General features: G+C 31.7%; 9 protein-coding genes across 11 annotated transcripts; 8 read left to right on the top strand and 1 right to left on the bottom strand.

Moving 5' to 3' along the window:
• Positions 1 to 5,915: 5,915 nt before the first annotated feature.
• Positions 5,916 to 22,171, top strand: LOC134247722 (uncharacterized). Of its 2 annotated transcripts, XM_062730056.1 has the most exons (8): positions 5,916 to 6,048; positions 17,353 to 17,420; positions 17,724 to 17,765; positions 18,124 to 18,283; positions 20,039 to 20,271; positions 20,846 to 21,151; positions 21,628 to 21,690; positions 21,826 to 22,171. In XM_062730056.1, exons 2-8 carry the CDS (start codon positions 17,378 to 17,380, stop codon positions 22,128 to 22,130), a joined length of 1,152 nt encoding a protein of 383 aa, XP_062586040.1. In that variant the 5' UTR covers positions 5,916 to 6,048; positions 17,353 to 17,377; the 3' UTR covers positions 22,131 to 22,171. The 2 variants fall into 2 exon arrangements, with proteins under 2 accessions (XP_062586040.1, XP_062586041.1); XM_062730057.1 differs by lacking the exon at positions 21,628 to 21,690.
• Positions 22,172 to 23,281: 1,110 nt separating this feature from the next.
• On the top strand, positions 23,282 to 33,026 carry LOC134247723 (uncharacterized). Its single transcript, XM_062730058.1, has 5 exons — positions 23,282 to 23,375; positions 23,607 to 23,706; positions 27,333 to 27,659; positions 30,124 to 30,301; positions 32,429 to 33,026. Exons 2-5 carry the CDS (start codon positions 23,643 to 23,645, stop codon positions 32,484 to 32,486), a joined length of 627 nt encoding a protein of 208 aa, XP_062586042.1. The 5' UTR covers positions 23,282 to 23,375; positions 23,607 to 23,642; the 3' UTR covers positions 32,487 to 33,026.
• A 3,466-nt stretch (positions 33,027 to 36,492) lies between these two features.
• Positions 36,493 to 45,189, top strand: LOC134247721 (vesicular glutamate transporter 1-like). The gene is given in 12 exon segments (XM_062730055.1): positions 36,493 to 36,752; positions 38,459 to 38,601; positions 41,455 to 41,569; positions 41,681 to 41,768; positions 42,098 to 42,184; positions 42,341 to 42,480; positions 43,551 to 43,582; positions 43,584 to 43,695; positions 43,910 to 44,042; positions 44,156 to 44,266; positions 44,434 to 44,555; positions 44,848 to 45,189. Coding segments are annotated over 12 exon segments (1,452 nt in total). The 5' UTR covers positions 36,493 to 36,605; the 3' UTR covers positions 45,070 to 45,189.
• An 8,973-nt stretch (positions 45,190 to 54,162) lies between these two features.
• LOC134247728 (uncharacterized) lies at positions 54,163 to 59,147 on the top strand. Its single transcript, XM_062730083.1, has 4 exons — positions 54,163 to 54,320; positions 55,231 to 55,493; positions 57,735 to 57,989; positions 58,660 to 59,147. The coding sequence occupies exons 1-4, from the start codon at positions 54,244 to 54,246 to the stop codon at positions 59,115 to 59,117; spliced, it is 1,053 nt and encodes a 350-aa protein (XP_062586067.1). The 5' UTR covers positions 54,163 to 54,243; the 3' UTR covers positions 59,118 to 59,147.
• Positions 59,148 to 67,490: 8,343 nt separating this feature from the next.
• Positions 67,491 to 71,906, top strand: LOC134247700 (uncharacterized). The gene is made up of 4 exons (XM_062730032.1): positions 67,491 to 67,614; positions 69,006 to 69,259; positions 69,991 to 70,236; positions 71,036 to 71,906. The coding sequence occupies exons 1-4, from the start codon at positions 67,538 to 67,540 to the stop codon at positions 71,455 to 71,457; spliced, it is 999 nt and encodes a 332-aa protein (XP_062586016.1). The 5' UTR covers positions 67,491 to 67,537; the 3' UTR covers positions 71,458 to 71,906.
• Positions 71,907 to 75,447: 3,541 nt separating this feature from the next.
• LOC134247709 (uncharacterized) lies at positions 75,448 to 84,424 on the top strand. The gene is made up of 10 exons (XM_062730039.1): positions 75,448 to 75,558; positions 75,693 to 75,858; positions 76,198 to 76,482; positions 77,205 to 77,728; positions 81,556 to 81,641; positions 81,828 to 81,866; positions 82,155 to 82,317; positions 82,510 to 82,754; positions 82,932 to 83,177; positions 83,662 to 84,424. Exons 1-10 carry the CDS (start codon positions 75,476 to 75,478, stop codon positions 84,156 to 84,158), a joined length of 2,334 nt encoding a protein of 777 aa, XP_062586023.1. The 5' UTR covers positions 75,448 to 75,475; the 3' UTR covers positions 84,159 to 84,424.
• Positions 84,425 to 90,336: 5,912 nt separating this feature from the next.
• LOC134247708 (uncharacterized) lies at positions 90,337 to 97,150 on the top strand. Its single transcript, XM_062730038.1, has 6 exons — positions 90,337 to 90,424; positions 90,909 to 91,071; positions 91,244 to 91,494; positions 92,148 to 92,335; positions 95,213 to 95,833; positions 96,971 to 97,150. Exons 2-6 carry the CDS (start codon positions 90,914 to 90,916, stop codon positions 97,148 to 97,150), a joined length of 1,398 nt encoding a protein of 465 aa, XP_062586022.1. The 5' UTR covers positions 90,337 to 90,424; positions 90,909 to 90,913.
• Positions 97,151 to 99,138: 1,988 nt separating this feature from the next.
• Positions 99,139 to 103,953, bottom strand: LOC134247720 (uncharacterized). 2 transcript variants are annotated; one of them, XM_062730054.1, is made up of 5 exons: positions 103,400 to 103,953; positions 102,756 to 102,857; positions 102,491 to 102,632; positions 102,035 to 102,289; positions 99,139 to 99,698 (listed from the first exon to the last, which is right to left on the bottom strand). In XM_062730054.1, exons 1-5 carry the CDS (start codon positions 103,927 to 103,929, stop codon positions 99,513 to 99,515), a joined length of 1,215 nt encoding a protein of 404 aa, XP_062586038.1. In that variant the 5' UTR covers positions 103,930 to 103,953; the 3' UTR covers positions 99,139 to 99,512. The 2 variants fall into 2 exon arrangements, with proteins under 2 accessions (XP_062586038.1, XP_062586037.1); XM_062730053.1 differs by having other exon boundaries at positions 99,142 to 99,698; positions 102,756 to 102,899.
• Positions 103,954 to 105,334: 1,381 nt separating this feature from the next.
• On the top strand, positions 105,335 to 116,054 carry LOC134247699 (uncharacterized). The gene is made up of 6 exons (XM_062730031.1): positions 105,335 to 105,437; positions 108,941 to 108,985; positions 109,103 to 109,265; positions 113,075 to 113,322; positions 113,617 to 113,874; positions 115,661 to 116,054. Exons 1-6 carry the CDS (start codon positions 105,389 to 105,391, stop codon positions 116,047 to 116,049), a joined length of 1,152 nt encoding a protein of 383 aa, XP_062586015.1. The 5' UTR covers positions 105,335 to 105,388; the 3' UTR covers positions 116,050 to 116,054.
• Positions 116,055 to 132,385: the final 16,331 nt, after the last annotated feature.

The raw sequence follows: 132,385 nt of genomic DNA, 5'->3' as shown, positions 1-132,385 counted from the left end.
CTGAAAAACGTCGTCAGTGATGACTGTTTGAACGACATGTTTACTGCTAAGATATACACTTAACAGTTAAATGGAAAGAAGCAATTCCGTTATCCGTGATAATGGTTGTTTTTGTGACAATTGATTTTTAAGATTTTTTCAGCGTTAATTACACGACTGCAAAATATGAAGGAATCCCCCAAGGATATCGTACGTCCCTGTTACTTTTTTACTTCGTATTCAAGATATATATTTCTGGAAATTCATTGCGATGTAACAAAACGTTGATCATTCAGGTTGAGCAACAAATGAAGATTGTGCTTGTTCACAACCTAAGGCATATTTATTTTGATGATGATAGCAAAATTTCCTATGTGGAAAAAAACCTAGCCCAGAAAATATAATTTTAGGAGAGACAAACGGACGGATCATACACTGACTACCCTTTGTTCCCCTTGCCTGTCGTAAAAGGCGACTGAATGAAGACTGTTTCGTAAGGGGCGACTGAATGGGAAGTGTGTGTCGTAAAAGGCGACTGAATTGGGACCCGTAATGATCTGAGTTACTTAGAGTAGGTCCTCATCGTCCCTTAAGTGTTGTAAGATTGTTTATAATTTTACGTCCCGCTCAAGAATATTTCACTTATATGGCGTGTTGCAACTGAATGGGACAGTCCCTCGGATGAGACGGAAAAACCGAGGTCCTGTGTCACAGCAGGTGTGTCACGATAAAGATCCCTTCCTGCTCAAAGGCCCTGAGCGCCGAGCATAGGTCTAAATTTTGCAGGCCTTTACCGGCAATGGAGACGTCTCCATTATGGCATATAAGTGAAAAATTCTTGAGCGGGACGTAAAACAATCAATAACCAACCGACTAACGTTAACTCACAATACTCATCTGATGCTTCAATTGAATTTTAACTTCTGAATGTAAATATAAACAATGATAAATACGAAACTGACTTTTTCCAAGAAAAAGATAAAATTTATTTAAGTCAATAGGGGTATCTAGGAAGATGGTACCCGTCGATTCATTCTGAATAGTTTTCCCTGTACTAAAATAAATGCAGTTCTAAAATGATCGATCGCCGTAGTTCGAATTTCGCTATAGGACATGGGGACTGGTCCTTCGGATGAGACCGCATAAAGTTAACCGAAGCCCCGTGTCACAGCTGTGGCACGATAAAGATCCCTCTCTGCTCAAAGGCCCTGAACGCCGAGCATAGGTAATGGTGACACTCACTGGATAGCTGAAAAATTGCTAAGGTGGCTATAATCAAACAAATAAATGATCAATCTTGATCCAGCTGCTTGTGTTGTGTTTCTTATTTCCAAAAAAAAAAAAAAAAATTGAAAATCTAGAGGAGGCAATTGCCTCCGTTGCCTCAATGGTAGTTACGGCCCTGATCTCTACCCTAGCTTTTAAAATTATCTCCCAAATTCACCTACAGAAATTATTTATATATATAAAAAAAAATACCTAGACTATCAGGCAGGGATACTGAAATCTCGAAATACTTCCTGTAACAACATAATTTTTATAAAACAGTTACATTCCTCAAAATGCACATACTTTGTGGTCGGAGTGACACATTTAAAAAAAAAAATCTCAAAACTGAATTCGGCAGAAATGTCTGTCTTTCAAGAATATTTAAATAACGGTCATATCAATTATTTTTGTATGCCCCCCCCCCCTCGTCCAAAAAATCAAATGCCTAAATGTCAATCTGAACAGGGGATGGCCTTTCTCCGTGTGTGTATAGAATGTATATTAGAACTACATGTAGATAAACAATTCACAGTTATAGCTTATGAACATCAGTTATAATACCCCGCCCCCCCTTTCAACCGCGCAAATACCAAATAACTTCTCTTTCCACTTTTGATATTTTCCCTGACCAAAATCTGATCAGCACGGACTAAGTGTATCGTCGTGCTAGTGTGTACGGAGTAATGACAGTGTGTTTACTGTTGAGCTTTTATGGAGTTTATTTCTTTTTTGTGATGTATATTTCAATAAATGGAATTCAGGGTGTATATCACTTGACTTGTGCACATCTTCGAACCGATGCAGTAATCTTATTACCAGGTATGGGTACATTTACAGCGTTCGAGGCGTTTTCTCGATATGCATGATCAATTGCATAGGACCTGCAAATCAAAGACGTTGGTTGTTTTGTTCCATTCAAATGATATAATTTCAAAATGTGTTTGCAAATTTTACTGCTTTTTATTTCAAGTTTATTCTGCATAAATAGGCGCACTGTAAAAATACGTACTCATGCATCTAAAATTCTCTTCCAAACTTGCATTTTTTTCTTTTGATTCAAATCAATAATCATTCAAAAATATGATTATCATGTTGTTTATTTTGTTTTTGAAATGTCTTGATCACCTCATGTGTTCTCATATGCTTTACCATCGGAGATGTGCACAAGTCGATACCCAATCCAAAAAATCATTCAAGTGTAACGAGCGCATTGGGGTATACATCGTTACAATGAGACAAGGTATCTGAGAGAAATATGGCGGAATACGGCTATAGTTGGTATGAAACAAGTCGTACATAGATGAAAATGTTGCGTTTTTAAGAATTCATGTCAGCTTTAATAACAATCACCATATATGGTATAAGCAAAGGTTTGTAAGAATAGAAAATTCAACCAGTTTAACAGATCGAGACCACTACCTTATATGGAAGACAATTTTCAACACGTGACGATGTCTTCGTCACGCCCGTTCTCCAATCAAGTGAAAGAGTCCCAAGCATAACAGTCTACCACGTGTTTACGATTCAATGGTTACACGTGGTTTTCGTCGGTTTACTGCACAAAATTTAACTCGTCACCGGAAAAACTGTAGAGCTTCTTTATAACTTTATTAGACCGAAATTGAAAGATTATATTCTAAAGACATTGCTCCATGCTCACACTTAATATTGGAGTTGTTTTAGATGATTAACAGTCGCTTCGTATATCGTACAAACGCTTTGAATTTTGCATATACATAAAACACTTTCTGATAATATTGAGGGGTTAAATAATAATTGCACACTTTCTCCTGCTGTCTAAAACCAAGGACCTATATACTACCTGCGAAAGCTATGTACACGTATATCACGTGAAAAAAACTCATGTTTTATCGACACGATAGCACTTATACGTCTCTTTGAACAAAGGTATACTAGGCCGAGGTATTATAAGTCGATATAAGGCTTCATAAAGCAAATTTTGTAAATGTGAGCATAAAAATGAAAAATTATGCATCATTTTAAATATTTCTTTCACAAATTTCAAAAAAGAATTGAAAATAAGTTTCCAAGGGACAATTCAAGTTGCCTTTAATTTCACAGCTAGGTACTTGTAGTAGCCCACAATGCATTGCGGCTCATTCAGCAGTAGGTAAAGTAAACATATTAGCTTACATGCAAATTTATTCTGACGTCAGAAAATCTAGTGGTCTCGACCTGTTTAATGTGTGACCGATTGGCAGGAATGCTTATTTCTCCATGGCACCTGGTCCAACTTCTAATGTTTTGTACTCCTGGTTTGTATTGTTTCATGTCCTTTTGAGCTTGAATACTGTACGTAATCTCCATTTACATGTATTCCATCACTATGGTCAATAAATGCATAAAGTGAAAATTGCACTGCCAGTGTTATATTCATTTGTGATCTCATCGAGATAAAACCAATTAATGTATACAAAAAGGCCTTAGTAGCTTTGAGTTTAAAAAATAGATGAAAACAAAACCAAAGGTAAACTTAGTACTAAATTTTGTTGATCAATAGTCGAATTAATTCTACTGAATCAAAACCAAAGAACAATGGAACGAGATACCTTTGATTCCATACTTCCTTGAAATAACCCTAATCCTGGATCGATCGATTGTGTAAATTGTCAATTGAAGTGCAGTCTAAAGTAACAAATAATGAAAAGGTGATAAAATGATTCAAGGATACATTATAAACCTCTAAAGCCCCGTGATTGATTGTATCTTACCTATTGCCTTCTTCTGATGTGGAGGTTGTTGGATGGAACTTGGGACTTTTAGAATAATAAGCCATTCTGATTCAAAATCGAGACCTTTTAGATACCAAGAATCCCATGTGAGCAGACACCAATCTTTCATAGATGCATAATATTTCATAATATATTATTTACCGATCGCATTGAGAATTGCTTGGGCCATAACTAAAATTTGGAAACAATACATGTATACGGAAAAATATGTTAATTACATATCATTTTAAAATGTTTTTGGCCCACAACTCACAAGACGCAATTACAAATTTTCAATGAATAAGAATAAACCTTGCCTGTGGTATAAATTAATTAAAAAATCTGGATTAATTTGCCCTTTTTATGCATGTAATGCAAATAATATTTGTTAGACTGAATATTCCCCTTAAATGATGATACAAAAATAAATAAAATTTTTAAGACCCAAGTACTGAGGCGTACAAAATTAAAACTTTTTGTATCCCCTGCCGAACGCTCACATCCGCCGTGTGCTCCTTGTCATGATCGGAAAATATTAGGAAAATATCCGTCGACAATTCAGTGTGTAAATAATAGCTTAACAATTAGTTTGAGAAGCATCAGTCAGCATTTGACTATGTGGTAAATGGGATTTACTGATATAGTCATTGTATCGACCATAGAACTTACGAAATAATGACTTCTAGATCTAATCTTGTTTCATCACCTTATTTGTCAATAATTTAACTCTTTTTACCTCTTACCTCTTTCTAGATATTGTTCATACGTAGAGCATGCTCTTGCACGTCGATTCAGCTGAGGGATATAAACCTCGTAAGTAGTTGATGAAAGGATATTGCTGCATAAGTAAGGGAAGTTGACGATTGAGAAGTTAAAGTCATCACGTTTATCATAAAGCTTGGATGTAAGATTACCATTAACGTCTCATTCAAGTAAAGTATCTAAATTATTATTATATGAAACAGATGTGTTGGACTGGTGGTATCTTTTATTTCAAGCTTACTGGGATAAATCGACATAAGAATGGAAATAACGATTTATAAAAAAAAAATGTCGACTTGAAGGCCACAAAATTTTTTTCTTCTTTTCAAGATTTTTAACAAATTCTGCTTCATATGAATACAAAAATAGGTCTGCACATGAAATTCCAATGGATTGTTGGAAGACCTAAACCCCATATATAACATTGTCGATCAGAAACTCAAGCATCTTTTAAACATCAATTTCAGAGTACTTTTGTGTACAGACTGTTTAACAAAATACCAATGACAATGGACACGTGACAAGGAAAGTAAATTTACAATTTCCATTTTATTGAAACTGTCAATAATATGAAAAGTCTAGACTTTCGTTTATCATGGAGAAAGCTTTTTAAAATAATTGAAAAGTCGTAAGTTTTATGTTTTTGAATTTAGTAAAATTTTGTGATTTCTAAGAGTTTTTAATGTCTACAACTTGACTTAAATTCAGCATTTTGCAAAAATTCTAATTAAATGACTTTAAATTGTTTGCAAAAGCAACTAATCGCTGGGTTGTATTTGCTTTTACATGTTTCATACCAATTTTTAGGTCATACAGATTTTAACTACAGATTGCTCCGTCTGTATGATCACAGCAAAGGGCTCAAGTCGGCTTTGACCTGTCGACAGGGGATGCTGAATCCTCTTTGGTACCTGATCCCACCTCCAATGTTGCCAGGAGTCTGTCATTTTACCCTGATTTAGATTTGTTTTCTTCACTGGATTTATGATATTGATCATTCTGCGTTAATTTTAAACTTTACACATTATCATGTTTGAAAAATACCAAAATAAATATAATTAAATCTCCTTCAATTACATGTAAAATCTGTCTTTAATTAAAAGCGATAAAATAAGGCAAACAGCATCGGCCAGTGACCTAATAATTAGTTTCTATTGATTGTAAATGATTTGCAGACATTGGGTGCTTCGATCAGACTTTATACTTGCTCTGTTTCGAGGCAACTTAAAGGTGTGCAGTGATTGAATACATTAATTGTTTTATCTTGGAGCAACACTATGGTATAACAAGGAGACAGAAATATAAGGTTTGTAAATATTATGGACACTATTGAATATTAATATGCAGTTTCCTTTTTTTTGTAAATTAAACAGTGTTTCTTGAAAAAAAATATTGCTCTCATTTTTATTGAATATTTACCTTGGATTATCTTGTATATCTAGCAGTGGGTGAATTTTATGTAAAATGAACGATAGAGATTAAATTTGAGAAACATTTTTTGTTATTAGAAAAATACATACTTGTGATATTTAAATATGATGAATTCCAAGGAAAACTTTGTGATGTAGTTCATCAGCGGAATACGGTATGTGTTATTTTGAAGAAATTACACACAAACGTGTGCACATTTATATTTGCACATCTGTTTGCTATGATAATCCTTAAATTTAAACACTAAGAAGCTCTTTTAAAATGTTTTCTAAATAGAAATAAAATTTTAACATATAAATACTGAATTCTCATACTATGCAAATCAATAAGAATGATTAAAAAATCTTTACTTTTTGTATCTTGATTACATGCACTTCATACAGTTAACACCATTTCAAATATCAAAAATAGCTTTTGAGTGTTTAAAACGGGGTGAAACATTTTCCATGCATTAAATGATACTTTATAGCAAAAAATTTCTTTATTAATGGTATGTAAACGTGCTTAAAATGAACGATTTTTAAACACGACTTAATGTATTTAACAATGTTTAACCAAAATTAATTTGATAAGGAACACTTTGTAGGCAAATTCATTGAAACAATGATAAATGTTTTTTTAATATTTAAATTAGTAAAATAGTTCATTTTTGCTATTTTTCTTGTAAACGAAGGTTATATTATTTACAGAAGGATTTTATGTTTAAAAATATTTATCTGATTCTTAAATTATATTCATAAATACATTAAATTAAACATGCTAGTAAACAATAATTTATTTTTACGACCAAATTTTTTAAATGAAAATGGTACGAGCCCCAAAGAATATTTGAAAATTACAAGATAATTCAGTTTCCGTTCTCGAAAAATGCTTCGCCTATGCTACTCTTCGAAGAAATATTTTGCTTTGAATCGTGTTTTTGAAAATACTAGCACGTTTGTTTACTTTGAAAAGAAAATCTTAACAACTCTAACTGCTAGATGTTCAGGTAATAAGACCGACAATTTGTGATTTCTATATTTGAAAACAACGTAAGTCAAGTGAGCGTTTTATCCAACTGAGTGAACTGACCACATTAATTTTTCAATACGTGTATTCATTTCCGAGTTTGGTTTTGCAAAGTGTATGGAAGTGTGTCACAAGAATGATTTGCTTGGTAGGACTTTTTGGATCGAATTTGTATATTTTTGTTCAAGAAATATTTCTTTATAGTTATTATATACTTTTTTGCTTGAAAATATCCTTGGGCTTTTCGAAGGACATGCTTTTTTTTTCTAAATAATCTTAAAGATACTAAAGCCTCCTTTAGGCCAAAATAATTTATCGTATATTCTAGAATGCCTCAAAATCTAATAATTTATTAAGGTATTAGTTTTTGAGGCATACTAGAATTGAACCTCAACCAAAAGAATATTATATCCGGGATTTAGATCAATTGCTTTTACCATGACTAGAGGAATTTTAACGCTTTTTTGACATATACCAACTTGTGTCTTTGTGGATTTACATACATCCTGGATAACCAACATGACTGCTTATATGTTTTCCGACTGGAAACATCGCGGAGGAAGTCACTTAAAAGTGTTGTGATGAGGCAACATTTAATGCTGGCTAATTAGCGGTTGTTAATGGAACTAAATTGCAGGCGCAGTTGCTGATGCAAAAGTACATCTTCCTGTTTCACTGCTTTAGATCGTTTATATACTTAATTCTCTTTCGGAGTTCAGACAGAATGGTTTTTTGAGTGCTTTTAACTTCATCAAAATGCAGGAAAACAGTAAATCGCTCATATGATGTTGAAAACACAGGACTAATGGAACATTCTTAATCACCGACACTTCCTTAAAACACTGACGTATCTCACAAGTAAAATTCTCCCTTTTTTGCCTCTTCTCTTTGAAAAATTTCAATGGATTTTTTTAGTTTGATATCATTTAATAAAGACATACATGTTCATATTTATAGTGAGGTATGTTAATTTGAGTGTAGGATTTCAAAAGCTTAATCACTAGTCTCGTAGTCACTATCATAAATTAATGACGATATTTTAGAAAACACGAGAAAGCGTTTCTTCGTGTTTGACATTTTTAAAAGATCAAATGAGACCAAAGTGAGGTAACCTTTCTGATGGAAGTTCGGGTTTCGTTTGTATGTTTTTCAAACTCTTCTGCGTGCTATTTGTCCATTTGTTAACTTTTTCATATTTTGTCAGAAGGACTGGAAGATTTTAAATTTGCATAAATAGCATCGAAAAGTGAGAATACAAAGTAAAAACGAAGCACCCTTCCCATTAAAGTTTATTAATTCCTCACAGGGAACGTATATGATCTATTCTTAAGAAGGACTACTAGTATATTACAAATGTATTGAAAACATGCGTTTAAGAGCTTCGGGTTTCATTTGTATGCTAACCAATTCCTTTTTCTCCAAAAGAACATCATTGCTACAAATACTTATGACCAATATTGGCGTGTGGTATTTTAAGTGTTTGTTTTCTGTCTTTTTCATGTAAAAGAACCTCTCCGAGACCAACTCTACTTTTCTTTTACTTTAAAATGCTGAACACATGATTCTTGAATGTTCAAGAGAAAGCTATTCAGTTTAAGATTGTATACATGTATAAACTTAATTCCCTTTTTACAGATCAGACATTAATGGCGTGCAGTAAGTGCTTTTAACTACATCAAATTGAAGGGAAATAGTGAATTGTTTATAAATTTTAAAATGAATACAGCGAATATCAAAATATTTATTCATTACCGATACTTTACAAATATTGACACCTAAAAACTTCCTTTTCTGCCTCTTCTCTTTCAAGACATTTCACGGGATACTGTTTCATTCAATAAAAATATATATATTCATATTAATTTTGAGGTATTTAAAGTTGATTGTAGGATTTCAAAGGCATGGTTACTTGTCTTATCGTGCTTAACTTTTATAGAATTTAGATCAGAGTCCAAAATTAGATTAACCTTCCTCTGGAAGTTTTGATTTTGTTTGTCTGTCCAACTGTCAAGCGTTCCGTTTGTTAACTTTTCATATTTTTACCTTCAGAATTAACTTTGCACAAAATTGCAATGAAAAGTGAGAATCAAAATTTGTTCAGTGAAGCACCACTCCCATTAAAGTGAATGAATTGATTGAATTCGTACATGGGGAACATATAAATGTGTTATTAAGAACCACTGTTGTTTAAAATTTGTTGATAGCATGCTTCTAAGGGCAACAGGTTTTATTTTGTATGTAAAAAAAAAGCTTTGATTTTTCTCCTCAAAGAATATCAATGCTAATTGGCATGTGTTATTTTCCGTTTATATTTTAAAAGCCTACTTCAGTTAAAAGAATCTCTAATAGACAAATTCTACTCTGGCATACTTTTTCTTTTACCATATAATACGGAACACAATATATTTTATTGTTCAATAGAAATCAATTCAGTTTAACATAGGATTTTTAAAGAAATATTTTATTTGTTTAGGAGACCAGATAATCCTATTATTGATAAGCTTAACGATTTATTGATAAACATTTACCGTTTTAATGTGCAATTCACAGTTGAATAATTAGTACAATTAAATTGTGAAGTTACTGTATGCAAATCTCAGGATCGCTTCAACCAGGTTTCATAAATTGAAAACTAGATTTAACACAATGGGGTTGTAAGTTTTAAATTTAGTGGCTGAAATTCACTTGGTGTTTTATTCCTCAAAGAAATGTAATTTAAAAATGGGAGATAACTGCAACAACTTGAAGATTTGAAATATATTTATTCCGCGGCAGAAGATTTTTGGGACAAAAAATAAAGAGAAAGCGCAATTATTGCCAATATCATCATATTTTAAATATTTATTATTACTAGTAACTTAGTTAAAAACTATAGTTAAAAATGAGTGTTATATATTTTATAGCGCAGGAACGTATCTTTTAGGCACAAAAACCGTTCACGGTAGCTCAGTCGGTAGAGCGCTTGCTCCGTGATCGGGAGGCCATTAGTTCTAATTTTGGCCGCGATTGACCTAAGTCGATTAAAAAATGGGTAGCGAATGTTCTTTCGCCATGAGCTCGGCACTTGAAGTGAAAGTTGCGGACCCGTCGGATCAGACCCTAAAACCGAGTCACGGCAGGCGTTGGCACGATAAAGATCCCTCACTGCTCAGTGGCCCTGGGTGCCGATTAAAAGGACAAAAGGACGCCTCTACATGAGTGAAAAATTCTAGAATGGGACATAAAACAACGTACAATTAGTCAATCAATCTAGGCACAAAATCATGGCAAAAACCAAGAAATTATTGTGAAGTTTATCTGAAATTTTAAATGTTGGGTAAAATTTATTATCAAACATGAATGCTTTCTCTTTTTTTAATCTTATTTTGTGATTGATTTTATAGTTTAGTACTGGCATTTACAATACATTGCTACTTTTTTTTCATCCAATACATAAGAAATTGATTGAGTATATTACTGTAAAACTTCAATAATTCTAGAGGAATTCTTCAATAATTCTAGAATTATTAATTCTGTCATCATGTTACTTGTAGCGATCGCAGATCTCAAAATGAAATTAAGTCTGCTACACGTGTATAAGATAAATAGATATGATATGTCGAGATGTAATATTGCAGAGAGAAAGCAGATAAAAATGTCAATAAAGCTTTATCATTTTTAAACATCACTCGTACTTGTTGAAATTGGGTTTTTCTTGTAATTAATTTACTTTTAAGCTATTGTATTGACTGGTAAATACACAGATATCATTTACACCCACAAACTCAATCTATGAACACACATTTAATTAAAGATTCCTAGAGAATGATATAAAAAAAAACAAATTGAAAATGTGGAAGGAAAACCAATTAGAAATTTAAAAAAAATGAAATAATATCTGCATGTTGGCACCAGTTCGTGACAAAGCTCGATTTCCTATTCAGTCTCGTATGAAAGCCCTCTTTCGGTTTAGTTTTAAATGGAAAGTTGTTAGTAAGCTAACTGTTTGAACACGAAATCCACTTATATTTCATAAACCTAATCGATCCATACATATTTATCAATAAATGTTTTAAAATAAATATTTCAACAAATGAGGGAAATGATTTATTTTGTAATATTACCCATATATTTGGATTAACGATAACGCTTCTCAAGTGTTTTTTTTTTTTCTAAAATAGAGTAAATTGCAATGAAGGGTGGCTTAATACGACTTACATTTTAATAATTTAAATTAAACAGATTCATTTCTAACTATGAAATCATTACATTTAAATTGACTATGCTTTTATGACTCATTGTAACAAGATAATTTCTTTGATTACTTTGACTTAAAATGACATTTACTACAACGGGTTATTTCTCATTCTAAGTTAAGTAAAATTAGTACAGTGTACATATTGAGTATAATTTAATTATGTACAGCTAAATCAAATATGTTTTAGTTATAAAATTTAAAAAAAATCTTATTAGCTGATTGAAGATTAGTTATCCTAAAAGTATTGAAAATGCACGACGAGAAAGAAAAAAAATGTTAGATTTGATTCAGAATTTTGTACCTAAAACTATTCTGGAGAAAAAAAAAATGATTTTTATATATAATTTTTTATTTAAGCATTGAATTCATATTTTGGGATGTCTTCGGTCCTATAACACACCTGGCCGTGCCGACAAATGCGCGGTAAGATAATTTGTAAGGACCGAAGACATCCCAAAATATGAACTCAATACTTATTTTTACATTCTTTAATTTTTTCCTCTTCATAATTGTTCATTTCGGTAATCTTTGATGTGAATTTAGCGCTCTTCAATACTGGTGTGCTTTATAGACGTAAGAGCCGTTTGTGACGTCGTAAAGTTAAATAACGCAAACGAACATTGCGAGGAAAAAAGTGACAAATTAATTTTAAATGCACATTTGTTGTATTTTTACGTTAATTCAACAGGGTTAATTTTTTAAAATTAAATTGTGTCAAACAATGTACATTTTGGTGTTCATAAAGTATTGAAAATGCATATAGTTCCTACTGTGTATTCTAACGCGCGGTGACAAGGTTTCGCGTGTGTTATAGAGATTCGAACGTCATGGATTTCTAAGACGTCGCGCATAGTATTGGGGTTTGAAATTGCGTAACTTGTAACACTGTAAACGACGGGTGTTAATACTTTTGGTCATTTTATCGGTTTGGCTACATGGATTTTTCTGGCAATTTGTATCAAGCTTTTATACTTCCTGTGATGATGTCACACAATATTCAATAAAATTTTCTAATTTACGGACTGTTCCGACTGTTCGAAAAATAGGAAGTGTACCGTAACATGCCGTAATCTTGACAAGTTACAAGAAAAGATAGAATGTTTGGTAAAGATTTTTTACCATATAACAGGTTCTTTTCGTAAAACAAAGTTGATAAATAAAATGTGCAAATCAAGAGGTAGTCAAATTTTTCTTTAAAAAATTAAAAGCAAGTAGTAGGAGAGATTAATAGAGCGATTCTGATGTCTAGTCGGTTTTGTTACTACGACACAAATATGCGTATTATGGTATTCAACCGGGCATATAACACCAATATGAGCTGTATTCTCTATTTGCTGGGAAAACTTTTAACAGATAAAATATTATTTTTAAAATGTGCAAATAAACAATTTTTTTTATTTAAAAAAATATTTTAAAATAAGTAAGACATTTTTAAGAAAACAGGAGAAGAAATTGAATGTCTAGTCTTATTTGTTACGCCTTGAATTTTTGACGTTTCTACGCTTAAATGACGTATACAATAACGTCAGAAAAGTATATTTTGACGTTACAAAATCAGCCCCAATTCTGTGCGCGACGTCTAATGGATTTCGTAAAGAAAATTACACTGAATGTAAATATTGCTTAATGTTTGTTTCTTTATTACAAAATGTAACAACGACACATCATACATTACTGCGTTTTAGAGTATCCATAACATGACGATATTGATAGTTCAACATCATTCAACTTTTTTTTTATCAATTTTTTTTCATCCTATTCTTCTCTGCATCGAATCGTGAACAGGTTTCCGAGATAAAAGGAAACTTCATCAGATATTGTTAATTTCTGCCAGTGCTTGTAGATTTCATTGTCATTGATGTTCGCCAAATCAATTTCTCAGCTTTTTTAATTTGTACAGGAACTAAAAGGTTAAAAAAGTATATATGGCAAACAATATTTTGTCAATATTTATCAATATTACGTTTTTAGAAATCTATTGTCCATTTGTATGAAATTGACAATTTTTAAGTATTCAGGTGAGCAAACATATGAAATATATATCCGTCGTAATATAATTTTATCTGGAAATCTTTTAAATCTTAAAAAATTGCAAATATAATTGAAAATGAATATTATTTGACTAATGGAGAAAATATTAATTAGATGACTTGAAAGATTCTTAAGAACAATAAAATGTATATAACTAAAAAGATTTTGAAAATAAACACACATTTGAAACCGTGGGGAAATCGGTAGTCTTCATTCTTACGAATGTCATCTGTTGTATTAGACTATCAACATGCCAAACAATGTTTAAGATAATTCTTCCTCACTTATCATTTGCAATACAGCACAATATTTGAAAAAAAAATCAGGTGAGTTGATAATGGAAAAGCAGAATCATCTCGTTTGCTCGTTTGTCATACAGTTTTCCGTTGGTTATAATCAGTAAGCTATTTATTTATGAAAAATATGCCTATGTGCAAGTCTGTGTGATTTATACACCAATAAATCTCTCGAAACTTAATTAACATTCCTTATATTTACATTTTAAATGTTTGAAAGCATAAAAAATATGCTCAATATTTGAATTTTTTGCTGCCCAATGTATTTTTTACTAATGTCTCATTGCCTCATTGTAACGTCATGTTTGCGCAAATTTCTACGCATTAGTATACACGAAAACGGTTTTCAAATCAATTTCACTGTTGGCTTACTAGAAAAACACAGCAAATGTAAATAGTCGATGATCAATGTACTATCTCAATAAAAATGATCTAACTAATGACATAAAAAGTGTAAACCAACTTATTTTTGTTGGGTTTTTCTCTACTTCCCTACTTACTTGACACGTATTTTCTGTAAGTAAATACCTTTCACAAACAAACACTGTTAAACACAATACAATGTAGGTTAGATGGAAGTATAAATAGAAGAAAAAAAACTTTTTCAAAATGCTCTATATTCTTTTTTTCAATTATTGTAGAGTTCTTGAAAAGAGGAGCACGACACTACTTTATGCTTAGAAAATTATCCATTCTATTTGATAGTCCCCGGTAATTTATAGGCCCGTCATATTAAATAAGAAATTTAAAGCAATAAATTGGTTTGTATATAATCAAAGCAAATTAAGAGCTCTTTAAACAGCTATATTATCTTTATCATTATGATGCACTTATTTGGGTCTGTAATAAAACAGAATCGCAGTCCACGATATCAAGTAGTTGAAGTTCTTTCCCTCGATGCTGGCAAAAAACAATTGATTTTGAAATGTTGCAATTTTTTTTTTCAAATATTTTATCTAAAAATTATTCTTGAAGACATAAGATATAGTTTTCACAAGTTTTTTTTTTTTATTGATTTGGTCTTATTGATATTATGTTTAAACTGAAAATCATGCATTTACCCATCCACCTTTGAAGGAATTGCAAATCGACATACAGTTTTGTAACAACTCTGTGAATGCAGAAATGTGCAAAGGAAAATGTAGTACATTATAGTGCTAAATAAAATCTATACCTTTTAATGATGAAATTAATTTTAGCAAAGAGTAATCATTAACTTCCTCTGAAACCTGTCTCCCAGTGTCACGAAAGTAGCTTTGAAAGCAAGATAAACACAGATAATTAAACATTGCCTTTCAAATCGTGCTATACAGCAAAATATACGTTAAGAAATTCACACGGATAATGTGCAACCAATTTGAAAATTATACTGTCAAACTTTACTTATGATAAAAATGTGTGATGGGGAAAAGTAATCCTTAATTTAAAAAAAATTCTCATATTAGAATCTCATCTTTCCAAACTGTGTCGGATTTGAGGATTTCAATTTTAAAAAATGGAATATGTGAGTATTCTTAAATTTTGCAATTAACAATTCAAAAAAGTACTTGTATCCCACTGATTTTTTTGTGGGTGAGCATAATGAATATGTTTTGAAGATTTGGATCTTGCCCCTAAATTCTGACTTTTTAAAATTATATAAATTTCATAATATAAATAAAAAATGTGTGGAGCATTTTACACATGAGTAAAAAGTCGGAAGAAAAGTCAATTACAAAAAAAAAAAATAAACAAATAAATAAAATTTAAAAAAATATATTAGTTTAAATCAATAGGGAATTTTGAATGAGAGGAAATCACACATTATAAAAAAAATAGCAGAACAGTGTAATGCTTTGACACATAATGTATATTTCTTTTAATCATAAATTTCACATGTCATTCTTATTTTTTTGATAATCAAATCAAGTGGACTTTATATAAATAAACATCAGTCATATGAAATTAAATTAAGGATATTCAACTAAAATGTCCCAACTAAAGTGAACGGACTGCAATTTGTCTCAAAAGTCCAATCAATCAAAGCAGTTTGAGGCAGATCAGCCCTTTGGAAACAGAGGTTGGATCAGGTGCCATGGAAAATTGAGTATCCTATTATATGACGACCATTCACATCCGCCGCATGTTCCTTGGAATGATCGGTAAAACGGACAATTTCGTGGACAATCCAGTCGGAAAATAATTTCTAACAATTTGTTTCAAAGACGTTAGTCAACATTCTACTCAACGATAAACGGTATTTGCAAACGAGGTCGTTCTGCCGAACAAAGAATTTGTGAAAAATTGACTCTTTAATGGTATCCTTGCATCATCATTTTATCTTTGAGATGCCTGCAGCATTTTTTAAATTGTTTGTACGTAATACACATTGTTGCATATAAATTCAACTGCGGACATAAACATTGGACGCAAGTTATAGTAGAGATTACTTTAAATTTCTAGAATAGAATAGATATTATGATAATTATTTGCAAAGAACATTTACAAAGTACTCTACCCTAACATAGTTGCCCCAAGCGAAAAGTTAATAAAGAGAACAGAGAAATTAACAATACAAGGATACGCAGTACCATTTTGTATATAACGGTATCATGAACAACAATTCCCCATCTGAGTTTATTCTCTATGTCAATTTGTCCCTTGTCATAGTATCCATATCTAACACAAGAATAATCAGACTAGATTGATTTTTTTGATTTTGTTTGGCATACAGACCAAATAATAACGTAAATGAGGATAGAGAATCTTTCTATTTCAATATTTCGCTCTTTATTGAAAACATTTGTAAATAGCTCGTATTATCGGTAAATATATTACCTATTGTTGTAGCTATTTTAGTGGATTGTCTGTTGTACTCTTATGAGGAGTTGTATTATTGCAAATATGTGTCCTGCTCACATGCAATGTTGATTAAGGAACACATAAAAGAGATAGGCTTTTGAAATCTGCTTGATGGAAATAGAAATATTCACCTTGCACGCGACTGGTCGTATAATAATGATTATTAATAATGGCTCATCTAACATCAATTGTCAAAAGAAATTAAATACAATTAATAATTATTTTGTAAATAGAGTTAAGATTTTAAAAAAATTAAAATTCTTTTTTAAATTTAACGGCAACTTTTTGAATTAAACAATAAGTAAGTATGTTACTTGAAACTAAGTTAAAGTTAAGATAAAAATAAAATGGTTTTGAAATGGAAAATGTCATAATCTCTGAAACTGAAATAAAATGGTTTTGAAATGGAAAATGTCATAATCTCTGAAACTGAGTTAATGACATCATCTCCAGCGATTTGTTTCTCTAAAACTAATTACAAGTCGCTGAAGATGAAAGTATTCTTCATATCTTGGGGTCAACTTGTACGAATCAGAATGCATGTAGAAAAAGGTATCTTTTGATAAGTTAAACAGCTTCATTTTATTCGTAAAAGTAATATATAATAACATGCATTTCAATGAAGATGTATTTTTTTTTTAAAGTTGATACGTTTTTATTAGTTAAAAATTTATTTAAAAAATAATTAAGAACAGTGGAACTGTATGTTTAATATTCTTTGGTCAAAAATTAAATTAACATTTAATTTAAATAAAAATTATTTCAGGTTCTCCGGATGATACACTAGAGGGATGGTTAAAGCTCCAATGTTCATTTTGTGTCTCTTTACTCTGTGTGAGTAGTATCTATTTTTTGTTTCAAATATCACGTGATCATTTTCTAAAAATAGCCATTTACATAGAAATTATGTTTTTCTCGATACTAAAATATCAGACAGAAACTTTTTTTTAAAAAAATCTAGCGGAGCTCTTACGAGATTGCTTACATTAAAGGATACATCAAACAACAATTTAGATATAATATTTATCTTCAAAATTATTTCCAGGGAAAAAAATATCTCTCAGGACTAAAACATGGTGTGTTAGTTGATGAAAACAAAAAGAGAATTTTATATCATGTTAAATTTTCTCACAATAGGTTATCTCCCGGAGTGTTTAATGCAGACCATTACAGTCGAAGGTAAACAATCGTTATAAAGTATGTGCATTATTTAATAAGAATTCAAGATAACACAGCAGTAGATGTTTTTAATGTCCATCAAATCGTATGGCATTTAATCAAGAGCTGTATAATACAAACCAAGAGCTAAAATTTTAAAAGTACTCGAAAGAAATAGAAATACATACTTGAATACATATCAAAATTTGAATTTAATTTTATTTGTTATATGGATATGCAGAATATTTTGTAAAACAAGAAACTTCTCTCTCTCAAAAATAGTCAACTACACTTCCTTGTAAATTTTTGCAAATATTTTTCTCTCTCCTCGAAACACAATGTGAATTAACTAATTTTGAAAATGAATCTTGTATTTCAGGTTACTTTGGCAACATCAAAAAGTTGACATATGAGATTTTTGATGCCGAGGCTAACTTACCTGAGTCCCTTGCTCATTGTGCAACAGTTGGGATGGGGAAAGCTAGCACGAATTCGGCTACATTCATGTATGTTCGAGCGAAATTACTGGAATACGGGTGGTAAGTGACAACGATTATTACAAATTAGAAGATTTTATTTGTCCAGTTTGAGCCCCCGGAGGAGAAAAAAAAATACCGGTATAACAAACATGAAGCAAAACAAGGAGGAGGATCCAAATAACTAAATGATAGAACAAACTATACATTTTATACAATGAGAGGAGCAGAGTTGATAATTGATAAATACATTTACAAAAGATGTAAAAGATTATCTGTAGTGATGTTTATTAAAGTTTGAGCAGAATGTACTGAAAACTAAGTATTAAAATGACTATAAAATAACCTTAACACCTTAAATATACCATCGCATATCTCATTTTATAAAGATGTTTTCCCTCTATCTTTTTGTTTGGTCCGATGAGCAAAAGAAAGTATCTCAAAAGATGGTTTATCAAATTAAAAAAAAATCCTGAACTAAAAATACATGTAGAAATGAAATAATGATATTGGAAAAAAAACCCTGTGATTTGCATGCTTACCCAATTTTTCTTTGTATGATAAAAGAGGAAACTACTTTATAATTAAAATAGTTGCTTGTAGTCCAAAAGGATTCAGTTTTTTTTTACAAAAAGAAATAATAATGGAGATAAAGAAAAATATTTTTGCTCAAAAGTGTAATAAACAATACAGGTTTTGGAGCACAGCAAACTCGGACCTCAAAAACATTAGAGCTAAGGTGAGGTGCTATAGAGGAATGAGCATCCACTACCGACAAGTTTTCCATCGTGAGCACCTTGTCATGATGGGGAAAATAATGAAAAATCTGTCGACAATTTAGTTGTAAATAATAGCCTTATAATTAGTTTATACGAATTGTAAAAACGTCAGTCAGCATTTGATTTAATGATAAAATTGTATTTGTTGAAAGGTCATTGTATCGACCATCCGAAATGATGACTTTAAACGAGACTGCTGATATTCTTGTTACAAAAACTTCTTTGTCAATAGCCTACCTTGTTTTTGAACTTGTTTATACGTAGAGCATGCGCTGGCGTATAGAATCAACTGCGTGAGATGAACCCTGCATGCAAATGAAAAATTAAGGTATATTGTTGTATTAGTTAGAGAGGTTGATGATTGAAAAGTCTAAGTCATCAGGTTTATTAAAAAAGTTTGTTGTCTAATTATCATTAACGCCTTGGTCTTGTAAAATTTCAGAATATAAAACAAATTTTATTGTCCCAGATATGTCAGACTTTGTGGTATCTTATTTTAAGCACACTGGGATATATCGTATTGACATAAAATCAGTTTCTTGGGTTGTCATTCTTTGGATGAGAAGAGTTCATGAAATATTTGCTGACTAATGTATTTTTCTGAACGCAATTTCTTTTAAATGTGCATTTTGAAACTGATAAAAAAAATGTAAGATTCACACGTCACGTTCATTTTTCCCCCTCGTATTATCAAATGGTTAAAATTATGGACGAGTAAAACGTTCATTTTGTAGATATAGTTATTTATGAACTTTAAACATTTTGAATAGCAGTACACACCTAAGAAAACTATCTAGTTTTCTTGTGATTTAAATGTTCTAAACGTTTTAAAATTTTTCGATTAAATCCCATATCTTTTTAAGCGAATTCATTTGCATTTTACCAAGTGCTGCATGGTAATAATTGTTAACGCTTATTTTATGTTAAAGACGGTAGAGTTGCATCTTCCTATGGAACTCATTGATCAAAAAAGGTCTTTTTGGGTTAAGATTAAATGTTTAAAGAATCTGATTATATAAATTAGATTGTATGTTCACAGGCCTCAGAATAAATCCTTGGTATTCCCTATTTACTACCCATATGACGCCACATATAAATGGTATGATGTCAGTAGATGTAACGTTTACAGAAGAAATGATGGCGTCCCAATAGCAGGGTCTCCAACTGAGAGATGTGCTAAACTTATCATGGACCCATTCAGTCAATACTTATGGGAGGCTGTCAATTGTTCAACGAGGCTTCCATTTCTTTGTCACAAAGGATACAATATAGGTGAAAGAGACATTCAGTAAACCAGTAAACACTTTTTTTTAAATTTAAAGATTTCTCAATACTCAGATTAAGTTTTCTGTATAAAAAATAAACAAATATTTAACATTCTTGCTATTGTTTTCATTACTTAATAAACAAATAGTACTAGTGGATTAGCAGTTAAACTGTGTTTAAACAAATTTTTATGCACCCGGATCGATAGATCAGGACGTATATTATTTTTGTCCAATTTGTCTGTCTGTTTGTCTGTCTGTTTATCTGTTTGTCTGTCTGTTGTCAACTTTAACCTTCGCCATAACTTTTGAACCATAGCAGATAGAGACTTCATAAATGGTACGCATACTACACTGATAAAGTTCTTACAAATGACACCAAGGTCAATGACCTTGTGACCTTGACTGTGACCAATATATGCTAAAAATAGCTTTTTCGAACTTACACAATAGCTTTTTCGAACTTTGTTGCCGCCGGGCGCATATTGTTTCACAAACACATCTTATTAATTTATATAAATCCACTGCGCAGTGCTGTCTTCCTTTTGTAATATACTTTTTCCCATGATGTATTTTTTCAGATAGCACGGGGAATGAAACATACATAGGAACACAAATAGACCAAAACATCACGGATGAAAGCGTTCTTTTCCAGGTATTTACCAACATGAGCACTCCCCTGGATTGCGAGGAACACTGCCTCAGGAGAGTACGGATTTGTATCGCCGTGGAAGTCGTTCAGATCAACGACACAGACTTTGAATGTACCGGTGCCATGATTAATTTCAAGCAGTACTTCAATCTTAATATGAGTGTTCAGGTTAACTTGATTCCGGCGCCTGACAATTACACAGTGTTTGTCAAGGGATTAAATCAAAGTGATGAAGGTGTGTTACTTGTTTTAACTGGTAGTTTTTATATTTGAAGATTCCAACAATAAACAATAATGTTTCAAATCAAATTGTTCAATAATATACATTTTCAACAATTACTTAAAAAGTTAAAGCATATGCTTTATATTTATTTTTTGATATTATTTGAAATTTGCGAATAAGGAAGCGCAACAAAGCTTTCAAATCGCAATATCCCTGTACTGTTTTAGAACACAAATGCAAATATTGAAACAATGCTTTTAATAAAAGAGAGAAAATTAAATAAAATGAAATTGATATTTTCAATATATAATTGAATCTTTTAAACATATTTACAGATACCCTCGAAATTCTGCTTACCTTTTTTATCGATAATTACAATAATTGACTGGGAAAAATATAAAACGTTAATTTTCTACCTCTGTATTAATCACTTGTATATTTTTACACTCTATATACAAAGTAATATATAATGTAAATTTTTTTTACAGTTATTATAAACAATGGATCGTCCTTTGTAACGTCCATAAACTTTACTGAAAATAATCTGGGATGTAAGTAATAAAAGCAGTTTCTTTAAAAATATGACAAAATTAAATAATGCATTATCTTATGCTTCATTTTTTTAAAATTATCATCTTTTATATTCCATGAAAAAATTATTTAAACCAGCGTCTTATCTTTTCTAGGCTCATATAACTACGATTTTCCAACGACAACAGTAGCTCCGAACTGCAGTTGTCTGTGTTCTTTTACCAATTACACCGACTCCGAGCTTCAGGCCTGGATACAGCAAATAAAGAATCAGCTACTTCTTAATAAAAAGGAATTGTCCTCAAACGCTCGAAAGAAGATTTCGGCGAGTGACCCTCGAGCCTCGTCACAGACTATTGGGAGTTTTGGTGCCATAGTCATTGTAACTGTTATAGGAATTATTGTAATTCCAGACATACCGCTCATTTTAAAACAGATCAAATATTTATCTAAAAGATGATTTGTATAATTGCTGAATAAAGGGTCAAAGGATTCCTAACATATTTTAATCCACTTCAATTTAAAACTTAATAATCAAGAACGAATTGTGCTTATTATCTTAGAATCTGGAAGTGGTTAAGTTACGAATATTTAGCTTTCTTTAAGCGTAAAGCTAAATGTTGGTCCACAGTGTGGTCAAAATTTTCATGAAATTAAAATAGAAAAAAAAAACTTGCTGATCTCTGACGAACAATAGAGTCAAAGTTACTTAGGCAAGCATTTTGCCCAATGGGACTCTTGGTGACTGATATTGGTTTGGATGCTGAAATATCTGCAACGAGTAAAGTAATCTAAAGTGAATAATATAAAACTTTGGTTTATTCTTTGATCTTGATAAACAATCATTGAAATATCAGTAACTAAAACTATACTCCGATAAAGTCATTCAGAATCCCTCTTTAAAAAAGTCTTTTTCTCCACTAATAAAAGAAGAGGGGCTCATTTGATATGAAATAAGAAATTTCATTTCTTTAATCTTTAGTTCTTTACTCAATATTATATTTGTTTAAATAAAAAAGAATTATTACTTATTTATATGTAGGCAGATCTATATAAAATATACGATACAGGAAAAGGTACCTCATTATATAAAAGGCTTTAGTTTCGTCTCCGTTACACCATATTAGATTCAACGTGACATTAACTTAAGGGGATACAGGTAAAATAACCTGATGTATAACCAGACAAGCCAGAGGAACTCATAAGAGCCTTGTGCTGTATTTTACGGTTGGTTGGTGTTTAGTGACTGTATACGGATGGTTTCTTTGCATCATCAAATTGTTCCTGTGGAAAATCATTGGTATAAAGAAATTCTTTTGGCACAAATCTGTTATATATTTGCGCATAAATGACAAACTTGAACATAAATATCTTACACAAAAAATTAAGGGTTTGCAATCACAATATAAACACTCAATTGTTTCCGCATTTTACTGTAAGATTCTACATACGGATTTACCGACAAGGAAGTTTTAAAGAAACTTACAAGTATATCAAATATGATTCGTTTGAGGTAACTTGTATTTATCAAATTAAAATTCATAGAAACGTTTAATTTCATAGAAACTTTAATTTACTGACGTATGTTAACATTTTTATTGAGTTTAGACAGAAATCAAGAAGTAAATGCTGAGGAGTTTTTCCACTTTCTTGATTTTTATTTATCTTATTTAAAGGAATGGATTCTTTTCAGATCGTCCGAAAGGTAAAGAAATGAACTATATTTGATAGCTACCTATCTCTAATATGACATACACTGTACTCATTTTAATAAAATTTAATCAGTGTTCATATTAAAGAAGTGAAAAGTATGAGTTCATCATTATGAGTTACTCCTTGTTTTTGTTAATTTATAAACGTTGAGTATAAAAACATGATGTTCTGTTACTATGTGTCTCATTTTAAATTGTTAATGTTGACATTTTATATATTTTAGAGATGATAAATAGACCTGCAGGGATATGAAAGATACATGATGAAATCTAGGTTTCTTCAAATGATTTGTTTCTTTTTAGCACATGACAAAAATGTTTTTGGTAAGTTGATCAAGATGTAAAGTTTTATATATCCAAAAAAAAAATGTTATTAGCTAAAAAGTGCTCAAATAGTCTATGTAACCGCTTTAAATTGTTCTATAGTAGATGTTGACATCCCAGTTTTTAGCTCTACTGGTCAGAGACCAGAAGAGCTTATGCGATAGTAATGCGTCCGTCGTCCGTTTGTCTGTCTGTCTGTAAACAATTTTTCAAAATGCTACATCTACAGTTTTGGTCTGATTTCAATATAACTTGGCACACAAGTAGACTTTACTAAGATACATAATTCTGTGCAGCGGTTTTTGATTTTGATGAACGTTGTTGCCGTGGTTACTAAAAATAGAAATTTCTGTGACATGCTTTCAAAATGCTACTCCTCCTACAGTTTTGGTCTGATTTCAAAACAACTTGGCACACAAGTAGACTATACTAAGATACATAATTATGTGCATCGTTTTTTGATTTCGATGAACAGTGTTGCCATGGTTCAATATTTCAATATAACTTGGCACACAAGTAGACTATACTAAGATACGTAATTCTGTGCATCGATTTTTGATTTCGATGAACGGTGTTGCCGTGGTTACTAAAAATAGAAATTTCAGTGAAATGCTTTCAAAATACTACTCCTCCTAGAGTTTTAGTCTGATTTCAATATAACTTGGCACACAAGTAGACCATACTAAGATACATAATTCTGTGCATCTGTTTTTGATTTCGATGAACGGTGTTGCCATGGTTACTAAAAATAGAAATTTCTGTGAAATGCTTTCAAAATGCTACTTATCCTACAGTTTTGGTCTGATATCAATATAACATGACACACAAGTAGACCATACTAAGATACATAATTTTTTGCATCGGTTTTTGATTTCGATGAATGGTGTTGCCATGGTTACTAAAAGTAGAAATTTCTGTGAAATGCTTTCAAAATGCTACTCCTCCTACAGTTTTGGTCTGATTTCAATATAATTTGGCACATAAGTAAATTATACTAAGATACATAATTCTGTGCATCGGGTTTTTTTTATTTCCATGAACGATGTTGCCGTGGTTACTAAAAATAGAAATTTCTGTGAAATGCTTTCAAAATGCTACTTATCCTACAGTTTTGATCTGATTTCAATATAACTTGATACACAAGTAGACTACACTAAGATACATAATTCTGTATATAAATTTTTGATTTCAATGAACTGTGTTGCCGTGGTGACTAAAAATAGAAATTTCTGTAAAATAATTTTAAAAGCTATTACAAATACAGTTTTAGTTTGATTATAATATAATGTGGCATGCAGATAGACTACACTAAGATACATTATTGTCTTTATTGGTTTTTTTAAAAAAAATATTTTGATGAATGATGTTGTCATGGTGACTTACATCGAAAATTCTTTAAAAGGAGATGGGTGCATTTGGCGTGTGATCTGCAGGAATCATTTGTACGAAACATTTATGGTTTAAATGTTCATGATTTGGTTGGCTGGTCACATTTTACAAACATGTTCATAAGTTTTTTTTTCATTTAGTTTGAGGGAATTTTAGATTTCTATCCTTTTTTCCTAGAGGGTACTATAACATAGTAATATGTCAAAAAAAAAACCCACATAAATATTTAATGCATAGATGTATGATACGTGTACATGTACTTTATAGAATAGAAGATTTAGAATTCATTTCGCTCGAGAACCAAATTGAACCAAAATTTATTCCATTCAAAATTTTAATACTTCAGTACATAAAACAAAACTGACAAAATAAATGGTTGATTGCATGGAAAAAAAATGAACGCCCATGCAAGGCTCGAACCAAAAACGTTTCATTCGAGTGCACTGAACAGGTAGCCAAACTTACTGAGCTATCAACGCTACACATATAGAGATGATTTTAAAAGGACAAAGAAGCACCACATTCACACATTTGGATTTTTTTGGGGAAAGTTCATTTTTCGTGGTCTCTGGGTCTTCTCTCCATTTTTTAAAAATGTGTATTCGTTTCTTTGAAACAAAATACACAAAAATAACGTTTAAAAATTATGCAGAGAAGACCCAGAGATAGAAAAATTTTAGAAAAACGTGTTTAAAAATATACCATTTTATACCAGATGTCTGATCTGGCCAATTTTCAGAGTTATTTTTTAGCAAATTAAAGCTCAATTTCGGGAAAATATTTTCCTTTCCTGTTGCCCAGAAACCCGATAAATAAAGAAATGTTTAAATTTCATGTGACATGTCACTTTTCAATAACGCCCAGATTCCTGCCAAATGCCAATAAAAAGCGCCCTCGTTCTTTATTTAGAGCTACTCCTACAGTTGTAGTCTTAATGCAATATTGCCACAAAAAGTGACTTAATCAAGGATAATTATTCTATTTATTGCTGTTTTAAAGTTTCAAGTCCTTACTGGTACTTTTCTCTTCCTTTGTTATAAGCATATACCAGTAGAGCTACAGTCTGGACAGAGACTTCTGGTTATAATGTGTAATGTAACAATCTATTATGTTTAAATATTTCATGCAGATGCAATGTGGTGCCTTCATCTTCTTTCATGCAATAAATATTCAATGAAAGAAAAAGTGAGCAAGCTTACATACCCCACGCTCCCCCAAAAATCAAAGTGCTGAAAATCTCCGAAAAAACAAAAGAAATTTGAACATCTACATATTGTTTCCTAAATATCTGCAAAGATTGATGAAATTCTGTGCAGGGGTTTATGAGGAGTTGCGCTGACAAACTGTTCATCACTATATTCAAGATATCCCAAAAAATCTAGGTTAAATAGTGCCGAAATTCCCAGAAAGATAAAGACTTCGGAATTTCCTGGGAATATGCACATCTATACATTGCGTTCTGAATATCTGCAAAGTATGATGAAATTCTGTGCAGCGGTTTAAGAAGAGTTGCGCTGACAAAATATTCATCTGTATATTCAAGGTATGGACAAAAATCTATGTTGAAAAGTCCGAAATTCCCAGAAAAATAAAGGAATCGGAATTTCCTGGTAATATGCATATCTACACACTGTGTCCTAAATATCTGCAAAGTTTGACGAAATTCTGTGCAGCGGTTTAAGAGGAGTTGTGCTGACAAACTGTTCATCTCTATATTCAAGGTATGGCCAAAAATCTAAGTTGAAAAGTTTGGGAATTCCTGGAAAAAATAAAGGAATCGGAATTTTCTGGTAATATGCACATCTACACAATGTGTCCTAAATATGTGCAAAGTTTGACGAAATTCTGTGCAGCGGTTTATGAGGAGTTGTGCTGACAAACTGTTCATCTCTATATTCAAGGTATGGCCAAAATTCTAAGGTTTTAATGCGGAAATTCCCGGAAAAAATAAAGGAATCAGAATTTCCTGGTAATATACACATCTACACGATGTGTCCTAAATATCTGCGAAGTTTGGCGAAATTCTGTGCAGCGGTTTATGAGGAGTTGCGCTGACAAAAAAAAACCCAGGACTGACGGACTGACTGATTACTGACTGACTGACACTCTGACGGACGGGTCAAAAAATTATGCCTCATGCAACTTGTTGCGTGGGGTATAAATATGCGCATAAACTATATTTATAAAAATTTCCACAAAGCTTTTGATTTCTAAAATTTGTATTTCTTGTTTTGTAGCATTCATTAAGATGTCGGTTTCACCGTCTGGTCCAATAAAAATTAATCAGACTGTTTCTATACAATGCGCCTTGAAGGATGATACAGTCGCGGCTTTCTTTTACACCAGTGCAAACGTTTATATACCATTCTGTGGTCTCTCGGGCCACACTTCAGGTGCAGAGTGTAAACCAAGTGATTGCGCTATAGCGTACAATGCATCATGTCTCAATGATACGATATTCATCGTACAATATCCTGTTCCTCTCAGCTGGAAAGGAACAAGTGTTTACTGCAGGGGTTTACTGTCTGATGAGAGAAGTAATGAAGTCAAATTGACTGTTCAAGGTATGATTTATCTTATCACGACCAGATTTTAATCATATTTATATATATAAGAGCATCTCTTAATTATTTCTTTCTCTTATCAATTTGATGCAACGAATTAATTGATTGAGATTAGTTTTTAAGTTTTTGAATTTCAATTCAAAATACTTGGTTAAAGAAGAAGGGCGATTATTTGGTGAAAATACCTACTTTTGGACAATGTATATCTTGTAAAACAAATTTTTCCTTTTATTGCAGTTAAAATTATACATGTACAAGTATTACATTGTTATACATATGGAGAGCAACGCGTTTTGTCAGACCCATGTCTAAAGCCGTTAGGCTGAGGGCAAACATTTCGGTTCGATGGGTCGACAAATCACATTTTCCCCGAGAACACACCCAAAAATGTTTTGGCATAATTTTTACTTTTTGTTTTGGATATCATGACGTAAATTTTGTATACCCTCAATGCAGTTCTGTTGAATTCTAACTAATGCAAAAAGATATAGCTGACCCCGCCCACCCTGTGACGTGAGCGGTCCATTTTCTCATCGATAAGTCCAGCATCTCATTTTGCGGACAATTTAAACGTCACATTTATATGCCCGCTCAGTAAATCATTGGAAGTGTTAGACTTTTTTAAAGTATAGAATTATACGAGGGCCGTTCAAAAATTACGCGGACTTGTTGCACAGAAAAAATATTTGACTAAATAATCGGGCAAAATGTCACGCATAATATAAAAGAATCTTTACCTATGTGGTCTTCAAAATTTCATATCATATTGTTGTAAATTGGTATCAATTTTAAGTGATTTTTCAGGACAGGAGCAGTCACGGAGCAGCAAAATCTTCGACGTCACAGGCATTTTAAAAAATATGTGATTGAGCTTTCATTTTTTCAACATTTTCCCAAGAGTACCTGTATAGTTTGAGTTACCTTATCTACTCAACATCCAAACACCATTTCTTGTCAAGCTTAAAATCTATTAAACAAGTAAAGAGTATTCTTTTTTTGTTTTAAAACCAAAAGCTGCAGGTATTTATGAGATATAGTGTGATATTGATGACTCTCATCAATCACATGCACGTTCTTTACGGTCCGGATAAAGTTTCGTCGATAATCTTCTTCCCGTCTTCCCATATAGCCTTTTTACAGAGGTCTAACGGTATAAAATTTCAATTTGCTATTTGTGGACGAATGTCACGAATACCCTAGTTTACTACATGTTTTATTATGCATATTTTGGATCTATGTTGGCGATATTTCGAGCATTACACCTAATTTAACAAAAGTGTGGTGCGCCGTCAATTCAGGAGACGTCATTTTTACAGTCGTTTTCACGGGAATCGCATCAGAGAAAAATCACTATATTTCTGTTAGTACTTCAAATATCACGTCAGAAATCTAAATACATAATAATAGAACAATTTAAAGATACATTTGAGAAAATTGTTGAAAAATATCGCGAATTTTAGAAAATTAATGAGTTAAATTTTGGATTCCGCATGCTATTGCTTCAAATTTTTTGTCGTGCTCCGTACCTCTCCATCAGCGATATCAACATACCGATAATTTTAGTAAATTTTTTTTAAAATACAGAAATTTTGCCCAAAATCTATTGGAATCTTTAAGAAACATATTTCTCTGAAATTTCATAACTATATGACGTCTGTAAGAGTAAATAATAGAACAGTCCGCGTAATTTTTGAACGGCCCTCGTATAGGATACAATTTTTAAAGGTAAAAGAATAACGAATGTTTAATGTAAAATCAGTATCTTTATAGAAAGAATTTTGCATAATAATTCTGTTTTCCTCGTTTGTTTAAAATGTCATTAACGAGGAAGATAACGTTTTCAAATTCCCTTTCCAATAACCATATTAAGAAGAAACTTTAAATTAATAAATACTGTCATCATATTTAATTGCAGAAACGCTGAAGGGTCATTGTATATGCATGCAGCGTGATCTTTTATAAGATTCCCTCTGTTTTTTTTTTCTCGCTTTTATCATGATTTTAGGAGGGGGATATGTAGGGAAGTGCTTCTTTTCGTCAAGATTTCTATGTAATAAACTAAAATAGCAATTCAAATTCAAACTAATTCTAAGTCTATTAAAGAATTATGGAATATATGTTAGTCATTAAAACGTCCAAGTGAAAAAAGTAATGGAAGTAAACTTGGTTAAGAATTAAAACTGCTCTAAAGTCGTCTGTTTGGTGAAGTGCTAAGGGCTTCTGTTCTAGAGTCGCGGGTTCGAATCCCACTTTGGGACGTGGAGACCGGTCCTTCGGATGAGACTAAAGAAACCGAGGTATTGACATGAAAAAATCCCTCGCTGCTAAATGAAACTGAGCCGAACGTAGGTAAACAAAAATTACAGCTCTCCAATGGCAAGTGATGGCTCCACATGAGCCAAACATATAAAATCCACTGTAGAATGGTGGTAACCTGAATCAATATACTTTGTATGTAATTCAGATCATGGCTTAGATCCACCATCCTCAAGCCCTGTCATCAAAGCCTCCCCACCTGGATTTCAGTATGACAGCGGGACAAATATAACCTCTGATAACCACATCATAGAGATTACTGCTGGTGTAGTGGGGGTGGTCATGTTCGTCATACTCTTCACAGTTCTTGTGGTCTTTGTGTGGAGGTGATATACATGTTTTTGTTTGATAATTATACATGTATAAGTAATGGATATTCATCAAATAAGGGTTTTTTCAGCTTCATTCTCTTTTTGTATGAATTTTATCAATTTAGAATTTAATATTTTTTGTGGGATACAATAATGAACTAAATCAGATCGAAATTAAAAGTAACTCAATTATTTTCTGTACTTTTGTTCTGAAATATTTGTTTCCCTTTTTAGAGTTGACTTTTTATACTTCTGATCTGATTTCCCCCTTCTTTTCTTAGTGTTGGAAAATAGGAACAAGCTAATTTATTTATACAGAGAAAATTGACACAAAACTCAATATAAAATTTATACTTATTTATTGTGGCGGATATTGGCCGTGGCACAAAACAAAATTGTGGGATGCCATTTCAATTTGGGCAAACCCACCAAATTCAAAGATCAACAATGTGTGTTTCTTTTTTCTAACCGTCCCGGGTTAACCGCGGAGGGTCAGCACACATACAAATTGTTCAAATCAATCAATCAATCAATCAATCAATCAATCAAATCAATCAAATCAATTAATCAATATGTCATATCTCAAATTCCAATATCAAGCATATCAATTTATTATATCAAATCTTGCATATCAAGTATCATTAATATCTCAAACTTCATAGATCAAACATCTCAAACTTTAAATATCAACATTTTTTATATTTCAAACCTGTACGATGTAGTACAGTTCTAAAGTATATATTACTGTCACCAAGAGTAAGCTTATTAGCTTAGTTTACACTAGCATTAGCATTTCAACAAGGTGACAGTTTATTACAAGTTTCACACAAACATTCAGTTATCAGTTGACTTGGTGTGCGCAGACGCTTCACACTAATGACTTGTCCTTGAAAAAGTGCCACGACGGTTTCTTTTAGTTCAAAATATCAATCCTATGATCGACTATATGCTACCGATTCGATTTTATAAACGATAGAAAGTTTTATAATTTGGCAACACTATTCGGTACGCATATTGCACAGAGATAGTTTAATGCATGTTTAGCACAATCCTAAAAGCTGGCAATGGACTTGATGTAGGCATCATGTGGTATATTCTTCACTTTAACTTTTCCTTAGACAGCACCGGGATATTTTTTCTATGGGTATAAGGTATTCATCTCGGATGTGCAGATCAAAGCTGTTTCACTACAAAATAAAGCAAAAAACCAAGCAGCAGAACATCATTCTTTACTTAGCGAAAAAGGGAACATTCTAAAAAGGTAGTGGGAGGGCGGGTTTTTAAAGTTACAAAACAACATTTCATGTATTTTATTGCAAGCAATTACTTGTTATGCGTCTTTACCTTTGAAAGGTTCAGGAGAAAGGAATGTGAATAACAATCCCGACCTTTTATATACTACACTTGATGTGTCAACCGAACCCGACCCTTAAAAGCCAACGTTCAAATAACAAATACTTGGGACCTATAAACTAGGATATAGGTCCCTTCAAATATACTTTTCTCGTAAAATAAAGGCATCTATTTTGTATACACAAATAGATGCTAATATGTAATATTCGTGGTAAATTTAAAGCTATCTCATTATTTTAAAAAAAACAATTTAAAAAGTTGCATCATGTCATTATTTAAAAAAACTATTTAAAAAGTTGCATCATGCCTTGTTTCAATCATTTTTTTTTTCAACCACTTATCATAATTAATTTTTTTTGCACATAGGGCTTGAATAAATATATATCATTATAACAGTAATTTGATCCGAAGGGTCGTATCACGTCGAGTTTACAGGCGCGGATAATCAGATCTAACGAAACACGAAGCGTCGAGTTTGATCTGATGATCCGCGCCTGTCAACGTGACGTGATACGGCTCTTCGGATCAAGTTACTGTTAATAATGATAAATTAATTATATACCCCCTTATAACTAGCAACATACAGCAAAAGAAAACTTTAGAGATCAATTGTATAGCATTTACCCATAAAACAAAGCATAATAACAAGGGACTTTTTAACGCAGAAGAAAAATAACATCATGTTTTTGCGTACTACGTCATCAGTTTCAGAGAGTGGTTAGGTATATGATAAAGATTAATATTTTTCTAATTTTTTGTTGCAAAAATATTTTTTTCTTTTTTTTTCAGAGACAGAAGTATAAAAATGAAGGATATGTCTGAAAATAAATCTGTTAATAAAAAATAGAGGTAAACAAGGAGAAAATATTATGCTAGTTTTGTTCACAAACTGATTTTGAGTGAAATATTTCTCCAATTTACACGCATCTACAGTTGAACACTTTTAACGTTTCATGAAATAGATTAAGTATAGAATTTACTTCTTGACTTAAAATACAAATCATTTGTTTGGAAAAACTTGATTAAATCTCTTAGATTTATAAAATAGTTCGATTAAAAAAACCATTGTCATAAACATAAATCACTTCCTATTAAAGCAGTGTTTTTGTCAACCAATTTAATCTAAAATCATGCAGTACATTGTATAATAGAGCTTCGTCTTTATTGGTTGGCCCTATACTACTTATGTTATTGATGATAGAGTGCAATATATTTTGATTGGGTCCTTTTCTCCAGGTCAACATATACAGAAAGAAACGTAAGTGGAATAATTCAATTGACAAGTGTAATCTGTACTCTGTGTTATGTACCAAATCTATTTTTTGCTTCCGTAGTGCTTTAAAAACACAAATATCTCTCACATATTAAAGGTTTTGAATGCTTTATGACAGAGGAAAGAATATTGTATTTAAAGGAATAGAAATGTTTGATAGTCCTTAATGGATTATTCCATCTTTATATATTTGAATTCGAACAAAGAATTTCTGTACCTATGTTTTGCCATACTTGGGGAAATACATGTTCAGAAATAGATTTTAAATTTAAAAAAAGGGAAGGTAACAAACTATTTTCAGCGTCAAAAACCGTACAGTTAAAGGCTTTACAACTAGTTTCAGATTTATCATTCGAAATCAACGCAACATAAGGTTGTATTAGCTGACAAGATCTTTCCACCAAAGAATGTACAAAACACCGATTTTTAAGGTTTTATTTCTCTTTCGAAAAAAAATGAAAAAAAATTAATCCATTTTCCAAAGAATTGATCCTGCAAAATTATAGATTATGAATATTATGTCTACTTAACTGTCATAAGGGTTATAATATATTTCTGGTATTTTTTTGCATTAAAGAGGTTTCTATCAAGAGATAACAGGGAACAGAGATGAAAATGAGTACGAGAAACTTGAAGATAAAGGTCAGTAAACGTTTAAAATAAAGACTATGTTATGATATATTATTGATAGTTTTATTTGAGAAATATAGGTATTACATAATTAAGACGTTATAAAATACTTATTACTGTGCTGTTCTTTTCCAGAATATATTGAATATACATGTACATGTAAGCCGTAAGTAGAAAGGAAACAGAACTCTCTCTCTCTCTGATCTTTATTTGAAAGCTAGAAACCTTTCAAAATTAGTTGCTTGGCATTAATATTTATCACTTTCAAAATTGTTTGTAGGCAAGTTTATGAAAGCTTAAAGGAAACCACTGATGATAATAAATATGAGGAACTAACAAATATTGTTAAATAAAAAAAGAAAGGTTTGTTTCACATGTATTGCATATATTGAATTACATGTATAAAATTAACAGGAAACAAAAATTGCCCTGATGCGTAATGAAAAAGTTTAAGAACTGTTTTAAACAATATTTGATCCAATCTTCAACAGAATAGTTTGTTAAATTATTGATGACATTTGATAAAAAATAACTATTATACTTGTTATACAACTTTACTATTATCTATATTAAAATTTCTTGAAGTCTTTTTTTAATGTATGAAATAGAGATTGAAAAAAATTAATTGTGTCTTAGAGCCCCCCTGTTGAATGAATTTTTATTATTAACTGTAAAATAATTACTTAATATAACTCAGTTTTTTTTTAATATATCCGTTGTGGTAATTTGAAAAATCACTAACGAGTTGTTTAACTGTTCTCATTACAGGTGGTACTGAAATGAATCGTACTTCTACAATTCCAAGGAGACAGACTCAAGTGATGAATATGTTGATTCCTCGTTTTACAAACAGCTTTCTATGAATTGAAACTGTCATTGTACAAAAATTTCTGTCTGCTTGCCAGAAAAGTAATACAGATATACATGTTTGTGATATATTATGCATCTGAATGTACAAAATTGATCTTAACTTCTGCAGAAACAAAAAAATTAACTTTACAAACTTAAAATATTCTGATTTCATTTTGATTTCATTTTGATTGCCTTTAAGCCATTTTATACAAGAAATAAAATCACATTTGATAAAAATTCAAATGTAAGTAATGTTTTCAATGAAGAGGACAAATTTGCTTTACCAGTTTAACCTTACGTGCAATTTTGAACGATTCTTAAAATACAAGTGTATAAGCAACGGTGATTCTTCGTAATAATAGTTCATGTCCGAGGGATATATCCTAGATTTCCTATATTGTAAGTTTCACAAAGTCCTTCCAAAAATTCACAGGTGTTTAAAGCCACCCTTAAAGAAATATTTTTATTTATATTATATGTATAGTAGCTACAACTCTTAACAATATAGGTCTTTACTAAAGAAATTTTAATATAGAAAGTACAACGAAATGTGCTTCAATAAGTATACCCACTTCCACCAAAACCCGTGGTTGAACTCTGAAGTTCGGGAATCTGTCTCCTAGCAGGTCAGGAACAGTGTGCTAGTCTGCCGAACTAGGATACAGATTCCAAAGGTCGGGATTTCAACCACGGGTTGGGCGGATGTGGGTATCTTTATGAAAGTTTTGTAGGTTTACAGGTTTATACAAAATTACATGCATGTTTAAAGTAAGCACCCCCTGCCGACCGGTCACACCTGCCGAGCGCTCCTTGTCATGATCGGAAAATAACAGAAAAATCCGTCGTCAATTCAGTGTGTAAATAATGAACTAACAATCAGTATGAAAAACGTCGGTTAGCATTTGACCCAATGAAAAATTGTTTTTGTTGACAAGGTCATTGTATCAACCATAGAACTACCAAAAACAGAGATGTTGATCATTTCAAATTAAACATTAGATTAAATTGAATAGGGATGTCAAATCCGTCAATATTTCTCGAGTACTCGGACATTTTTCCGATCGAGTACCTGGGTACTGGATAAAAATGTAAATAAAAGCATGTTCTTCAGTCCTGTTTATCTCTAATAACCCCAAAGCTGTTTTCTGCGTTTATTTCTATAAATAAACATAGAACGGAAATGAATTTTTGGTACTAATATTTCTTTACCAAATAAACAAAATGTTAATAAATGGTTAACAGCTTCTTATTTAGGATCTATTTGATCAACGCAGAGGGAAGACAATCTATTGCGCAGGTTTGATGATCGCTTGCACTTTACACTAGTAAGAGTTGCTAGTCTGATATTATTTCATATTTAATTTCTTATCCCCTTAACTTAACTTACAATGCAAACTGACTTTAAAACTTTTTGAATCTTAGGTTATTTCTTGATATTTCTTCCCTTTTGAAGTGGGTAGCGGTATTTCTATGCATATCTGATTTCACTGCCGTATAATAGCTAATTAATTTAAGAAATGATATTTAGTTTAATAAAATAGGCCATACATAAACGAGGTCCACTGAAAGCAATTATTGAAGCCATCCAAAACTAAAGGAACGCAATAGGTGACGACACCTGTGTACCAAATAATTGGTCTCTAATCACTGTATATACACGGCCACAGGCGATAACGGTGTTTCACATGTGTAGATTACGCTTATTACCGTCTGCATAATAAAGTTATTTATTGATAAATATTTGATAAAATATTAACTTTACAATGAGAAAAAAAAACATCCGAGTAACCGAGTACCATTTTTGTGTTCGATACAGGGACGTTCGATCGAGTACCCAGTTAACGTATGGTAACCCCGTTACCGGATACTCGTTGACATCCCTAGACGTCTTTAAACGTGTTCAGTCTAAAATAAAAATAATTATTGAAAAAGAAAAGATTTAAAATGATCGTTAAACAACTATAAATTTTGAGAGACATTTACATATTAAATCGAATGTGGACCTTTCAACATAGAGGCAGGCTAAATTTTATATCTTATCCCGCCGGACCACCAAACATTATGCGACATCCGGACTTGTTTTTGACAGTTATTATTCGTTGTCCTTCTGTGCATCAATTAAATTCATTCGGATGAGAACGGCTCTGTAGTTTTGCACACGGTGTACACTGAATTCGTCACGATGAACATTTTGGTTTGAAATAATTAGTTATGAAGAAGTTTCCCCAGAGATATGTCGTCGTTATTTTGGGATTTTTCGGACTCCTTTTCTCATTTTCTTCAAGAACATGTTTTTCTTTGGTTATGGTTTACATACTTCGTGACAATGTGTCTCAGTCCAATTCTCTGTTCAAAGAGGTAGGTGTTAATTGAATTACATTAAAAAACTACATTCTAAATCCATTTAAAATGGACTTAAAGATGGAATCTCTTTTCTTGGATAAAGAAATTGAATCAAAAGACAGAAAAATCAAAATTTTCAAAGTTGTTTGTGAATCCCATTCGATCTTCAATGAAACTCTGAACTGTGTAATTGTACATTTTAAATGAAATATGGTTGAAACTAAGTAAATCAAAATACATGTAAGTGAAATGTATAAAAGCTGAATATATCCTATGATACAATGGTAAAATCCTTGAAACACAACCATTAGAGACAAAGGCGTACTAGTAATTTTTATATATTTAATTTCACTTTTAAAATTTCATTATTAAATGTAAAGAAAATGAATGATATTTATGCTTAAAGGTCCAATTAAACAAAACAGTTTAGGGAAAATTAAAACTCAACATCTAAAGTAAGTATCCACTGGTTCTACTATAATATCTCTAAAACTATCACTATACGAAGAAGTTCTTAATAATAAATGAAAAATTGATCATTACATTCCGACAAATGTCACAGTGTTATAAAATGGTGTAATATATAAACGTCAAATTATTGGGTATTACCGTAGTCACGCATTGAACATAAATGTGGTTCTCCATTTATTTTAATTAAAGAATTATGCATGGGAATAGGTTAATAGGGTCTAATTTGAACCAGCGGTTGATGACATTTTGGGAGTAAATGGTACATTGCCATCATAAAAATAATTACGAGGGTTGATCTAAAAGTGATGTCACTGCTGCTTGAACATTTTTATACCAATCGGAAAATATCAACAAAAATGGTTTATGAATTTCTACAGTTTGAAAATTGTATCCAAAAAATGTGAAATACGTAAAAAAAAAAAAACTCCCATTAGATCGAACAGCGTATACACTTGAGAAAACATGCACATATAACCATAAAAATCAATCGATATTTTGATAATTATATAATTTTTAAATAATTATGCAATTTTTTTCACAAAAAAAAAAAAAAAAAAAAAAGAAGCAAAAAATAAATCTTAATATTTTTCTTATCTCCATTAATTTTATAAATAGATCAATCCCTTCAAATAATATATGTTTTGAAATTCGTCACAGCTGTTTCACAGATAAAGAACTTGACAAACCGAGGAAAGGATCCAATGTAACTAGTTCTTTAAATTAAAAAGTATGATTTTGAGAACTTGGAGTAGTCGCGCATAGGACTTCGTAAACTCTGCGAGTCATTATCGCTTTTCAAATTGTGCAGAGTCGCGGACTAAGGCGTTTTCCCTACATCGCATGTTCAAATCCCACTGTGGGACATTAAGGACATTTTTTTAGAGATGTTTTAGATAAACCGAGGCCCCTTGTCACAGTAGATGCTGGTACAAAAATATTCATTATCATTCAAAGACTGTAATTATCAAGTACAGTTTAAAATTACCATCTTTCCTAAGCCCCCACTTCTCCAAAAAAAAAAAAAAAAGAAAAAAAAATTGGGAGAAAGAAGTTGATCAAAAATACAACTGTTTTTGTTATGATGTGATGTTTATTATTATTATGTGTTTAAACGTTATGGAAAAGGCTTCTTAGAATGATCTTGGGATGTGATGCTCTACTTTGTCGTACCCATTTTAATTTTAAAACTGCAAAATTAGTATTTTGCCTTACCACACAGTGTTTACATGTGTTTTGTAATTAATATACAGTGTACAGTCAATGGAACCTCGTGGGATCTTATGTTACCCTGGAATCCGTCCACCACACAGTATTTTAACACAGTATTTTTTGCCGGTTATTTCCTTACCCAGCTTCCAGGAGGGTATCTGTCAGCTCGATTTTCATCTTCAAGGTAAACAGAAAATATCATAGAAAAAACAACAACCATATTTTATCTCAAATAAATAAAGTACTTTTAAGTATATACATTTTATTTTCTCATTAGATAGATACATGTAATGAGACTTTAATAACAATTCAATAATTAAAACTCATATGATTCATTAAAATGAAGGGAAAAAGCGATAAAGCTAACCTTTTCTAGGTATATCAAATCTGATAAATATGACATTCCTAATCAATTACATGTACTATGAGATTAAATTTTTAGCTCACCTCAACGAAGTTGGGGGAGCTTATGTAATACCCTCGGCGTCGGTGTCGGCGTCCTCGTCGGCGTCGGCGTCCCGGGTTAAGGTTAAGTTTTTTGGAGCAGTTTTCTTTTTAAGTACTTCTATGTCCTATCTTGATTAGACATGCATGGAAGATGTTTCTAGTGTGTTTCATTGTACCAGTCAAAGTTTCAGATGCTGCAATTTCAGCAAAGGAATAACCAGGTTAATGTTTTTGGAGCAGGTTAACATTTTTGGTGCAGTTTTTGGTGTAGGTCTCATTTCCGAGTAACTATAAGCCCTATGTTGACCAAACTTGCATGGATGGTACATCTTAGGATGCACACTACCAGGCTTGCTTCGGATGCTGAATCTGACCTACATTTTCCGCATGAGTGAACAGGTTTATATTTTTGGTGCAGGTCTCATTTCCAAGTAACGTGAGCACTATAGTGACCAAACATGCATGGATGATAAATCTAAGGATGCATACTACCAGACTTGCCTCGAATGCTGAATCTGACGTACATTTTCTGGTTGAGTGAACAGGTTAAAGTTTTGGGTGCAGGTTTCATTTGCAAGTTACTATGAGCCCTATAATGACCAAACTTGCATGGATGGTACATCTTAGGATGCATAGTACCAGACTTGGTTCGGATGCTGAATCTGACCTACATTTTCTGGTTGAGTGAACAGGTTTATGTTTTTAATGCAGGTCTCATTTCCAAGAAACTATAAGCCCTATGTTGACCAAACTTGCATGGATGGTACATCTTAGGATGCACACTACCAGGCTTGCTTCGGATGCTGAATCTGACCTACATTTTCCGCATGAGTGAACAGGTTTATGTTTTTGGTGCAGGTCTCATTTCCAAGTAACTATGAGCAAGCACTATAGTGACCAAACTTGCATGGATGATAAATCTAAGGATGCATACTACCAGACTTGCTTCGGATGCTGAATCTGACGTACATTTTCTGGTTGAGTGAACAGGTTAAAGTTTTGGGTGCAGGTTTCATTTCCAAGTTACTATGAGCCCTATAACGACCAAACTTGCATGGATGGTACATCTTAGGATGCATAGTACCAGACTTGCTTCAGATGCTGAATCTGACCTACATTTTCCGCATGAGTGAACAGGTTTATGTTTTTGGTGCAGGTCTCATTTCCAAGTAACTATGAGCACTATAGTGACCAAGCATGCATGGATGATACATCTAAGGATGCATACTACCAGATTTGCTTCGGATGCTGAATCTGACGTACATTTTCTGGTTGAGTGAACAGGTTAAAGTTTTGGGTGCAGGTTTTATTTCCAAGTTACTATGAACCCTATAATGACCAAACTTGCATGGATGGTACATCTTAGGATGCACACTACCAGGCTTGCTTCCGATGCTGAATCTGACCTACATTTTCCGCATGAGTAAGAAGGTTTATGTTTTCGTTGCAGGTCTCATTTCCAAGTAACTATGAGCACTATAGTGACCAAACTTGCATGGATGATAAATCTAAGGATGCATACTACCAGACTTGCTTCGGATGCTGAATCTGACCTACATTTTCTGGTTGAGTGAACAGGTTAAAGTTTTGGGTGCAGGTTTCATTTCCAAGTTACTATGAGCCCTATAATGACCAAACTTGCATGGATGGTACATCTTAGGATGCATAGTACCAGACTTGCTTCGGATGCTGAATCTGACCTACATTTTCTGGTTGAGTGAACAGGTTAAAGTTTTTGGTGCAGGTTTCATTTCCAAGTTACTATGAGCTCTATAATGACCAAACTTGCATGGATGGTTCATCTTAGGATGCACACTAATGGACTTGCTTCAGATGCTGAATTCGACATACATTTTCCAGATAATGGACACCTCGTAAAAGTTATGGATGCAGGTCTATTACCAAGAAACTATAAGGCTTATATAAGCCAATCTTGCACAAATGATGCATCAAGGGATGAAAACTCTCAAACTTGCTTCAGATGCTGGATTTTAATTACGTTTTCATGATGGAGAACTAGTTTGAAGTTTATATATAGGTCTATTCCAAAGTATAAAATCAAAATTGCATAAATTTTGCATTTTTGGATGTACACTTTTTGTTGGTTAATTGTGTGACTTTGCCTTACTTAAAGACAACATTCGTTGAGGTGAGCTCTGTAATCTCTGATTACCTATGTTTTAAAGAAAAAACTGCTGCTTAAAATGTTAGTGTACATGTGGAGTCCGGAGTAGTAAGACGATCATAGATCATAATAATTCATTATCACAGGCACTTGTTTCGTATACGGGGCACCCTTAATTACTTATATTTACCACAAGGTACCTAACTCATTTTCAATCACCCCCACTTCAAGCTCGTATTTTGTTAATATATCAATCATTTACCTACTTTAAAATGACATGGTTCGCTTCAAGAGACTTTTCCTTGTCATTATATCGTTTCAGATGTCTTGAGTTAGATACCTTGTGCCTTGTTTAAGAAAAGAGTGCCTGTGTCATATGTACAATATGCAGTTCTTAATGAAAATGAATTTTAAACATTTCTTAAGCATTTGTACATCACATTAAATCTATTACATCTGTGACAGGGTCTTTGGCATTTCCGTCCTAGCCAGTGGTTCCTTAATGATAATCTTGTCATTTGTACTTACCTACGGTACACCTGTTGTGTATGCAGTTCGCCTTGTCCAGGGTCTTTTTGAGGTGGATATTACCTTGAAAGGTTTTAAAAATACGAAAATATTATTCTTTCTTTCAATTATACTATTATATATTCTTCTGGAAGCAAGTCTCCTATATATGATTATTATCCAGGGTATGACCATACCTGCACTTAATGGCGTTCTGTCGGCTTGGGCACTGAGTTCAGAAAAATCACGAATGGTCACATTCACCTATTGTGGTAGGTTTATGTATAAAATTAAAGTCACCTAATTAATACAAATTTAATACTATTTCAGCTCTCTTTTTGTATTCCAAATCCATAATAATTTATTAATATATTTTGAAAATAAGATAAGCCTGATTCGTTAACTCATCATTGTTAAAGAGTCAAATTTAATGCTCATGGGTTCCCGAGATTTTTAATAGAAATGTAATTTGGATATTTCTACTTTTTAAATTTATGATTTTAGTTTGATGATTCCACAATAGTTTATTTTTTTAAAGAAACTTACTTTCCAATGTATAGAAATATAAAATAGAAATAAAATGATGCTATATTCTTGTAAGGAGCCTATCTAAGTCCCGCCGTGGCATTCTTCATAACTGGAGCAACAACTTGCTATGTCAGCTGGCATTCCAGTTTTTATATCTTTGGTAAGAAACAAAACACGTAAATCATGATAATTTATAAATAAACACGTGCATGTGCAAAGAAGTAAAAAAAATATAGTTTTAAAGTCAACTATTGCAGTGCATGTTTACTTTTACTGTTTAGGATGTTTAAAAATGTTGTTTTACTAATTTCTATAGGAGGTCTGACTGTTCTGTTTTCCATTACGTGGTTCATAGTTGTCTATGACAACCCTTTATCAAATAAATGTATGTCAGATGAGGAAAGGTCTCTTTTTGAGATGGATGGTCCTATGGTGGATAAGAGCTCAAAGGAAAAGGTTGATTTTAATTCTTAATTGCATAATGTATTCACGGTCAAAATTTTTCATCTTCGCTTGTTTGTCGTAATTACCTCATAATAACTGAATGAAATACATGTATAAATGAAAAATCAAACTTCTAATCTTATGATTATATGCTTGTCAAAATGAGTACTTTGAGAAATATCTCATAGTTCTTTTTTCAGCACCTTCATCTTATTTGCTTTGATGTTTTGCATATTGGCTTGCATAGAATAAAATCTATTCCGTGCAAATGCTAGAATCGCAAACGTTGTCAGACAGAATTGTGTTAGTCAAGACATTTTCTGTAGAATGATTCTCATGAAACAAAGGTTTAAATATTATACGACCAATGCAAAATATAAAGGTAAACGCTTTTGTATAAAAGAAGCAATATTGAGGAAAAACATTTCCCCCCAAAAATCTTAAAGAAGTAATAGCCTGTTGTAAAATACTTTGTCAAATTGTTGCAGGGATGAAACCCCATTTGCAATGAAATGAAAATTGAAAGATTAAATGGTCGGAGTTAGTTCTTTATTATGTTAATATGAAGAAAAACACAAATGTTAATTTTCGAAAGAAATAAATACCGTATAAGTAGAATTTTTAGCGAGGATTAAATTTTGGCAAAAAAAAAATTAATATAAAATTTTTTATTTCAATAGCTAAATGTGCATAAAATCGCTAAATTGACATCTCGTAAAAATAAATTACCAGATTTAAATTAAATTTGTTAAAAATTCCCACTTATACGGTATTAAACATCCTATAATAAGGGTTTAATTTATTTGCCTACCTCCTAACTTAAGGAAAGGCAAGGACTATCATTTGATTAAAAGATTTGACAAAGGGAAGGTCACAATTTAAAAAAAAAAATCGCATTTCATATAAGAAGTAAGCACTAGTACCCCATACATGTATTAAAGAAAAAAATCATAACTAATATTATTTTCATGTTACCATAAAGCTCTCTGAAATATTACTTGATTTGAATGTAATACTAAATTCATTATATTAAATCACTTTTGAATAGATGAATATACAAGGTTAAATGATTTTTTCAACAGGTTAAAAATGCACCTTATCGGAAGATTTTGACATTCTGTAACAGCCATATTTGTTGGAAATTTCTGCCGTAACTGGATTTTCTCAATGCAGGTCTCCCAACTTCCACAGTATTTCGCTGATGCATATGGAATGAATGTCGCTAGTGTAAATATTTTTATGGGTCCATCCAAAAATGTACATATGAAATATTAAGATAAATAACACAGTTAAGATGAATAAGACGTAATTATGTACAGTATTTTTCTCTAGAATAAGATTTTTAAATGCATGTTGAACACTTACATCGTACAGAAAAAATACTATATGAAATAAATGCCTTGGCAAAAATACATAAAAATTTCCTTTCTCTGTTTTCCAGATAGGATTTTTAGTTGCTTTTCCAGAGGTTCTGATGGCCATTGTAATAGTGATAGGTGGCATCTTCATAGATATGATCATAAAAACGGGGAAAGTCAGCACAACTGTCGCCAGAAAGATTGCCCAGTGTTCTGGTACCCCACCCTCCTTACTCTCCCTCTCTCTCCCTCATCTTTCTTTCTCTCAAATATTTCTAATCCATTTATCTCTGATTAAATGCCTTAAAATTTTCATTAAATATTTCAAGGGTTTGGGATGGAGTCCTTGTGTATCCTGAGTTTAGTCTTCATAAGGGATTACAGACTTGCTACTGTAGTACTTTCTATAGGAATTGGTATTAGTGGAATGGCCATATCAGGCAAGTCTGCCTAAAAAAAAGAGATAAAACATAAATATCCTTAAGTTCCCTCTTAGTGCTTTACACTTTATTGGAGTTTTCAACAATGAGCTTTGAATTTTACATTTATATTAAAAGAAAATCTTCTAGATGGACACTTAAGCTGATAAATGTATTGATTTTTGTAGGTTATCAAGTAAATGCCCTGGACTTGGCCCCTCAGTATGCTCATATTGTAACAGGGTTTACCCGGATCAGCTGCATTGGATCCATGCTAAGTACAGCCGTGGCAGGCTTATTAAGAGAAAAGGTTGATTGAATAGATTTTATCTCTATCCAACCCCTCTGGATAAAGGGGGGAACTACTTTTTAACTGAAAACTGATAATCAAAATACATGTATAATTAAAATGATTTTTAAGGCATCAAAATTGGAAACGTTTAATATTTTATTCGGGTTTAATCAAAGGCTTAACGTTAAGAATATAAAAATTACTTGTTTGAAAATTATATTGAATAAAAAGAACTGCAGTTTATTTTTTAAATTTTTGAAAGCGTCCACTTTGAAAATTTATGATAATGTATAAGAAATTTTCTTTTCAGAATGGTGAGTCTTGGCAAAAAATTTTCCTTATAGCTGGGACAATTCATTTGTCCGGAGTTATTTACTATGCAATATTTGCTTCTGGAGAAATACAAAGCTGGGCAAAGACTCCAAATCTGACGTCATCAGATAGTACCCTTAAATTGACGTCACATCCTGTGTATGAGTATGGGTCAATTTCACAAAGAAAAGATGAGATAAAGGAGGACCAAGAATCTTAATATATGTTTCTGTAATAAATTCTTGTGTGCTTCTGCATGAATTGATTTGTTGATAGAAATTTATTTATTATACTTTTATAATAATTTAAATTACTGATCTCGGTAATTCAGTCATAACTTATTTATAATACCTGAACGTAAGTCAATTTAATTTTATACTAAAGACTGTTTTGAAAAAAACATCTTATGGAAAAAGAACATTCAATTATAATTTGTGACAATTCTTTAACGGAAAAAACATTAATAATGTAGATCTGCAATTTTTCAAATAATTTCAAAATATTTTGTACCATCTGCATGAAAAGAGGAAGTATGTGGTGATAGGGTTAACCATTCATTGTCTGCAACGACTGGGGCTTGCCTTCTCTCTTCAACTTATCTTTTAGTAGCAAATGAGAATTAGACTTTCACAGAATCTTTTTGCAAAGAACCATTGAGCCATTACTTAGAAATAACTCAGTATAAACTGCAATACTTGCGTCCCAACTGGCACAAGAACATATTCTACTTATTACTCGTATTCAATCCAAAGCAGACAACTGTCAAGTAAGTTGATGTTACCACTGACTCATTAAAAGTACGCTTTTCGCAAATATGTGTTCGTTATAATGACCATGTTTGAAATCCTATATGTGTTGTCTTTTTATTGTTATGTTTAATACCAATAGCTTAGCCATTGTTTTATGCTTACTATAAAACACAGATTTCTTCGTAAACCGATCAACACAGAAGTGACCAGTCGAAAGGAGATACTTTTCCTACCTATGTTTATTTTTTCGGAGAGGTCTTTATTTTCGCATTTTCTTACGTTTCGTATTGTTTACAGAATTTACTAGATGAAAAGAAAGAGAACTGTGATCATTCTCCGGTCAAAGAATATATAAACTGAGTAAAGTAAACCCTGACCTTGTAAAAGGATCAGGTGCCGCGGAGCAAAAAGCATTCTCTGTTGACCGGTATTGCCTGCCATTTGCCCTTTATCATGAATGAGTAAACAGAGATTCCGTAGACAGATCAGTGTAACAGTGTAAACAATTTATGTTGAAAACGTAAGTCAACGTTCGACCTAATGTTTTTATAAACAGGTTTATTGTATCAACCGTAAAATTTGCACATGGTAATATCAATATCTTCTGTATAATCAATTTCTTAATAGCTCATTACAAACCCTTGCTTAAAAATTGTACAAAGACCATATTCTTGCGTAACAAATTTACTGGATGGCATAACTTCATGCTGATGATAATCACTGGTGTATTGATTCTAAAGTGAGGAAAATTGACGATATACATGTATAAGTTGTATCAGTCTAGTGAGCATGGTTCATTAACAAGAAGAAAAAAAAAAACGCCAGAATTTACATAATGTAACAATCAGATATTATAGCTAATATAATATTGATAATCAAAACAGATATTGCACGCCTAATAATCATCGGTTTGTGTGACGATTGACCCTTCGAAACTTTTTTCTTGAATCCACTTGCCAGTTAAAAACACATGATTCCAAAACCATAAACTGAAAACAGACTAAAGTCAAAATTAAAGAAATATACATAGCTTTTGAAATACAAGTTGATAATGAAAAAAAATTTACATTATATGATCAATTTATGATAAGAAACCAAGGAATTTTTAAACAAATATGTTAAATAAAGTCATAGTAGAAATCGCCTCAACGGGTTTAAAATTTTCTCTCCAGTTATCTCTTGTTTTTATCAAGGTAATAAAGTTTTGGTATTATAAAGATACATGAAAAAAAAACAGATCAAGGAAAGTCGATTTAAGAAGAAATTTTTACAATGGACCTTGTACATATTTGTGTTACTAGAATTTATACTTAATAATTGCTTGAGATGCCAGAATTCTTGATTAAGAATCTAGAACAGCTTTCTTGTTTCTTAAATTATTTACAATAATTTTCTATCCGCTATTATTAAAGAAACAAGAGCGAAAAAAAAATCAAAATCGATTCTAAAAAGTGTGAAAGGAATTAAACAAATACTTGTCACATTTAGATTTTCAATACCTACCACTTTTATCAGAGTTTGATCAATGTTAGTATAATATGAGGTATGTTAACTATTGTGCAATTTGAAGCATATCCCCTTCTAAGGTGTATTGTTTCTGTAGATTAAAGTGATGTAAATGACACCCAATAACATTGAAATCCTCTTTAATTTCCTATTATTGAAAGTTTGATAATGTCAGTCATTGCGACATTCCGAGTTCAAATTCAAATCCTCAATTCAAATGCTAGTATGTTTTTCTTTATTATTTTTATTTGAACATAGATACAAAAAAAAACCAGATACTGGTGAACACAACAGAAACATAAAAATTAAAGAAAACTGTAGAACACGACATTTTACAACGACTCTTTTGTAATTTTTTTAAAAACAAAGCTTCCAGGTAAAATCTCCTGGTCCATCATACCGAATGTTTCATCGTTCGGTTTTACCAAATAAAGGTGATTTTAAGATTTAGGAAATTGCAAACGTTAAGTAATCAAAAAAACCAATTGATACTCACCCATATGCAAATTAACTCATTGGTTTTCTTTAAACTATCTAAGAAAATCATCTCAGTATCCCTTGCGATAAGAAATACAATAATGATACTAATACAAAATAATTCGAATCGAAGAGATTTAATATAATCCTCATTCTTCAAAAACAATCATCATGAATTTCTTAGAAGTCAATGAAACTCTGTAGAACTCATCTAAGCGACTTCAATCAATCACTACAACAATTGTTTTCTAAATAAAAAAAAGCAATAAATTAAACATTGGAGCAGTGACTAAAGGAATGACATATTTTCCTGATTACTTGAAATTTTCAGTATTTGTTTGATGATCCTCCTACTAGAAAGATATAACTGTGTTGCAGATTTGGACATTTTATTACATTTTCTATAAAAAAAAATGTCTGAATAAAAATCCCCCGATTCCTGATTTTATTTTCACCTTTCTTGTATGACATTGATTGACTTGAATCAATATTAAACAAAAGCAATATAAACTAGAAAGTCTGCTATTGCAAGCAATAGCATATGTCGCCCCGTACTGGACAAGACTTTCATTTTTATCATCACTAAAACAATGGTCCATTAGCTAAGCTTGGACAACCATCGAGTCGTATCAGTCTTTTCCGTTGGAAACGGAAGACCTTAATTGGGTACATCCCACTAATTATTTTTAGAATCGGTAGGAGAAGAAAGTAGTGCAGGAAAAAATTACAAGTTCCTAAATTTGCAGACTTGCATAAAATAAATTGGGCAGATGTACTGAACTGAGCCTCATACTTGTTAATTGGCAGTATCTTTCCTACCAAAAAAGCTTGGCAAATGTAATTTATTAAGAAGATCAGCCGAATTATTTTGTGTATTATAGCGTCAGTGAGAACTCTGAAATTTCCCTACTTTCATTTTTAGACGTTCTACCGGAAAACGAATCGGACATGCCACCTTCAATTCGAGCATTTCTGCATTGCACAGGGCTGATGGTTGCTATGAGATGATAAATCATGTGTAAACTTTCTCAGTTTAGCGGAATCATGAACATTTTCGGCGAGATGAATGTTTTGTTTACAGTGGTGATCAAGGCTTCGCGCACCTGCAGGAGCGGATCCAAGGATTTATGAATGAATAAAAACTATGGAAATGACGTACCAATTTTCTAATTGATACATGCATTATCTAATGAAATTATTAATATACAAGTAATGGAAATACAAGAAAACGCGAAATGCTTATAAATGCAGCTGACAATCGTTATTTTTTTAATAGATAAAATAAAATAATTGTAAAATCTAAAGACAAGACAGAAGAAGAATGAATGTTGGCAAAATATCAAATCACATCAGGAGAACTGAATTTTATGAATGAAACTTTTTAAACGTTACTTGTAAGTTGTATATGTTATATCTGTGTATTCTACCTGGCTGTGCGCTTCCTTCGGGGGGGGGGGGGGAGGGGGGGGTCGTCTTGAACATAGAACCTTAGCCATAACGTTTGAACGGTAAGGGCTAGGCCTTTCCTATTTCAAATATGTATTCTTGTGAAAAGAACTTTTATTGGATACGAAGAACTTTGACCTAGACCTTGGAGAACACGTGTACATCTTAACCTTTTTTTCTGTTTCGTTTCTATGGCAACTGTGAGCGACTCATTACAATTATTTTAAAAATAGAAATCACTTTGACACATTGCAAGGAATAAACATTGACAGTTTCAAAACGATTGCTTGAGTAGTTATTGAGAAAATTGAAATTAAAGAATTTTAACTTTCCCCTGGTTTCCATGGCAATAATTGATTATTTGAAAATTTTAAATGCAAATCGCAAAACTACAATTACTAATCACTAAAATAAAAAAGTTTCATGACGAATGTTCAAGGGACCAGAGAGAACGCTCGCAGACAAAATTCGTCAAAATTCGTCGCTTTTTGCAGGTTTCCATGGCAACGGTAGCCATTTTGAAACTGAGTGACCACATGGCACAACAACAACCAGTGATCGTCCTTTGAGGAAAGTTTCAGGAAGATTGTCCCAGCCATCTCCAAGAAAACGCCTGGACAAAAAACATGCGTACAAAAGCAATATGTCTCCCCGACTTCGTCTGGGGCGACATAACTAAAGTCTGCTATTGCAAGCAATAGCTTATGTCGCCCCGAACTGGACAAAACTTTCATTTTTTCTCATCAATAAAACAATTCCCATTAGCTAAGCTTGGAAAAACCATCAACTCCTATCAGTACTTTCAGTACTTTGATTTAAAAATCAAAAAGAATTTTCACTTTTCCCTTGTTTCCACGGAAACTATTGACAATTTGCAATTTTTAAATGCAATACGCACAATGACAGATACTAATCAATAAATCAGTAAAGTTTCATGAAGAATGTTCAAGGGATCAGAGAGAACACTCGCGGACAAAATTCGTCGCTTTTTGCAGGTTTCCATGGCAACGGTAGCCATTTTGAAACTGAATGACCACATGACACAACTACAACCAGTGATCCTCCTTTGAGGAAAGTTTCAGGAAGATTGTCCCAGCCATCTCCGAGAAACCGCCTGGACAACAAAAACATGCGTACAATCGCAATATGTCGTCCCCGACTGCGTTCGGGACGACATAAAAACCGCGTTGAATATCTAAATGCAAAATTTTGTACATTACAATTTCGTCTAGAAATGACCAATATAAAACCATTTAAAGTTGCACATCTTATTTTTCTGAATAAGCATCCGGTCCTTATATTAATTATTGACTGGAAATCTTCATCTTAACGAGGCCCGATCTACTTGATCTGCGCATACGTTTTAACGCAGCGTCGCCTCAGGCACGTCACAATACCCTTGACTGCCGTCACAATTGAACATAATAACGTCACAATTAAAATGACGTCAAATTGCGCTAAACTGTTTCGCTGATCTTGCTTACCTGGTTGCTCTATAGACTATGCATTGAAAGCTGGCATTTCTATTATTTTTTTAAAATATTTAAATTAATAAACAACTTTGGAACCTAATTAATTTTGAGGGATCAATTTTTTGGTACAGATTCATTAATTTTATCCTGTTTTATTTCAATTTGTGAGTTTAAAAAAACAAACGCTGCAACTAAAAGTAAACGATTTTAGTCTTTCTCTTTGAACATGTTGAAGTGTTTAAACACACTCATTTTACTGCGGACTTAAATATGCATGGTGATTATCTTCATTTTTTTTTTAAAGTCTATAAATCATTTAAAATTGAACCCCCGAAATATTTTATTTTCTATATATTATATGATATTAGTAAAAAGCGCAATTTTGTCGCCTTTAGCCCCCGCCCTTACCCCTATTTTCCACGTAAAACAACGTTGCGTGTTAAGAGAAAAATAAAGCATGACGAGAAAATAATTTCATAATGTAAGAATTATTTATTTTTTTAGAAACTAATATAGTATTGTAATCGTTTGTTGGTGTTATGTAAACCCATTGCGACCTATAAAATACGTAGTTGGATAGAATAAATCTAAATTTTGTGTTTTGACATGCCCCCTTTTCACTGCAATAAAGGCTACCGCCAATTTTCTTTTCAATTTTTATAAGAGGAATGAAAATTGCAAGATATATGTGAAAAACAAAGAATTTCATCATGTATTTTTTTTTAATTTGTAAATTTCTTTGTTTATTGAAGAGCTTTAGTATGTAATTGTGTATAAAAACCATTTAATCTTGACAGTGCCCCCATTTCACTACAAGGAAGGCAAGGTAACAAAATTTCATTCTAATTTTTCTAAGCATAAAACATACAAGTATATTATATTAAAATTTTTTATCATTCCGTTTTCGTAATTTTCAACTAGATCGGGCCTCGTTAATAGGATCATCCAAATGACCTTGAACAAATATCATGCTACATCTCAACGTCATTTTCAACAAAACAAATAATGCTGAAATATTGCCGACTCGGCGCTAAACAATGAAGAATAAATCAATAAACAACAGAAATATAAATTTTAGCTATTTCAGTTAAGGATTTATAAGTCATGACCTTGGTACAAAAACGAACGGGAACAAAATTACAGACACTAATTACCAGTATTCTTTTTTTCGCTAAGGGAGTGTGCAATAAAATTTGCATACAGCCTTGAAAAGATGTTCAATTTTTGCATAAAATAGTTATTAAGCGTAAAAAATAATTTAGATCAAATATTAATATGTTTTGATGGTGTATGTATATTAACATTTGTTTGCCAGAGCATAAAGATTTTCTAATTTTAACGTTCATCGTTTAAAAAATATTCCTGAAAGACATATTCTGAAATGGGGTTCATTTAATAGTGCTTTGAACTTAATCATATTTACCTTCATGTTGCAGCCATAAGTTTCAGAATTAAACATTATTGACAAAAATTTGCCAACTGTTCAATATCACTGTATTATCGTATTGTAGTAAAAAAAAATGCAATTTGTGAGTTCAGGCAAAATCAAGAGTGAAATCCTTTGTGTAAAAACATTCAGACGAGCTCTTCAATTTAAAATGATAGGGAAAGAACAATGGTTTTGAAACACGAGATCGATTGCAATAAAAAAATCCCTACATTTCGGCTTTATTCTAAAATTTCCATCTAAATTAATATACGGAAAAAGGTCCAGGTATTATGAGATGAAATTTATGAGGTTGCTGAAACCATTCGTTTAGTTTAATAAGCCTTGAGTCAGCGATGCCACATGCTTCTGCCTTAAAGTGAACAATGAGAATTGGATATTTTACTCTCCTGCAGTTGCATTTAGGTGTGTATGTTTCACTTAAAAAAGATTAAAAAAAAATACTAGGATTTTGTATTTTAGTTATTAACATTTGTAGTTTCATTTCAGAATTAGAGGAAACTTTCCTAACAAGTATATAGAATATTACGAAAGCCCGTTGAGGCCAGTTCACAGAAAGAAAGAAGTATTCTTGCGTTTAATCACAAAAATCTTGGCGTTTAATTACAAAGATCATGGAGCTTAATCATAAATCAAAGATTGTGATTTAACTTAATATCTTGTGTTTAAACGCAATACTTTTGCGATTAAACAAATACTTTTTGCGTTAAGGACAGATGATACAAACAGAAAATGGATGCCTGGATTGGTATATAATTGTTGGCTTAATTTAATTGAAAATGATGCAAATATTAAATTTCTAGAATATAAGGAAACTGTAACCTTCTATGATGTTCAAAATCATGCCTCTCTGAGACCATTCTTATTAATCTATACAAATATTTTTCACTTCAAATCCCATTTTTGTGAAAATTTGAATAAAAATTAAAAAAAACTATGCGGTGAAACTTGTTCATTTTATTGATAAAAACATGACTCGAATTGAAATTTTCAAATTTTTTGACAAAAGTTTGTATCATCTGTCCTTAAAACGCAATAATTTTTGCTTTAAATTACAATATTTTGTGACTTTTGCGATTACATGCAAAACTTTTACCATTAAATGCAATTTTTTTGGCATCAAAACTTAATTATATTTGCCTTAAAACGCAATTATCTTAAAGATTGGTGGCAATAATTTCTAATACTAGTACATGCTGTATTCTTTAACTTTATACAATTAGATTCCTCCGAGCTAGCTACAGCTCTGTAGCGCGCTTGTCGGTAAAAAATGAGATAGATGAAAAAGAACTGTGTTTAATCAAAAAGTAAATTGTATTCAAACGCAAAAGTCTAGTCTCATCTTTTGTGATTAGAAATCTACATGAAATATATGGAGATAATGATCGAGCAGTGTTCAATCTCAATAGTCCATTAAACAATACAAATTGGAGCAGAGCAAACAAGTACCTCCAAAACATGAGAGATGGGATCAGGAGCCATGCCGCTGAAACATCCATCATGTGCACCTTGTTTTGATCGGGAAATAACGGAAAAAAACTTGTCGACAATTTAAACTTTTAGTGTGTATATAATGACCTAACAATTAATATGAAAAACATCAGTCACCATTTGACTCGATAAATTGTAGCTGCTGACAAGGTCAATGTATCGAACTTGATGATGATTTTATAGCAGCTTTTTTGTCAAAATATTCTTCTTTTAAGAAATTGTTATAAACAAAATATACAATAATTTGAAATAAAGATAGATTGATAAAAGGAGCACATTACATTAATTTTTATCGAATCTTGATTTTTAAAAGAATTGATCATTTAGATGTAAAATGCTGGTTTCTTACACTTCTTCCATTACAGAGTTTTATTACACACTGGTCAAGACAAAAACGGTCCCTGGTAAGTCTGTTCATATTGAATTTATTTTTAATGAATCTACAGAGAAATCACATTTTAATAAAATATAACTATAGATTATTGTAACGAAGTATAACTCAAATGCTTAATTATTTCAAATCTGAATACAGGCAACGTCTTGTGGTTACTACAAATTAAGTTTACTTCTTTTCGCTCTTCATTTACCTAAAAATTCATAATTTTATAATCTTTTTTTAAATGTTTTAAAAGCAAATATGACAAAGAAAACTAGATGAATTTAAATAATAGGAAATATTCTTCTGTAATATACATTAAATATACCGGTATTTATTGGCAGTCTATTACGGCAATGTATGGGCAAAGGATTATTACCTGTACTCGAGGAAAGAGACGTGGATCGATGCTCGCAATGCCTGCAGCAATATGGGTGGAAATTTAAATACTGATGTATGGAAAAAGCCTAACAAATACATTAGAACCAAAGCAATTGAAAATCAATGGTAATTTTTTGAATTTTGATATATATATATTTTTTGAAAAAGGTATACATATCATACAAAATATTACTTATTGGATCTTTAAAGATCTTTTTTTAGAAATACGACTTTAGAAGTCAAAAACCCTGAAATATAATTATTTATTTTTTAATTTAAAAAAAAATATTATTCTTGTATTTACAGACATAGATTAATTATTTTCTTGAAATAGTCATGAAAAGGGCGAAGATTACGTATAGTTATTGATCTCATAAAAACGCAAACAATACAGATATTCAAACATGTCATAATTTAGAGGTGGGATCAGGTGCCTAAAGGGAGTTTGTATCCCCTGTTGACTGGTCAAACCCACACTATGGATTAGGAAGACGGAATATTGCCTTTATTCAATTAAGTACAAAAATGAGAAGTCTAAATAATTAGAAACAAGTCGGTCAAATTACGAATCAGTGATAGGTTATATATTTATCTGAAGTTAAAGACATTCTAAGGACCACAGAATAGCCAAAAAAGAAAACCTTGAGAACTTTAAGTTTGCTGATAATAATGCATAAAATAAAACATATACTTTGTCACAAAAAAAGTCAAGAAGAGTGTAAAAAACATTTTAATGTTTATCTTGTAGACATTTTCATTAATGTAACAAATGCCATAGAAAAACTAAGAAAAAATTCTAAACATCTTAAAAATCCATCAAAAAGCTTTCAAGAAACACATAATTTATAGACAAGAAATATTATACTGCCAAATAATCAAAAGAATTTTTCATAAGGTAAATTCGAAATTGAAGAAAAAAGTAAAATTTTAAATTGAGATGAAATTCCTATGAAAATGCAAACGATTTCAAACTAGCATCTCAAGACATTTGATAAAATAACAATGAGTTTCTAAACGCAAATTTTGCTTTTTACAGGGTACCTTCAAACGACTTTTGGGTTGGAATGATAAAAGGTCCAAATAGCGATATGTGGTATCATGACAAATACGTGGAAAAATGCCAAATGCCAACTGATAATACAACATTTTCTGGACAATCTTACAGCAATCTTCAATGCGCTGCTTTCAACATGTCCATCATTTCTTCCTCCGATACGTCGAAAGTAATTTATGCTACGTCCTGTGATACACGGCTTGGCTTTGTTTGTCGCATCCAGTACGGAAAATTCCCGGAGATAGGTAAATTACGCCTCTGAATTAAATGTCTTTAAACTGAAACAGTTACTTCGTAATGGACTTTTGTGAGAAGCACTGACTTTTACAGTTGACGATTTACTTTGACATTTGAAGCTGTATCGTTCAGAATTGATAATAGATATGACAACCTTTCTAGTGGTGATAGGTACATGGTGTTCGGGGTGCTACTATGTGAAGGCCGGTAGTTGAGGTAGAGTTGTTGTCGTTTTCTTTAAACAAAGCTTATATCTGCAATGAAATTACACGTTATTTACGTTGAATTATATGTTGAGCTAAATATTTTAATTGTATAAGAGCTTCCGTACATTGTCCTACTTTAAAAGTTAGCCGTCAACTGTAATAGTGTACTTCTGAGAGGAGCGCTGATTTTCACAGTTGACGGTTTACATTTACATTAGGACGATGTTCGGAAGCTCTTTTCACCCCTACTAATGTTATTGTGATTTAAATTCAAGACACGTGGTTTAAGTTGACCTATTCAAAGATTATAGGGTAGAACCGGTTTTATAAATAGAATTGGCAGTAAACAGGAAATTGCTATAGTCTTTTTCTTTGGAAAACATGCCTTGTAAAAATGTGATTCCAGACCTTTTTGAAAGACTTTCATGAATTTCAACAGAAGTAGGGTGGCTAAAGGGGGGGGGGGGGGTAAAATTACAATGTATCATACTTTATGGCGAAAATTAGAGCTCGCTAGTGACCAATGCACTGGTAAATATATGTGTAATTTCATCCATACTGACAAACCTTTGTTTGCCTTATATGGCTATTGTTATAAATGCGCACAGAGGATCTTACCAAGAGCAACTGACCAATCGTTGAATGAATAGCAACGTTTACGACAAATACATGTTTACTTCGAACACGTGGTTCGGGTCAGTCTATGATTATGTCAGTGGAGTGCAAAATAAAAAAAAAATATTCTTATGAACAAAATACAAAGATTAGAAACTATGAAAGATTTGTTGTTAGCTAGAAAAGAAATATGTTTTAATTAATAAAATGTAGTTTGTGTCTACTTTAGAACACAAGCGCTTCAAGTGTAAGGAAAACGAGCAGCATTTCTTAAGCATTTAAATGGACAGAACTTTGCTCGTGATCACGTGGCCGGGGAATCCACCTGACAATTGTATTCACCGATAGTACAACAAAGGAATTTATAGCTTTGCAGTATGACTTTAAGAAACCTAGCCTTCCACCATTTATTTAACAAATGATTTTTTTGTCATTGTGAATATAACAAGAATAGAATTTTAAGAAATGCTTTTCATTCACTTCCTTGGTTTTCTTTTTTTTTCAAGTGTAAAATTCCTGTAGTATTCGTAGTAACCCATAATGCAATTCTCATTCAGCTGATTGGTTAGTCAAAGTCATGTTGGTGCCGCATTTGCTAATCTGACGCCAGTTTCCCATGCAAAATTTTGCCCAGAAAGAAATTTTAATTCATTACTGCAGAAAAGTGTATTATAGAGAATACTTGTTTGAGTTTGAAAGAATGTAAGAGAGATCGACTGAAGTACATTTCTACAGATATTATAGGGTAGTGAAAACTGAAACGCAACATAACTTTTCTGTTTACCATATCTCCACGTGCTAGTCACTTCCTAGCCACAGTTCCGTGAATAATTTACCCTATCTCGCTGAAGTCTCGCTAACTCTCGTCAGAGCCACTGCCAGAGCTACTCAGAACTCATCGGGCTTTAAAATTTGCTGAACACCGAAAAATAAAAGGTTCCGAACACATTAGTAGGGGTGCTTTTGCAATACAGATATTCACTTCAACATTTAATTAAACGGAAATGACGGCTTATTTCAATCTCAAAGCACATATAAGTTGCCCATGAAGAATACGACAACCACCCTGCCCTCAGTTACCGCCCTTCAAATACTGGTGCCCCAGACACCATACTTATGACCACTAGAAAGGTTTTCTTATCTATAAATTTGTACATCCTTATAAGATGCAGGTTTAAATGTCAACGTAAACCGTCAACTGTAAAAGTCAGTGCTTTTCGCAAAATCCAGTCACCGCTTCTCGTAAACGTCCATTAGGCGTACGCGTTATACATGAAGTAGGAAAGACCAAAGAACTAATAAAACCAAGATTGAAAAAAAAACCGCTTTATGAAGATAAGTAACCAAATAACATAAAACAAATAAATAATCACCGATCCATTTCCATTAAATGGTATCGAAGTGACATGCCTCTTTTTTTCATTTCAGGAGTTGAATATTACATTGGCTCAGAAATATCAAGAACAGGTATTCAAAATATGAATCAAATTGCAGAAAACTCCACCTCAAAGGAATCATGCGCCACTAAAGCATTTGATAAGACGTTCTGGTGTTTTGCTGCAACCTTTGACCCCGTTAAAGAAGAATGCGTGACTGAATGTTCTAAATACCCTCTCCTTCAGAATAATATTTCACTTGTTTCATCTTCGAACAAGACTGTTTTGCTGCGTAAGCACAGCCAAGGTATGAACTAAAGGTTACAAAGTTGACATTTTTTCACTAGATGAAGAAAAGCTACTAGAGATGTGTTTATGTAAGTACATGTTAAATTGAGAGAACATTCTGGGAGTATGCATCCTCGCAAGCCAGGGATTCTGAGTCAAAACTTTGCCGTTAAACGGCAACTGTGTTGACTCAGGACCCCGGGCTTCCGAGGATGGGAGTAATGTAGAATTCTAGTAAGTAAAATTGTAAATGTTAAAAATAGGAGATTTAAGCAGAGTAGAATTCTGTTTTGTATGATTTAATTCGGAAATATATATTTTGTTTATGATGCAAAAAATACGGGTTTTGCAGAATAAGCTTGTCTTGCTTATCTTGTTTTGCAAAACAAGGTTTGTTTGTTGTTGTTTTTTTACATTTTATAATTAAATTTTACATTGTTCTTTCCAATAAATGTTAAAAAATGTAAATCAAATTAAACATGTATAATTAAAGTTCAAATTTAGACCAAAAAAAAAATAATCAAGAGGAAAAAATCCATTCGGAAGAGACAAACATCTGAAACAGTTGTATGGAACAATTTAAGCATCACCTACCATATATAATAAAAATACAACTTCTTTAAATTTTTATTCTATTCTAAAATTAACATTAAAATCTTAAACATTTGTTAAAATTGATATTATTTTAGTGCTTGTGAATGTCAGAAAATCCAACAACAACGCTTCAGATGCTACAGATACTTTACACAATGTATGTATCGACAATCTACTGTTAAATTTCACATCAAAACAAGCCTCCAACTCAATGGAAAGAACAACGCACGTGACAACTGAATTACAAAATACATCTCAGGAAATGACGTCAGAGTGCGATTGTCTATGCTCAGAAAATCAGCAGAATATTACTGCCGAAACACTGGACAAAATCCTAAAAGAGATTAAAAGAAATCTGACTGTTATTAAAAGGAATCTTTCCTCTACTATCAGGAAAATGTCTTCTGCATCTGATGACAGAGAATTATCTGTTACCATGGGGGCCTTGGGTGTTGGTGTCATCATCACGTTTTTAACGACACTTGTCTTGAGTGACATTGTTAATTTCATGAACTGGATACAAAACTCTGCAAACGTGAAAGGCAACCATTAATTCATTAAATAATAATTTTGTTATTATTAATAAATTCCACTAGATTATTTTTGTGCAGTTCTTTTTTTAAAATACACCATCATATTTAGCCTAACTCCCTCTATTGAATAATGATATTGTACTTTCAGTTTGTTGTATTTTAAACTGCTTTATATGTTGTTTTTTTTTTTTGCAAAATACTTTGTCATTTATTTGTTGAATAAATGACCATTTCAATTTCTCAACAATTAGGTGTGTTTTCTTGTGTCAAACTGAGACACCGTAGCAGTTATCCATAAAATACATTATCGTATTTAGACTATTATTCATATCATAATTTGGGCTCAACTTATCGACATCTTCATTTGAAACGAAATTGGTTCACCGACTATCTATATCCTTGATTGTCCATCTGTCTGATTTCATCCGAAAACGTTTATTTCAATTTTTTACTTCTCCGGTAAACCATTCCTTCCACAACGCATCGTTACTTTACTTTTTATGGTTGAATGTTTAAAGTCTGATCCGGACCATAAATGAAGAGCAAACTCCAGTCAAAATTTATATTTTTAATATCTTAATAACAGATGAAAAAGTTGTAATTTTGTATACTTATTAAATAAACATATATGATAAGATTTTTTTCTTCAAATTCTTAAAATTATTTCATAAATATGACACAACCCTTTTATCAGTTCTATAGTTATAGATCAATCCTATTAAAAAGGAAAATTTGGAAAAATAGTTATTATTTCTTTGCATTGAAAAGTTTAAAAAAAAAACACTGGATCTCTAAATCAATTCGTAACTTCAAATATAGTTGTGCGTTAACATTTGAATGTATTTTTTTCCTCTGCAACCACTGAACCAATTTCAACCAAATTTGACATAAAGCATCAATGCGCGTAGCGCATTGATTAAAAAGTTTTCCGTCCAAATTTTTCTTTGATACATCGATCAAAGGAAAAAAATATTACAATCATTTCTTATCATTTAATTTTTGATTTTAAATTAATAAAATGAAACTTTCTTTCACTTTTCTATTAAATTTACGCATCAAAAACAGTGCGCACGAATTCATCACAACAACGTTAACGTTGCTGAAATTCAAAAGGGCTCAAACGAAGAAACGTTCTCAAATATTATCGTGTCATTACCAACATTCTCTGAAATAATTTATAGTTCTTTAACACAAAAAAACTTACCTGTTGTGTTATCCCAATGGGTATATTTTCCACGGTAAGTTATCTAAGTTCGTAAATGTCAGGGTAAGCTACTCAAATATCCTAACAATTCTAACGTTAGGTCACAGGAATTTTGGATTTCATTTGCACATCTTTTCAACTGAATTTCAAACCGAACATATAAATAAGTATCACAACCTGTCAATGCTGTAAAGCTTGAAAGAGTCTGCTTCCGACTGTTTAAGATAAAAAAGAATTCCGTCCTCATTCAGGCAGTGTGGTTTTTCTCGATCATTCGTTTCCCAAGATTGTTCAAACAGGTTTGGCCTAACGGTTTTCCCGCTTTTTAATAGCATAAAAAAAACATTTCTTCAGAATTCTGTTGTTCATACCAGATATCTCAAAGCCGAACATTTAACAAAAGTATGTCGATTTCTTTCCTTCTTTCCCAAAACTGTATTGTTGTTATGCAGACGATTTGATTTGTTTAGCAAAGGGGGATAATTCAAAACGAAACGAAAGTAGAAGTCAGGAACGTAACGGACAGGTTTCGAAATTCAGGAAAATATTTATTTATTTAATTAAAGGTATTTAATTATTCCTTCAAAAAGTAATCTGGAAGGGGGAATATACACGTAAAGACTGCCAAAGTAGTTCCGGCTGCTTAGTGCAAGCGAACTCTAGATTTTATTGATGCAGTTATCAAAACAATTTTTTATCCAATCAGAATCAAGTATTTTATAAAAATTAAATGATTTGAGAAACAAAAGGCGCAAAATATTTTTAAAACGTCTTTTTCGAAATTAAGAGCTGGCAGGATGACAATAAGCCAAATTTAAATGGAAGCTTCGGCATAGAGTTTAGATTCTAATAATCATAGTTCAGGAAGGTATCGTGGGATGCCCACGTGAGATCCAAGTTTTTCTTTGTACATATCAGCCGTAGGTAAACTCCTTGATATCATCGTATGTCCAAATTTGAAAGAAGTCAAATTTTATGATTGGTTGTTAATCGACGAAATCGCATATCTAACGACGATATTTTAGCTAGTTTACCCATGAGTTATGAGTAAAAGAAGACAACATCCTGCGTATCTAATGATGCAGGGAAAGAAGACAAAAAAAGCTGTAAGTTATATAAGGTTATTGTTTTTTAATACTATGTTAAAAAGAACGATTTGTATGTGGTAAAGTTAGTTTGGAAATAACTTTATTTGAGAAACAAGCTATCAAAAGCATAAATCATCAGAGCCTAGGATAGGGTCTCAAAAGATTTTAACGTATTGTGGAAGAAAATTTGACAAAATGTTAAACCCTTTAGCTATTTAATCGGAAAACAATGTAACTCGTAAATTGACTTACCTGGTCCTTGGTCATTTGCAAAATCATTTTGTTAAAACACATTCTGATTGCACATACAAGTACTCTGAAGTTGACATCAAAATGATGCTTGAGTGTCTGATTGACAATATCTATGTGGTTTTCGGAGACCTGGTCTTCCAACAATTTATTGGAATTCCCATGGGTACCAATTGCACTCCGTTATTAGCCGACATATTTTTGTATTTATATGAAGCAGAATTTGTGCAAAATCTTATGCGTGAAATTTAAAAAAAGAAAACACTTGCTGTGGCCTTCAACTCGACATTTAGATACTAGTACATCGACGACGTATTGTCAATTAACAATGATAATTTCCATTCCTATGTCGATATTTTTTAATTAGAGAGATATATTCCTGTTTTGATATATTTCCTTGTAAATCTTAATAGATATCTCTTAAGATTTTGAAATAGAAATATCTCTTATTCCCCCCATTATTAAGAAAATATCTCTTTAATAGATCATCAACAATAAATGTTCTCCCCTACTGAATTGACAACAAGGTCATGAACATGCAGAGACTACCAGACCATAATCATTTGATCGAAGCGACAAAAGATTATTTAACTGACTTCAAGTTAATGTGATTCTCATTTTAAATAAGTTTTTAAATGTGGAATGCTTCAGTGAAAAGTTTGCATCATCGACTAAAGTAGACAATTAATGACCAGGTCAGACCTATAAATAATATTTACAATCATAAGATGACTATTTGATATATTTGTTTTTACCACAGATACAATAATATGTTTAGCTTAGTTCTGGCTATAAAGCTTATCATGTGTTAATACTCCAAACAGAATGTTTTTTCTCTTAAAAAGGAAATATTAATTAATTAGCTTAAAAGAAATTTCAATGTGAATTATATATACTTTTTTCAGAATAGTAAGCTTATAAAAGACATATATTTTCAACTAGAGGTGTAGTTTTACTAAATTATATATTATATATTTTTAGCTAGTAAACATTTCAATGTTAGTTGTAGCAATCTAAATAATATTCCAATGTGTTTATGTACCCTTTTTAAAAAGAGCTAGGTCAGTTTGATTTTATTTGTATATATAATGTATAACCTATTTAAACTTTTTTCCAGAGTTAACATACATTGAATATAGAAGATTAACTTCATTTGGACACAAAATGTGTTGAACTTATGCATTAATGGGTGCATATCATTTTACAATTGTTCATTTCTTTGCTTATCGTTTTGAATATAATTTGTATTTGTATTGTGCCTGTCAATTAACTTACTGAAATGTTAATGAGGATGCTCATGTTAGAAGCTGTATTTAAAATCAAAAATTCAGTTTTGCATGGGATAGATTAGAAATATTGACAAAAATCTTGAGATGCCTAAAAGCTTCTCTTTTTAAATAATGAATAATTCTATCGCTTAAATGCATTATAGGTTGATTTACTAGCCCTCTAAATGCAATTGCTAAAACACTTACACCGATCTATAAACCATTACCGAGATCCTTTTAAGCTATGGTTGTAAGCTATAGAAATGTATTTTATGGTTTCTTTTAACTTCAGGATTAGAAATTTGAGCTAAACATTGTACATTCGTATTAATTACACAATTTCGCTCCCATCTTCCAGTACCTTCCTTTGAGTTTGATTTATAATCTGATGCTGAAGTAAATCTTTCACAGTTGTGCTATTTGATGATACTTTGTTGTGAATCAATTGTTATGTCATCAACAGAAATAATTGAAAACCCAGGGATATTCTGTGATTAAACGACCATGCCAGCAAATACAATCTATCATTTAGTCAAATGCCGACTGAGTGCTTCATATTTATTGTTAGACCATTACTTAAACGCTGAATTGTCAACAGATTTTCCGTTATTTCCTAATCATGACAAGGATCACATAACGGATGTGACTGATCAGCAGGGAATGCTCACTCCCCAATGACACCTGATCGAACATCTGATGTTTTAGAGGTCCGTGATTGCTTGACTGTAATTTCTGTTGTTTAATGGACTTCTCGGCTTGGATACTCCATATTTGATTCAATTGGCATCTTCTCTGCTTCTGGACATCTATAAGGCAAGTTGTAATAAACAAAGATATCTGTATAAGATTTTTGAATTCTGGACCACTTGATCAAGTGTTCCGGTGCTGCGTATGGTTTTAAATTAGAAAAGGTATTACAATTTGCTTTTCACAACATTGTAGGTAAGGTAATTGAATAAAAGAATCATACAAATATATGAAGCAAAAATATAAATTAATAATTTTGATGACCAAAAAGAGGTCAATATGAAAGGAAATGAGATAGGTTTGCTAATAGTGCTTAAGCATTATTTATTTTATATTTACCGGTTTATTTCACTTGTATATTTTTTACAAGGTCTTCCCCTGGGTACCATTAATGTTAACCCTTTAACTTTATAGTTTGACCCACTTTTAAGAAACTCGAATCTTCATCATAACTGTTAAAAAAGATTAGTACTTGGGCTTTACTATTTCGGATATATATTCACTGACTCTGGTCCTTTGTTTGGGCAACCACATTTTTGATCTATTGACCTTGGACTTACATTTGAGAAACTTCAACCCTTGGCACGATATAGGGACATCAGTGTTTTACAAATTCATCTTTTTTTCTTCTGCAATTTCCTGTGCAAAAATGCAAATTAAAAAAATTAACTCTAATACCAAACGAAGTTTTTGAAAACAAAAACAGCACTCAATTCAGGATGAATATCAGCCAGGTATTCATTTTGGAACTTTATCATCAAAATCCACATTTATTTGAAAAATTGTCGTTGTGTTGATTTTTGTCGTCATTTATCAAAATTTGATAGAATAAAAACAGCCTACAGTGAATACACAAATTTATTCAAGCTTTATAAAAATTGCAGAATCAATTAGATTTGTATTATTGCCTTTATTGATTTACAAATAAACAAAGACATTATATGCACACACTGAAAAAATTGTATCAAAATGTTTTATCAATTATAGCCAATACTTCTAACGTAAAATTAAGTGGAATAGATTTTTTCTATGTTGTAAATGTATAAAAAATTGTATCTGCCCAAATCCTTCATTAAAATTCGATCGGTAAAATGCTGGAATGCAGTTTGTACTACAGTATAAAATTCAATAAAGCAAATCCATTGCAGACCAAAGAGATGCAATAGAACTATGAACAACATAACCAGGCAACGTTTTATAACTTAAACCGTAAGTACAATTCTGAGTATCTTAATAATTTTGTTTTAACGTTTAAGTGAGGGCTTTGAAAAACATTACGTTTAAAAAGTTAATAATTCTTTGAAGAATATATACGTTTTCATTCATTTCGAAATGATTCATTTCATGATTCTAATTTTTATGCTTCCGTTATTGAAGATCCGAGGATTTATAATTTTGCCTTTCCCGTTCGTCTAAAAGTTTAATTCACTTTTAAAAAAATTTTACCTGGGTCTAAACTTTTGAACAGTTAGTACAAGGGATTTCATATTTTACAAGTGTATTCTTTATGATAAGACCTGCCTCCTGATACCAACAATTTTGAACTTTTGACCTTGACCTTGGAATTCGACTCACATTTGAAAAGCTTCAACCTTCGCCAAAAGCTGCCATACGGGGGCATTAGTGTTTCACGAACGCATCTTGATTTTTTTTTGTGTGCATGCAAATGATTTCTCAATTTATACATTATTGATATTACATTAGATCTACTAATGAAGCAACGTTTCAGTTTCCGAGCTAATTATTAATCCAAACCAGATAATTTGACTTGCGTTCGACTGTGTGTATGGTTGTGACAAAATAGAAATATAAGATAGAATTCAGATATACTATAAGAATGCTTCAGGATATATTTTTGGAAAATGGTTTTTGCCAAACATATTTTTTTTGCTCGATGCATTTGGCAATTGTAATTATTTTTCAATGTCCACTGTGTGACAGACCTCTTTACTATTATTATCATGCGTTGATTTTGTATAAGATTCAAAAGTTTATGAATATATGATTTTTGTCTCTTTTTCTTGAGTAGTCTTTGCATTTTTGCAATTATAGAAATCTGTAGTATGCTAAATTTGTGTCTCGTAAAAATATTAACAATGCTATCCTGTATTAAAAGAATTTTTTCATAAATGTAAAATTCTTTGATTTTCTTTTAAGGTTTTTTCAATGTATTAATATTTTTCTTAATTTTTTTTTTACAGATGTGTACGAATCCTGATGAAGAAAAGTAATGTTGTCAAAGATAATATTTGGAAATTTATTTAGGATTATATTTCTATTACCTTATTTTCATAATGGTTTGTATTTTTAGAAAAATATGTATAATAATAATAATAATAATAATAATAATAATAATAATACTTTATTTAGAGAAGGTAACCCGATTAGTGCGAGCACTAGTCTTCCTCGGGGCCTTCTTTAAAACACATATACAATGCATATATACAATAAATAGAATTACAATTATGAGACAATAAAAATCAAGTGTATGTTACAAAGTAATAAAACATCAACATTTCAATATATATAGAGAGAAGAACAAAAAATCATATAGAATCATTGCGTTTCATCAGCAGAAAATTTTCAACATTTCTTTTAAATATTGCCAGGGATTGGGACTTCCTGATATTAATTGGTAACTCATTCCAGATAATAACCCCTGAATATTATAAAGAATTTTTAAATAAGTTAGTTTTAAATTTTGGTAATCTAAGTTCTGAATTTGTTTCTGAGCGTAACGTGTATGATCCAGAACTTTGAAATTCAAAAAGATTATGCATATAATCGGGAAACATACTATTAAATATTTTGAACATTAGAATGCTTTTCTGTAAATATAAAAGTTCATAAACAGTTAGCCAACCTAAAGTGTTAAATAAAGGCATTGAAGGTGTATCAAATTTTTCATTTAAAATAATCCTAGCTGCTCGTTTTTGTAATCTGTAGATTCTATCCATATGCGTTTGAGGACAATTGCCCCAAATGGATAGACAATATAAAATTGATGGTAGAATAAAAGCATTATAAAATAGTTTTCTAGTATGCATTGGAAGAAACCTTTTAATTTTTCGTAAAGTAAATAATTTGTATGTAAGAGTTTTGCAAACTGCATCTACATGACAAGTATATTGAAGATTATGATCAATGTGAACACCTAATAATTTTTGCATCTCTACGTTTTCTAGGGGCTGGCCGGAAAGTTGCAGATGAAAATTAACGTTTTCTAATTTAGCTTTCTTTTGTTCTGTTCCCATTAACATACATTTTGTTTTATCAGTATTTATAATCATCTGATTGTTACTTGCACACCTTTAATTCTTATCAATCGCTTAAAAATATGTGACTTGCATTGTTATATGATTATAAAAAGTTTTTATAATTAAAAAGTTTTTTTTTTATAATTAAAATATTTAATTAAAATCATTATATGTACCTTTTACTTATAAAGTCTATCTCTATAATTTTATACCTATCTGAATTACTGTTGCTAAATTTTAGCCCGTTATTTTGGATGGAGCATCGAAATAATAAAACCCGGTAAGATTTTGTCTGCTAACATTAGAGCCAATTTTTAAATTATAAATCAAATCATTCAAAAGATAAAGAATTTGCGAAAAAAAACCTACCAGGTGGATAAGTTTCACAATTAATTTTTTTTTCTTCAAGCATATTCTCTTGACTATATACCTTGACGTTAGGTTGTATTAAAATCGGCAAATATATTTTTGCTTGTAGAACAATGTTATTCACTTTTGGATAAATCTTAATATATTTTTTTTTACTAAAAATGTCTTTCAGCTTACATGGGTATCTATTGGATGAAAGATTACGTCTTGTTTACGGAGCGTAAAACATGGTTGGAAGCTCAACATGTTTGCAATTCCATGGGGTACTCACTGCAGTATAATCAATGGAACGCTATTAATTGGTATATAAAGACATTTGCTGTCAGGCAAAGCTGGTAAGCTGTACATTTGGTTTATTTCAAAATACCAAAACTAATCAATTCGATTAGAAAAAATTAATATTTAGAAAAATGACTTCGAAAGATGCATACAATGTTAATTCGTATTTTTCATATCCACAGTATACCATTTACGTCAATTTCTCAATTAATTCTTAATAAGCAAGTATAGGCATAAATATAAGTAAGCAAGTACACAACAACTAAATCAAAGATATATATCAACAACAAAAAAGAATTCGTCTTTCAATTTAAAATATTACTTTATAATTGTGATTCGAAAAGAAACCTTGAAGAATATCTGTATAGTAAAGTCGATTATCAATATGACGTTTAAACAAACAAGGCTAACTTTTATTCACCCAGGTTTAAATTCAATTGAAACAAAATGCATAAATATTTTTCATATTTATTTAAGTATCATTTGTAATTATAATCGATAGGACATTTAATAAATACAAATTGGCATAGACTGCATGCAACGTAGTGTTTCAATTGATAAAATATCCTCTTCTCTTTAGAATATAACGAGAAAAGCACCTTTACTAAATAAACATTTTCAGTACACGTTTGGTACGATTACCACTTAATTGCTGTTTACAGCTTTTGAAAAAACCCACATGGACAGCTACTGTTTTTGCTTTCCATAAATTGCTTCATCAAATTGTATATTATTTTAGGAGAATATTACAAGCGTACTAGTTTATATTTTGTGGAGATGAGAAGATAACAAATAGAAATCAAGTTCAATAGAAATCAAGTTTAATAATAAAGATTGTAAGCAGAGCAAATATGGACATCTTAAAACAAAGGTGGGACCAGGTGTCATTTAGGGCTGAGAATTCCCTGCCGATCGTCACACTTTGAGAAAAATCCATCTAAAACTAATTGTGCTTTCAAAATGATCTTCATATGGATGTATAAATTTTGCAAAGTGTTGACTTTTAATAATAGAAACTGTTTTCCATGTGGCATTCTTTGTTTGTTAACAAAGTCGTCATTACTTTTTTAAACACTACCCCCTTAAATCAATTATGCCATTATTTACACACCAAGTTGTCCACGGATCTTTCCGTTTTTTCCCGAACATGACAAGGAGTACACAACTGGAGTGACCGATTGGCAGTGGATGCTCACCTCTCAATGGAACCTGATCCCACCTCTGATTTTTTGGAGGTCCCTGTTTAGCCTCTATTTTGTCATGTTTTATGGACTTTTGAGCTTGAATACTCTTCGTTATTACCACATACCGTTTTTCATTCTAGAGACTCATCCAAAATCTAATTGACATGGACCTTACTAGACTGTTAAGTATAAGACAATAATATATCGTTACATATCTATGAGTGTTGTGTATTGAGATGAAGTCAGAAAAATCTATTTCACAGGTCAATAACTGAGGATATATGGCTCGGAATCATAAAAAATCAGAACAGTGACAAATGGCTTGAAGTTAGAGAAGGAAACAGGTGTTTGGAAAAAAATGGAGCATTCTCAAAACAGAATCACCTTGATAGACAGTGTGCTGTTTTAAATATGTCCGCGGACTCACACTCTGATAATCTTCTAATATATGCCTCACCTTGTGATGGTCAAAACTTTGGATTCGTATGCGAAGTAAAATATGGAAGTCTACCTAAAGGTAAATACTTAATTATTGGTCGCCTGCGTGGGACTGTGATAAAAAGTCGCGTTTTAAAGAGTTGATCCTTATGTCGAGAGTTCTAATCCAAGTGCGGGACTCGTAGACCGGTCCTTCGGATAATTAAGAAATGAATTCAATTTTTAAAGATTCATGAGGTTATGAACTACGACGCTTCACGCCGGCATATTTATCATGAAGCGCGTTATTTCACAACTGTTCATCATTTTTTTCATATCACAATTTTATCCCGTAAGTTTTCCATTCAACACAAATATTAAGATAATACATGCCTTTTTAAACTTATTTTCCTCTCTTTTCATTTACTTAATAAATGGGGTCCTAAGGATGAATGAATTAAGTCTAATTTGGGTTTTTTTTTAAATTAACACATACAGTAACATCTAAAATAATCTTTGTTTTAAAATTTGAATTAATATAATATCAATTTTTTTAAATGGGTAGGGGTATTTTCAAACAGCCAAAAATAAATCAATATGTAATTGAAAGACCTTTTAATTACTAATTTTGAAATTGTCTCAAAATCTCCAACACCAGTAAGTTTGACATCTGGGTATTTCACCGTTTCAAGATTGTGTATAGTGATTATTTTTTCACACTTGTCATTATTCCATTCTTAAATATGAGAAATATAATAATAGAAATTATATATGATAAAAATTGAGAAATCAAACTTTTCAAAATTAGTGGTTAAGTTATTCTTGTTTTAGATGTCGAGTTTTACCCCATGTCAAAGGTTCTTGACGAAGGCATCGTTAGAGAGCACTGGAATCTTTCATCAGAAATAGATTGCGCCATCAAAGCTTTTTCAAAATTCGAATGTTATGCTGCCACTTACTTTCCGGAGGAAGGATATTGTTTGGCTGAATGCTCAGAGTTGCATACTATTCCTATCACTGTCTCTCTTGTCAATTCTTCGCAGAACTCCACGGTGCTCCTGCGTGCCCACACAAAGGGTAATAATTTAATTTTTTGATGTATATACAATATTTTTAAATTATAAAAGTATGCTTAAAATTACATATTTTGAGGGGTCAAATTTTCATGGTTTGATGAAAAATATTTTGCTTCATTGAGATTTGATTTCGTGGTTGAAGAATTAATCACCAGTAATATATGTGAAAAAATGCATTTCGTGGTGGATATTCATTCGTGGGTCTCTTCATACCTTGTAAACGCCAAAAATTAAACCCTACGAAAACTAGTAATTTCACAGTACTTACATTTTGAACTGTCGCTCGCATGGCACAATGAATAGCAGGTTTGCTTTAAAGTTGCAAAGTAAGGAGTTGATCTTACATCACAAGTTCGAATCCCTCTTCGGGACCAACAGAAGGTCCCATGCTAGTTTTCTACGATAAAAAAATGAAGATAACGAGCATTCATAGATCTCAAAAAAGCAAAGATAAAACGAACACAACATAAATTACTGAACATTCTTGAGGTAGGATCAGCTGCCCAGAAGGAGTCAGCATCCGCTGTGAATAGGTAACCCCTCGTGTTAACCCACACATTTATCAGAGGACGAAGAATTCTGTAGTCAAAATCTAGGATAAAAGCGAGACCTAACGATTGGTGTGTAGCACGTCGTAAAATACGACCTTATGTTGGAAAGCAAGATCACTGTCACGACAACAAAATATACAAAATGCTGGCTGTCCTAGTGATTCGACTCGAAAGATACACAAGTATTGAATTTAAATCTGCATTTCTTTTTTAAAGATTTAACTTTGTAACAATTTGTATACGTTGTAGTTTTTATCAACCACACAGAGTCACAATTACCTCCAAGTACGCAACAGTATCCATGCGCTTTAGAGACCTCCACGGACACCACGACTTATTTTTACCAAGTTTCAAACAGTACTACAACAGATTACATGCTTACCGATGCAACCACAAAGGCTCGGTACAATTGTTCCTGCATCTGTCCAACAAATTCAATGAATATTTCCGATGAAATGTTAAATCAAAAGGTGGCAGATATCAGGAAAAAACTGACCGTTAATAAGACGTCTCTATCATCGACAACACGAAAGAAAACATCTGCACCGGATAATAGACAGACCTCTGTAGCCATGGGTACGGTTGGTATCTGCGTCATTACTATGGTGATTACTTCACTTGTCGTCTCTGACTTCGGATATATTTTGGCATGGATTAAATGTACATCTTAATTTTTATGCGCTGAAATGCATGCATCGTTATAATTGATTTTCTAGTGATTGTGAATGTGTGGCTGTTATAATGTAGCAACTTTTAAGAAATTTTAGAAATTAATTAAGAACAATTTTTAATGTGCTCAAAATGAGTGTTTACACCCCGTCTCTCAATTTTAATGCATATTTATATGCATACTTTGAAAAATGTTAGTGCACTAAATGAATATAAGAGTGGCTCACAATTACAGAATCTTGGACTAGCTGGAATCATTCGACAATCGTGTATCAACGTAAATCTCTTCAAGTGACAATCATAAGATTTTTGCACAGTTTTATTGGTGTTCATGAAAGAATGGTAAATTAAGACTGAATTATGCTACATGTAGCTGTAAATATGTGGCGAGAAAATTCGTTTAAAGGGATATTTTTATAAGATACTTTTAATGTATGGAAGAATTGTAATTTATAATTAGGGAGAAAAAATATTTTATTTTAGATATTGTCATTCATTAAAATTGAGACTTTCTGTCAATTTAAAGCAGAACAACTCTGAAGAAAAAAGTCAAAATTGTATTATTTTGACAATTGTTCTTTCAAGTAGGTACTATAATTAGGTAAAAAAAAAATAATGATGAAAATGTTGAATTTTTCTACTTCTAGATTTTATATGTATTCTTTAAGAAATTGGTTAAGAAAGGTTTATTCTACTGATAGAGCTTCTGAGTTTGAAATGAAATTTTCAGATATTGTAAATTGGATTTGATTTTGAAATTTTCACATGAAATGCCGAAAGGAAATTCCTTTTGAAAATAATTTAGAAAAATAATGATTTGCAATTTAATTTAGTGGATACATTAAAAAGATAATTGTAAAGATGAAGAACATTCATGATGGTTGCTCTACTCTACTTTCTGTGACTAGATTCCGGTATTCCTTACAGTATCAATACTTTTTCGTAGCGTCTAATATATATTAATTACAGGCTTCATTATGTTTCTAATCATGATCATATTCGTTTATCAATATGTATTCTGTTTTGATAATTCATCAAAGGAAGCTCAAACCTTCATTGTTAAGTTTTCGACCAGGATGGATTTGATGCAACGAGCTTAAGAAAAAACATCTGAAAACCTTCTAATTAGCTATCCAAATTAAAACTTCCAAGGTTCTTTGTGCGAGAGATCAAGGAGATATTATATTCTTTTGGCTAATACATGAACTAAAATATTTTCTACATATCAATCTCTGTCTTTATATCAATAAGTTTTTTATTGGTTAAAAAATCTCCAATGTCATTTTCATTCCACATAACTTTAGCAGACTAACTCCGATGTGGGATTTTATTACATAAAGGGCTTTACATGAAGCTGCACCTGCTTATAACTTCAACGTTTTAAGATAATCTCAAGAGGTGAGTACAATATTGAGAACTTTGTTTAGTTATGGAAATTTGGAAATATTTTCCCTTTATAAATTTTGCTTTTGCCCATTGAAATATCTATACAATGAGCTTAATTTTTAAAATAAAAATTCTAAGAATATACTCGTATATTTTTGCGCGTATGTTTTAATATACCGTATAGCGGGTTATTTTAGCGGAGTGCTAATGTTGGCCTATTTTGGCGCTTTGATGGTAGCCCGCGAAAATTTTAATCACTAAGAAATTCAGTACTCTTCTTAGTATTCATCTGCAAAGAGTTGAGACCCTGTGTACGCTAAAATGAATAACGCCAAAATTATTAGCAGTAGTATATAAAGATTTCATAAAATGTCATCAATCAATTTTATGTGATATCGAAGCAAAACTGATAACATGAAGATATCAGAAGGCTAAGGACACATTTTATTCTAGATAAATTCAAATCTGGTTCCTAATGTCATTCATAAGATGTGTTGTTTTCTTTTAAACCTTCAGAAAATCCTAGCCCAACTGATTATTTAAAAAATAATATATCTTCTACTATTATGAAAACAAAGTACTTAGAATTTAAAGTTGCAACAATTTTGTGAATTTTAATTTCACCCAATTTATTGTGAAATGTTGACAATAATGATCGGCGGTAAATGAGAGGACTTCAGCTCTTTCCTTATTTATGTTGTAATAATCCCAAATCACATGTTTTGGACAACACATGCATTGACTAAAATTTCAATGAAAATAAAGTTAATCCAAATATTGCTGAGCTATATTGGCCCATTGTTCAAAGTTGATTTCTTCCTCTAGAGGTATCTTAAACTGAATAACTCAAAATGTTTAAATGTGATAGAATTTTGTTGAGTTTCTCATTGACAATATCTATGTAGTCTTCCCACTATCCATTGGAATACTAATGGATATTAATGATGCTCCTTTATATAAAACATACAATTCTCCTTTTTCGAAGCACACTTTTAAATTTAGGTCCGCTTCCCTTTTTAAAATATGCTTCATTTTCTACATAATTTATACCATTTTAATGTAACTTTTTAATGACAAATTTCAGATTTCTACATTTTTGACTCATACAACATGGTTTCAAAAACAATATGCCATGGGGTTTTCTTTGGAGTTATTGAGATTTTATCTATTTTTCATAAAGGTTTGTACATTTGTTTTATTATGCTTCGTGAGAATTATGTTCATAAAGAGAAAAATGTACTAATATGCAAACCAATTAACCACAGTCGTACTAAAAACTTTTTTGAAATTCCTTTTATTTAATGATTATGAAAATTACTCCATCTTTAATTCAACATCAACTTTTATTATTACACTGTACAGTCTTATCATGTTTGTACTGTCAATTTTGGGATTAAATCTTGTCTGGGGCATAGAGATTACGCACCCCGGTAAGATTTAAATTTTCACATGTCCTTAGCTCTTCTGGGTTTCTTAAAATTCTTTTCCATATTGTATGAGAAAATAACTTTTTGAAAAAAATTTTTTTTTTATTAAAGCTACTGTAACAGATTGTTTTTAAAGTATTCATATTTTTTTCATTAAGCATTAACATAAATACGTCAAGATATTGTCGTTTTATGATTTCGTTTGTTTAGTTTTTAGCTCACATAAATCAACGTCTCAAGCTTTTTTCCGATTAAAATTTGTGCATTGTCCTTTTTGTCCATTTTGTTGTCAATTTCGTCATCGAAGACTTATTACACTTTCATGTTTTCACCAGGAACACTTATCAAATTAACCAAGCTTGGCGTAGAGTATTCTTAAATAGAAGAAATTAACGTTTGAGTCAAGACATTTTAGTCATTCGGTCAGGAGAGGGAAACAAAAATTTAATGATGGTCTAAGAATTTTATGTGCAGACTTCATGGCAAAACTTAAATATTACAATTGTTAATGTGATGTCATGAGTAATATGTGATGTCAAAAATGGCGGTTAAACTTATTTCACAGTCTGAATAAAACCAACTCCTTTTCCCTTCACTCAGGAGTGAAAGAAGAAGGGGTTGGTTTTAATCAGACTGTAACATTTCACTATATTTAAAAGAAAATAGTGTAGATTACCCCCAATAATTTGATTAGAAAATATCAAGGTCAGATCTAGATTTGCACAGGCTTTGTCTTTTAATATACTGTGTAGAATGATCATAATTTAAAGTATTTCCTGGACATGATTGTATTATAGATCCTAAAAACTATTGAAAAAATGGAACAAAAAATTTGCTCTTTCACTCTTTTGAACAAATAACAGGGAAAATCAAAAGTAAGTGATTAAACTGAGACAGAGATGCTTTTTGTTCTACAATAAATGTTTTTAGATATTTTATAATTGTTAAATACAGTAAATAAAAATGCATAATTTCCATGAGATTTTCAAAACTTGACATTTCTGGGGCAGGAATATGATAGTTCTTAATGAAGAAATCTTTTCCACATTCGTAATAATGAATGATGAATGATTCATCTCTACACCCTCAATGGTACCCACATATAATATGGTACATCTTATTTTTAGTTTACTTGGGTAACCAACACTTAAATGATTTTTTCCTGTTTTCGGAGCGTAAAACATGGTTGGAGGCAAACGACGTTTGTATGTCAGTGGGAAACACTCTACAGTCTAACACCGGGAACTCAATGCGTTGGTATATAAAGACCAAGGCTTTAAAGAAAGGCTGGTAAAGGAAACAAATAAAACTTCAATATTATCAAATCTATTAGTTTAACGTTTATTAAGAACAGTTTTATTATCTATCTATGGAATTTAAGAATTAATTCAATTAAAGAGAATCTTTATTTACTTTGCTCATAGGCCAATAACCGATGACGTCTGGGTGGGGGTTATAAAGGGGGAAAACAACAACAAGTGGTATGAAATCAGAAGAAACGGTAATTGTGATGAAAAAACAAACGAAATTCCAGGACTGAATCAATATGAAAGACAGTGCGGAGTTCTAAACATGTCAGCAGTGTTTGACGTCGATGAGCCAATGATTTATTTCACTTCTTGTGATGGTCAGACCTTGGGTTTTTTGTGCCAAAAACACCAAGGAAAGCAACCGAACGGTAGAACATACATGTATTTATGATATTGAATCAAAGCATACATTTCTTTTTAACCATGAATAATGTCAAATGGTAAAAAAAATATTTGTCACAAATAAAATGTCCTATCACAAAGAAATACACTGAAGAAGTATTATAACTGATTTTTTCGTGAAACACCGTGAGAAAACTTTAGCATATCTTAAGTTACATTAACTGAGTATGTCTATGTTAAACATAGTATGCAAGTTAAACTACAAAAAATAAAGTAGATCTTACTGAAAATTAAAATGCTTGTCAATATTTCATTTCCAGGTTTCCAGTTCTATCCCATGTCAAATGTGGTTGAAAAAGGCTCGGAAAGGAAATTTTTTAATGTTTTAACAGAAATAGATTGTGCCACTTCTTCTTTTACAAAGTTTGAGTGTTATGCGGCCACTTATTTCCATGAGGAAAAAATATGTGTGGCTAAATGCACAGATCAAGAAATACCTGCCATACCGGACACAGTTTCTCTTGTTAGTTCTACCACCAACTCAACTGTTCTCACAATAAAGGTAATTGAAATAGGACTTGTTTTTTAAGTGGTCTAGATTGGTGTAAAAGCCTGAAAGGAAGGCACACTCTAATCAAATCTTAAATATGACTTAGAAGGACAATTACAAAATTACACGTTCGTTCATTGAATAATTTGCAAGTTTTTGAGTTTTGAAATATATTTGTGATACACAAATCAAGATATTCTGACTTTAGTCTGTTCTGAATACATATGTTCGGTCTCATGATTGACGTAAGAAATCTGAGATATAAAATTGCATTGCTGTTTTATGTTAAAAAGAAAGTTAAATGTTGAAAAATGATAACTCATGATTTTGAAACAAGAGATTTGTGTATCATGTTATAACAAACAATCAAAATTAAAAACAAAAATTAAATTGCTAAACCGAAGATTTGCATTACCCGTACAAGATATTTCACAATTTGCTAACCCACAAATATGCCTGGAAAACAAATTACAATTTTTTATGCAAAACACTTGGAATCTTTCTTTGGTAAATGGTATAATTGCTGATGTGTCAACGTTAATTTTATCATAAAAATTAACAGTTGTTTTATCTTTATTATGGTAGTATTAAAGAGCTCGTTCAAATTTTTACAAATATCAATTATTGAACAGTAGTTATCTTTTTTTAAAATTAGCATCTTGTCTTTGCAGTTAATTTACATATGTATTTTTTTCAGTTCTAATTAACCACACCGTGTTAAAAGTACCACCTAGCAACAACCCATACCCTGTATTGTCGGGGCCTTCACACTGCAACAAAGTTCTATTACATCTTCTCAAATGAATAGCGGCGAATCAACCTTATCACAAGCTCTTGATGAAACAACAACATTTGTCAATATGACAACTATACATCAAACTTCAGAGGATACAATAACCACTGAAAACCCAAATGAAGGAATAGGAGTTGATACAGAAATAGAAGCAGAGGTGACAACAATGCAAGTTGACACAATAACTCAAACAACAAATCTTTCAACAATACAGGCTCAGTCAGGATGTGTTTGCATCTGTTCTACAAATCAAGTTGATATCACACAAGAGATGTTGAAGCAGAAGGTTACTTACATCAAGAAAAATCTGACTGTTAACAGAACGCTCTTGTCTTCAACGAAGCGAAAGAAAACTTCAGCGTCTGATGATAGGCAGTCCTCTGTCGCCATGGGAACTCTTGGTGGCTGCGTTATTATTGGTGTAATTTTGACTTTTGTCGTCTGTGATTTGGTACACGTTGTGTCGTTTGTAAAATCTATACGAGTGATTTTTTTGCACTAATGATTAATACTTTTAGTGCAATTGGTGGAAATTACTAAAGTGTGATAGTGATTGATTGATTAATGAATTGTATACTGTTTAACGTCCCTCTCCAGAATATTTCACTGATATGGAGACGTCACCATTGCCGGTGAAGGGCTGCAAATTTAGGCCTATGCTCGGCACTCAGGGCCATTGAGCAGGGAGGGATCTTTATCGTGCCACACCTGCTGTGACACGGGGCCTCGGTTTATACGGTCTCATCCGAAGGACCGCCCCATTTAGTCGCCTTTTCCGACAAGCAAGGGGGTACTGAGGACCTATTCTAACCCGGATCCTCACGGGGTAAAGTGTGATATTGATCACCATAAAGGTACACCCTTGTACTTAAACAATGTCAAGCGACATCGCTGTTTATCAAATATAATTTAAGTAGAATTTCACTAATGTTTATATTTGAACATAATTTTTCCGACAACATGTGCTTGTTGTTGAGAAAACTTTAGCATAACATATTTTAAAATTCATTGTATATCGGACAATATTTGCCATGCATCAGACGAACGGTATGTCAAACAAAAAATAATAAACTTCATATTGGAGGTCCTTAAAACACTCGAATTGTGTATCAATTATTGACTTTGAAATATTCTTATGCCTCATTTAAAGATTTACTCTTACTAGTATTTAAATTCAGTTGATTATATTGGTCCTCAAAAACGTCTAGATATTTCAGATCCCGATTACAACTCGATTTTAAATGCATCACCTCGCTTGATATAGGCTTAGCCATGCATCATCAAATCGCAACTTGGTTTCGGGGGTTACATGTATCATCTTTTTCTGTCTTTTAGTTAAATTTGTCAAACAGAAACAGTTATAAGTTGTGTCAGGTCCCTGGTTGCGTATTGCATTTATCTGTACACGAAAAAGAACGTAAGTAACCATTCAATGGGCTATTCCCAAGGCATGGTTTATTTGTGGCTGATGCATTTTGAAATAAACATTATAAAAAATTATAATCATTTTCAAATGAATTTTAGTTTGTATTTTAATAAAATAATAATTTTGGAAAAAAAAGCTCATCCAATATGGAATCTTTGCATTTCAACTCTAATGTAAGAAAGACAACTTTAAACATCCAAAAACCTAAAATTTGGATCATGGCAAATCAATCTGACTAAAGCCAGACTACTATTTACGCTATCCCATAGAGGTCTACTTTTACCATAACAAAAATTCAATATAGTTAACTATAATTTACCTATAGTAAATACTTTGATACTATACAGTGAAGCTTTACTCTAGAACTTTTTTTAAAAAAAATGATTTAGAAGCTGAATTTTTCTTTAATTGCATACAAATTGCTAGTTTTTTTTTCATTTGAAAAAAAAAAAATGTGATTATACAAGGAAAAACTCTTTTTAATACTAGCATTACAATTTTACTTGTAGGAATTAAACAAAATAAATATATCTATCTGAAATTCAAAATTAATTACTTTGATTTACTACATGTATAGTAAAATCTTTTATTTACTTGATCTAATATAGTTAAATATGGTACTTTTTTTTGTTAAGGATGGTCAGATATTTATGTCAAATATGACTGAACTTAAAGACAATTTAATGAAAATATTTGACTTAACTTAAAGACAATTTAATGAAAATATTTACTGGACAAACAAGTTTATGAAACAAGGATATTTAGGGAAATAATTGAAAGAGTAACTTTTATGTCACAGATTGATAACAAAGTGCAATATTAATACTTGCTGTGTTTTTCTAAAAAACCAACTATGAAACTGATTTGAATATCATCTTCGTGTTTATAAATGCATTAAAATATACACGGAGAAACTCTACGTCTAAAATTACGTCAGAATGATGCTACAGAGACATTATTAAAAATGAAACGATATTGGAAAGCCAAAAATTCAAACTTTGAGCATATTTTGGTGCTTTAGAACATGTAAAAGTTAAATATAAGAAATGTTTTTATGTTTAGTATGAATTATTGATGCATGAATCGCACTGACTTGCAAGTAGGCATATTTTTAACGAAGCGCTTGATCGCGAGAGTTCTTCATGAAATATGCTTACGTGACAAGTCTGTGTGATTTACACACCAATAATTCCCACGAAACTTCAAAAACTTCCTTCAATGATAACAAAAATGTATCAAGTCAGCTTATATACCAAATTCTATCGATCAGTTTTTTTTCTGATCGAAAGATAAGACTCGAATGAAATTTGAGCATGACAGTTTGAAGGAGTAGTCATCACACTGTAAGACTGAAGACAATCAAAATGGAGATTATCTTTAAGATTATATTATTATTGGATATCGGTTTTGTGTATTATACTCATTAAATCAAAAATGAATTGATGATGGATCTTGTGTCCCATTGCTTGGTTAAGCAAAAATAATTGCTTTCATTATTTTTAAAACAGTTGGATACAAAAATATAGATCTCTCTTTCTCCGGAGCATGGGGGAATAAACAAAATACATGCAAATTTCTACTCAGAGTGAATGCAATGACAATGTATACATGGTATATCAACGGAAACAATGTCTGAATCGATGTGATCACAGTAAAAGATATATAGTATATATTAATCCTATAAGAAAGGGAAAAGATTTTAATATTAAAATCTTGCATGTTAAATCATAAATGAACTATGCAAAGGAAATAACCATCATGTAATAAATGTCGATGAAATTTTCGCCATTCAAATTAACAACGCAGATATTCAGTTGGGGAAAAACGCAAAAAAAATCAACACCTTCAAGAAGGCTTATTTTGAATAGGATCCTATGTCACAGGTAATTTTTCCCTATTGATAGTGATTTTTTCCCAAACAAATAAGGGATATACATGTACATGTATTTTGATACTTTCTTTTGTTTGTTATAGATATCATTGTATAAGTATCTTTTCTTCCTTATCTCTGTCAATGAAAAGTAGTATCGAAAAGTCCTATGGTATCGCAAATATATGTTTGCTTGTTTGTTTGTTTTAGAGAGCTTTCGTCTAAGAGTCATTTTGTTCTTTTCTTAGTTTCAAACACCACTGTATTGTTTATCATTTCATTTGTTTCGTTTTCCAGAATGAAGATCTTCAAGTGAAGCCTTGACTGTGTAAATTCTTTAATTAATTAATGTAAGTTTAATAAATTTCAGAGAAGTAATCAAATAGAACATAGAATACTTCTATTCTAAATAATAAAAAAATCAATTTTATTTTTAAAATTATTTTAAAATTTATTATTTTTATCAAACAGATATTTATTTATTTATTTATTTATTTATTTAATTTTTTTTTTACATTTTCCTAATTAAATAAAATCGATTTTAGAAAAGTAAGAATTAAGTATTTCTTGAGGGATGTTCTGCAGAATTATCGATCAGCTTACCAGTCACGATTTTCTTTTATTTTCGGTTCCAATCAAAAAAGAAAAAAGACTCGTCGTAGAAAAGTTGAGATAATTCTATGTACACCGGATATTAACAACATTAAACATAATTTATTGATAAAATTCAATTGAATCGATTGCTTCTTACAGTTTCATATTGTCATCACATTTTTTTTTTCATTTAGTAAAAAGATTATTCTACGTTTTGAAAAAGGTAAGTGTAAAATTTCAAAATAAAATTATGAACCGAACATGTTAAATATCTTTTATATACATTTTTTACTGTATTAAAATATTATTTAAAATTATAAAAATATTTGGGTAGCTGTGGACTATTTTAATATCACACTTTGAAACAAATTTCAAAATACTTAATATGATTTTATTTTGCAGATTCCCTCTCTGTGCGATGAATAATTACGCCATGTTTTCGAGAATTGTTTTAGGCATGGTCTATGTTATACCTAATCTGCAAAGTGGTATGTATACCGGTATTTTGTGGATGAATGGTGTCTGTGAATTGTATTTGCTTAATCCAAAATATGAAATGTAATATCAAATATTTTTATTTATTGGATTTATTTCTGAATAATACGCTACAGATACGTATATCAAAATGTTAATGTATTTGATGACAGAAATACATTTTGAAGTTTTTTCTTCAGGATTTTATCTTGTTTGGAGCGTAGAAATAACAAGACCTGGTAAGGTTAAAATTATTGGTCTATTATTGTAATTAATCTATATTATAATATATAAACTGAAATTTAAATTGCTTTTATTGGAAACATCGGAGTCATACATGTACATGTAGGTTCCTCTGATAAATGAACTCTCTTTTTTAAAAGAAAATATTCCGTATTTGATGTATATAAGAATTATTCACGAAATATAGCAAACAAAGGAATTTTGAAGGCAAGGGTTTGTATTGTAGATTCTCTCTCTCTCTCTCTCTCATTTCAGTGAAGAAAATGTTTATTTTCTTTTTTAAGCGTATCATGGTACAGCGTGGTCTTTTGATTATATCGTGTTTTCTGAGCATAAGACGTGGTTGGAAGCAGTAGATGTTTGTGGATCAATAAAAGGCTACATACAATTTAAGAAATATGCAAATGCCAACTGGTATATAAGGACAAAAGCAGAGAAGAAAGGATGGTATTTTTTTGAATTGTGAATTGTTCTTCCCGCCACATTTGAAAAGCAGCTTGGTTAAGTCCATCTAAAAATACTCATAATTTTTACTTTTAATACTGAATGAGCTGCAAATATTTGTCAAAATTCGCCTCAACGTTTTCTGATATTTGAAAATTTTCACTTTACTTCACTTATATTCCTTTTTCATAATAGGTTTGTATCTGATGACGTATGGATAGGACTGATAAAGGAACAATACAGCGATTTGTGGTATGAAGTCAGATCGAATTGTCCAGAACGTAAAGGAATTGCCGGAGAAAAGTTTGAAGAGAGACAGTGCGCAGTTTTAAACATGTCGGCAGTTTCCAGCTCTGATAAATCATTAATCTATGCTTCTCCTTGTGATGAGCGTAACTTTGGATTTGTTTGTCTTCAATCATTGGGACCTATACCACAAGGTATTTTAGCCTTTTAAATCACTCTCTAGCAGATAGAAAACTTAAAATATCGCAATTGGTAACGATTTGTGGTAGAATACATAATTTGAGTAAAATATTTTCTAAGAGATGTTAAACAAATAATAAGAAATAGAATATAGAAATTGTCAATTATAATTTGCAACATGGTCTTTTCAGATGTGGAGTCATATCCCAACACAGAAATAGCAGAGGAAAGATACATAAGTTTTCAATGGAATGTCTCTTCAGAGTCAGAGTGTGCTAGAAACTCGTTTACCAGATTTTTGTGCTACGCCGCCACTTATTTTCCAGACGATAAATATTGCGTGGCTGAATGCACAGAATTAAACCATATTAAAGATACCGTCTCCCTTGTTAACTCTTCAAAAAATTCCACTGTTCTCCTTCGTACCCATAGCAAAGGTAGTTGACTTGAATTTATTTTTTAAAAATGTTTTATCAGGCTTATTATTTGCATGAATAGAGGAATTTTCTGATGGAGTTTTGATCATCAACATTTCTAATTATCATATAATGACAGGTAGTGGTACCTCAAAACACAAAATTCTCCGAAAAAACAACTCATTATGTAAGAGAGCTTGAAAGCGAATGCTTGGTGCTCATTCTCTACACGTATTTGTTAAAAAGAGTATTTTATAAATTCCATTCATTTTTCCCACCTTGCATAAAGTATAAAATTTTCCTTATGGAATACTCCTTCTTCTGAATTATCCATTCAATATACACCTTATTTTAACAAAAATAAAACTAACATACATTTAAAATATCAAAATGTATATATCTTTTCATCGATCACAGCTTTAAAGCATTCATCAAAATTGATATTTTAGAGTCTGAAAATTGTACCAGATACATAATTGTAACAAATTTTTATTTCAATTTGTAGTTTTCATTAATCACACAAAGTCAACATTCGTGTCCAGTTCGAGCAAATATCCTTGTATTACCGAACCAACCATAGAATCAACCGAGGCATCAACATCAACTACACAAACTTCTGGAGGCTCATCAACAACAGCACAGTATTCAGAGGACACATCAGTCTCCGTTTCATCTACGGAGAATTATTCCGAATGTTTTCATATCTGCTCCAATAATGAACACGTCAACATCACAACACCAGTTCTGAACCAGAAGGTGCTGGACATCAAAAGAATCCTTACTCTGAACAAAACTTTTCTGTCCTCAACTGTTAGGAAGAAAACATCTGCAGCAGACGACAGACAGTCCTCGTTAGCCATGGGTACTCTGGGTATAATTGTCATTTTTGGTGTAATAATCGCCATTATCAGCGGGGATCTGGTGTATGTCGTTAAGTTTGTTAAATTTATATGTCCTTGTATACTGCATAACAAGAAAAAGATGTCAGTTGTCCATGATTGATATTTTTATGTAAAATTGCAGGGAGGGATATGTGTACTTTAAGTCAATTCGTCCACCATTTTTATTTTTATTTTTTGGTCAGGAAATTTAAAAAGCACTGATGTAGACATTTGATCAGACAGTTCATGTTTGTTAGAAAGGTCGATTAAGAAATTGTTGTGTACAGATATATGTTTCAAACAGCTAGTTAATGTTTTATTGTTGTTTTCTTTTAAGGTGGTACTTGCTTAAATCAGCTTATATTAAAGTACACACTTTAAACTTTGTGTTGTTCTCATGTTCTTTTGTGTAAAAGGTGGAGCTAAAGTACATTGATTTGGCAAATAAATCATTAACATGACAAAACATGGAGACACTAGAACCAGAGGTGAGATCAGATGCCGATGATGAGGAAGCATGCTATCGGTCTCGCTCGCCATGAACCCTATGTATTGGTCTGGTAGAAGGGTTACATTAAGCATATAAAAGTAATTACCTAGCAAATGGTATGAAACATGCCAGATGAAATACGAGCTAATGATAGGTTGTATTTATATATAGATACAATCATTATAATGACCTTAGCTTTGCAAGATGCTGACTTGAATGTTGATGTTAATGTTAATGTTGAAATCCAAATAACATCAACTTATTTATCAATCGTTTGCCTTGATTAAAAAATTGATTGTATTCACAGCATTCTCTATCTATTTGAATCAGTTAAGAATATATAAAAACAAAATGAATGGATGTAAATTATTGTCTGCATAAATAAGAGAAGTATACAAAAAAGTTGTCTACGACATTTTTGTCATACAGTTAAATAATTAAATAATTATCATCAACCTTCCGCCGCAATATGGCTGAAATGTTATCGTATAATAATAATAATTTAATAATATACAATCAATAAATCAATCGTCATACTTAGAATTATTAGACAAAGTGATAACCTTGATAAAACAAAAATATGTACAAGGTTTATAGTCAAAATTAATAACTATGGCAATATTGTTTATTCAAAAAAATACGAACTCAGAAAATTACGAACTGAGTATGTTTGCATTACATACTTCTTTGCCAAGATTTGTTAAAATTAGAATGGATGACAAAAAGTCTTACCATCTTATTAAATCGTATGTAAATTACTTGATTTAATTTTTTTCAAGATATGCATATAAGATATTGATTGTGATTTTGTTTCCATGGGCTATCAACCATTCAATACAATATCAATTAATTTCCTTATTCCGTTACATACATTCATTATTCCTTCATTGTTACTGCAACAAATTTTATGTCTTGAGTATATATTATAACAATATACTTTACGAAAAATCAATCTAAATCAAAGCAAAATCAAGATAGTGTATCACATTGCGTGTATTTTATGAATTCAATCATTTGTTGAACACTATGAATCTGAGAATGTTAATTTCCATGATTCATGCAATAACTAAAGTGAAACGAAAACAAATTGGACCGAGACCGTAAAAGAGTTAAAGGAAGAATTCCTCAACAAAGAAATCTATGCAATTATGATGGACATTGAAGATAAGTAGAAAAAATATTTACAATTTATATTTTTTTTAAGAAACTAAAAGTCAAAAATGATATGATTGTGATAACTTAAGGAAGAAAAATTGTAATTTTTCGATTTCTGAATTTAATAACCATGATTATTCCTTATACTATTCGGTCGATTAAGAAATGGTTGGGCACAGATATATGTTTCAAACAGCTAGTTAATGTTTTATTGTTGTTTTCTTTTAAGGCGGTACTTGCTTAAATCAGCTTATATTAAAGTACACAATTTAAACTTTGTGTTGTTCTCATGTTATTTTGTGTAAAAGGTGGAGCTAAAGTACATTGATTTGGCAAATAAATCATTAACATGACAAAACATGGAAACACTAGAGCCAGAGGTGAGATCAGATGCCTATGATGAGGAAGCATGCTATCGGTCTCGCTCGCCATGAACCCTATGTATTGGTCTGGTAGAAGGGTTACATTAAGCATATAAAAGTAATTACCTAGCAAATGGTATGAAACATGCCAGATGAAATACGAACTAATGATAGGTTGTATTTATATATAGATACAATCATTATAATGACCTTAGCTTTGCAAGATGCTGACTTGAATGTTGATGTTAATGTTAATGTTGAAATCCAAATAACATCAACTTATTTATCAATCGTTTGCCTTGATTAAAAAATTGATTGTATTCACAGCATTCTCTATCTATTTGAATCAGTTAAGAATATATAAAAACAAAATGAATGGATGTAAATTATTGTCTGCATAAATAAGAGAAGTATACAAAAAAGTTGTCTACGTCATTTTTGTCATATAGTTAAATAATTAAATAATTATCATCAACCTTCCGCCGCAATATGGCTGAAATGTTATCGTATAATAATAATAATTTAATAATATACAATCAATAAATCAATCGTCATACTTAGAATTATTAGACAAAGTGATAACCTTGATAAAAAAAAATATGTACAAGGTTTATAGTCAAAATTAATAACTATGGCAATATTGTTTATTCAAAAAAATACGAACTCAGAAAATTACGAACTGAGTATGTTGGCATTACATACTTCTTTGCCAAGATTTGTTAAAATTAGAATGGATGACAAAAAGTCTTACCATCTTATTAAATCGTATGTAAATTACTTGATTTAATTTTTTTCAAGATATGCATATAAGATATTGATTGTGATTTTGTTTCCATGGGCTATCAACAAATCAATAAAATATCAATTAATTTCCTTATTCCGTTACATACATTCATTATTCCTTCATTGTTACTGCAACAAATTTTATGTCTTGAGTATATATTATAACAATATACTTTACGAAAAATCAATCTAAATCAAAGCAAAATCAAGATAGTGTATCACATTGCGTGTATTTTATGAATTCAATCATTTGAACACTATGAATCTGAGAATGTTAATTTCCATGATTCATGCAATAACTAAAATGAAATGAAAACAAATTGGACCGAGACCGTAAAAGAGTTAAAGGAAGAATTCCTCAACAAAGAAATCTATGCAATTATGATGGACATTGAAGGTAAGTAGAAAAAATATTTACAATTTATATTTTTTTTTAAGAAACTAAAAGTCAAAAATGATATGATTGTGATAACTTAAGGAAGAAAAATTGTAATTTTTCGATTTCTGAATTTAATAACCATGATTATTCCTTATACTATTTGGTCGATTAAGAAATGGTTGGGCACAGATATATGTTTCAAACAGCTAGTTAATGTTTTATTGTTATGTTTTCTTTTCAGGTGGTACTTGCTTAAATCAGCTTATATTAAAGTACACACTTTAAACTTTGTGTTGTTCTCATGTTCTTTTGTGTAAAAGGTGGAGCTAAAGTACATTGATTTGGCAAATAAATCATTAACATGACAAAACATGGAAACACTAGAGCCAGAGGTGAGATCAGATGCCTATGATGAGGAAGCATGCTATTCGCTCGCCATGAACCCTATGTATTGATCTGGTAGAAGGGTTACATTAAGCATATAAAAGTAATTGCCTAGCAAATGGTATGAAACATGCCACGAACTAATGATAGGTTGTATTTATATATAGATACAATCATTATAATGACCTTAGCTTTGCAAGATGCTGACTTGAATGTTGATGTTGATGTTAATGTTGAAATCCAAATAACATCAACTTATTTAGCAACCGTTTGCCTTGATTAAAAAATTGATTGTATTCACAGCATTCTCTTTCGTATTAAATCAGTTAAGAATATATAAAAACCATATGAATGGGTGTAAATTATTGTCTGCATAAATAAGAGAAGTTTACAAAAAAGTTGTCTACGTCATTTTTGTCATACAGTTAAATGATTAAATAATTATCATCAACCTTCCGCCGCAATATGGCTGAAATGTTATCGTATAATAATAATAATTTAATAATATACAATCAATAAATCAATCGTCATACTTAGAATTATTAGACAAAGTGATAACCTTGATAAAAAAAAAATATGTACAAGGTTTATAGTCAAAATTAATAACTATGGCAATATTGTTTATTCAAAAAAATACGAACTCAGAAAATTACGAACTGAGTATGTTGGCATTACATACTTCTTTGCCAAGATTTGTTAAAATCAGAATGGATGACAAAAAGTCTTACCATCTTATTAAATCGTATGTAAATTACTTGATTTAATTTTTTTCAAGATATGCATATAAGATATTGATTGTGATTTTGTTTCCATGGGCTATCAACCAATCAATACAATATCAATTAATTTCCTTATTCCGTTACATATATTCATTATTCCTTCATTGTTACTGCAACAAATTTTATGTCTTGAGTATATATTATAACAATATACTTTACGAAAAATCAATCTAAATCAAAGCAAAATCAAGATAGTGTATCACATTGTGTGTATTTTATGAATTCAATCATTTGAACACTATGAATCTGAGAATGTTAATTTCCATGATTCATGCAATAACTAAAGTGAAATGAAAACAAATTGGACCGAGACCGTAAAAGAGTTAAAGGAAGAATTTCTCAAAAAATAAATCTATGCAATTATGATGGACATTGAAGGTAAGTAGAAAAAATATTTACAATTTATATTTTTTTTAAGAAACTAAAAGTCAAAAATGATATGATTGTGATAACTTAAGGAAGAAAAATTGTAATTTTTCGATTTCTGAATTTAATAAACATGATTATTCCTTATACTATTATTGTATTTGGTTTTTACGAGTAAAAGCAAAAAATTATATACTTTGATTAAAAAAAAATACTTAAACTTACTTATTATTCCAAAGCTTGAAGTATTTAAAAATAGTTTAAAATGTTACAAAATGTTTTACAATAAATAGAGACAATGAGAAGTGAAGAAGTTTATCTATTAACTCTGCAATGCACACTTTTTTAAGCGTTTGGATTGCTGGATTAAAAAAAAAACCCAAATGCATGAAGAAACAAATCGGATGCATTGTACCGGTATAACAATCACCTATTTCATACTAAATCGTCTTTTTAAAATAAATTAATTATGAGTTTTTGCTGAAATCGAATACTCGTTATTTTACAGAAAGAACATGTGAAAATATTTCAGTAACGAAAACTTCTTTTATTGTAGACACCAAAACTTGATATTGAAAGCAATGACTTCGCCTAGAAACGTCGGAACATTTTTTCTTACCTTTGTTCTAACTTATCTACATAACGGTCTGTATATGTACGATTACCAACATTTCTTGACTGGTCTGATCTTTTATCCAACAAATTGTGTTTTATCCTTGAGCCTTGGTGAGAGGATTAGAACACACAAATAGTTGGAAGATTCTTTTCAGTCACGTATATTATTTAGAGCTATTTCATGTTCAACTTCGAGGGTTGATCCAAAAGTCGACGTAAATTTATAAATAGAGGAAGTTTTATTCATTTCAAATCAGATCTCAAAATTTCAGTTCAACATGAATTATATTTTCAAAAATATCGTATTATATACAAAATATACAAAGTGCGATTTTGGTAGTCGCCGCATCTAAATAACGTCATATAATGGATACGCGCCGACATACATGTACATCCAAACGTTTTCCAAATAAAAATATTTGAAAATCACGGACTCGTTCATTAATTTATGTTCTTTAAAAATCTTTGGTACCCATCGTACACTCACTCTTTTCATTAAAAAAATCTTTGTCAAAATTCTTTGAACAGTATAATAAGACAAAGTCTTCTTATCCAATACATAACAGATACACGCATGTCTTTTGACAACATCAGACACCAGTTCAACGTTACCTCTCATCTTTCGGTCTTCCTGTCCTCTGCTTATCATTTAATTCAATATCCTTGAACCAAAATCTCAAAGTTAATTTAATAGGTTTTAAAAGATACTGTATGGAGTATGGACAATGTGACATTACTGTTGGATCAACCTTCGTATATTTCTTGTACTAAATATGTGTAAATCCACGAAATTATCTTGACTAAATTAACGCAAAAACAACTGTTGCGTTACAATCGTGGATATGAAAGATTTTAGACAAATTCTGCTTCATATGAATACATACACTCATTTGATACAAAATTATCTAAAACTCAAAAAAGTTTTTATGGGTTCAGAAATCAAAATCTATAACAAAATATTTCTTGAAGTTACAATGTATCTGTTCTTTATCCATATTCAAACATCCATTGCAAATTGTTTTATTACTTTTGTAGGACCAAATTTTGTCAAGGGCTATAGATTTACCAAACCAGGTAAAATTGGATAGACTCGCTATTGATCAACAATTTCTCAAAAAACAATTTGCTTTATTGAAATGCCTTAAATAGCGTTTGAATTTAAATTTAGAAAGAAAGTTTAGTACCGTTCCTACTAACAGTGAGGGGCAGTCATCCTGAAATTGAGTAAACTTCAAATTGTTTCGATCTTGAGCTAAGGCTAGGGTGGTGCAGAGTAATTAGTTCTATGAAGTAATATAAAATGAGATCTTATTCCCCCCCCCCTAAAACCTCGAAGACGGTAATATTTACTTCCAGATTGGGACTACTGTCAAAAAAGGTCCAATATATTAAAGAAAAAATATTAATGTATATTGTCTCATATTACTTTGCAGTGATAAATATTGCCAGGTCCCTAAAATTATCGTGTCATTTTAAATGAGACGTAAAGGACTTAACAATTCAAAATCTGCAAAAATTCATTAAAGTTGAAGGTCTACATAGGAAACTTTTATTTTAGTTTACATGGGCTTCAAGTGGACAAATGATTATGTTGTGTTTTCTGAACGTAAGACGTGGTTGGGCGCGAGAGATGTTTGCAAGTCAATGGGTAACGTACTTCTGTACAACAGATGGAACCTTATGAACTGGTATATAAAGACAAAAGCCACGAGGAAAGGATGGTAAAAGCACAATCTTAACTACATGCAGCCAATTGATCTTTCATCAATTCCATGAGTATTGATTTTAAAACTGCATTTAAGCACCTCACTGGTCTTTTTCTTTCTATTTAAAGAATACATGTATCTGCAAGATGTTTTACTTATTGAATCTCAAGAATTCATTATTGCACAGGTCAGTTACTGATGATGTGTGGTTAGGACTGATAAAACATCAGAGCAGCGAAAGATGGTACGCAGAAAGAAAATATAATTGCCATGAAACCACAATGACAATTTCCGGACAAAACTGGCTTGAAAAACAGTGCGCCGTTTTAAACATGTCTGCTGCACACCCGGGTGATAAACTTATGCTTTATGCTACATCTTGTGAGGGACACACATTTGGATTTGTTTGTCTTGAGGCACAGGGAGAAATACCAAATGGTAATTGCTTTAATTGGTATAATTTAGACAAATCCAAATAGCAAATAAAAAGAAATTCATTAACAAAAAAGGATCAATTTAAATTTATTTATTTCAACATACGATAAATAAGTAATCAGCTTTCAATATTTTTGTAACTGATTTCTCCCAGTTACCAATTAATAGTAATTCAATTTTCTTCAATGCACTAGCTTTTATTCATACTGTTTCAGTTGAATTACTTAGCTTTTTAAAGTTACTGGCGATTGTTTTTAACTAAATGAAAAATAATCTATCAAAAATTATATCATTTTCAAATGATACAATCTTAACCTTCTTTCGGAGACTAATATCATTAAATTTGATGAAATATTTGAACCAATCTTTACTTAAATCATAACTTACTGAGGGGAAAATGTAAACGATTACAATGCCAATGTGGCAATAAAAATTTCTACCATTAGAATTGGCGTCGGATTTTTCACGGTATTTCCCAATCATGACAAGGAACACACGACGGGTGTGACCGGTCAATGAGGATGCTCACTCCTCCATGATACCTGATCCTACCTCTGATATTGTGCAGGCCAGTGTTTGCTCTGCTTCAATTTTATATTGTTAAATGGACACCTGAGCTTGAATACTGTTCGTTTTCACAATATATTTCATTAAAGGTGTGGAGCACTACCCCTTCTCAGAGGTAGAGGAGAAAAGTGACAGAAGACTTCAATTGAATACTTCATCACAGACGGAGTGTGCGATCAGTTCATTTTCCAACATCCAGTGTTATGTTGCTACGTACTTTCCGAAGGATAAATATTGTGTAGCTGAACGCACCTCGATGATCGAAATTCCAGAGACAGTCACTCTTAAAAAAGTTTTACTTGTTGTTTTTAAAATAAGATATTAGATTAAGAAAAACTAGTAATTATTAGTAATCCATTTAGTCAGAATAGCAAGTAAATGACTATCATGGTTAGTAATTGTAAACATAATTAGTAATAAGGATGAATTCATTTACTTATAAAATGATTTACTAAGTATCAATACTTAATAGGAATTATATTACTAAATGAACTACTCATTTTTAGTAAAATATTATTACTTAATTTAGAGATAATATGCTTTTTATTTACTAGATTTTATAAATTAATACTAAGTAAATGTAATTCTGAAATTACGTAAAATCTAGAATATTATTACTTAAGAGAATGCTAAGTAAATGAAATACTTATCATATTTACTAAAATCGACATTATTTACAAGAAAAACTGCAAGGTATCGATCCTCTGATAAAGGAGATACATGTAACTATGAAAGTACATAATGTAAGACTAATCACAGTTTTCTTGATCACAGTGTCTAATTGAGCTTTCTGAGTAGTCAGTTAGATGAAATCTACATTGAACGGTAACAATACTTTCTATTTCTTTTGCCAATTTCTTTGTAATTGTTTTATTATATTTAACAATAAAACATTTAATTCCAACATCAAAAGCCTTATAAATTGAATAAGTTGTATCTTTTTAAGGACCATTTTAAAAATGGTTTAAAGTTTCAAGTACTTAATACAACATTTTAATTAGTATGACTTTTTTTTTTACATGAAGAAATATTTAGGAGAAAGATAACTCCTCCTCACAGACAATTAATATGGAAGCCAAAATTATATATTACATTTCAAGAATTCAATCCTGATAGTGAGTAGACTACCATTTTTAAGTAATTATTTGTATTGAAACTGCTCTTAATTCTCCTTGATTCAGTTAATAAATTATTGTTTTAAGTAAATCAATTAAATACAATTTAAACAAGACACTGATGCCCCCCTTATGGCAACATACCAAAGGTTAAACTTTCCTTATATGCAAATTCAATATATTGATATTTCTTGATATCTCAAAGGTCAAGGTCAAATGGTCAATGTTATTGGTATCTAATGAAAGGTCCTGCCACAAAAAAAAAAATATCTGAAATATGAAAGCACTAGCCCCAACCCTTCATACGTTATGGTCAAGGTTACCAATTTTTAAATGTAGATCAAACTCCAAGGTCAAGGACAAAGGGTCAGATTTGGTGGTACCCAAAAAATTGTCTTGTCACAAGGATGAAATCTGTAAAGTATGAATGCACTAACCCTAACCCTTTTAAAGTTAAAGTCAAGATTTGCTTTTTATAAGTGGGTCAAACTCCAAGGTCAATGTCAGAGGGTCAAAGTTCTTGGTATCCAATGACTGCTCTTCTCACAGGAATTACATATACTAGTATGTAACTATGAAAGCCCAATCCCGTATCGTTCAAAAGAAATGGCCAAGGTTAAAGTTTTTTCACAAGGATGAAATCTCGAAGGTAAAAGTCAAATGGTCATGGTTGTTGGTATCCAATGAAAGGTCTTTCATCAAAGAATATATATGTAAAGTATTAATGTCCTGGTATTTACTGTTAAAAAATATGGCTAAAGAATTGGTTGGGATTTGTAAAAGTGGGTCAAACTCCAAGGTCAAGAGTTCAAATTTGGCGATACTCAAAGAAAGGTCTTGTCAAAAGGAATGGACATGTGAAATATACAAGTCATAGCTCCGCTAAATCAAAAGTTATGGGCAAGGTTAATTTTTTTGCGGACAAACAGGGAGACAGACAGACAAAGAGACAGACAGACGGACACGAAAAAAACTTCGTTTACGGGGGCAAAAAGATATTAGTTATATAGTAAATAGTGGTAAAGGCCAAGTAATGTTATTACTTATATACACAAATTTAAGTAAATATAAATTACTAAGTAAAACCTTTAAGTGTTTAAGTAAAACAATTCTTTAAAATAAAAAAATCAAGTAAAACATTTGAATTTAATAATTGACATATATTTTAGTAATTGATTTAAAATTTTAAGTAAATGCTTAGTAATTATCTTTTACTTATCTTTATTATTTCAAGTAAAAAATGACTACTAAGTAAAACTTTTTTAAGAGTGGTAACCCTTGTCAATTCTTCGATCGACTCCACGGTTCTTCTCCGTACTTTTAATAAAGGTAAATTACCTTGACATTAGAAATTGTACTTCATTATAGAGACTAATGTACGTAAAAAGAACATATGTAAAATTATATGTTCTTCTCTGATGATAAACGATATTGGGATTGTTATACTGAAAATAAGTAGGGTTTATGTAGGACTTTTTGGCCCGATAAAATATTTGAAAAATCAAAACTGCTTAGCTTTAAATATCACTAAGACCTTTGGGAACTGTTGTCTATTGAGAATGACGGAGTTTTTGCTAATTAAAGCACTATGCTATCATAAAATTTGGCATCATTCAAATAACCTGAAAAGCCCTTCAAAAATGGCCAAAAACTTGCAGTGTAAGTCATCTTTTTATTTTTGTTAAAAAGCACAACCTTTGGGTTATATGATTTAATAATAATAATGAAAATGTTCTTGAAAGTTGTAAAAGAAGCTTTATTTTTAATGGCTGGGGTGTGCTGATATTTCCAGAAGATACTAAATGCCCTTTTCTACATTATTGGAAAACATAGGAAAATCAGAAACTGTTTTTCATTTGGCCTTTCAAAGATAATTTAATTAATAAAGGAAATGAAAATTCTAAGTTTAAACTTTACATATACATGTATTGATGTTAGAAAGGGGACATAGACTGTCAGAGAGCGATATCCATCTACTTTACCCTTCGGTATTAACACAATTATATTGCATATTTTTAGTTTATATAAACCATACGGAGTCGGCTTTACCGCCCAGCACATACTTGTATCCATGTCCTCCAGAAACAATTGCAGAGACTTCTTCAGTGGAAATGTTCATCGACGCTTCAACAACAACTTTTCAAAACCTAGACGTTACCTCTTCATTGGCAGAACTTTCAGATGACACGACAACAGTCATTCATTCCATCAGTCAGACGACCACGGTTTTTCAGACTCAGAAAGACACAACTACAGCCTCAGTTGATGGTATGAAAACAGTTACAGAGACACATAATGGCGAAACAACATACACAGATCTTTCCAAAGGCACAACTACAAAAATGCCACATTGTACAACGGAAGTTAATTCTGGATGCCTCTGTACACGTCAGATAACTAACATTGAAGGAGAGAAACTAAACCAGAAGGTCCTAGAGATTAAGAAAATACTCACTGTAAACATATCGTCCCTGTCTTCGACAATGAGGAAGAAGATATCAGCACCAGACGACAGACAGTCTTCGCTAGCCATAGGGACGATGGGTATTTGTGTAATCATTGGTGTTGTCATGGCCTTGATCGGTGGTGACATGGTTAATATTGTGTCCTGTATAAAGTATTTGTTCTGCTGCAAAAGAAGGCTTTCTCGTGTTCAGCATGTTTGACTTGAAGGGTTTAAAACTACTTTTTTTCTGTGAGACAATACTGAAAGTTTAATTTATATAAATTCTATAGTGTAATTCGGCTTTCGAAAATATACTAGAACTTTAGTTTAGCACCAAATAATAAATATTTTTTTTCAAATCTTTATAGATGTTTTTATCCAATTAAAAGAAGATCATATTATTTATATATGATTTCTTAAGAAGATTGTACTTCTGCAATGGGTTTGAACTTGAAAGTGATGTGTCAGAATGAAATTTGTAGAAATAACGAAATCCTTTAAACATTACAAAATTAGAGCGGAGAAAACACGAACATCCAAAACTTTATAGATTGGATCAGGTGCCATGGTGGAGAGAACATCCTCTGCCAACCGGTCACATCCGCCGTGTGCTCCTTGTCATGTTCGGGGCAAAAACCTCAACATTTGACTTAATGATAGATTGTATTTTTGGTGTCAAAGTCATTGTTGTGACCATAAAACCTACGAAATGATGACTTTCAACAAAACTGCTGATATTCTTATTTCATCAACTTGTTTGTCAATAACTTACATCGTTTTAGAAATTAACAAGATAGAATACGGTATGTCCTTTCCGTAGGGCTGTGTCAATATATCGATTAATCATTATGAAACGGATATTTAAGAATATTAATGTATCTATAAAAAAAAATAACTTCCAATACGTATCGGGCAGGCAGTTTTTCTTACATTTCTGTGTAAAGTTAGGAATTAGAGTCACCAGGTATTATGTTTAACTGTTTTGAATTAAACTGTAAATTGATCAATAATGAAATGAACATTAAAGCTATAGCAAACCTTAAATAACTATAACAAAATACATAGACAACTACTGGGAGTTTATTACAACATGTTAGTTTTACGGTCATAAAAAGTTTGAAAATAAAGTGTACTTTGTAAAGACAGTGAGATGTGAACTTCCAATTTAGTAATAAAACACCCAGTCTTCTTCTTCTTTTCGTTCGCCTAATCACACTTGAATCCCAGTCTCTTCTACAAATCTGGTGGTCTTCTGTAGGGCTTCCACTGGTCCATAAAGCTTCTCTTGTAGCGTTGTTGGTGTTGGCCATGTGTTGTTTCTCAGTGCCTGGTGTATTCTGCAGTGTTGTAGGAGGTGTTCTGTATTCTGCTCAGCTTCTCCACATGGACACATCGGGGATGGTATGACTTTCATGACTCTATGCAGATGTTGGTTGAGTCTGTTGTGTCCTGTCCTAAGTCTGAAGATGGTCGTCTGCTCAGGTCTAGCCAGTTGGTGATAGCTGTCTTGTTGTTAAGGGGTTCTGTGTAGTGATGTGATGATGGTTTTCATCTCTGAGAAGCTTACTTGGTTTTCATATTGCTGTTGTTTGGCTCCCTCCTTTGCTATCAGATCAGCATTTTCGTTTCCCTTGATTCCGCAGTGAGATGGTATCCATTGTAATGCTGTTTGAAGGCTTTCGATGTTGTGTAGATCTTGTTCAAGTTCGGGGAGTTTACCGTTGTTAATGGCTTGCAATACAGATAGGGCATATGTCAAGTTGTTTTGTTGGTCTTGTCTCTGATGGAGCGTACTGCATGGGTGATGGCTTCTTCTCCGGCTTTGTAGTTGGAACAATGAAGGCCTGTTGGTATTGCCTCTGACTGTTTTTCTCCGTTAGGGTATTCGATGTAGATACCCGCTCCGCCTTCTGTTGTTGCATTTTTGGCTGATCCGTCTGTATAAACTCTAATCCAAGATGTTGAGGGATACTGTTCTTCTATCATACTGATTGTGATCATTGGTGTTGTCATGGCCTTGATCGGTGGTGACATGGTTTACATTGTGCCCTGTATAAAGTATATGTTTTGCTGCAAAAGAAGGCTTTCTCGAAAGCTTTCTCGTGTTCAGCATGTTTGACTTGAAGGGTTTAAAACAACTTTTTCTGTGAGACAACACTGGATGTTTAATGACAAGGCCTGTCCTTCAGTCCGTCTATCTGTTTGTCCATAAAAAACTTTTACCTTGCCCATAATTTTTGAAAAGCTGAAGCTTTGGTTTTTGTACTTCACGTGTATTTCTTGTCACACTACCTTTCTTTGAGTGCCAATATATTTGACCTCTTGACCTTGAAATTTGGCCCACTTTTGTTCAATTTCAGTACACTTTAACCTTGAACAAATCTTTTGAACGATTACTGTTTGAACTTTTCATCTTACCATCAATCATCTTTTTTACTTCATCTGTGAAATCCTTGTAATAAGCTATTTCCTTTGTGTAAACAAACATTAATTTTGGCCTAAAAATTAACTTTGACCATGAGTTTTGATTAGCTGAAGTTATGGCTTTAAGATTAAACGAGTTTATTTCTTTAGGCTAGACCTTCCCTTGCCTACAAACAATTTTGACCCTTTGACATTGGAGTTTGACCCTCTTTCAAGAAACTTTCATTAAGATTGGCTCTAACTTTTGCGATGCTTTTATATTTCACTACAGAAAAACTTGTTTAGTAAGAATACAGATATTGCGAATTCACAGATATAGCGAAGTTATCTAGGATCCCTAACTACACAAAATTAACGAATTCCTAATATGGATATAAAGAATTACAGATATAGCGAAGTAATTTTCCAGGTCCCAGTGACTTTGCTATAACCGAGTTTTATTGTATTATATTCTTGTGACAGAACCATAACTTTCGAATGACTGGTACATGCTAAAATTTTCATATTTCACAGGTTTAAGTATTCCTATTGAAAAGACTTTTTTGAAACGAACATTTTTTTTTACTTTGGAGTTTGATTTGCATTTGAAAAACATTAACCATTGCAATGACCTGCCATATCACGGTATTAATGTTTCACAAACACATCATGTTTTATTACCACCATGACCTTTTGCCCAAACCTCAGAATTCCAGAATTTCCTATCTGTTGATGTAAAATTACTATGGCTCCCTTGATTTTTTTAATGTCACACACAAAATCACAAAAAACAGTAGGGTCAAAGTCATAGGAGAAGTCAGCCTGAAAAAATGACACAGTTAACCAGTTCCTATCAATTGTATTAGTTTTCATGTTTTATTATTATTATTTTTTTTTAATTGAATACCTGCTTCCAAATTTAACTCAGTGCAAAACAGGAAATCAAGAGTTCAAAGTCACCAGGAAGGTCAGGGTCAGAAAATAATGTCACAGTTGAACACCTCCAATACCAACCTGTGCATAAATTTTATTAACTGAGTTAATTGCTTTATAGATGTCAGGGGGGTCATAACAAACACAAAACCCCACCAACTTTGTAGTAAACATAATAAAAAAAAGTTCAAATTATAATCAGTATAACAATTTATTACAAAACTCCTCATATGTTGTTTACAATGAAATAGTTCTCACATACAACTTATAAAAAGGAATTTACAAATATTGAATGCAAATTGGAAACTGTAGTGAAAAACATGAAACAGATGAGAAAACGTACATGAAAGCATCTAGACTGACATGTTTCAGATCATTGTACTTCAACAAATATATTATTATTGAATTCTTATTTAAAATCAATCATATCCAATTGTCCAATTTTAAAAGACTACTCAGGAAGTTGAAACAAGTGTACTGAAAAAAATCTTTTTTCCCCATTCATTTTCAGAGTCACATAGATATTTTCTCGGGTTATCCCTAAAATCTCTTTTTATTCACTGTTCCTGATCCAGACCAAATTTTATAAAGAGATCAATCAATATCTGTAAGTCTTTCTTAATCAGAAAATCATATGACCTGGTGTACACAAAGGCAGGTCTTTTTCCATCACTGTGAGTGCATTTTCCATCCATTATATTCTGATACTGTGTTTCTGACATCCTGAGTTCTGTTATGGTAACCTGTAAGATATTGAAATATTAAGAAAACAGGTGTGGAAATTGTAGGCACACATGAATATAGAAGTAGGCACACAGGAATATACAGTAAAGCATGCTTATAGCCAACATGCTTAGAAAGAACTGACACCTATAGCTAAGTGATTTTAATTCCCTGTGAATCTTAAATATATTGTGAAGCTAACAGATATAAAAAATTACATTATAAATAATGAAGCAAAATCAGATGTCCCTGGAACTTTGTTACAAATGTGTTATATATATATTATCATCTAAAGACAATTCCACAAACATTCATAAGGACAGGCTAACAAGCAAAATTATTCAGTATATAAAAGAATCAGAACCTCTAGTGTTTACGTGAATGGAGGGCATAGGTGTAAAAATGCGGCGGACCAGACCAGGATTCGAGCCCGGGCCCCCTGAAACTCAGTTCAGGTGCTCTACTGACTGAGCTATCTGACCACCGGTGATCAAACCCGGTTAACCGCTAAAGTACATAACCATATGTACATAATCTGAGCAAGTAAATGAAGTCCTGTTTTTCAACTGAAAATGGTTTCTTTCACAGTTTGCTTTCATTAATTTTTTTTTTCAAAAATAGTTTATAAATGTTATAAAAAGTGCAGAAATCCAAGTGAGCCAAACTGACAAGACAGCTATTCAGACGGACAATAGAAACAAAAGAAACCTACAGTCCCCTATACTTTCCTCAGTCAGAGATAGATAAATATAATCTAGAAATCATTGCATACATGTGATTCTTCCGGCGGGAGGCAAAATCTCCTGATTTTTAACCCCCCTTCCGCCCCTCCCGATTTATTTTTAAATCTTCCGTGTTTAAAATAATTCTTCAAATTAAATATATTTTGCATAACTTTTTATCATGTTTCTTATAATTGCTTAGAATGACAATACATTGAGATAACAACGGCAGTGCAATAAATTTTCACAGCAGTAGGCTTCGTAGTAATCAACATGAGGTCGTATAATTCGTTTGTAAAAATTAGTGCTCATCAACTTGATAAATGACCATCGATGTTTTATTGCTGAATTGCTGAATGCAAAACACCCATTGTAATTAGTTGCTAAAATACCCAATTGCCATCTTCTATTATTATACTTTCATGTTAAATACTAAAATCTGATTGGTTTAGATGCAGTTAACAATCTGTTCGATTACCCTGAGCCTTAGCAACACACGTGACAACGTGTAACACAACGGTAATGCCACATGCGTGGAAATTATGTGCGTACGGTTCACCGTAGATTCTCAAAACGTCAAATTTTATAAAGAGATCAATTAACTTGAGGTCAATAAAGCTTGCGTCCGATATAACTTACTTGAAAACAACAAACGACAGACGATACATGCTTGCGAGTATAGGTGTGTGCTTGCGAGACAGAAATAACGAAACTTTTTATGATAAATGACTCTAATTTGAGTATCAAACAAACAATAAGGAGATTAGTGAACCGGTGAGTGTGAAAGCTTTCTATACATGAACGTAAAGACGATCGACGGTTGTTTTTTTTTTTTTGCTGATTTATATAATGGTGCAGTGGTCATTAAAAGATACAGTTAGGGGTAACACGTTTGACTTTAGATCTAGTTAAAAATAGATCAAACTACAGGGTGTTGCTAAAAAATATACTTGACTCTACTTTCACTTTGTTGTATTTTTAGAGAAATTAATTTCTTTAAATCTCTTTAATATTCTATTAAAAAAAAATTACTGACATAAAATATGTTACATAAAACTTATGTTTTACTTCACTTACTGCAAAAAAATATACTTCACTCTACTTTAATGTATTTTTTAGAGAAATTAATTTTATCTTTTCATATTCTATTTAAAAAGAAATTAATGGCATAATGAAATATAAGATCTATGCATGTTTTACTTCACTTACTGGTTGATGTATCAATACCAAATAAAAAATAAAATTTAATTCAATGTTTTAATGATGATATTACCTCTTAATCAATTTCAATGAATTAATTTAATTTTGATTTCATTTCTGATCATTTGATTAAAAATTTAAACATATTATTTTAAAGCTAACCTTTATGAAAAAAATATTATTTTAAGTAATAAAGAGGGAGACAGCATTTTCCAGGGGGTTGGATGGTCTTTTCGCGATTTGAAAAAATGTCGATAAAAAATCTCCAGCTTTGAGACCCAAACTCCAGCTGAAAAATTTCAAATCTCCAGTTGTGATTGTTCAGTTCTGTCACATGTATGTCATTGGGATATCCCTCCCTCATACTTATTTCAGTTTGTTGGACAACAACACTATTAATAAAATGGTATCCAAATGATATCTCTCATACTTACTTGAGTCTGTTGAATAACAATGCCATTTATGAAATTATGCCCCATAGACTGAGTGTAGCTTAATAGGAGCTTCCCACAGTGTCGTCCAATCAGAGCCTGAGATAAGTGAATAGGTCTGCTGGGACTTTGTTCTAAGTTATCAGTTGTTGATATATCAAATGGGCTTTCCATATCTGAATCAGCTGATATTCCTGTTATTTTGATGGTGTCCTGTGATGTAGTACTGTTCACCATCACAGGTTTTTCTTTCATCACCTACAAAAATGACAGAGATCAATAATCAGATGTCAATTATGGGGGAAAAAAAGAGGTAAAGCTATGCAGAATTTTTTATAAGTATATATATAATATATAGAGTCACAGGGTGCCATAGCCAACAGATTTAATCATTAAACCAAGCAGAATGACTGTACCAATCAGAATACATGTAAGAAGTTCGACGTTTACACTAGTTACCTCACAAACTGCCACTATGCGAGGTTTCTCCAACTTCCTGTCCACATAATCAATCTTGTGATGAGCATAAATCATGTCTGGTTTACCTTTAATGTCAAAGTTTCCAATCTTCAGTGTTTGTTCGGAAAGACCTGGCCCTTGACTACAGTAAATAAATGAAATATCATACAAATTGATGAAATGTGTGCAGGCAACCTGTATGCTTCTGAGTATTTGAATGTGCTTGGTTGTTTGTTCATTATTTTTTTGAAATAAAAGTTTTTACCTTATTCCACTCTGCATACCAAACATCTTCAGCAATGAGTCAAACAAATGCTGATAATGGCCTTGCAAGTTTGGAATGCCGTGAATTACATTTTCTACCATTCTTGACAAAACAAATATGAAATTTTTTCCATAAACATTAAACCTACAATAAAAAGAATGCAAATCTGGTAATTGCTTTTTTGTGAAAATATTTTAAGCTTTCATTTGAACTCTTGGTCACTAAGAGAAGATATTTATAAACATGATAAATTATATAAAATTAATTTATAAATCAGACTGAATTTATTTACACCACCTGCTAAGGTTTGTTTGAAATGTTATGAAAGTCATGACAGTCTAAGAAACTTATCAACAACAAATACAGTTACTATAAAATCTTCAACAAAAAGAATGAAATACTCTACATGTATGTGTACAAAAAAAAGTGAGCTTCACATTTTAGAGGCTTTAGCGTGGACAGTGATGCGCTAATTCACTAACATACCACTTATTAATATATTACACCACACGGGCATGTGTATATAGTGCTAATTTATGACTACGCCAACAACTTCAAACCTTGTTGATGTACTAAATTATGAATACACCAATTATGTAAACATACAATGTACAGTACATAAACAGTATAGTGTATATTTATACCTTTGAAACCATGCATCAAGATCACTAGGTAGACTTTTAGGGATAAAACTTTGTTCATTACAAGAATCCAGCTTCATGAGAGAATCGATGTTCAATTCCTCAAAAGATGAATAGTTTAAATTCTGAATTAAATCCATGAATGCACTTCTTTTAACATAATCTGCTAATAGGGTGACCTTTCTTTCCTGTGCCTTCAAACGATTTTGGATTTTTTCGACATCATACGCACTAACACGCATACCTAACCCCTCCACCTGCAATGGACTAGTTACTAAATGCAATGGATTAACCAATGGTTGAAAGAATACATCAATATGAAGACCATTGATATGCCCTCTTGTCCACTCAGATACTACTTCTGGCAACGAACACTGCGGCATTTTGCCTTGACAAGCAACAGACAAGTGTCTGTTTGATTTTAAACTCCCTGAGTTAGAAAATTTTTGTTGTATATTGTTCGAACTATCTTCAGAATCTTGTCTATCAGTGTCTGAAAAGTCAGTTTTTGCTCGTTTGGGTGCTCCAGCCATATTGCTATTTTGTAAACAGTAACATCTCGCGCGAAAACGAGATTTTTAGAGTAATGACAAAAACACCGCATGGTGAGACTCGTATGTTCCGGATATATATTTAAACTTGAAAAGATTAATGTCCACTATTTTACGGGGAAAATGAAATATCTAGCCATAATCAAAAAAATCTAGAGACTTTATCACCCAAACTTGAAAAAATTGCTTATTTTTAATTTTACAAAATATGAAGTGTTTTGATTTTCCATTAAATGCACTAAATTACTATAAACAATTTATCACTATCAACTTATCAAATTCTTGACAGATAAAGAAATTCTGAAGTTTTACCGTCTCGGCATTTGTCAGCTATATTGAATTTTTGGTGCAATTCCCTACACATGCCGTGCACAAGGTGTAGAAGGTGTACACCTAAAGTGTACACTTTTGCACTTGATTATGGAAAAGTGTACACCGAGTGTAAGGTGTAGACAAATCAAACTTCAATGATAAATTCTTGCTGGAAAAAATTATATATTTTTGAGGAACGTGTCATCTGACCTTAAGTACGTAAAATACGGGCCTAACAATTAGTATGGACAAACATCAGCATGATAGATTGTATTTGCTGACAAGGTATTTGTACCTACCATATATAGAACTCGCGAAATGATTGCTTTAAACGAGACTGTTCACATCCTTGTTTAATCAACTTGTTTGTCAATAACTTGCCTCATTTTAGAATAGCAATGTTTTTGCGTATCGAATCAACTGGGACACTTGATTTATAAACATATAAAGGTGATAAGGACAAGGATGAGGGAAGTTGACGATAGAAAAATTTATACTTTAGTCAAACAAATTAATTTCTGGTTAATTAACCTCATTGAATGTAACTGTAGGTTCTCAAAATCGACCAACTCATAAATATTTTTTCAGGATATAATGATAAAAAAAATTCATGCGAAATTTATTAGGCAATACTGAAAAAAATGAGAACAAAATTTTAACAATTTTAAAATAGTTATTCCTCTTAGCTCAAAGGCATTTCCTATGATACTGAAAACTAACATTAACATTTTGAAATAAGTATTTCATTGATTTTGCAGAGTTTCGGATAATTAAACACAATGATGATCGCCTGGTTAAATACACATCAATTTAGCAACTAAAACAATTCTTTTATTTTTGGGCTACATTTGATTTAAAATGACAAAACCACTATAGTTTCAACAATCGATTTGAGGTAATCGAGTATTTAGTTTAGAATCCTAGAGGACTTCAATGATAAATCCTTATCTGTCAGCATCGAGTCGATATTTTGAAATTAACACCAGAGTTTAGATTTTTTTTTCAAGAAAAGTTTGACCTGAACATGAGGCGCAGATTCTCCAGTGTATTATTATATTTTTGGTAGAAATGATATAAATCTTGAAGGAATTTAAATCGATTGGAAAGAAGATTATCGCTGAAAAGAGGGATGGTTTGCCCAAGTCGGATTTGCAGTCAACTTTTTATTTTGTTGATTGGTATGTCTTGTTTTTAAATGATATTTTCTAGAAGTGAAAGTAAACCTGCAAGATCATACATGTATATTGTTTGTTATTTTCCATATATTTTTGACGAAATGGTTCATAGATTGAAAAATGTGTGTTTTATTGAGCTTTTCACGTGCATACATGTTGATAAAGATTTTAGAGATATTTAACATCGACGTATCCTGAATTTTGACCACATTTAGCATTCAACTGATCCAGTTGTATGCTAAGTGATCAGATTAAAATTGTTTCTAAAAAATTACATAAATTTAACTACTCAGGCGATAATAATTAAGCTAATCATCTTTTTTAAAATGTGTTTATGTGTTTTATTAAATTGAACCGGGGACATTGCATCTCATAGATATACAATATTCATACATACGATTTGTACAGGCTATACAATATACATGCATGTGTAAATTACATAACAATATCATTTAATTATTATTTAGAACATCATTTCTTAATTGATAAGAAAAATACAAAAATTTACCCAGGTTACATAGTTCTTTAGTATTTGTAGGACTCAGTAACTGTACTAATTTAAATACTGATGGTTTTTTAAAATAATAACTCTTGATATATTTAATTCTAAGCTCTTCATACCGAGGACATTTTAATACAAAATGAAAATCGTCCTCTATCTCACCTGACATACATATTTCACATTTTCCTTTTTTTTTCTATGTTACTATACCTTCCCCTCTCTATTCTTAAATCATGAGCTGATAGCCTTAAACGACTGATAGGTTTTCTATACTTTGAATGTAATGGCAACATTATCCACTAAATGTTAATTAATACAAAAAATATTTAGGCGAATTACAAATTCTTACCATAATTTTTTGTTTATAATAGTCATACATTCTTTGAAATATAATGTTCAGAGTATTATTATCAATACAATTACTATACATGTCAGTTAAAACAAGTCTTTGAAATTCCTTCTTAATGTTTGCAATCCATTCATCATTATTTTCAACCATATCTTGATAACATGCTTGTAATATAAAAATATCACTGTTTTTTTAATTTCACCCAGTATTCCAAATTTTCTTTTTCCTATCAAATACTAGTATAAGTGGAAATCTACCTGATTCACAATATTAAACTGCATCATTACTGGTGCTTTGTCTGACCTTTAAAAAACTCTTTTACAATAATTTAAGTGAACATTTCTATGTCTTGACCCATGTGAAATCCCCATACTTCAGCTCCATAACTCATAACACATTTTTGCTGTGTGTGTTTTTTACATGCTATTGGTAACGCTTTTGTTTATGTAATCAATGGAGTATATATTTTTCACATTGTAATCAATGTTTTGGGGAAGCCACGCTGCATTTTGGTTATATCAATTTCCACGCTAGTCATGGATTCCCCAACCAATTTATTTCAATTTCAAATGCTTAAACTTTGAATAACGTGTTTGTGAAACACATGCAGATGCTGATATGACATCTTTGTATCACTAAGGTTAAGAATTCTAAAATTGCTTGTCAATTTCAAAGGCTAAGAGGTATAAAATGTTGGTATTTAAAAGGAAAATATTGTCACAAAAAATACACGAGAAATATGGAAGCCCCGGCACTAACTTGCAAAATCATGACCATGGATAATTTTTTTAAAAGTAGGTCAAACTCGAAGATCAAGAAGTAAAACATGTTTTAGGTTTCCGAAGCTAGGTTTTTTTTCACGAGAAATACACATGAAAAGTAGAAGTCCTAACACCCGACTTTCAAATGTTATTGTCAAAGAATAAGTTTTTTACTCCAATGTCAACAAGTTGTATTTGTGATACACGGATGCCCCTATAAGACTAAATTAAGGTAAAAGTCAAAATTTTATCAAATGCAAGTCTGTGAAATATGAAAGCCCCTGCTCCAAACATTCAAAAGTAATGGAAAATGCTCAAGTCTTTTCAAAGAAGATCAAAGCCCAACGTCAAAGTCGAATATGTTATTACACAAGGGCAGATCTTTCACAAAAAATAAGCATGTGAAGTATGAAAATCATAGCTCAAGCTAATCAAAAAAGATGGGCAAGGTTAAAGTTTTTGCGGATAACAGAAAGAAAATACAGAAAGCTAGACACAGACTGATGGATAAGGTAAAAACTAAACATCTCCGAATCATGGATTACGGAGGTATAAAAAGTAAAAAGTGTTGGTTTCCGGGAAGGACATGTCACAAGGAATAAATATTGAAAATTCAAAGCCCCAAGTCCGAGAAATAAGCTTTTCAAAAGCAAATCAAGCTCTAAGGCCGAGAGGTAAAAAAAAAAATGTTGGTATCCAAAACTATGACCAAAGAAAAAGTTTTTCGGAAAGTAAGGTCATGGTCAAGGTGAACTTAAAAAAAAAAAGGTATGTTGGTACTTAGACTATGATGTCTGAGTCACAAGGATAACTCCCAGTACAGTCCCTAAAGGCTCTGTGTCAGATCGAAAAGACTTGATCGCAAAAATTAAATGTCGCGAACTAACATGTGAAATATACTTCGAGAGCGCTAAACATTCAAAAGTTATGGCCAAGGTTTAAGTTTTTCAAAAGTAGACCAAGTTCCCAAGTCTGCAGGCCAGAAATTGTAGTACTTAAGAAAAGGATTTGTCATGAGAATTAAACGTATGAAGCATGAAAGCCGTAGCACCAACCAATCAAAAGTTATGGCCAAAATATGGTAAAACCCCAAGGTTAAGAGGTAATAAATGTTGTTACTCAAGGGAAGGTCTTGTAACAAAAATTATACATGAGTGTGAAATACAGGTATTAAAGTCCAAGCTCCAACAATCAAAGGTTAATGGACAAGATTAATTTTTTGGACAAACAGCTAAGCAGAAAAACAGACAGACAGACGGGCAGACCATTAAATTGAATCCGTATCCGAATCTTCTCTTACAATGTCATGAACAGAAAATCAGGATCTACGATTTTTATGCCCCTGTAAACGAAGTTTCGGAGGTGTATAGTTGTGTCCTGTCCGTCCGTCTGTCTGTCTGTCCGCAAAAACTTCCTTGCCCATAACCTTTGAATGGTAGGGATTATGGCTTTCAAATTTCACAGGTGTTTTCCTTGTGACAAGACCTTTCTTTGGGTACCACCAAATTTGATATTGGCGTTTGACCTACCTTTACAAAACAATACCACACTTTAACCTTGGCCATAGCTTTTGAACAGTTGGGCTTTTATACTTCACAAGTGTATTTATTAAGACAAGACCTTTTAACGGGTATAAATATTTTTGACCCTGACCTTATAATTTGACCCACGTTCAATAAACTTTAACCTTGGCCATAACTTTTGAACAGTTAGAACTAGGGCTTTCATATTTCACGGGTGTATTCCATGTAATAACCTCTTCCTTTGGGTACCAACATTTTAAAACTTGACCTTTGGAGGTTGACATGCATTTGAGAAAATTCATCCCTCGCCATAAGCTGCCATTCGGGGGCATCAGTGTTTCACAAACCTATTTTGTAAAATTATCTTTTAGGATTGAATACCAATTGCTGTAACAGTGCTGCGGTAGTTAAGCCAGGTAATTGTTATTTTCCTTATTTCCAAACAATTTAAATCTTATGTTACACAGCTAGAATGGGAATGATCTCCATAAACTGTAATTTAAAGGCATTTCTTTCTTTCTTTGCAATTCAAGTGTATTTTGGGGAAAAATGGTTAAAAGACATAATCTTTTATCCTGGTCGGCGCACGTGGTTAGAAGCAAGGGACGTCTGCTGGAGTTTAGGAGGAATCGCTATTGCCCCATCATGGAAGAAATTGATTTGGTACATCAGAACAAGAGCCATACGAGAGAATTGGTATGAATCCTTAGGTCTAATTGCTTGATATATAGATTTGATGACTTTTTTTACACGTGTATATTTATAACTCTATACGAGTCGTACTTTAGAAAGAAACATATTTTGCATTTTCCATAGAAATATTTACACTATGAATAAGAAAATCAACGAAAAGAGAAAAAAGAACCTTTACTTTTCAGTAATATAGTCCGTAGCTTTGTTGCCCACGTATGGAAACCTTTGCAAAAGTTCAATTGTAATCGCAAACACCAGGGTCAAAAGATCAATCATGTACTGTTGATCCCCAAAGAAAGGGCAAGTACGCGAAATAAAGAAAGTGAAATATGAAAGGATAAGCGACATCCAATCAAAAGTGTTTATTATTTAAGTTGTTTGAAAGTGAATCATACTGCATGCAAGGTCAAGGTTAAAGGGTCAAAATTTACTAATCTAAGTGGAAGGTCTTGTCACGAAATACACATGTAAAATATAAAATCTTTCGCACAAATTGAGTAAAAGTTATGGTTAAGATTTGTTTTTCAAAGTAGGACAAACTCCAATGTCAAGACGAAAAGGTAAAAATTATTGGTATCCATAGCAAGGTCTTGTCAGACCGAATACACCTGTGAAAAATTAAAACCCTTATACTGTAGAGTAGTTAAAGTCAAGGTTGAAGTTTTTTTAAGTGAATAAAACACGTACGGCCAAGGTCAAAAGGCAAAAAACATTGATGCCAATGAAAGGCCCTGTCAAAATGAATAAATAAACTTGTAAAGTTAGAAAGCAAGGTTAAAGTTATCGAATTACATGTAGGTCAAAGTCAAATGTCACGATCAAGTTAAAAATACATGTATTGGTACCCAAAGAAAGATATTGTCACAAAAAAATACTTGTGGAATATAGCACAACGCAGCTATACATAAAATGTTGAACTAACAATAGCCGTTCAAAAATTACAGGAAAAGTTAAATTTATTTTTATAAATTTAGAGCAAAGTCAGGGGTCAAAGTCAGGTGTTAAAATATTTTTGGATCCAAGGAAGCGTGTGATCACATGAAATCACATGGAATACACAAATAAACTATAAAAGCCGTAGTACCAACCATTTAAAGCTAGGCCAAGATTAAAGTTTGCTTAAGAAATACAATTTATGAACGAGTTAATGAAAAAAAATCACTGATGAATGAAACATATACGCCATGAGATCATTCTTTTGTCAATGTTCCTAAACTGACATTCAAACAATTTATACATTTTGACTTCGGGGAAAATACGTTTAGCAGAGATATAGATTTTGTATCTGATTGCTGTTGTCATCAGGAGAACAGTTATTCTAAAACTCTATATGACTTTAAACAAATCTTTACATTCAATGCACAATAATCCTATGCTCAATACATGTATCAGAGTAAACTGAATTTTTTTTAATTAATAAAAATTTTTTTGATTCGTATTGTTAAGGAATCTCTAGACAACAGCTAGTGCACTGAAAAGTTCTATTAAAGGATTAGTTCATATCCCGGCGAGCTTGAAATAAAAGATACCACCGAGTCTGACACAACTGTTTCATATTTAGATATTTTACTTGAAAAAGACTTAATGGTTTATCTAGCAACCGATTTTTATGACAAATGAGACGACTTTAACTTTTCAATCGTCAACTTCCCTTAGTTATACAGCAATATATACATTCATCACCTGGAATTTATATCTCTCAGTTGATTCGATACGCAAGAACATGATTTACGAATGAACAACTTTTAAAATATGCCAAGTTATTTACAAACAAGTTGCTGAAACAAGAATATCAACAGTCTCGATTAAAGTCATCATTTCGTAAGTTCTTTGGTTGATACAATTTACGTTGTCATCAAATACAATTTATCCTTAAGTCACTGACAGACGTTTTCATACTAATTGTTAGGCCACAATATAAAACTTATAATTGTCGACAGACTGTTTCGTTATTTCCCAATCATGATAAGGAGCAAAGGTGTGTGTAATCGGTTGACATGGGATTCTTTAAAGCAATATGAGCTGCATTTTTGAGGAAAATCATTTTGCTGTTAAATGTGTTATTATGATTAGTTTTTATGTAATTTAAACCCTTGATTAATAAAACCACAATAAAAATTTAGATTGTATAGAAGAAATATTTCTGTACAATCGAATATAGCATTATGTATTATTTAGAGAACGGGTTCTGTATCGTAGATACAAATTTGGGGGTGGACGAGTGCGTTAGCAACCCCCAAATTTGTATCTATGTCGAGTTCTCTAAATGATATGTGACACGATCAATCAAAAATAGCTCCGCCCACTTTATAACTTTGCAGCATCCAAACTTCCGTCATAGATGAGGCCCCGACGGGGAGTACAATCCGCAGTATATATATTTCCACGGAAAACGTAAAATTCGGTCAGATTAGTTTTGACAACTTAAAAGGGTAGACGTAATCGAGTGATAGTCATTCTAAATGGATAAATTGGAGGATTTAACCGTAATTGTTTTGATCTATAGATGGAGATTGATTATTATATATTTCAGGGGTCTTAAAATCCCGGTTTAACTAGATTTACAAAAACAGAATTTACAGAAAATTCTTCGATGGACTTTGATATCACGGATTTTTATTTTCTAATTGAATTGCGACATTAAAACGAAGTGAAAGAGACGTGTGGCTGTCGTAAGCGAGAAGGATTAAAACGCGAAAAATGGACTTGAGTGATTTTGAACGTGGAGAGTGGATGTGTTCCGTTATTGCGAATTTTCTTTTCGTTTTGATCGAAATTACGTGTAGATTTTGTTATTCGAAATTTGCGAATTTATGTTTTCCTTTGCATCTAAACTACGTGTAGATTCTGTGTGGAATAAGTTTTTTAAAAAGTGATCGAGAAATTTTGACATTTTACATTTTCAGGATTACTACCGGGTATTTCTCTAAAATTTATAATAGGAAAACATCAGCATTTACTATCTGTACGTGCTTTTGCTAAATTGAATCAGATTTATTTTTAGACCGTGCTGTATTGTAGATACATGGCTAATACAGAACGGAAAGTAGCTCCGCCCACCAAAGTCCCGTTCTGTATTGCTAATACAGAACAGTAAACTTCAAAGAAAAACACCGCTATCGTGTCACAAATAAGAAATCAATAATGTACAGGACGACAATAATGTCATTTTGCTTCAATTAAAGCTTATAAAAAGTTCTTCCATCGCAAATATGATCAACAGAATTTTACAAATGTCCTATTTTTCTATCATTGAAATACTAGAAGTTGACTTCAAATTTGCAACAAAATTTCCCCTGTCAAACTTGCAGCTCATATTGCTTTAATACTTATTTATAGACTAGTTATTGTTCATTATAATAGCTGTCTGATAAGCATTGATCTATACTGGTAAGTCTAAAACAAAAACAAGATAATTCGAAAGTAACTAGTTTATTATATACAACACAGCAAAATATCTACACATTACAATTTAAAACATTCAGACTGGAAAACTGGGGACACACAACTGTTCTGCAATTACAACTAAAATATGAGTCATCCCCCTTAAAAAACAAGTTGAATCATGGGGGATGAAAAACCGAGTACATTTTATAAAAAATATCCCCCCTTTAATAGTAACAATTGCTTTAATATTTATCTAAAACAATCCATTCTGACAAAGTTTTCAGGTACAGTAGTTATTTTTTTTCATATTGAGCCTTACGTCTGGAATTATCTTCGACAGAATCCATAACAGAAATAAAGTTCTGTCGCATTTAGAATTTTTGTACAATATATTTCAGTTCATAAAGATAAATTTTTATTCTCAGGCCTCCATCTGAGAACCTCTGGTTGGGACAGTATAAGGTCAGCAATTCCTCTGCTTGGTTTATGGACAAAAAAAACTGTGAAGAAAAAACAAACAATTTTCCGGGACATTTGGTCAGCGAGGAGCAGTGTGCTGTTATTAATATGTCAATGGCGTCTCACAATGACCCTTTCATGATGTATGCATCTCCCTGCAATCTAAGCTATGCCTTTGCCTGTTCTTTCTACCTTGACAAAAATATACCCAAAGGTCGAGATATTTTTTTTCTCACTTTTTCATGTTAACTAGAATTAACTTAATTTTTCAGTATTTGTATTTACGTACTGTGAAACACGTTCATGACTAACATGCTAATTGCTTAAATAAAAACACTTGCTTGTTTTGAAGTTTATTCACCGAGTAGCATGTAATGAATTGAATGGATTTTTTTTTAAAATTAAGAATATTTAAGTAAAACAAATTAAAATTATTATTACCATCACCAGTAGTTCACTTTTACTTTGTTTAATCCGATACTAACAATATTGTTTTTAAACAACACAGGGGTTGGTGTTTACTTGAACACAGAGATGGTGGAATCTGGAGATTTTAAAGTTAAATACGACTCAGTTTTCAACGAAACGGAATGTGCTGCTTTATCCTTTAATGTTAGCAGTACCTTTCAGTGTTATGCTTCAACGTTTGATCCAGAAAATGGATCGTGTCAGGCAGAATGTGCTGAGTTTACAAACATTCCAGACAATGTCACCCTTGTTCAATCATCCTTCAATAAGACTGTGCTGCTGCGACCATCGCATCGAGGTGATTTTATTAAAGTTAAAAATTATGAAATATATACTCGTTTTAAAGAGCATCTAAACTCTGCACTCTGGACTTCTAATACCATGGTAGTATAATGAAGTTTTTGTATCTGTATTTTTTGGATGTAAAAATTAAGAAGTCTAGGTGGTCATAGCAATTTTTAGAACATTTTAACCTCCTGGATAAGAAGAATTTTCTTAAAAAAAAAAAAAAATACAGAAAGTTGCCAGAATTGCTTTTTTCTATCTCAACTACAATGTAGTTATGAAATGGAGATAACGAACAGTATGATTAGAGCTCATAAATCTATTCATTCAATACAAAATAGGAGCAGAGCAAACACGGACCTCTAAAACATCAGAGGTGGGATCAGGTGCCAAGGAAACGTAAGCTTTCCCTGCCGACCAGTCACGCCCGTTATGTGCTCTTGTCATGATCGGGAAGTAATGGAAAATTCGTGTAATTAATGGCTAAACAATAAGTATGAAGAACACCAGACAGCTATTTGATTAATGATAGATTGTACATGTATTTGTCGTTGTATTAACCATAGAACTTATAAATACGAAAATGTGACTTTAAATTGGACTGTTGATATTCTTGTTCCAGTAACTTATTTGTCAATAACCTACCTTGTTTTTGACATACATAGGGCATGCTCTTGTGCATCGAATCTATGTATAAAGAAGAGATACTACATTAATTTCCCCTTAGTATGTGTAGTTTGGTGTATTGACGACAGATCTCACAAAAAATAATTTTGCTTTCTTAGCAAAGGGTCGATCTCCGTTTTTAATATAAGATAATATGTAGGTTGCAACTTTTTTTGTCAGGATTAAACGATCAAGGTATTCAGCATTGATTAAATTTGAAATTAATGTTGATAAAAATATGCTTAAAATGTGAAAATCAATGGAACCATAATATAAAAAGTATACCTAAACAAACATGAGTTATTCTCCTTTGCCTGATTAAAAAAAAATAACTGAAAAATAGATTTTTCGTTAAACATATTTGCTTTTCTATACAAAGCCACACTTTTATTGTAACTATTTTATAACATAAACGAAATTCAATTATTGAAAATTATAGACGAACGTGTATGACGTCACGTTAAGGTGACAATACCCTTAACAATTAATATTTTATATTTTTAGGTGTATCTGATAGGTTGTTTGTTGACTGCCAAGCCTTGTAAAATAAATATTTTCGGTGAAGGTCACAATTTATAATCGATTCTAAGTGTTCTTAACATTTTATTTTCCAAGATATTTAATGCATTAACAAAAAAAATTTCGAATTCTTCCTTGTCATTTGAAAACATTCAATTTTATATTGAGATTTTGAAATCAATTCTTTATTTAGTAAACAAAAACCTATGAAGATTTTGGCAGATACGCCAGTAAATACTCAGTATGATATTTCTTAAAGTCTAAAATTTAAAGCAGTCTTAACTGATTTTTAGTGTCCATTTATGATATAAAATTAAAAACCAATCTATATTACCTTTGCATATATCTATGATAGTGACATACACCTGTTTTTCCTTTTAACTATTCACTCAAGACGTAACATTTGCAAATCTGTCACTTAAATCAAAGAATCAATAAAGAGATTTATTAATCCAATTATGTAAATTTTTAATCATGATGTCATGTCATATGTTTCTTTCAACTCGATTAAAATGTATTATAAGTGTTTACCACCATACTTTAATGTCGGACTTTAAAAAATATGCACAGTGGACAGAAACATTTTACAATTATAACCTTTTTGTTTATTTCAGTGTTTGTAAACTCGACTACTCCAACTGGGTCGGGTAGTTTTCAATTTTACCCCTCGTGCACGACAGACACAACGACTGCTAGTGACGTCACGACAACGGAGGACCAATCAACTGCCTTGTGTTCTTGTTTTTGTGCTACGTCAGTGAATATGACAGAGGAAACGTTAGCAGTGGTAGTGAATGATATAAAGCGCAAACTTGCGGTCAACGTCACGTCTTTATCCGCATCAGTGCGGCGTAAAACGTCGGCTGCGGATGCTAGAACGTCGTCTAAGGCGATGGGAGCTTTAGGTCTTGGTATAATTACTTCGGTTTTACTTGCAATGATTCTAAGTGACCTAAGTCACTTTATCCAATTTTTCAACACTGTGTTTTCGAAATTACACTGAATAAAACAGAAAATAAAATAAGGGTTTAGTACTCTCAAGTTTATTTTTTTAAAAAGTACTAGTTACACAGTATATAACATACATTGTACTCATAGTCCTTGTTGCACCCAGAACACATAGAGAAATGATTAGGAATGTTCACGCTCCTCTATCTTTATCTTTTCCATCTCTCACCTGGTAAGTTTTCGGTTCTTAAATTCTTGTTTGACAATTTGTCTATATTTTTTTCAATCGGCCTTTCCTCTTTTGGGTGCCATCCATGAATAATCATGAGATATATCGACGACATATTGTAAATTTACAATGGTTATTTCCGGGTCATTCTTTTGTCGATACGATATATCCCGGTGAGCTTGAAATAAAAGATACCGCAGAATCTGGCACATTTGTTTCATATCTAGATATTATTTTTTTTTTTGAAAAGGACGTTAATGGTTATCTAAAAACCAAGCTTAATGACAAACGAGATGACTTCATCTTTTCATGTCAACTTCCCTTTCTTGTGCAGCAATGTTCCGTCATCACCTATATACTGGGTTTATGGTTAATAACAAAAATTATGAAATACAGATCACGCGTTTGCGTATCAAATCAGGACAAATAAAGTGATGTTGGAATATTGCTACATAAATCGGGGAACTTGACAATGGAAAACTACTGTTCAATAAATAATGTCCTCGGTGCTCAGAAAGAAGCAAACGACGCTTTTCAATATTTAGTCTTCATGATTTTACTCATTAATCTATTTTAATTCAAACACATATCCGTTACATTTTTTATCCAATTTCTGATTGTTTTTAAAACTCATTTTTGGGTATGACCCTTAGTATACTGGAAAATGGCAGATCCAATGATTTCCTCGACTTGTTTTTTCCTTCTGAAAGGTGTTTTTTTCAAGTTTGGAAATAGAAACAAGTCAAAAGGTCAAAGATCTGGCAAATATTGTTAATGTGAAAAAACAATTACTTTCTGTTTATCCCGAAAACCCCTTTACAATTCAGGGCATGCGGGTTTGGACGCTGTCATGAAGAAATTCAATGTAGTAGATTTCTGATACTGGGTCCTTCCTCTAATAAACCTTTCGATTTTTTTGCAAAAAAATTGCTTTCTAGACTCCTCCAGATATTAAACTGTCTCCCCGAATACGAATTTGAACAACAATACCACTAATATTTAAGAAAATTGCATATAAATCTGTCTTTGTGCTCTTGCAAACCTTTGCTTTTGTCAGACCTTCGCCTTTTTTATCAAGTACATCTTACGGTAAATTTTGTTTTGGTGATTTTAAGCAATAGATTCATGTTCCAATATCTGTTTGAATATAAAACAAACATGGATAACTACAATTACTGATATTTTAAAATGATTGTTAAGACTTTCGTACAAGCTGTCGTTTTCACTCATTTTTCAAAATATAGGGTCACCTTTGAGTACCAAGCTTTTTTACTGTCAAACGTTTCTTAAAAACTATGTAAATTACTCCCGATATGATGTCTATCAAATTTGCTATGTGTCTTAAAGTCAATCATACATCATCAAATATTATTTGTTGAAATTTGGCAAAGCGTACATGAGTTGTTATAATTTTTGTTGGCAAGAAGGGTACCCATTTTTGATGCCCATTATATAATTTTTTATCATTGAAATCCACCTGCTCATTTGTCTATAAAACGGGCATCGGTTGCTGTAAATGACACATATTTCAGTGAATATTTCTTTGGGACTTTTAACAAGTTTTACAGCAGCTTTAATGTAGCTTGTATTTTCACTCTACGAGGGTCATTCAAAAAATACGTAGACAATGCTTCTCATCGTCATATGATTATTACAAGATTATAGATCAATACATTTTCGTAAACATAAACATTTATTTTGTCGATAAGTTTTTCCATTTGATTAAATAGAACTCATGTTAGCCATATTTTAAAGAAACATGTTTTGTTACCACGGAGCACGGTTATCCAATATTGTAACGTCAACATCAACGCTGAGAAAGTTTGTCAAAAGTATACTCATTTTTTTTAATTTCAAATACGGTTTGTAGTGTCTTCTCCATTCAAAACACATATCCACAACACTTAACACCTAGTTTGCTAACAATTGTACAAATATAGCTTGAATCAGAATGTTATTGTTTTCAAATTCTTTAAATTACTATGCAACTCTATTATTTCTGCAAGATTGAAGCACACATCACGTTCAATGACGTTCCTAACTCTTTTGACAATATTTTTATCTTTAACCTGTTTCTTTGCAGACAATCCATCGTCCGATTCAAATTCGCTACCACTCAAAATTGTATTTTTAATTTAATACAAATACACGGATTACTTTTTATACAGATCCTGGTTTAAAAGGATTTTTTAAGCTTGTAGAAGAAGTTTCCCGAATGTAAAGTCTGATTTTATTGCTACTTGCTGCTCCGTTACGTCCTCCAACGTCATGTTTCTTTGCCTTTTTCAATCAAGTCCTTATGTATTTAGAAGCTGATATCTTTTAAATGGAGCGAGATATTACATAACCTGATTTCATTTTAATTAATAAAACAATACTTTATTTAAACATGTAAATTTTATTTCGTTTCAGCTCCATTTATTAGAGGTATAGCTGTAAATACTATAAAGTGAAAATTAGAAAAATACTCAATTTTGACGGTGCTCCGTGACCCCATTTTTGCTGTTCTAAATCCTTGGTAATTTTAATAAATATGAAGATACATTCCATTTTTTTACTCCAATTATTTAAATCTGTTGTTAAAATATTTGTATCAAATTTGGATATAATACGACGTTAAATAAAAAAGTTAGGACAAAAGTCTACGAACTTTTTGAATGACCCTCGTACTTTACTGATTCTTACCATTCATTTATAATGCAGTGTCTCGAATAGCCCTTGTTTCCCAGCATCTCACGATGAAACTATGTGATGAAAAGTGGTCACATAAACTGTTCTAAATTCATTAAAGATTCAATAATGAGAAAAAGTCAAGTTTAATGTCATATGATATTTGTATTGTATTTCATACAGTTCAGGACGACATTATTTATTAAACAGCCCTCGTATGTCATACAATTTATATATTAGTTGACCATTATCGTGTATAGTCAGAAAACATTTAAATTAATAATAGAAATGTAACAGAATTCGTATTTTTTTTTATTTCGAGTTCACTTGGATATATCGAATCGACATATGAATGGACAGTTTTTGTAATTAGTTTTCGATGATGAAAAAATTAAATGAGTGAATTAATTATGGGAGAAATGTTTTGTGTTCTGTTCAATGTCTTTAAGACCTTTAACTGTGAAGACAGAATGGCTGAGGAAATATATTCAAAGCGTTTAATTTCTTACAAATAGTACTGCTTGTTGGAAGTGATACTAGTAGTTTAATTGATTATATTAGTTGTCATAGTAACGTGGAAACTATGAAATTTATATCAAAAATTAATTTATTTGAAATATAACAAAAAAGGCAATATATAATTATTTTTTAAGCATCAAATTTTATTTCAAAACTTACAATGCAAATACAGGTAAAAAATAAAAAAAAATTCCTTAGTCAATCCGCACCATGGATTTAAAAGGCTTTTGGATACATTCAAAAACAAATTAATTTGTTGTACATTTACATGCATTAAAAAAAGATATTTGCATAAATTATGCTAAAAATGGTACTCATTTTGATTATTTCTGCAGAAAATATATTTACATAAATATACCATCAGACAATGTATAAATTCATTGAGCGTGTCTTATAACATTTGTAAAATTCATAATATAATATTTTACATGTATTACAGGGCACTTGATAACAACAAATTTTTAAACAAGAAAACTAACACATTTTGAATAATGTTTAGTGAGTTTAAAGTTAACATACGATTTTAAACTATAGAATACAATTTTTTAAATCATAATGATGAATAAACAATGATTTTCATCTGTTAATTTTGACAATAATCCTGTCAGAGGGAATTTATAGCATTGCTTTATTGGCGTTATGTGAGCTGAATGAATTTTTAATCAAAGCAAAAATTATTCCCGTGTCAAAAAGACCATTAAAAAATTTGATAATTTTAATCTCAGTCATAACAAAAATATGATTTTTTTGATCGATCGTCATTGTGCTTCACTCAGTTTTATAGCTTGTTAGAATTTAATTCTTACACTATCTCTTTATTTCCACCCAGCTCCATTAACGTGTCAAAAAGACCATTAAATATTTTGATAATTTTTAAATCTCGTTCATCACAAAAATATGATTTTTTTGATCGATCGTCATTGTGCGTTACCCAGTTTTTATAGCGTGTTAGAATTTAATTCTTACACTATCTCTTTATTTCCGCCCAGCTCACTTAACGCATAAATTAATTTATCCCAAAATAATAGCTCGTTTTGCTTTAAAAATGTATGCGTTTCCAGATAATGTCTCATATCATTATTAAGTTTGTCCAAATCTGTGCCATCCATCACCACTGCTATCAGATGCCTATTTTTCTCCAGTAAATTCTGATGAAAAGCAGTTTTGAATTCTAGTCCACACCATTTACTTTCAAGAAAGGCTTCCGATATGATCATAATTGTGTGTCTGCTATTGTCGATACTTTCTATGATGTTATCGGATATAAATCCTCCAAGTTTGAAATCACGTTCGTGAAGACAGAGCCGAAGTTTTGACAGTGACTCCGTAAGTCTTGGAACCAAAACTCGATTCACCCATTCTGTGTCATGATGACTATAAGACAAAAAGGCGTCGTATTCCTTTGTCAAAGAACTCTCGGACAGAACTGGTTTGAAGATTTTCATACGCAGTCTGGTGTACGAAAGAATATGCAATTCTTTTCGATATCTAGAAATTACGACAATGAGAAAAAATACGAATAAAGCCACCGACAACATTATTATCAAATTTAAGTACAGGGTATTATTTGTCTTCAAAGTCTGGGCGGCGTAGCATATTTTTGAGATGCTCAGATTACTGATTTTCCTGCCTCTTAATTTTATAGGATAATAGCAAGTTGCATTACCTAGGTAACGATAATAATTTTTGAATTTCAGGTTAAACGTTTTCGTTGCCATGATCATTTTATCCACGTATTGAGAACAGTGGCAATCAAATTTATTGTTCGACAAGTCAAGCTCTAGCGGATAAACTCTCAGAAGTTCTTGGTCAGAAAAGAAAGATATGGCATTGTTTCTTAAGTTCACCGAAATCGTCTCTGTTGAAAAGCTCTCCACGATGAACGGAATTCGTTCAAATCGGTTGAAGGAAAAGTCAATATGAACAAGAGATGGAAACTTGACCCACCACCAGTTCCCCTTCCGTATTGCTTCGGGGAGATGCTTTAGTCCCAGGCCAGAAAAATTCATCACTTGCAAGTACGGAAACCGTCCCCATTCCAGAAAATCGTCTATAGAGTGATATTTCATGTTTGTTGCACTCTCTTTTTCTTCTGAATTTGAAATTTCCAGAAAAGTTAGATTATATTTTGTTTTATGGACTCTGAGATATTCTCTGTATTTTAGAATTTTATCCAAATATTCTTGATCCATTTGGAAAGATTCTTTATATACATAGGTCACATTGGTTTCCCTGAAGGTCATCAAAGAAGCTGATATGATAGACCATCCGTATTGGAACAAATGTTTGTTCTGCTCCCAATTTACAATTTGTAAATACTCGTTGTACTCACTTAATTCGAATATTACGTCACTAAATTCTAGATGACGTAAGACGTTATCTGGTTCACTGGAGAAATTTCTGTATTGGTCTGTGCCTCTAACTAAGCAGCCGCAGACTTGAAGATCTTCAAATTTCGATGAAATAATTGGAATTCGAAGGAAAAGGGAGGAATTCCCTTGGCAATGGATTTCCACTTGGGCGAGATTTCCGCTCGTCTTTGACAATTCGGACTCTATATCTTCCAGAGTTTGTTCTTCAGAGTCGGAAATGACATGAATGATGCTTTCTGTAATAATGCTTACGTTAGTCATTTGATCAGAACTCGGCAAACTTACGGTTCTGTTATCTTCATCTGCCCAATTTTCTTTAGTAAAATTGAAACCAACAACTAAAATGCACAAAAGAATATAGGTCATCATTCTGTTTTGTGCATGTGCAGATATCTAAAGTATCACAATTTCGCAATATTGCAATATTACCATAGACAATTTACATGACCATGGAGTAAACTTAGTCTAAAAGGTTCAAATGTGTTTGCTGTATTTAATATAAATATATCAAGCTTTGGCTGTTATAACTGTTTACAAACATCTGGTAGATAGGACCAATCAGGCGCAGTAAAAATGACGCCTTTTTCAGACACCCAGTCAATTTTTTTTCTTTAAAAGATTGTTATTTTTAATCCTGTCTCAATTTTTGTACGAAAACTCCTAAAAAAACTTTTTAAAATATGAATAGAGAGAACATTTGTGTGGCTATCTGATACATTTTACTTACAGAAATTCTTATTTAAAGGCAAGAATATTTTGTTATTACAGACATTCTATAATACTACATGTAAATATATAGAAAAGTAGGCGATGAACTATAAAATATAACATGTCGAAAGACATATATATGCAGTCGGTCTACAATAAATAGACAATGAGATTTTGAATTTATGCTTTTTAACTGTTACAAAGGATCATTTAAATAAATATATAAATCTGATGTTGTTGATGCCAATACCTGTGTCAAGGTAAAATAACTTTAAATTGGTTTCTCTGCACCACCCAATTATTCTTTTCATAGTTCACTACCTCTTGACTGCCTGTCAAGACATTCAATACTCAATTTAAATTTTCCATTTTAATGTTTTTCTAGCTTTTTTCTGTGTGAATATGCTGATTCTGAATTTCTAGCATAAAACGCATGCACTGAGTAAATAGAGTAAATTCTCGTATAAAATTAAGGTATTTTAGTCATAGAGTTACATAATAGTTCACGAATACTAGGTGTAACATTTTATGTTATGATTCATCACATATATTCAGTACATTAAATGAATATTTTGTGTATGAAGGAAGATTGAAAATGCATCACCTATATACCATGATTATTGTACTCGAAGAAACACAAGTTACATTGTGCAAATTCTTGGTTATGGTAGTATTGTAAGTCAGTAAGTAAGTAAGTAAGTAAATATTTTATTAAAGTGACACGTGTATACAGTTATTTTTAACATTGTTCAACACCCGGCCCATCGGACCTATAAGTCACTTATAGCAATTTATATACATGTACATTTATATATTGAATGTTATGCCCGCATGGGCCTTAAACTGATACTTTTAAAACTTCTCAAATGATAGAAATTTAAGTCCATATTACATGTAATTATTTTAATAAAATTTAGTATTTAAAACATATCTTAAATTATATGTGTGATAAGAATTCAATCATACACTGTATTTTCTTTGTCATTTAAAGAGATCTTTGATAATTGTCAAGTTTTGTGTCACATTTCATTTATTTTTAATGTCAGTTATAATTTCTCGGCTGAATTCCTGGGTAATTTTCACAGTTCGACGAATTTCAGATGATAATGAATAATCTATTAAATTTTGTGAGCATCATTCTCTTTTTTTTTTCATTAAGATTTACTAATCTCAGTTTCCTTTAGAGTATATTTTCCATGAAGAATAAAGTTTTAATTACAAATAAATAGATAAATTTATGTATAAAAGCAGCAAATAAACAAAGTGTAACATATAATGCTTTTTTTTTTTAATTATTTTTTTATTTCGTTTTTGGTACACAATGTAGTTGGGAAAAGAAACTGACAATAAAAAGAAACTTATTTACTGTCTAATTAACCTTATTAATCCTTCAATTTATCAGTGCTCTACGGAAACCTATAAGGATTAATCTATGGAGAACATAAAATTTACTCGAAAAAGCGTGATAACGCGCAAAAAGGCGTTTTAAAGCTTTCTCGAAAAGATGTTACCGTATAAGTGGAAATTTTAGAGAGACGCAAATTTAGCGATTTCTCCTTAAAAAACTGGTATTATATTTTTAGCGAGAAGTAATTTTAGCGATTTTAAAATACTCACTAAAGAAGCTAGTGCAATTAACACGCAATTAATTTTTAGCGATATTTAATTTTAGCGATCTCAACAGCCTCGCTAATAATGCCAAAATTAAATCCTCTCTAAAATTTCTACTTATACGGTATAACGCGAAAAAGGCGTTATTACGCCTTTCCCTTTCCAAGATGCGTTATAACGCCTTTCCCATTCCAAAAGGCGTTATATTACACCTTTCCAAAAAGCGTTTTTACGCCTTTACAAACGCGTAATTATGCTCATTAGTGTTTTTACGCCTTTTTCAAAAGGCTTTTTTATGCCCTTTGAATAACTATTATATATTGCCTTTGACAGACCCGTGCTTTTGAAAGGGAGTGCCTCCCAAAAAAAGTTATAAGCAATCAAAAATTGAGAAACATTCCCCTCCGAAAAAGAATAAACTGCCTAAACTCGAGGGATTGTTTTATTTTTAACTTTTTAACAACTTTTCGGTAAAACTTCGTATAGACTTTCCACTTTCCACCAACAAAACAAAAAGTGGTGGCCGACCAGCATCTAAAGGGAAATTTTCCTTAGTAAAATACTATTCAGTGCACTTAGAACAAGATGTGTTTGTGAAACACTAACCCGGCGGCAACAAAGTTTAAAAAAAATCATAAGAACGCGAGAAACGAGAGGGGACCTACAGAACGTAAGAGGCCTGGGGGGAACGTAATTAAGCCTCCAGCACTCCACGGCAACTTCTTCCTACGGCCCATCACGGATTCCGTAGATCAAGACTTGGATATTTTACGTTTCGGGCAAACGGGGCTGCCGTCAGCAGGTAAGTGAAAGTCAAGGTCACAAGGTCATGCATTGACCTTGGTGTCATTTGAAGAATTTCATTAGTGGAGTACGCACACCAAATATGAAGTCTCTATCTCTCATGGTTCAAAAGTTATGGCGAAAATTTTGTAAAATCTATTTTCAGCATATAGGTCACAGTCAAGGTTACAAGGTCATTGACTTTGGTGTCATTTGAAAGAACGTCATTGCTGGAGTAAGCATATCAAATATGTAGTCTCTGTCTCTCATGGTTCAAAAGATATGGCGAAAATTCAAAAAAGCTATTTTTAGCAAATAGGTCATAGTCAAGGTCACAAGGTCATTGACTTTGGTGTCATTCGAAAGAACTTCATTGGTGGAGTATGCATACCAAATATGAAGTTTCTATCTTTCATGGATAAAAAATTATGGCGAAGGTTAAAGTTGACAACAGACAAACAGACAAACAGACAGGACAAAAACAATATACGCCCCGGATCTCGATCTCTAAATGCACATATAGACAATCCTTTAAATTCATTAACTTAATAAATTACCTCAGGTTATTTTTATATTTTAAAGATTTCAAGACCCAACACCGCGATTTTGTTCCTTTTTATAGATTAATTTTTTTTAATATTCGTTTTTATTTCGCAGGCAGTTGTGAACCTTATACCTCTGATGTTGCAGTATGCTAGAATGTCAATTTCGTCCTTCAATGATTTATTGGGGATTGTTGCATTAAAACGGTAACAACCTGATTTTTTTTTTATATATAAGCTTAATAAATAATTAAAGGAAGTGAATGATGTCGTTAATGCTGATGCTATTATAGTTAGATACGCTACATAAAACGCGTGCCATCTAGTGCTAACACGTGTTGTGCGGGAAACTAATTTTGATACTGTGACCAGCAATATTATTTGTTTTTTTTCTGTTTAAAGGCATTTCATTTGTCAGAAATATCTAGACACACTTTGCACATGAGGTAAATATTCAATGTCGCTAGACGACATGTGTTCCCTATATTAATCCACTGTGAGGTAAAATGGAAATTTGCTCGTCTATTGGAAGAAATAAATTTTACAGTGATGCATTTCCTTAAAAATATAATTTGCCTGTTTACTTTTCGAACCATCGGTAAAGGGTATCTTATTTCTGTTGTAATTATCGTATTATTTATGGATTAACCTATTTCGGGTGTTTGTCGACAGGTGAAACGCTTGATAATAAAGAAAAAGTCTTCTCTTATTTTATCAGCTGTCCGCAAGAAATCGGGGGAAGGGGGATAAAGAACAAAATTTACTTGTGACACACAAATACATTCATTTTATCGAAATTGAAAAGAAAATAAATTTGATGTTAATCTTATCCAAAGGAAAAATTTCTTTCAAGCAAAAAAGGGGGGAGGGTTCCACATCAACTCAGACTCGAACTGATAAAAATTTCAAGACAATGCTGTGTTAATTTTATCGTCCAATGTTGTGTTAATTCGTCGTTTTAAAACAAGTTTACATTAATCCCTATGGTGTTGCTCGAGGAAATTTTCCAAGATCGAATTAAACAAAAATGTCTTTAAATTGGCAATGATAGTTTCACAGTATATCTTTTTAAAGTGAAATAATCTAATAGTATTTGATGTGACGTAAGCTTGCAGTGTTGCAGAGGACCCCCCCCCCCCCCTAAACCACTTGTTTCCGAGAGTAACCATTTACAATTAGAAATTTTCATTAAAAGTTTAATTGGTCCCCAACTTTTTTTTATGATACATAAATACGAGTAGGTCAATTTTTTAATAAAATTTCAGCGCTAAAGGAAGTTTTTTCCAGTTATGTCATCATTTTTTTTTGGGGGGGGGGGGGCTTTTCAAAGATACTTCATGTACGTACGTAGCTGGGATACCTTATGTTGAAAATGATTTTTGAACGATCATGACAAGGAGCACACAGCGGGTAGGTGTGGACCTGTCGGCAGGGGATGCTCACTCCTCCATGGCACCTGTTCCCGTCTCTGATGTTTTAGAGGTCCGTGTTTGCTCTGCTCCAAAATTTGTATTGTTTAATGGACTTTGAGCTTGAATGCTATTCGTTATCTCCATATATATCACAGAATGATTATGAGATTCGTGTGAAAAGTAGGAGTGTTTGTTGAAAAAAAAATGATGAGCAAAATATAGGTATCACTCTATGAAGCCTAGCATAAACAGTGTACAAAGTTGTGAATTTTATGTAAAATAAATACACGCTGTCAAATGCCAAGGATTTACTTTGGATACCCTGACAACAAATCGACTGTAGCTGCATGTCTCTTCCTTGTATGAAAGTGTTTCGAAATTTAAAATCTACGTCTTCTCTTTCAATGAAAAATGTTCTGGATTTTTTTTTTCGAAAACTGTATGACTCTTCTTTCAATAAAACTGTTTTGGAATTTAAAAACTGCGTGTATCTTCTTCAATATATGAAACTGTTTTGGAATCTAAAAACTGTATGCCTCTTCTTTCAATTAAACTTTTTTGGAATTTAAAAACTATATGTCTCTTCTTTCAATGAAACTGTTTTGGATTTTTTTACAACTGTATGCTATGCCTCTCCTTTCAATGAAACTATTTTGGATTTTTTTTTTAAACTGTATGCCTCTTCTTTCAATGAAACTGTTTTGGATTATTTTTTTTTTTTTTTTTTTTTTTTTTTTACAACTGTATGCCTCTTCTTTCAATGAAACTGTTTTGGATTTTTTTAAAAACTGTATGCCTCTTCTTTCAGTGAAACTGTTTTTGATTTTTTTTTAAACTGTATGCCTCTTCTTTCAATGAAACTGTTTTGGATTTTTTTTTTTTAAACTGTATGCCTCTTCTTTCAATGAAACTGTTTTGGATTTTTTTTTTTTTACAACTGTATGCCTCTTCTTTCAATGAAACTGTTTTGGATTTTTTTAAAAACTGTATGCCTCTTCTTTCAATGAAACTGTTTTTGATTTTTTTTTAAACTGTATGCCTCTTCTTTCAATGAAACTGTTTTGGATTTTTTTTTTTTCAAAACCGTTTGTCTCTTCTACCGATGAAACTGTGAGTTTATTTTTAAATAAACTCTCTGTCTTTTCTTTAAATGAATCTGTTTTGGAATTTGACATTTGCATATTTCTTCTTTCAGTGAAACTGTTTTGGAATTTAAAAACTACATATGTTTCTTCTTTCAATGAAATTGTTTTGAAATTCAAAAACTGTATGTCTCTTCTTTCAATGAAACTATTTTGGAAAGTAAAAAAAAAACCCCTGTTTACTAAGTATTTCTTCTTTCAATGAAAACCTTTTTGGAATTTTTAAAAAGAGATTGTATATCTCCTCTACTAATGAAACTATTTGGATTTTAAAAAACTGTATGAAACAGTTTTAGAATTTGAAATTTGTATATGTTACTTCTTTCAATGAAATTGATTTGGATTTTAAAAACTATGTCTCTTTTTTTCAATGAAACTGTTTTAGAATTTGAAATTTGTATGTTACTTCTTTCAATGAAATTGTTTTGAAATTTAAAAACTATGTCTCTTCTTTCAATGAAACTGTTTTGGAATCCAAAAACAAGTTTTCTGAATACATGATATACCCTGTAACCCGTTTGGATATTTTTTATATTCATGACAGTTTATCTAGGGGTTTAAACTTTATAGAATGTTGGAAAATGACACCTCCCTGATTTTGACATCATATTTAGCTCATTAGAGGTTTGGACATACCAATAAAATTTATAGAACTTATAGGTAGAAATTGCAACTTCTACGGAACAACTGTGCAATACTGTAAATTCCAAATTAAACGCGAGGAATTTATTATCGCGTAATTACGCGAGAAGCATCACACGCGAAATAAAATACTCGTTTTTATTTTTATGATGCTGAGTTCCATGTAAATTCTCTTGACTAACCGTTCATTCGCGAATAAAACTTTTCGCGATTTACAGTACGACATGAGCGAATTAATGGGAATTTATGAATTATAGCAAACCCATTTACAATATGTAATATGAATATTCATATCAAGTAAGTTTTTACTCATTTATACTCGTGTAGAAAATACATCATGTTCGAGGTTTAAGACATTAACAATTCATCAAAAAATATACCCAGTGATATATAGTCTATATTATATATATAGATAGAAAACACGAAGCTTAGTAAATATCTGAAAATTCATTCATGCACCTCAAAGGATTTTCGTTCTATGGTGCAACAGTAGTCTATACAAACTTTTTGATGCCCCCTCGTACATGTGTGTCTACCTCCTTGGCACATTTTATTTTAAATATGTCTCCTGCCACCTGAACTACTTGTCCAACAAGCCTTAGGTTAATTAAGTACTGTCTGACGCCAAGACGCATTGGAAAAGAGATTTCTTTCCTTAATTAATTCCTTTCCTATATCACACAAATTCGATTCATCAATAGAAAGTTAAAATTTAATTTATTAGATCGAGGAATTTTTTTATTTTCAAGTGCTTCCAGGTTCCTGCCGAATCTAGATCAAATGCACCCTCGTTCTTTTATCGGAAAATCCTTCACAGCAAAGATATACATGTACGTGAAAACAAAGAGAGGACATGGCAAAGTTAAGTTAATTAATTTTCCATAATTAGAGTACTTTCTTTGGTGTTAGAACCAGAGGAATCAAATGTTCCTGTATATGTACTATTATCAATATCGATATTTACAGGTCAAAGGTCAATTTAATGGCATTATTATTATAATCGCCTCCTCCTGATTTTCCTGTACGTGTATATGATAAATGAATAAATGTATTAAATTAATTAAGGTACATAAACCCTCTACTCAAATTTTGCTTAAACTCTGATGTTTTTTTTTCTCTAAAATAAACTTATTTTAAAATTTAAATGCAGATAAATAAGGCGAAGAATGCAAGCCAAATTCGGACATGTCAAATCGTCATATTGATAAGCATGTCGAGAATTTATTAATGATAAGTTTCAGCTCATGCCTTAAAGTTAATTCAAATGGTGGTAATGGAGAAAAAATCTCACCACAATCAACTGTACAATAACAAAGATAAAAGTGTTTTAATTAACAATTTCGAAGTCAAAAGTCAAGGTCAGATACATAAATCAAAGGTTTAATGCGTTTGATGGTGGTATTCAAGATTAACCTCAACAGGAGTATATCTAAAAATGTTTATTTTTTTTTTTTACATATTTCATTTTTAAAGAGTTCTGCATTAAGAGTCACAATCTCATTTCCACACAATAATTATATGGTAGTACAGAATACAGTTGAATTTACCCGTCGACACATCGAACAATAAGTTCCACAGTTTTCTTACATAACCTGCATTATAATGCGAATCCACTTTAGTGAAAAAAATAGTTCCAACGACTTCTTTACACAATCATTATTCATACACTGATATCAGAGAGCTTAGTAATGTTTTGATGTTTTCGTATCTCACTGATTTTCGTCGGCCGAGCAACTCGGGAATTAATCTCGACTAATCCATCCTTCTCCACTTTTTGCAGTCCCAGATATTTTGGATAATTACTGCGTTTTTCGTTTACGACCGCCTGGTCACTCGAGTTGCTAAGACCTCGACTCGCAACAGTCGGAGTTGTGACTCGGGTTACCAAATTGTCGATTTCGTGTCGCGAGAGAATTCGAAAAGCAGGTGCTCGAGGAATCAGACAGCCGTAAGATTTGTCGTATTCGGAACACCTCAGCACACTGGTCTTCAAATCATGACTGTCCTCTTTCTGTCGGAGTTGGTCCTGTGTCGGATATGGAGAGGAGTACCTTAAAGTGACTGTCTGGGGAAATCCGCTGTAAATGTGTTTTATATCCTGTGAAAGTATACGAGTGAAAGGCGTTTTGAATTCTCCCATTTTTTCAGTCAAAATTCCAAAATGTTACACGGAATACACAAATAGTTTTTGTAATAAAGTCTCCAAGAGACGGCGTATATATACTAAGTCTGTGCTCTGTCCAACTGTTAATTAAACTCTGAATTATTCACGAATATGAATCCGTTAATCCCTTAACGAGTGAAATAAGGCGATTAATATTCCCTGTTGCACTTAACAATCTAGTCAAAGACTGTATAAATATCGAAAATGCAATTAGGCGTATACTTCGCTTAGATTATAAAACCAACATCTACTAATATTTTTCTCTCCTTTTCTATGTCATAACAATACAAAAATCTTCATAGACTTCATAACCAAAGGCGGGGGATTGTTGACGAAACATAATATTCGGCTTGAGTGCTTAGTGAGATTTAGATTTAACTTTACAATAAAATCTTTAAAATGATATTGTTCAAGTGCCAAGGGCTTGAAAGAGTAGAAGGGGAAAAAACATTGGTCGCTGTTTAAACTCTCACTTCTTTTTTAACTCCATAACATTTCGGATCTGCACCTTTGCTACATATGTACAGATTACAAGAAAATTAATCCTGGGTTTATTAGACACGTAAAGAAAAGCGGTCATATTATTTGATGGTTGTTCGGATCCGAAAAAAAAACTGTTGAAGTGATATCTCGAATGAAATTGGAGTTGGGTTACCTTGAAATACATGCGTAAAATTGGGTAATCATACGAGACATTGAGCACAAAGCCATTAAAAGTATTAAAACGTATTTGTGAAAAGAATCTGTCATCGTCACAACAGAATCTTGATGTACGTGTACGAGTAACTTCTTTTCATCTACTCAGCGTTATCCTAATTTAGTCCAAAGTATTTATTTTTTTACAGGAATCTTTAATAGATATATGTTCATTTGATATTGAAATTCAGATCGAGCTGGTCTAAATAATTAAACTGAATGTGGAACAAACTTTTTTGAGTGATCGGCTGAAATTTATCATTATCCTATAGGCTGAACTGGGGAGTGTTCAGAGAACGCATGCCTTCACACAAAACTTACATGTATTTTCTGTCCGATTAGTTTTAAGACAAATAACCCCTCCCCCCGCGGGTGGGTTTTTTCAGAGAAGATGCCAATACACTAACATATTATTGATCTTAAAGGTGTTCACAATTTTCTTATAATTCAAAGTGAAAATTATATTGCTCATTATACTAGTATTTTTAATGAATGAAACTAAGATGCAACCTAATACATGTAAAACATTAATACCAGTACATTGTTATTACATTGTTTTTCTAAATAACATTTATGTTTGAAAAAATAAATTGCAACTTTCTGTCATCTATGTGAGACATGACACTCTGCAAATTGATTGTTAAAAAATCATGTATTATACAAAATGAAATTAATCTTGATAACTTTGTCAAATTCATTTTAAAAATAAAATGCTGGTCATCCAGAAACTAAGTACATGTATACGTACATTGACAGCCAATAAATTACAGTTAAGAGAAATAGAGAACAGAGATTTTAAATTCTTTTGCCAAATTCCTAGAAGATATAGATAACACATGCTTGATCAGATATGCGCCCTAACAGCTCCCCACACGAACTTATTAATTAATCTTTAACTGGA

The sequence above is a fragment of the Saccostrea cucullata genome, unplaced genomic scaffold, assembly GCF_032062105.1.
Source record: "Saccostrea cucullata isolate Sc308-1 unplaced genomic scaffold, CSIRO_AGI_Scuc_v1 ctg64, whole genome shotgun sequence".
In the NCBI taxonomy this organism is placed as follows: domain Eukaryota; kingdom Metazoa; phylum Mollusca; class Bivalvia; order Ostreida; family Ostreidae; genus Saccostrea; species Saccostrea cuccullata.
Note: the sequence above shows the minus strand (reverse complement) of the source record. Positions and strands in the feature narration are given on the sequence as shown.

Bases quoted from the DNA above. Each gene is read 5' to 3' on its own strand.
- LOC134247699 (XM_062730031.1), top strand. From the start codon at position 105,389: ATGGTTTGCCCAAGTCGGATTTGCAGTCAACTTTTTATTTTGTTGATT. The intron at 108,986-109,102 runs GTAATTGTTATT...TTGCAATTCAAG, and splicing joins TGCTGCGGTAGTTAAGCCAG to TGTATTTTGGGGAAAAATGG. The intron at 109,266-113,074 runs GTATGAATCCTT...TTTTATTCTCAG, and splicing joins AGAGCCATACGAGAGAATTG to GCCTCCATCTGAGAACCTCT.
- LOC134247700 (XM_062730032.1), top strand. From the start codon at position 67,538: ATGGGGTACTCACTGCAGTATAATCAATGGAACGCTATTAATTGGTAT. The intron at 67,615-69,005 runs GTAAGCTGTACA...TCTATTTCACAG, and splicing joins TTTGCTGTCAGGCAAAGCTG to GTCAATAACTGAGGATATAT. The intron at 69,260-69,990 runs GTAAATACTTAA...TTCTTGTTTTAG, and splicing joins ATATGGAAGTCTACCTAAAG to ATGTCGAGTTTTACCCCATG.
- LOC134247722 (XM_062730056.1), top strand. From the start codon at position 17,378: ATGGTTAAAGCTCCAATGTTCATTTTGTGTCTCTTTACTCTGT. The intron at 17,421-17,723 runs GTGAGTAGTATC...TTCTCACAATAG, and splicing joins TTTGTGTCTCTTTACTCTGT to GTTATCTCCCGGAGTGTTTA. The intron at 21,152-21,627 runs GTGTGTTACTTG...TTTTTTTTACAG, and splicing joins ATTAAATCAAAGTGATGAAG to TTATTATAAACAATGGATCG.
- LOC134247728 (XM_062730083.1), top strand. From the start codon at position 54,244: ATGGGTGGAAATTTAAATACTGATGTATGGAAAAAGCCTAACAAATAC. The intron at 54,321-55,230 runs GTAATTTTTTGA...TGCTTTTTACAG, and splicing joins AAAGCAATTGAAAATCAATG to GGTACCTTCAAACGACTTTT. The intron at 57,990-58,659 runs GTATGAACTAAA...ATATTATTTTAG, and splicing joins GCTGCGTAAGCACAGCCAAG to TGCTTGTGAATGTCAGAAAA.
- LOC134247720 (XM_062730053.1), bottom strand. From the start codon at position 103,929: ATGGCTGGAGCACCCAAACGAGCAAAAACTGACTTTTCAGACACTGAT. The intron at 102,633-102,755 runs GTAAAAACTTTT...TATTTACTGTAG, and splicing joins GGTATGCAGAGTGGAATAAG to TCAAGGGCCAGGTCTTTCCG. The intron at 99,699-102,034 runs GTAAGTATGAGA...AATATCTTACAG, and splicing joins TTGTTATTCAACAGACTCAA to GTTACCATAACAGAACTCAG.
- LOC134247708 (XM_062730038.1), top strand. From the start codon at position 90,914: ATGGGCTTCAAGTGGACAAATGATTATGTTGTGTTTTCTGAACGTAAG. The intron at 91,072-91,243 runs GTAAAAGCACAA...ATTATTGCACAG, and splicing joins AAAGCCACGAGGAAAGGATG to GTCAGTTACTGATGATGTGT. The intron at 91,495-92,147 runs GTAATTGCTTTA...ATTTCATTAAAG, and splicing joins ACAGGGAGAAATACCAAATG to GTGTGGAGCACTACCCCTTC.
- LOC134247709 (XM_062730039.1), top strand. From the start codon at position 75,476: ATGTCAGTGGGAAACACTCTACAGTCTAACACCGGGAACTCAATGCGT. The intron at 75,559-75,692 runs GTAAAGGAAACA...CTTTGCTCATAG, and splicing joins AAGGCTTTAAAGAAAGGCTG to GCCAATAACCGATGACGTCT. The intron at 81,867-82,154 runs GTAAGGTTAAAA...TTCTTTTTTAAG, and splicing joins CGTAGAAATAACAAGACCTG to CGTATCATGGTACAGCGTGG.
- LOC134247723 (XM_062730058.1), top strand. From the start codon at position 23,643: ATGATGAAATCTAGGTTTCTTCAAATGATTTGTTTCTTTTTAGCACAT. The intron at 23,707-27,332 runs GTAAGTTGATCA...CTTGTTTTGTAG, and splicing joins ACATGACAAAAATGTTTTTG to CATTCATTAAGATGTCGGTT. The intron at 30,302-32,428 runs GTGATATACATG...TTTTTTTTTCAG, and splicing joins CTTGTGGTCTTTGTGTGGAG to AGACAGAAGTATAAAAATGA.